This window comes from Syzygium oleosum, unplaced genomic scaffold, assembly GCF_021117445.2.
Source record: "Syzygium oleosum isolate NSW1041296 unplaced genomic scaffold, Sole_v2.1 Sole_v2.04, whole genome shotgun sequence".
NCBI lineage: Eukaryota > Viridiplantae > Streptophyta > Magnoliopsida > Myrtales > Myrtaceae > Syzygium > Syzygium oleosum.
In genome coordinates, this window is record NW_026607488.1 from 11,020,872 (window position 1) to 11,165,050 (window position 144,179).

At 41.3% G+C, this 144,179-nt stretch overlaps 6 protein-coding genes and 4 pseudogenes across 8 annotated transcripts in view; 7 read left to right on the forward strand and 3 right to left on the reverse strand.

The window, feature by feature from the left end:
* The window catches only part of LOC115662833 (protein DETOXIFICATION 16-like), a 3,241-nt gene extending 3,126 nt beyond the window's left edge, over positions 1–115 (forward strand). Inside the window, exon 8 of the mRNA XM_030584924.2 lies at positions 1–115. This exon is cut by the window's left edge and continues 69 nt beyond it. The gene's annotated coding sequence lies outside the window, so the exon portion shown is untranslated.
* A 24,715-nt stretch (positions 116–24,830) lies between these two features.
* On the reverse strand, positions 24,831–32,036 carry LOC130137885 (F-box/LRR-repeat protein 17-like). Its single transcript, XM_056310395.1, has 4 exons — positions 32,000–32,036; positions 27,799–28,444; positions 27,260–27,361; positions 24,831–25,520 (listed from the first exon to the last, which is right to left on the reverse strand). The coding sequence occupies exons 1-4, from the start codon at positions 32,034–32,036 to the stop codon at positions 25,514–25,516; spliced, it is 792 nt and encodes a 263-aa protein (XP_056166370.1). The 3' UTR covers positions 24,831–25,513.
* A 5,654-nt stretch (positions 32,037–37,690) lies between these two features.
* Positions 37,691–80,560, forward strand: LOC115661441 (protein DETOXIFICATION 16-like). 2 transcript variants are annotated; one of them, XM_030583716.2, is made up of 8 exons: positions 37,691–37,984; positions 38,677–39,221; positions 39,540–39,626; positions 39,737–39,793; positions 39,891–40,129; positions 40,309–40,427; positions 40,532–40,618; positions 40,711–41,158. In XM_030583716.2, the coding sequence occupies exons 1-8, from the start codon at positions 37,706–37,708 to the stop codon at positions 40,771–40,773; spliced, it is 1,476 nt and encodes a 491-aa protein (XP_030439576.1). In that variant the 5' UTR covers positions 37,691–37,705; the 3' UTR covers positions 40,774–41,158. The 2 variants fall into 2 exon arrangements, with proteins under 2 accessions (XP_030439576.1, XP_056166314.1); XM_056310339.1 differs by lacking the exons at positions 40,532–40,618; positions 40,711–41,158 and adding an exon at positions 80,408–80,560.
* On the forward strand, positions 65,413–71,470 carry LOC115664153 (protein DETOXIFICATION 16-like; annotated as a pseudogene).
* Positions 77,262–80,401, forward strand: LOC130137855 (protein DETOXIFICATION 16-like). 2 transcript variants are annotated; one of them, XR_008816305.1, is made up of 4 exons: positions 77,262–77,895; positions 78,545–79,089; positions 79,421–80,004; positions 80,182–80,401. XR_008816305.1 is itself a non-coding variant. In XM_056310340.1 (3 exons), the coding sequence occupies exons 1-3, from the start codon at positions 77,617–77,619 to the stop codon at positions 79,509–79,511; spliced, it is 915 nt and encodes a 304-aa protein (XP_056166315.1). In that variant the 5' UTR covers positions 77,262–77,616; the 3' UTR covers positions 79,512–80,401. The 2 variants fall into 2 exon arrangements, 1 of the variants encoding a protein (XP_056166315.1); XM_056310340.1 differs by having other exon boundaries at positions 79,421–80,401.
* A 5,674-nt stretch (positions 80,561–86,234) lies between the features above and the next one.
* Positions 86,235–105,874, forward strand: LOC115679333 (protein DETOXIFICATION 16-like; annotated as a pseudogene).
* Positions 105,875–106,519: 645 nt separating this feature from the next.
* LOC115679345 (omega-amidase, chloroplastic-like) lies at positions 106,520–112,504 on the reverse strand (annotated as a pseudogene).
* A 4,436-nt stretch (positions 112,505–116,940) lies between these two features.
* LOC115679346 (uncharacterized) lies at positions 116,941–117,837 on the reverse strand. Its single transcript, XM_030602937.1, has 2 exons — positions 117,783–117,837; positions 116,941–117,713 (listed from the first exon to the last, which is right to left on the reverse strand). Exons 1-2 carry the CDS (start codon positions 117,835–117,837, stop codon positions 116,941–116,943), a joined length of 828 nt encoding a protein of 275 aa, XP_030458797.1.
* A 3,450-nt stretch (positions 117,838–121,287) lies between these two features.
* LOC115679347 (protein DETOXIFICATION 16-like) lies at positions 121,288–125,256 on the forward strand (annotated as a pseudogene).
* Positions 125,257–142,574: 17,318 nt separating this feature from the next.
* Positions 142,575–142,955, forward strand: LOC130137886 (uncharacterized). The gene has a single exon (XM_056310396.1). The coding sequence runs from the start codon at positions 142,575–142,577 to the stop codon at positions 142,953–142,955; it is 381 nt and encodes a 126-aa protein (XP_056166371.1).
* The last annotated feature ends 1,224 nt before the right edge of the window (positions 142,956–144,179 follow it).

Sequence of the window (144,179 nt, forward strand, 5' to 3'; positions counted from 1 at the left end):
AGTGAAGAAATATTGCCGTTGGAATCGGATGGTAGACTACAGAAACTCCAGTTCCTGGCGTTGAAACCTAGTGCGAATTGATGAAATAAGACGTCCTGATCCCTCTGGATCTCATGCTGCACCCATGAGGAAGAGCCACATGTGGAACTTCTACCAAAAGTCTGAAATAAATGTTGTGACGTCCTCAAATTTCGATCTTATTCTGGATATAATAAATAGTTATTTCGTCAATGCGCAATGAGTAGAATTAGGCTCTGAATTGATTCAAGAATCATTGAAGAGTATTCCAAGCTTTGGAAAAGGCAATTTAGGATTTCGATGCGAGCAACCAAAGAACTCAATCATGGATTGACAATTCGGCCATAAGGATCGATGAGGGATAATCATAAGCCATTTCAAGTCGATCCAGGAACGGTTATAGCTCGATTCGGCAATAGTATAAAATCGGTTTGCGGGTGGTTCCACGCGATAACTGTTTTAGTTCCGAACGACACTAGACCAAACCCTAATGATCATATACTTCGAAATGGGCTATTGACTCATCTCAATTACATGACAAACGAAGGTCATTTATGAATTGAAAAGGGCTTAAACGTGGATTGATTTAGAGTCAATTACAGGTTAACACACGAAACCCCTAAAAGTCACCCATTGTTCTAATTATGCGAAAGACGTATTTGAGAGATTTTAACCACGAATTCTAATCCAATTGAGGGTATCATACTTTAGAGGATTAAGAGACGACTATTGGATAATTTCAAGGGATCACCTATTAATCGATAAACCACAAATCATTGGAAAAGTGAAAATTCGGGCTGGAAATTGAGGACCACAAGGGGGCCCACGAATTTTTAAAGGCCCAATGGGCCTCATGGACTTAATAGTCGGCCACAAGGGCCCAAGTTGCGGGAAATTACAGTTTTGCCCTTTTGGGCCCATATTGAATAATTTTGAGAAATTTATGCAAGAAAAAACCCAAGACAATAAGCCCACAAGGAACTAAGCCCAATGACGGAGCCCAAGGAGGAGTTCAGCCAATGAAAAGAGGAGAAATGGGCTTGGCCTAAGTTTAGGCCCATTCTAAAGCCTTTTAGGACTTGAATAGTGTATTTGAGTAAAAAGACCTTTTTATCCCGTGCCCTTTTGGATTCCTTTAATTTGTTGAAGGGAAAAATAGTCTTTCTACCGCTCAAGAGTTAGCCGGCCACATGGAGGGTCAAATGACCAAAACACTCCTCTCATCTTGTCTTTATTCCATTTTTACCTTTAGATATTTGTGAAACTTGAATTGCAAGAACAAATCCTAACCATTGATTCAAGTTTGTTGAGCAAGGGATGATCTTGGCTATCCATCCTTGAGGTAGCTTACAAGACAACTTTCTCTCTCCTCCTCATTTCTCACTTTTGGTTTTCCTCTCTCTCCCTCTCACTCATCATCACCAGCCACCCTCCTTCTCTGTCCCCTTATTGTTTCGGTCACTCATCCTCACCAGCCACCATAGCACGCCCTCATCGCCGCCCTCTTGCGCTGCCATGAGCCAAGCCGTCCATCACCGTCATCATGCGTCTACCCAAGCCGAGCCACCTCTTCCCTTGTTTCCCTTTGGTTTAAGGGTAAGTTTACTCTCTAAACCTTGATTAGGGCATTAGGTTTGCTAATGGTTTAGTTTAGAGCTAATTAGGAGGTTTAGTGGATAAGTTATCTTAAGATTAGTTGATAGCTTATCTTATTCCATTGATAGCTTATCTTTGTAATTGATAACTCATCTCATACTTTAGGTGATAGACTATCTAGTATAGTTGATAACTTATCTAGACTTATGTGATAGCTTATCAAGTAAATAGTAATACCTTATCTTCAAATAAATAGATAACTTATCACATTGAGTAGACTACTTATCATGAGTTAAATGATAACTTGTCTTGATTAATGATCATTGATATGTATTATAAGGTTTAAATTGCCATGAGAAAAAAGGATGAGTTTTTGTTGAAAAATGCCTTGATTAAATGGCAATCTTTGATATGCTTAAGTTTAATTGGAAATTGAATAGACAATGTTATTGGTATTGATATATGAGTGCGTTTTCATGGTAGCTTTATGCGTAAAAGAATTTCACGTCATAAACACTTGACATTGGCTAAATTTCAAAGATAAGAAATGGGACTTGAGTGATTGCTGTGTTGGCATGATCATCTAAAAATTTCATTTGTGCTCGGTTATACCGGAAGATCGCGCCAACCTAGAGTTTGGCCGTGGTTGTGAGAGGTCGTGCCCAATTTGGTAATTGGATGCCGTCGCGAGGGGAGGGTGAGACGAAGTCGTTCGTGAATGAAATTCGGAACGAACCCATTTATGGGATGCCATCATTGAGGTTGGTGAGACGATGCCGTGCCCAACAGAGCGGGACGATACTCGGTCATGCCGGAAGACCGCCTTCCTTTGAGATGTGCCGTGGCCCGAAGGGTCGTTTAATAATCTGGATTATCACGAGTGCGACGTGCATTGATGAGTGCGACGTGCCTGAGAATAATGATTGATTATGTCTGGTTTATTAAATTGTTGTTGTGCATGGTTATGCGATGGAATATGCTGGAATATGCCTCTTGAATATGCATGTTATTGTGACCCTATTATGTGCTCGTTGGAGCGATTGCCATGTTAGGATGGTAGTAAAAGGGTGAGATAACCACCTCATGTATATAGTTTAGGCAAAGCAGGGGCTTTACTATTGATCTGTCATCGATAGTGACTTGCACATTTAAGGCGATCCAGAGGTAACGTACTCTCCTAAACAAGGTTTAGGGAGCTCAGTTGCTAAGTTTATCTCATTGTTGTTTGTTTAACTGTTTTCAGACCCCCAATTATGAGTCAGCGTCCTATACGGTTCGGGTTGCCCATGGATATGGGCACAGTAGTGACTGAGCATCCGATCGGACCGGATAGAGCCTTTTAGAGTCATTTGACGATCTTCTGGGTCAACGAAGGGTTGGCTATGTGGATACCGCATAAGGTCATATTAGGGAGGGAGATGAGCTTTTTGGTCCTATTAGGGGATTTGACGGACCACCTGGTGGAGGTACTGGTGAGGAGGTCGGGACACGATGGACCTTGACCCTCCTGATGGAGATGTCTCTGATCCAGAGACTGATTCAGATGCCGAGGAGTCCGATCCATAGTGTCCTCCTAAGTACTATCAGCTTTGGGGATGGGCTTAGGATGCCCTGCCTTTTTTACCATCCCTTTTTAGATAGAGAAGCCTGTAGTCGGCCAAGTTCGTATACCAGAAATTAAAATCAAACGTCAAGAAAATTAACCTCAAAGCAGTACAAATAAATAAACAGAATATTGATCCAAGCCCAACGAAGTAACGTCGTGTCCTTAAGACAAATTTGGCCCCTCAATCAGTACCCGAGGATATTGGACAATCGTCTCCCAGGATAGAACGGATCTCGTTCCTCTGAAGTGGTACGTATTCAGAGGACTCCTTCGAACGCAATTTTGCATAGACAATCGCACAAAATGACAATGATGAAGTGAATATGTCTTGTGTCACGCCCCGAAACCCCCGTCGAGCCCGCGATATCCCGCTTCAGGTCGAACAGTTGCGACGTCCCAGGTTATCGCCGACCTCAACTAAACATCAGATTTTAATCGCGCAAACGGAAACCATAAAACACCCGGACAAACTTAAACTGGGGAGAATTGGGAGAATATACATTTTCATTTCTTGTTCAACTTGTTCCACCATATATACAATAAAACAAACCTCTGACTACCAGTGCACATTTTACTGAAACTACCAAAATCAAAAAGGAGTCGATGACCTAACGTTCAACCTCAAAAATGGTTCTCATCCAAGGCAAGCTTTCCCACTTCTACAAACACGGTCGTCGTGTGTCTTATCCAGGTCATCCCGTCACCCATCGGAAACTCAGCTACCTCATACTCCGTATGCACTGGTACTCCAAAACGTACTGGTGGCGGTGGTGGAGGGTTCATCGTTCAGGTCGGGGTTTTGAAAATTGTTGGTTTACACAACCATGAGATTACATCTCAGCAAGTTCACCCCTAAACCCAACCTAGGCTATCACGTACCTCCAGACAATCACACAGACACACGTGCATTCGTACACATCAAGTCTTCACATCGTAGGCATCTCAAATAATATAGTCAAACTCAAACATGCATACACCCGTACTCAATCACAATCACGTCGTATGCAACACGCGCATGTACCAATTCTCATCCCACTATTCCTTCCATTCTCATTTCCTCTTTCTCATTCCTCGCCAGTGACCCGCGTTGAAGTACACGCCTCAGGCACACTGCGATCATTCACCACATCCGGCCCGCGTACCCGTTCACGCCTCAGGCCCCAATCGCGACCTGAGCATCACACGCCCTAGGCCCGATCCCAACTCAGCCCACGCCAAATGCGACAGGCCTACATGATTGAAACCCGAGCTTAAGATGCCTCGGTCCAATCCCGGTCTCACCCGAGCTGATCGTGCCTCGGATCGATTCTCATACTTGCTTTTTTCAGCCTCAGCCTGTGCCAAATGTATCAGACTTACGTGATCGCTGCTCGAGTTTACGATACCCGGCCCGATCCCATTCTCACACTACCACACCTTCGCATACTTTCCCACAATCACTTGTCACACCACAACTTCTCCTTACTCATGCACATACTCGATATGCATTTACCACACGCAACTGGCCCATCACATGCGATCCGTGCACGCATCGAGTCACACGCAAACAGAGCTCACTCAACAATTCACATGGCCAATATCAACAATTAATTCGATCTGGCCCATGCGTGCACCAAGCAGACATATGTCCACTATATAAACACGCAAATAAACACTCAATTAAATCAACCCCATCCAGAATAATTCAAACATGCCTAAAACACGTAAATTGCCAATTTTCTCCAACCAAATGGCGTCGGATTAATTCCGATCCTTCACGACACTTTCTCGCCATTAAATAACGGTTCTAAAAATTCAACCTGCGTCCTGAACAAATCATCACAGCCTCGTGAACAGTAATTCGCAGCTTGTGAACAGTAAATCACAGCTTGTAATTCACCTCAAATTGTCCTCCAAAAATTCCAAAAATAATCCTCAAGGCCCGCCACAATATTCCAATCTTAAACCCCAATATTTCGCACCCGCATATTGTCAATTTCACCCCAAATCAAATTATCCGTCGATACCCAATATCCTAAATCGGGATTAGAGTGTGACTTACCAAGTTCTAGGCTAAATCGGCTAGAACGAGAAGCGGCGGCACTTAAACGGACACGGCGGGGATGGCGGCGAAGCTCGGCAACGGCGATCGGCTTGCGGCGGCGGTCCGGCTCTTGATTTGGGCTCACGGCCACTTGGGGGAAAGAGAGAAAAGAGAGAGAAACGGTGGCTGGTGGTAGTGGTTTGGGGCTGGTACGGCGGCTAGAGGGGAGTCCGGCGTGCGGCGGCGCCGGCGTGGCTTCACGGTGAAAGAGGAAGAAGTTCACGGCAAAGAAAAAAAAAAGGGGGGAGGGGCTGATCGTGAAGATGAAGGAGAGAAGGGGGAGGAAGACCACATTCTTGACTCAAATAATATATTTTGACCAATTGCGGAAATGACCAAAACGCCCTTTACTCATATTTTTAATCCGACGGTCCCGATTCGATCTTATCTTGATCCGACGGCCGAGATCGATTCTTGCACAAAAATATCCAAGGGTATACTTGTAATTTCTCAAAAATCCAAGGGCAAAAGTGTCCAATCAAAATTTTGGGGCAAAATTACCAAAATGCCCTTTACCCTTAAAGCTTGTCCTTTAATAAATCCTAGGGGTATTTTGGTCACTTTCTCCGTTTCTTGTCCAAATCGAATTTTTCCGAAGGAATTGAGCGCACCAAAAAATTCATACGTGTCACGTGCAACGTCGTCCTAACATTCCGGCGTGACTTCCTAATTTTCCGGTGTCCAATTTGGGCAAAAATTCCATAATTAAATTCTATTAAACGCAACTCGAGCGTTTCTCGAGCTAACGTGCGGCTTGCTGCGGAAATTCGCGAAATCAACTCATGACCGATAATAAATCGAGTCACGTGCAAGTCCGTTCGGTGCGTGATGACCTCGATTGTCATTAAAATCGCGAAGATCAATCACTTGATCCAAGGGGTACGATCGTTCGGTATAATTTTCAGAATCATTCGTCAAGTCGTTTCGTGGTCCAACAAAATCACCCGCGATCCACTACTAGGACAGTGGCGAACTGACGCCTAACTATCCTTGGATCGGCCAACAATGGCTCAAAATATCACTTCCGCGATTTAATGGTCGAAATCCATTCACGATCAAATTTTCTTTAGTCGCGCGAATTTAATTCCCCTATTAGCCTTTCCCTAATGGTTAGCATTCCCAGGAATGATCAGATCCGGGCGAGAATTTACTGCGAGCACATCTCATAAAACTCAATTATTCAATAAATTCCAATTGGTGGAATTTCGGAATGTCACATCTTGAGTGCGTCGGGAAAGAAAATGCCATGAAAGAAATGTCACACTTCCGAACTAAACTGTTCGGTCATATTAAAATGGCGAAAATGAAGAGTTGCGAGCAATGAAGACTCGCTTTTCATGAACAGTAGCGAAGGTTCACTTGAATCGGTTTGGTTCGTGAACAGTCGCGAAGGCTCACTCGAACCAAAGCGATTTTCATTCGGGCGAACCGAACCTCACGAACAGACATGTTTGTTTGTCCAAAAAAAAATTAATTAATTTCTAACAAAACGTGTCTGTTCGGAAAAAATAAAAAATCGATAGAGAATGGACTCGGAGCCGAGCCGGCCGGACGGACGGCGGCGGCGGCGCGTGCGCGAGGGGCAGACCGACCTAGCTTGGCGTAGGTCTTCTCCCTTCCACAAAAGTGGGGAACCCCTTGAGGCCCAAACCCATTTGAGAGGCTTCTCAAAATAAACCATCTCCCATCACCTCTTCTATCCTATGTGGGACACTTTCATCCACACACTTTTCATTCAATTCTATGGGATTTCGATGCGAAAATCCCAACTATCCCCCACATGAATGAGAAGTTCTGATATCATGACTCTTCGTGTATGCATGAGATGCAATGTGTGATTATTCCATGAGAAAACGTTGCATCAGGATAAGTAGTCTGAGACTTTGAACTTTCCTTAGTGAAATCTATCGGACTTACTCGGTCAATTAATAGACTTGATGTCTTTGAACTGTCAACCTTTGGTGTAAGCCTAGACAATAGAAATCACACGACTGTTTCTCAAACAAAATTGGTTCTCAATGTTGTGTTCGTTTTGGCCATGAACACCGCCTGGTCTCATGAGTGTTTTAGAGAATTCGGCCTTTTCAATTCTCACAGAAGCGGCCCTCACTTCACACTCACATAGGTGATTTCTGAACATATAGTATATCACATACTCAATTCAGAATCATTAAAAGCTTTTGCTTAACCATTACATATTAGTACTGTCTTCATCCGGGAATGAGTAAAAAATTTGACAGTACTCTACACTGTCTTCATAACTTAGTTGTCCCTTTGAACCTAGATCTTGAGATCTCCAGTCAACTAGATAGGATTTCCGCTATGATGACTTGTTTATAGGCCTTAAACTCATTCCCCTTGATGTTTTCGCAATCATCTCTCTAGTTAGGCCTTTTGTCAATGGATCCACACTATTATCTTTTGACTTCACATAGTCAATGGTGATAATTCCACTAAAAAGAAGTTGTCTTACTGTGTCATGTCTTCGACGTATGTGTCGAGACTTACCGTTATACATGACATTCCTTACCCTTCCTATTGCCACTTGACTGTCACAACGTATACATACAGTGGGCACTGGTTTAGGCCAATTAGGAATATCTTCCAAGAAATTTCGAAGCCACTCTGCTTCTTCATCGGCTTTATCCAAAGCAATAAATTCTGATTCCATAGTGGATCTAGCAATACAAGTTTGTTTGGATGATTTCCAAGACACTGCCGCTCCCCCAAGTGTGAATACATATCCACTTATCGATTTTGTGTCTTTAGTGCCGGTTATCCAATTTGCATAACAGTATCCTTCAAGTACCATTAGATATTCTGTATAATGCAAAGCATAATCTTGAGTATGCTTTAAGTAGCCCAATAAACGTTTCATAGCTTTCCAATGATTTTCATTTAGACTAACTGTAAATCGACTTAGCTTGCTCACAGCACAAGCTATGTCCGGCCTAGTACAGTTCATGACATACATTAAACTGCCTAGTATACTAGCATACTCATTTTGAGCTTTGCTTTCACCAGTATTCTTTGAAAGATGTAAATTAACATCTATCGGAGTCTTTACTGGTACAATATCTAGATTCTTGCACTTTCCAAGAATCGTCTCAATATAATGGGACTGTGATAGAGATAATCCTCCAGATGTCTTATGGATTTTAACTCCTAAAATAACATCTGCAACCCCCATATCTTTCATATCAAATTTACTTGTGAGCATGCGTTTGGTCGTATTGACAACATCACTATTGCTACCCATATAAGCATGTCGTCTACATATAAGCACAAAATGGCAAAACTATTATGAGTGATCTTAACATATACACATTTATCACACTCATTAATCTTAAAACCATTCGACAACATGACTTGGTTGAATTTAGCATGCCATTGTTTTGATGCTTGTTTCAATCCATAGAGTGACTTGATAAGCTGACATACTTTATTCTCTTGTCCCGGAACAATGAACCCTTCAGGTTGTTCCAAATATATTTCTTCTTCCAAATCCTCGTTTAAGAAAGCCGTTTTCACATCCATTTGATGGATTTCAATCTTATACACCGCTGCTATGGCAATTAGCATCCTTATAGATGTAATTCTAGTAACAAGTGAATAAGTATCAAAATAATCAAGACCTTCTCGTTGCTTGTATCCTTTTACTAAAAGCCTAGCCTTATATTTATCAATAGCACCATCCGCTTTCATTTTCCTCTTGAAAATCCACTTACATTATAGTGGTTTATTACCAGGAGAAAGGTCAACCAATTCCCATGTATGGTTTGACAAGATGGATTCAACTTCACTATTGATAGCTTCTTTCCAGAACGGGGCTTCTGGCGATGTCACAGCTTCTTTGAATGTCTGAGGCTCATTCTCTAACATATATGTTAAGAAATCAGGTCCAAAAGACGTGAAAGTCCTTTGTCTTTTACTACGTCTAGGTTCATCCTCCATTGGATCACTTCTAGTTATAGTATCTCGAGGCCTCTTATTATTATCAATTGGCTCATATACTATGTTATACGGAAATATATTTTCAAAGAACGAAGCGTCCCTTGATTCAATAATCGTATTAACATGTATATCTGGGATCTCTGACTTGTGAACAAGAAAACGATATGCATTACTATTCTGAGCATATCCGATAAAAACACAGTCAACCGTCTTTGGTCCTATCTTAACCTTTTTAGGCTTAGGAACCGCAACTTTAGCCAAATCCCCCCACACTTTGAGATAATTCAAGTTAGGCATTCTGCCTTTCCATTTCTCATAGGGAATTTGTTGTGTCTTTTTGTGAGGTACTTTATTTAAAATAAAATTTGTTGTTAAGATAGCTTCCCTCCACAAATTCTGCGGTAAACCAGAACTGTTCAACAATGCATTCATTGTTTCCTTTAGGGATCGATTTTTTCTTTCCGCCACACCATTTGATTGTGGTGTATAAGGCACAGTCATTTGGTGAACGATACCAAACTCGGTACAAATTTCCTCAAAAGGAAATTCATATTCACCTCCTCTGTCACTCCTTATTATTTTAATTTTCTTATTCAACTGAGTTTCAACTTCGGACTTATAAGTTCTAAAAGCATTCACAGCCTCATCTTTGCTACTAAGCAAATAAACATAACAATAACTCGAGCAGTCATCTATAAATGTGATAAAATACTTATTACCACCTCTTGATAGTATTGATTTAATATCGCATATATCTATATGTATTAAATCTAAAGGTTCTGTGACTCTATTATCTACAGAATGGAAAGGAGGCTTAGAAAATTTAGATACAACACACACTTGGCATTTCTCACTTGGACAGTCAAATTTCAGCAACAGTCCCATATTCATTAATTTCTTTATCGACTTATAGTTAACGTGTCCTAGTCTAGCATGCCAAATATTAGAAGACTCAAGCACATAAGTAGAAGCAACTTTATTCAAATCATTCTTGATTACAACAGTCATTACATTCAGCTTGAACAAACCATCACTCAGATAACCCTTTCCTACATACATCTCATTTTTGGAGAGTACAAACTTATCAGACACAAAAATCAACTTGAAGCCATTCTTGCTAAGGAGAGATCCAGACACTAAATTCTTGCGAACATCTGGCACATGCAGAACGTTATTTAGTGTCACAATCTTTTCAGATGTCATATTCAGAGCAATCTTTCCAACACCTTCAACCTTAGAGGTTGATGAATTACCCATATAAAGTTTTTCATCACCCCCCACAGTTGTGTAGGACGAGAGCATCGATCTGTTTGCACAGATATGACGAGTTGCTCCAGTATCAATCCACCACTCCTTGGGGTTTCCCACCATAATAGACTCGGATATCATAACAGTCAGAATGATATCATCAACACCATTGGAAATCTCTTCCATCACATTAGCCTGAGTTTTCTGTCTTTTCTTGGCTCTGCAGTCTTTGGCTCAATGTCCAGACTTGCCACAGTTGAAGCACTTGCCAATGAACTTCTTCAGGCCTTGGGTGAATCCCTCTCCAGACTTGCTAGGCATTTTTCTCTTCTTGTTGGATTTCGATCCTTCTTCAACAACATTGGCCTTTGAAACCTCTAGGTTCTTCCCAACTTTCTTCTGAGAGAGCCTATTGTCTTCCTCAATCCTCAACCGAACAATCAATTCTTCAAGTGACAACTCCTTTCTCTTGTGTTTGAGATAATTTTTGAAATCTCTCCAGGATGGTGGCAGTTTTTCAATGAAGGCAGCCACTTGAAATGACTCACTTAGAGTCATTCCTTCAGCATGAATATCATGCATAATCACTTGAACCTGACTTAAGACGGTCTTTGAATCAACCATCTTGAAGTCCAGAAATTTACCAACAATGAATTTCTTCAATCCGGCATCTTCGGTTTTGTATTTCTTGTCCAGACTATCCCATAACTCCTTAGCCATTTTCAGCGGACTATAGACGTTATAGAGAGTATTGTTCATACCGTTGAGGACATAGTTGCGACACAGGAAGTCAGAATGCTTCCATGCATCCACAGCAGCAACCTTTTTTTTATTTGTCTCTCCAACGTCCAATTTAGGACCATCCTCATTGAGGAATCTAGCCAAGTTCAAGGTCGTGAGATAGAACAACATCTTTTGTTGCCATCTCTTGAAATCCTTACCATTGAACTTTTCTGGCTTTTCTCCGTAATTCGGAATAGGGTTGACCGGAGTCGAAGTCGAAGCCATTTCTGAAATACAAAAACAGAACATATTCACGAACAGAATTGGAAATATATGACTACGAATAGAATCGTTTGTTCATGAACAGAATTGAAAATTTTTAATATGAACATAAACGAAAAACTTGTTCATGAACAGAATTGAAAATTTTAATATGAACAGAAATGAAAAATTTGTTCACGAACAGAATTGAAAAATTGTAACAGGAGCAGAATGTATGAACAGAATCGTATTCCTATACGACTATGACAAGAAACATACGAACTATACAGAATACTTGTATTAACTCATAAGCATACGAACAACAAAGGTTCGACTTAAAGGAATGCCAATGTAGATATTTGACAGAAAAACTCAATGAACAACGCATAAGAATACGCAGACCATGCAAATCTTATACGAACAGAACCGAAGATAATTGAAAACAGAAATAACACTTCAACGCAAAATTCGTCTTAAGATTGTAGTCGGCCAAGTTCGTATACCAGAAATTGAAATCAAACGTCAAGAAAACTAACCTGAAAGCAGTACAAATAAATAAACATAATGTTGATCCGAGCCCAACGAAGTAACGTCGTGTCTTTAAAATGAATTTGGCCCCTCGATCAGTACCCGAGCATATTGAACAATCGTCTCCCAGGATAGAACAGATCCCGTTCCTCTGAAGTGGTACGTATTCAGAGGACTCCTTCGAACGCAATTTTGCATAGACAATCGCACAAAATGACAATGATGAAGTGAATATGTCTTGAGTGCGTCGGGAAAGAATATGCCACAAAAGAAATGTCACACTTCCGAACTAAACTGTTCGGTCATATTAAAATGGCGAAAATGAAGAGTTGCGAGTAATGAAGACTCGCTTTTCGTGAACAGTAGCGAAGGTTCACTTGAATAGTAGCGAAGGCTCACTCGAACCGAAGCAATTTTCGTTCGGGCGAACCGAACCTCACGAATAGACATGTTTGTTTGTCCAAAAAAAAATTAATTAATTTCTAACAAAACGTGTCTGTTCGGAAAAAAATAAAAAAAATCGATAGAGAATGGACTCGGAGCCGGCCAGCCGGACGGACGGCGGCGGTGCGCGGGGGGGAGACCGACCTAGCTTGGCGTAGGTCCTCTCCCTTCCACAAAAGTGGGTTACCCCTTGGGGCCCAAACCCATTTGAGAGGCTTCTCAAAATAAACCATCTCCCATCATCTCTTCTATCCTATGTGGGACACTTTCATCCACACACTTTTCATTCAATTCTATGGGATTTGGATGCGAAAATCCCAACAAAGCCTAGGTTGACCTGACTGGTTGCCTCTTTTTATATGACCGGTCGTTGAGAAAGCCGCCCTGGATGAGCTTGTAAAGTGTAGCTTCTCAAGGTTAACTGATATTTATAAAATGGCTCGCTGGTTTTTATGTTAATGAGTTTTCCTAACTATTTCCCTTACTGTTATGTGATTAGGAGTTTGTACGTTTCCGCTTGCGTCTAATAAAAGATAGAAGAATGGCTCGGCGACGCATCCTGGGACGTTGAAACATAATGACCGAGAAGGGATGTTAGCATACTCGAGAGAACGGGGCTTGACAAATGTGAAATCGGTATCCAGCAAGGTTGATCTCAGAAATCTCTTTATAAGGATCTAGGAAGAGTTTGGTGCACCGTCCACTGCTTGTCATGTCACGTCCCGAACCCCATCGAGCACGCGACATCCCTCTTCGGTCGAATTAGTGCGACATCCCAAGAAACGTCGCCGACCCAAACGAACCCATCAGAGTTTAATTGCGGCAGAAACATCAAACACCCAAACCATAATTTACCTGGGGTACTAGGGAGAATAAATTGCCAAACCACTAAATCATATACTATACCTCAATTTAAGCACAAAATCAATTTACAACACAAACTTATGCCACAACCGCCAATTCTGAAACCACAAAGCAAAATATACATATTGAACTACTAAACTGCAAACCACCGATATCATAAAAGATTAGTAGCCTGAGTAACGCTACACCAAAATGGGACACTTCCAGACTCTTCCTCAGCTCCAACTAATCCCTACGCCCTCTAGATGGCGTCCGCTCTGACTCACTCCCTTCGGAATCCTCGTCCGAATCCTCATCAGGCACAGCTTCATCCGACGACTCCAAATCGGCCTCAACTTGATCGGGAATTCTACCACATCATGATAAGTATGCATAATAATCCCAAATACACGGTAGCGGCGGCTGCAGAAGGTTCATGGCTCGGGCGGTTGATCTGAAACGGTTTGGTTGATACAACCATGAGACACTTCTTAATAAGTACACAACCTAACCCTTATCTAGGCTACCACGTATTCCAGACAAGTCCAGACACCGAATCAAGCAACACACAAACAACATCCACACAATCGTACTAACAATCACATGCGATCCTACCTGGGATCCATCATGCACATCCCTGCATGTCAAACAATAATACAGCCAATTCATTTATATCCATACTCATCCAGCACCATATCACGCGAGGCAAACCACACTCACACACTAACTCACGCCATGCGTCGACTTTCACAAACCTCACGCGTCAAACCAAATCCGGCTCACTCTTAACTTTTCCACCACTACCGCGCCCGCGTAAAACTCATCAGGCCAACGGCCTTCTGACCTCGTCAAGCATCGTCACCCCGTCGGGCCGGGCATCGTCACCTCGTTAGGGACGGCATCGTCCCGCATAAACGAACACGCCTCAGGACGGAATCCTACATTCTCAACTTTCCTTCTCTACCGCGCCCGCGTAAAACACATCAGGCCAACGGTCTTCTGACCTCGTCAGGCATCGTCATCCCGTCGAGCCGGGCATCGTCACCTCGTCAGGGACGGCATCGTCCCGCGTAAACGAACACGCCTCAGGACGGAACTTACCCCGCGTAAACGAACACACCTCAGGGTATCACTTTTCCAACCAATCCTACATTCCCATACCTTCGTTCCACTCATTTCACACGTATCACACAGCCACACGCAATCTCACGCCTCACACACACTTCGCAAATGCACATCCTTGCCACACAAACACCACACAATCACACATGCTTGCCACGTGAGCTCATTTCACAATCACACCACACACCTCACAGCCATACACACACGGCACACGGCCACTCAATATTCAGAAATCAACCAACAACTACAACCACTTTACAAACACACCATCCACATACAAACACACATTCAGGATCAATTCCCGTCACAAGGGCAGCAACTATTCAACCTCGACACCCCCACCATTCCGCTCATAAAAACGAACATCCAAAGAATCGGGGTAAAATTGGGCAGTTTACACAGTAACAGAAATCCCATTCAAATAAATAGTAAAAAAACTCCAAAAATTCTGAAATTTGGATATGTTGCGTAAAACATCTTGATAAACATTTTCTATGAAGAACTCGAAACCCAGTTCCAACTTTAAACACCTCTTTTGGTCACTTGAAGTCAGATGAAAATCAACCCGTCCGGTCAGGCCGCCTGACCATAAAAATGTATCTCATCCAGTACCCAAATCACCTTGGAAAAATTTGAAATTTTTATATGTCATAGTCACAAATGTCCCCAACAATTTTTATGAAGGAAGTATTTTGAAAATGAGTCTGGAAAAATTTATAAAAATTCGAACAGACCCGGAGGTCGGAGGAACAGTATTTTCGACACACTAATTTCGGTCCAAAGATGGACTTCCGAATGGCCTCCAATGATTTCCAAAAATTCTCAAATTAAATTATGTCATATTTCAAGATGTTAGGAGCAACTTTCATGTAGAAAACTTCCTCAAATTCAGCCCACAAAATTCTCCACGAAAATAGCAAACCGGACGGGTACAGTAGTCACGAATCCGAAAATCACCCCAAACAACCAAGATTCAAGTTCTAGCTCACACCCATGGATCTCCAACCCACAAAACTCATTCCCAAATGTCTAATCCAACACGCAACAGCCACTAACAGCCATGATCAGCCACCAACAATCACGATCAACACCCTAATCAACCCCTAAACTACCCTAAACCGCGTCTAAACGAGTCCGATAATACCCGATGTCCTAGGCAAGGGTTAGATTGCGACTTACCGGACTCTAGACTAACTCGGCTAGAGTGGAACGGGGCAGCGATCGGCGTGGCGGCATGGCTCGGCGGTGGCGACGGCAAGCGGCGGTGGCGAGTGGTGGCGATCCGGTCGGGCGGTGACCGGCGTTCGGCGGCGCGGCGAGGGGAGGGAGAGTGTGATCGGAGGGGGGGGCTCTCGGTGGGTGAGGGGGGGCCGAATGGGGAGAGAGAAGAGAGAGAGAGAGAGAGAGAGATAAGGCTTGGTCAATCTTGGTGACCAAGTTTTGACCCAAATGCAAAAATGACCAAAATGCCCCTCGCTAACCTTTTTAATCCAACGGTCGAGATTCGATCTAATCTTGAAATCAACGGCCCGGATCGAATCTTACTTTAAAATATCCAAGGGTATTGTGTCTTTTCCAACTTTGGGGCAAAATGACCAAAACGCCATTGCCTCATAAAACTAACCCTTTAAAAAGCCTTAGGGGCAAAACGGTCACTTCCCCATTTCACACCGAAATCGAATTTTTCTGAAGGAATCGAGACAATCCAAGACTGAACATGCTAATAACAATGTCGTCCAAATGTCCTGTCGTGACTTCCTAAATTTTCCATGCCCAAATTGGTCTCTAATTTAATAACTGAATTTTAAATAACGTAACTTGAGCGTGTCTCGAACTAACGGGTGGCTTTTGGAGAAATTCGTATATTCGACCCGTGACTGATACTAAATCAAGTCACGTGCAAGTTCGTTCGGATCGTGATGACCTCGATTGTCAATGTAATCGCGAGGATCGATAGATAGTTCCAACGGGCGCGATCGTTCGGTATAGATTCTGGATCGTTCGTCAACTCACCTCGTGGTCAAACGGAATCACCCGTGATCCACTCGTATGACAATGACGAACTGGCCCATAACTATCCTAAAATCGGCCTACATTGGCTCAAAATGTTACCTCGACGATTCTATGGTCGAAAGTTAGTTCACGACCGAATTTCTTTAGTCGCACGAATTTTAAATCCCTAATTAGCCCTTCCCTAACGGTTAGTATCCCAGGAATGGCCAATTCTGAGTCCGGTCAAAGGTATGCTATACATGCCGAGATTAGGAGATCACACATAATTGCTTTCTCTCACAAGTCACAATCGAATCTCGAGAAGTTACAACAAGCATCGAAACCTTGCGCTTAAGGCAGAATTCTCGATGATCCATCCATCATATCAATTGTTACTGATTCCATCAAGAGATGTTATGTTTTTCACATCGTTCCATGAGGATCGCTTGGCCATTGGTTCACATAACAAGAATTGCTGTTGATGTCAGCGTACTTGTTATATGATTCAGAAATAATGTACAATAATAGCATAGTAACTTATCAATCAGAGATTCCAACGTCCTGAAAAGTACTTTAAAATGCAAGAAAACTAAAGCTCCAAATTCTTCACATGAGTGATATTGCAAAAGTTCAAACTTTTATCTAATTTGTTTATCATCGGGTTCATTTTCATTACAGAAGAATTTCACTAGTTTTGGAGTGAAGTTGATGGTCATAATTCATAAAGAACTTTCAACTCTGAGAGAGTTGAATCTCCAATTGTTCAGTTGAAATAATATAGTTTGTTTATGATTGTGATCATCTTGATTATGGAAGAACTTCATATGTTTAGAGGTGAAGCTGCAGGCCAAAATTCATTTTAGAAGAAAAAACTTTCAAAATTTTTAAATGTTACCAACACTTTCATGAATTTACGAGCACGGAAAATGATTTCGATTTTACACTTGCAGAGCAACAGAATCATCAACTAAATTGCATGCAAGTGAGGATGTACCGAAATTATATTTGATGACAAAATAATTTGGCTTAATTTTCAAACGATAAGTCACTAAACTTTAAGTCAACATTAATTTAATCTGGTGAATTTTTAAGCTACACATCAGTATCCCATTGCCATTGACCATGGAATAAATTATATTTTATTACTTTCCACTCGACAAAGAATGGTTTTTCATAATTCAAGCAAAACCAGATACGGTGTGTATTTTCCAATCATACTAGTCGAAAAGAGACAAGATTTACCTCATGTGGTGGGATCTTCTGGTTGTCTTGTTTCGCTTTATTAGCTGTTACTACAGCAAAAGTTCTGACTAGTAGAATAAAAAACCATTAAAATACTTGGTGCTCAAGAAATCTGACTCACAACTCTTTGTACTCTTATGTTCTTTTGGAAAAATCTGCCGAGTTCCACTTGACCAAACATGTGGAAATTCGATGGATTGGCCGCCACGGACAAATGCGATCGTTGATCTTTTAAAAAAGAAGAGATTTTCTTGGAAACGAGGCGGCAACTGCTTTTTTTTTTTTGGTCGGCGGCGGCAACTGCTATTGGCGGGGCCTTTTGTTGTTTTTTTTTTGTTTCTAAAGGAAGCCTTCCAATTCCAACGAAGTAATGAAAATATTACGAAGAAGAATCTGTACCCACATGCAGATAATAAAGCAAAGAAGACTCTACTAGCAATATATTTTTTGCTCTAGATGGGAGAATATTAAAAAGAAAAGAAGAAATAGTTCCTAATTGATGAAGTATCTATTTTGCAAGCTCGAGAGTAGCGCTATTTTGAGGTCTATGATGGGTCCATGACAAACTCAATCTTGGGTTGCTGCGAAGTAGGGAGCAAGTGTCTTAGAAGAAAGGATGAATTTTTTTTTTTTATCTATCCTACTGTAACTCTCAACTCACTCTCAAATTTTTATCCTGCCTCTTGCAGGATATAGAAGTCGAAACCCTTATCTGAAACTACACGTCACCATCCCTAACTCCCTGAGAAGGTGGGGAATCGAACTCCCCACCTCCTCCTTCTCAAATAGGAAGGATGGCCACTAGGGCAAGCCCTAGTAGTTAGATGAATACTCTAATGGCAAATATTCTTTTGTTAAATGGCATCAATTAAAACCTTGCAATTACTTTCACAAACAGCGCTGTGGTTATCGAGGGACTGAGCAGATTTGCAAGCAAGGAGAAAGGTTGCAACTTCCACCTGGGATAATTGTCCAAAAAGTCCTAAACCTATTATACGGTGACTAATTCAATCTTAAACCTTTCAATTATACTAATTTAATTACAAACATTTTAATGATTTGCCAATTTAGTACTTTCGGCCAATTTTGGCTGAAAATCACTGATGCAGACACTGGCCGGCCTATGTGGCATGATTGGCGCTAACGTGAATGAATTTTGAAATATTTTTAAATTTTTTTCTGAATTTTCTTTTATTTCCTTTTTCCCCTTTCTATTTTTTCTTTCTTTTTCTTTTTTATTTTCTTTTCACCAATGGCCGCTCTCAAGCGATAATCAACGACCCTTGCCCAGTCAAGGCAAGCCCTCATTGGCCATTGCCCAAGACCGGCCATTGGCGAAAGGAAAAAGGAAAAAAAGGAAAGGAAAAAAAAAGAAAAATTCAAAAAATCTTTTTAAAAATTCCAAAAATCATCCATGTCAACCCCGGCAGTGCCGTGTAAGCCAACTGGCATCTACATCAACTATTTTCCTATCAAAATTGGCTGAAAGAATTAAATTAGCAAATTGTCAAAAGATTTAGGACTAAATTGGTCTAATTGAAAGGTTTATGACTGAATTAGCTGCCGTATAATAGGTTTGGGACTTCTTAGACAATTTTCTCCTTCCACTTCGACCAGCGATTTCCATCTTTCGCATCTGTCCATGCCTGTACAACTAAGCCTCTAGTTGATTGTGCAATAATACCAATCATCCCTTTAGTATTCTTTCAAGCACCATCTTCATTAAACTTAAGCTCACTACAAAAAAAAGTTGATTTTAGCGACGAATTTTGCCACGAAAAATTTGGTAAAATTCGTCGCTAAATGAATTTGCAACGAAATTAGCGAAGGAAAAAAATTCGTCGCTAATAGGCCGTCGCAAAATTTTGCGACGGAAAATTTCAATTTTCGTCACTAAATTGCGACGAAAAAAAAATTCGTCGCTAATCTTTCGTCGTAAAATTATTCGTCGCTAATTATTCGTAGCAAAATTTGTCGCTAATTTGCCCCGAAAAAACAAAAAAAAATATTCGTGGCAAAATTTGTAACATCCTGAATTTCGACCCAATTCCGGGATCAATGATATTGATATTATTCCTCAATTAATTTTAGTGAGTCTCGCCCGGAACGGATCCTTCACGAGATACTGACCAGTAAGGAATGGCTAACTAGGAAAATGGTACGTGGACTAGGGACCCGATCGCGAATCGAGCACCGATTCCGAGAAATGACGAGGAAATATTTTGGGCCAATGTGGGCCGATCCTAGGAAGGTGACGGACTTAGTTTGGCCAACGACGTACGATCGGATCGCGGGTGATTCCGCATGACCGAGAGTACGCGTGGCGAACAAATCCCGAACTAAATCCGAACGATCACGACCTCCGGAACTAGCAATAATTCCTCGCGTTCTCTCGGTAGTCGAGACCATCACGACTCGGGCAACCCTAGGTCGATACGCGTAACCCCCTAAACAGCCGCCCGTTAGTGACAGACCCTATAATTGTAATTGAGCGATTTTGATCGCGAAATTGGATCTGGACTTGGACGTCGGATTTCGGGGGCGTAAACAACTATTTTTATGAGGACGACATCATTTTGAGTGGTCAATTATATTTGGGGTCGGTACGGTCGAAAATTGGAAATTCGGCCCGGAACCGGAAAATTACGATTTTGCCCCTAGGTTTAATTTTGGGATTTAATTTGGGGATTAAATATTGGTTTGTTTCAGCCCAATAATTCAAGGATTGAAAAACAAAAACGCCCTCGGATATTTTGGTTTGGATTAATATGGACCAAGTGAGAGAGGGGCAAAATGGGAATTTGGAAAAAGTTGGTCAAACCCCATTTAAGACCAATATTTCTCTCTCCTCATTTCTTCCCCTCCAAGCCAACACTCCCCCTCCTCTCCTCTCTCCCTCTCTCTCGGCCGATCGCCACCGCCGCCGACCGCCGGAGCGCCGCGCGCCCGTCACCGCCGGCCACCGTCCGTCCAAGCCACCGCCGCGCCGCCACCTCACCCAACCGTCTCGTCTCTCTCTCCCTTCTCCCTAGGCCGTCGGTCGGTCCTTACGCCATGAGGAACCACCGTCACCGTGCGCCGCCGCGAGGATCGCCGGAGCGCCGCCATGAGCCGCCGCTTGGGCCGCCCGTTCTCCTCGCCGGTTCAGCCCCTTTGGAGCTTAGGATTAGGTGAGTAAACTATCCCTAAACCCTAATTAGGCTTCCAAGCATTTGATTAGTGGTTGTTTAGTGGAAATTAGGCTTGATTAGCGGTTGTTTAGTGGAGGCTGTTTATGGGATGATTATGGGAGCCTAGGGTGATGTTTTGGAAGTGGAAAAATGGCCGAGGATGTGCTGAATCGTGGCTGTCCATATCGGGGTTAATTGGGATTAAGATTGGTCAATTTCGAGTTTAATTGTAACTTCCCAAGTAGGTTATGGATTGTCCATTTTGGTGATCAGTTTGGTGACGAATGGGAAAGCTAAATGTGATATTTTGAGGTTGATTCACGGCTGAGATTGACCAGAGGTGGTAGCTATCCATATTGGGATTAAACGGGATCAAGAACGATCAATTTAGGGGTAATTAATGAGCCGATCATAGTGGCTAATGTCGTGTCGATTTTGGCGGACTAATATGCTGATTTGGAAGCGGATTAGAAGCTGAGGAAGTGCTGATTAGTGGCTGTCCACATCGAAGATTAATTAGATCAAGTTTGGACAAATCGGAAGCCTAATTGTGAAATTACCGTGAATACCGTATTGTTCGATTAGTGGCTGATGTGGAGATGAATTGGGAGGTTTGATGAAATATTTTGAGGTCGATTTATGGCCAAAAATGACTGGAATTAGTGGCTGCCCGTGTGATGGTTAATTGGCCTAAGTTCGGGCAATTTGGGATTTAGTATGGAAATTCCCGAACATGATTCGAATGGTCCATTGAGTGGTTGATTTGTGCTCGATTGGGCGTTAATTTGGAGTTGCCATGTCGATTGCCTTATATGGCTGAGAATTTATGAGCATGTTGGGCCTATAGAATGCGAAGTTATATTGTTCTAATTGCACGAATTGTGTGCGTTGATTTTGTGCCATGCAATATTGAAATGAATTGTTTTATGGACATGCTAGTATGTTAATTGAGTGTATTGTGACTAATATGAGCATGTCAAATGATTAATTGAGCACATCGTGGCATTTATTGAGTATGTCCTGGCATTGATTGACTACGTGCCTGAGTTGAAATTGGATGTTCATTGTGCATCGTGTGATTGCCCGAGTGCTGGATTGCATGGCCACGCATTTCGCTTGCTGAGCATTGGCTCAAATGAGATTGTGCGTGTATGCGTGCCTGACATGAACATGTGATCACCCTAATTACCCTGATGCGTTTTACGCGGGGTCCAGATAAAACTAGTTGTGTGTATGTGTAATCACTAAGAGCCCTGATGCGTTTTACGCGAGGTTGAACCCGTCCTGATGCGTGTTATGCGGGACGATGCCCGGTTCGTCCGGAAGACGGCCAGCCTGAAGCGTTTTACGCGGGCTTGGGTCCATAAGGAAATCGGTGTTGCGCCTGATGCGTTTTGACGCGGGCTAGAGACACTGGGCCTGATGCGTTTTACGCAGGCCATGAAGTGTTGGTATTGAGATATAGACTTGATGCGTTTTACGTGGGTCGAGCTCTAATTGAAAAAATGAGCAGTGTGCCAGTGTGCAGTATTGAGCTAGATCACGAGCATGGTCATAGTGAAGGCATCTGTATGCGAGAGTGCATTGGCAAGTGTGCGAGTATGTGAGATTCGGTGACTCGTGTGCGATGCATGCACTGATGAGAATGAGCATGCGTATGGCGTACGTGTGACTGAGTGTGCCGCGTATGTGCCGTAGATATTATATTAAATTGCCTAACTTGCAGGGTCAGTGAGGTGTGCGATCTGGGCCTGAGGGCCTAGGTCAATTGACTGATAGTTGTTACTAGTTGTTGTGATTTATTGCATGTCAGGAGGTGCATGTTAGCCTAATTTAGGTTTAGGGGGTTTTACTCGCTGAGATTCGTCTTATTGTTGTTAAAACCCAATATTTCAGACCCCCAGCCATGAATCCAGAAAGTCCACCTCCTCGTTTTGGGATCCCCAGTCACGTGGATAATCATCAGGTGGAATACCCTATAGGAGACGGTCGAGCTTATGTGAAGCACTCGAGCGTGGTTTGGGTTGACGAGGGTGGATTATACCTGAAGCCCTATTCGTACGTGGCGTGGACGTATCGAGATGGTTTAGAGGAGACCGGCCCACTGAGGAGTTTTGACATCCCCTACGATGGCGTTGGTGAGTGGGACCCTTCGGCAATCAAGCCTTCCGATGGCGAGATCGTGGATCCCGAGAGGCCGGATAAGGAGCCGCCCGTGGTGCCTCCAGTGGAGCCGCAGGTTGTACAGCCATTGCAAGCGATTCCTCCGGTGTACGAGTCAGAGGACTCGGGAGATGGTCGGGTGGAGGATGACCCTAGGTGCCACCGAGCTAGTTTTAGGGGTTGTATAGAATAGGTCTGACCAGTCGATTTTTGGAAGATAAGTCGGCATGTAGTGGGGTCAAGTTAGCCAAACCACCTATCCTTTTTTGTTGTGTAGGTGGTTTTCGGGTACTCATTTTGTTAAGTCTAAATGTATGGTTGGTTGAATGCTCGGTATGTTGGCAGTGTATATGTTTCCTTGGTTGACGCAAGTATATATTTTCGTAATGCTGGTTGATGTTCTACCCTTGGTCATTTACTGATTATTTCACGGGTGATTTATGTATATTGCTTCCGCATGTGCAATGCTCTAAGTGTTGGGCGTTGGGTCGGCGACGCGTCCTGGGACGTCGTACTTCATTTCGACCAAGGTAGAGATGTTGCGCGCCGTAATTTGCCACGAAGAGTATTCGTCGCTAATTTGCCCCGAAAAAACAAAAAAAAATTCGTGGCAAAATTCGTGGCTAATTTGCCACAAAGTGTATTCGTCGCTAATTTGCCCCGAAAAAAAAATATATTCTATTTTTTTATAAAAAAATTCGTGGCAAAATTCGTGGCTGATTTGCCACGAAGTGTATTCGTCGCTAATTTGCCCCAAAAAAAAAAAAATTTGTGGCAAAATTCGTGGCTAATTTGCCATGTAGTGTATTCGTCGCAAAATTCGTTGCTAATTTACACTGAAAAAACAAAAAAAAAATATTCTATTTTTTTATTAAAAAAAATTCGTGGCTAATTTGCCACGAAGTGTATTCGTTGCAAAATTCGTCGCTAATTTGCCCCGAAAAAATAAAAAAAAATTCTATCTTTTATAAAAAAAATTCGTGACAAAATTCGTGGCTAATTTGCCACGAAGTGTATTCGTTGCAAAATTTGTCCCAAAAAAAATTCTATTTTTTATAAAAAAAAATCGTGGCAAAATTCGTGGCTAATTTGCCACGTGATGTATTCATCGCAAAATTCGTCGCTAATTTGCCCTGAAAAAACAAAAAAATGTATTCTATTTTTAAAAAAAAATTTCATGGCAAAATTCGTGGTTAATTTGCCACGAAATATATTCGTCGCAAATTTGCCTCGAAAAAACAAGAAAAATATTCTATTTTTTCATTAAAAAAATTCGTGACAAAATTCGTGGCTAATTTGCCCAAAAAAACAAAAAAATTTATTCTATTTTTTTTATAAAAAAAATTCGTGGCAAAATTCATGGCTAATTTGCTACGAAGTATATTCGTCGCAAAATTCGTCGCTAATTTACCTTGAAAAAACAAAAAAAATATATTCTATTTTTTTATTTAAAAAAATTCGTGGCTAATTTGCCCAAAAAAACAAAAAAAAATATTCTATTTTTTTATAAAAAAAATTTCGTGGTTAATTTGCCCCGAAAAAGCAAAAAAAATATTCTATTTTTTTCTAAAAAAAATTCGTGGCTAATTTGCCACGAAATGTATTTGTCGCAAAATTCGTCGCTAATTTGCCCCGAAAAAAAAAGAAAATATTCTATTTTTTTATTTAAAAAAAATTCGTGGCAAAATTCGTAGCTAATTTGCCCAAAAAAACAAAAAAAAATATTCTATTTTTTTATTAAAAAAAATTCGTGGCAAAATTCGTGGCTAATTTACCACGAAATGTATTCGTCGCTAATTTGGCCCGAAAAAACAAAAAAAAATATTCTATTGTCCGATTCGCTTGTCCCATATTTTCACAACAATAGATAATTCTACTAGTGAAATGATTGACCAGAGAGCCAAGGGGACATGCTTGATACAAGGCCTGACATCATTTCTAAGCTTCAAAAACTTCCTCCAAATGAACGAGGAATTTAGCTTAGATCGGAAGAGTCCAAAAGGACCTACCTATAGCCTATAAGCAACCAACCAAGCAACCCAACTGGATCCTGCCTGTGAAAATACAACCTTATACATCTCATAACACAAGCCTTATTCGACCACTCAATCCTTTTGAATCCAATTTCACCCTCTTTTTTAGGCAAGCTAATAGTATCCAAACTTACTTTGGCCCCTTTAGCACGAGAGCCATTACCAAAAAAGAAGAGGATAAAACTAAGATTTTCTGGCCAATCAAGTTAATGAACTTTTTGGTGAGTAGGAATACATTTCACCAGCAGTGGACAATGCTCTGTATAACGGAACTAATCAACTGGAGTCTTGCAGCATAAGAGAGCTTTCAAGTGGTCCATATAATGCAAATTAATAGTGACTTTATCAATCAAAGATTTGCAGTCATGAGGGACTCCCAGATATCTCACAGGAAGCTCACCAACTGGGGAACGAGAAATTCCACCATCCCCTGCATTAAGTCTTCTGAATACCAGAAGTATAGAGCTCTGTCTTAGCTGGATTAAGCTCAAGACCTGAAAGAGCTTTAAATATATCAAACACAACCAAAAGAGAGAGCAATCAGTCCTTATCATTATTCATGAAAATGAGATCATCTGCAAATCCCAAGTGAGTAGCTTACTCACTTGGGATTTGCTACATGAAGCATAATATTTCAGAGGTTCCCATTTGTAGCTGCAACATCAAGTAATCTGGAAAGCACCCCAATGGCCACGACAAAAAGATAGGGAGATAAGTGATCTCCTTGTCTGAATCCCTTCTTTCCTCTAAAATAGCCTGCTAACTACCCAATAACATTGATCGAAAATTTAAGAGTAGTAATCATGCTGCAATCCACTAAGCAAAATGATGAGGAGCCTCAGCAGCATGAAATATGTTAAGAATAAATCTCAAATCCACTGAGTCAAAGGCTTTCATAATGTCAGCCTTAACAACACATCTTGGAGATACAGCCCTTCCTGTGATAATTATTCACCAGCTCATGGGCAAAAAGAACATTCTCAACAATCCTTGTCCCCCATATAAAGGCAGTCTGATTCAAGCTAATAAAAGCATACGTCTCAATTTCTTGACCAGGATAGAGGTAATACACTTATAGATGTATTGCAAATGGGGGACTTGAGGAACCAAAGTAATGGCTATGGAGTTCACAGCACCAAGAAGTTTAGAGGATCTAAAAAGTCAGCAACAGCAGCAACCAGCAGTAACATCACTTCCAACAATATTTCCAAGGTTTCTTGAAGAAATGAGCTGTTAACCATCCGGACAAGGGTTTTTCTCCCCATAATTTTATGTTAATCAACTTAATTTAGATTAATATAACAAAACTTAATCCATGAGTACTTATTTCAAGTACTAGACTAATACAAGAATATGAGCAACCATTTCTTGACAAATTGGCCATAAGAGGCTTTTAAGCATTCTTAATACGAGGAATCAGGAGATTTTAGGTATCGGGGAATGCCAATTTAAAGACCCGCAACACATTAATTACTTGTATTTAACAGCAAATTGTGCATTTTCCTTAGCTAATTATTCATCAACTTTTCTTGGTGATCAGATTGGCTGAAAGAAATTAAAATCATAAAATGAAATCAAATGCACGTGAGACGTATCTCTAGTAGAACAGCATGATTTCGTCCTTAATTGTTCAATCCGTGCACTCGGCTCTGTTCTTTCATGGAAAAACCTTGATAAGGTAATTGTAATTAGTCTGGAGCCATTTTGCATAGTGCAGCACTCTCCCCATATTGTTCTTCATTTTGAAAAAGGATTAAGTCCAATTATAATCATTTCAATTTGTTGATTTTTTTTGTACAATCAACTTCTTGCCTGTTCCAATCAAGTTCTTCCACAACAAATCAGCATAGACGAAGTTCGATAAATTCACGCGCATTGTGTAGAACTTGTAGGTATTACACGCACCACACTACAGTGTATTTTGCATTAGGATTTAATAAGATTTGTCAATGTCAATACAAATGATACAGTGGGTAAATGAAATCTCGTATATTAGTATTTGGAAGAGATTCGACAATCCAGAAAAATTCTGACGACATTACTAGACGGGCTTCTTGTTTGCTACTTCCAAGGTTGAAAGACAGATGAATGCTGATGGCATAGAATTAATTGAGCAGTAATGCAGGGATCTTAGGGTTCTCCACCCCAGAAATGCCTCAATACATATATAACCAAGATCCAAACAAATCTCATATGAAAGACCTAATCCGCAAAAGGGGAACAGAAAGTTTACCCTGTAATCCGGTTGACAGCATTAGAGGATGTTGAGATCTCCACAGACTCCAGATTAGGGTATGAGAACGCAATGCAAGCCAGCATCGTCGCATCTACATCACTGTGAAAGCCAACAAACAGAACAAGAACCGAATCAGTGTCATAAATCCAGAAAAATTTGACGAAGCTCAAGCACATGATCTCGAACTGGAATTAATTGTGAGATCCAATCAGGATACTCACAACTGATTCACAAGTTCTCGGCCTTCCTTAAAGGGTTAATGTGCGAATCCTGAAACTCCCTGATTCATGAAAGTTTGTCCATAAATGCTGATCAAGCAGCATTTCCACTACTCGTAGCATACATTTCTTTTTGTTAATTTTAAGCTTCAATTCAATTGATCAAACAGTTCACTTGCGGTTATTAGCTCGTGCATCAACTTCGGTCCTAATTGATAACCCCAGATGAACCTTGTCTCATCAGTGCATCAACATCAACCAATCCGATCCACCTCGCGAAGAAACATCCTAGATCCGAATCCACGACTGATTACTAACCTTTCCATCCACAGAGATAGCCTAACGAGCTCAGGGCACTTGTTCAACACCGATCCGACGAAACAGAGCCGAGCTCTCGAGGGAACCCTGAGCTTCAAATCCTCGGCGGCCCACCACACCCTCCTCGAGGTCTCCCGCCACCCCTTGTACACCCGTGCCACCGCGAGCAGCTCTGCCGGCGGCAACCTCCTCAGGACCTCCCACAAGCACCTGGCGGGCAACCCGCCGGCGTCCGCATCCCCGTCCACGAAATCCCGATCCCGCTCGTCGAGATCCGGCTCCACCTCGTCGAAGTCCTCCTCCTCCTTGTCGGCACGGACGTCGAGGTCGTCGAAGGAGAGCGCTCGGCGGAGGTGCAAGATCAGGTGGCGCGGCAGGAGGGGCGGCGGCGGCGGAGGAGGCGGCAGCGGCGGCGTTGACGGGCATGGAGGAGGCCGCGGCGGCGGCGACGGCAGCGGAGGAGGAGGAGGAGTCGGAGGCGGGGGAAGGGGAGGAGCCGGCGTGGCAGGAGTGGCCCTTCTTGGGGCGGCCGCAGTTGTAGCTGCCGCGCTTGGCGGCGGCGTCGTCAGAGGAGGCGGGGGAGTCGGAGGGGGGGAGGGGGGGCTGGTGGAGGCGGCGGTGCATGGCGGAGGAGCGGCGGAGGAGGCTAGAGAGAGAGAAAGAGGGAGAGAAGTTAGAGAGAGAGAGAGAGAGGGGAACGCGGTGGGGGGGGGGGAATAAAAAGAGCGAGCGAAGGGGAGACGACGGTGTGAGGGGGGAGGCGAGTTCGCGCGCGGGTTCCTGAAAATTTTCGAAAAAAGAGGAAAAAAACGTGCGTTTGCTGTTGCTGTTGCCACGAAGTGTAGTCTGAAAAGGCAGGCGACGAAAAGGGGGAGTAAGATCTAGTCCATGGACACAAGTTGGATCGCGTTTTAGATATTATTAACTTTCTAAATTCAATTGGGTTTGACCAAAAAAAAAATTATTAATTGGTTCGGACCTTCGGAACAGGTTCCTTATTTTTTGAAACTTCGAACCTACTCTACATTAGGAGTGAGCATAATTCTAGATAAAACCTAGAATCGGAGAACCGGACCGGTGGGAACCTGTTCGGTTCTAGGTTCCAAGGCATGCATGGTAAGTTTCAAAATTCAAAAATTCAGAAACCTATTTCGACGAGTAGGTTTCAAATTCTAAGTACATGGGATCTGGAACACATATTTTTTTGTCAATTCTAAATGCACCATAATTTTCATTGAATCATTAATAAAAAGAAAATTATCCACTGCAATAATAACAAGTTGCATATGCAGCTTAATAAAAGATATTATTCAGTCAGTTTCTTGGCTCCCCTGAAAAAGGTTACTCTCTTGAAAAATATATTTTACCTGAATCAGACAATAAAAGTTTTCAATTGCATCAATAAGAAAGTCATTATTCACTTAAAACATGTATATATCAAGGAATAAGTTTCAATGTTTAGTGTGAGAAACACCAAATGAACTTGTTGACATGATTGATTATTGTTCTCCATTCGCAGTTTCATTATCAATAGATACATTTAAGCAATTTGGGTCCTTTTCAATATTATCTTCCAATAAAATATGAGTAAATTGAGTATAATGCATTCATCAACCACAATATTCAATCTTTGAGTAAATTTTCGTAAATTTGTACCAAAAATCAAAGTTGAAAAATTCACGATCATGAGGATTATTCAGGGAAATAAAGTTAATAATTGTTGGAATAAGTTTAGAAGAAGACAGACATGAAGGAAACCTTGCAATGAATGGGTGTGGAAGATGAGGCTAGAGTGAAAAAAATTATTTGAAAGGAATGTGAGTAGTTTTGTCTTTTAATATAATATAAAGCACAAGAAAAAGAAGAAAAAATCCAAGAAATAATCTTAAATTAAAAGTGAGATCCGCAAAGAATAATGTAGTCAGCTCAATGTGATGGAGAATGCCAGACACCAATTACGGAGAGAGAGTTTGCGCGGGTCACCGAACAATTTTTCCCTCACATGGCAAGGAAAATTAGGATGTTATTATGCGATAGCAGGTTTTCATGTGAGAATGGTATTTGCCTCAATTTGAAACCCAAAATCCATTGATCTACTATTTCTTAAGAAAAAATTACTAAGTAGTTTGTTGAATTTCTACAAAGAAAACTTGTGCACTTTAACTTATCGAAAAGCTATTCTATTACGTCGCAACACGAGAAAAACTCGTATATCATACAATGAAGTACAAATTCACTATATTGATAGCAAAACCCAATGATATTGCACAACTAAAATACAAAATAATTCTACGAGTTTATATTGAAACTTGTACATGAAAACTATAAAACAGCAAGTAATTACTATATTCTCGTACATTTTTTGTACAAATAATTATCTAAAAGGATCATCTGCCTTGCAGTATGCACGAGTAAAATTCGTGGCTAATTTGCCACGAAGTGTATTCATCGCTAATTTGCCCCTAAAAAAAAATATTTTATTTTTTTTTTATAAAAAAACAAATTCGTGGCTAATTTGCCACGAAGTGTATTCATCGCTAATTTACCCCGAAAAAACAAAAAAAATATTCTATTTTTTATAAAAAAAATTTCGTGGCTAATTTGCCACGAAGTGTATTCATCGCAAAATTCGTCGCTACTTTGCCCCGAAAAAATAAAAATATATATTCTATTTTTTTATTAAAAAAATTCGCGGCTAATTTGCCACGAAGTGTATTCGTCGCAAAATTCGTCGCTAATTTGCCCTGAAAAAACAAAAAAATATATTCTATTTTTTTATAAAAAAAAATTCATGGCTAATTTGCCACGAAGTGTATTCATTGCAAAATTCGTTGCTAATTTGCCCCGAAAAAACAAAAAAAAATATTCTATTTTTTATTAAAAAAATTCGTGGCTAATTTGCCACGAAGTGTATTCGTCACAAAATTCGTCGCTAATTTGCCCCGAAAAAACAAAAAATATATTCTATTTTTTTTTTATAAAAAAAATTCGTGGCTAATGTGCCACGAAGTGTATTTGTCGTAAAATTCGTCGCTAATTTACCCCGAAAAAACAAAAAAAAATATTCTATTTTTTTATAAAAAAATTCGTGGTAAAATTCGTGGCTAATTTGCCACGAAGTGTATTCGTCGCTAATTCCGTAGCAAATTTGCAACGAATTTTTTTTCGTGGCAAATTCCGTCGCAAATTAGCGATGGATTTTTTTTCCGTCGCAAAATTCGTCGCAAATTTGCGACGAATTTTTTTTTCGTCAGAAATTAGCAACGAAAAATTATTCGTCGCTAATTTGCGACGAAAAAAATATTCGTCGCTAATTCCGTCGCAAATTAGCGACGAAAAATTATTCGTCAAACAACTTGTTTTTTTGTAGTGTTTTATAAGTAAATTGATCATCAAACAAGCTGTCCTCCACAAATGCTTTATTAAGTGTCGATTATTTAAGTTTTCGATGCTCAATCTTTCTCCTTCTATTTGCTTTCTTCCTTTTTCCAATCCACCTCTATTTTGATTCTTCGTTTTTGCGTGGAAAAAAAGAATATTTTAAAGGTCCGTTTGCATTTTAAAAATGATCATGTATCACTTAGAAAAATTAATCAATTTAAAATGTTTTCACTATTAACAACCATTCATGCCTATATATTTGTATTGATGATGAAAATACTTTTAGTTCATTTATTTGTATAAACAATACAAGCAATCATTTTAGGAAGACATTTCCCAAGTCAATGATTTTTTGTAAAACAAATGCACCATCCACTTTAATTTTGAAGCTTTCGTAGCTTGTACTCTTTTTTTATAACTTTTGTAGCTAGAATTTGATTTCTTTGCGACTCCACCATCAAATGATTCTTCAATTCATTTCTATATGCAGGTCCTGAACGTCTCGTTGCCACTTTCTGCTACCTCAAGCTCGATGTTTCAGATTGCTTGTGTACTTTGATTCCTTTCCACACCATCTATTGCACATAAAATAGATTACCTGGTATGTGCGGCTCGGGACCAATGGGACCGTCGGGAGCTTCCCGGTTTCACGCAGCCTGTACTTTTGGCATCTGAGCAAAAAGAACAAGTTCCATTGGACCATCAGTAGACTGATCGCTCTTTCCTTAATCATCATCATGTCATGGTCTTCTGAGTTCAATGTCACCAATTAGCCATTTCAGACAAGAGTGGATCATCCCTGTTCTGAAAACCCTACTACCATTCCACGTGGTTTCATTAGGAACTGTATTCACCATGGACTAGGTTAGAGATTCTGCATTGTTTTGGAGGAACTTATCTTTTATTGATTGAGCTGATAATTTCTGTATATGGGGCTAAATAAATAAAACAATATTTAATAGTCCTAGTGAAATATTCTTTATGAAATACTTTATTCATTAGATAAAACATCTTTCTTATAATCGAAAAGCATAAAACATCTTTCTTGTAAACTAAACTTAGCTAATGTTTGTACAAAACTTGTATAGAATGAAAATATAAACAGAAGGATAGGATGACTGAAACAATTAAGATATCAAGAACATGCATTAACTAAAGCTAAAGGCAACCCAATTTGTGTAAAACTTAAACCCAAAAACTGTAAAAAAAGATAGGAAAAGTACATTAAATTGTTAAGCCATCGATCATTAATATCCATTATTAATTATTTTTTTCAAAATAGAATAGATATGAACCGAAAGCCCATGCATAGCATGGGCATGCTACTACTAATTAATATTTCACCATCCAAAGTAGACTTTGACGAGGTCTATATCGGGACAAAACATCAAACGACATGGCACGGAAAAACAACTTGTACAGAGTAGGAGATTGAGAATTTGAGTTTATGTTAATCTTGTTTGGTAATAAAGAAAATAAATCTTCGTGCACCGAATCTTGTCTGAACCAGGACAAAACATCAAACGACACGGCACGGAAAAACAACTTGTACAAAATAGGACATTGAGAATTTGAGTTTATGTAATCTTGTTTGGTAATAAAGAAAATAAATCCTTGTGCACTGAATCTTGTCTGAACCAGGACAAAACATCAACAACACAGCACGGAAAAACTTCTTGTACAAAAGAGGAGTTTGAGCGTTTTAGTTTATGTTAATCTTGTTTGGTAATAAAGAAAATAAATCTTTGTGCAGTAAAACTTGACTTTTTGTGAGTCTGATGGGTGTAAATTCGTGCTGTTGAAATAAGATCATATAATATGAGAACATGGCTTGCTCCCACACAAAAAAAGGTAAAAAAATTTCAATCAGGGTAGGAAAATAAGAGCATATACAGCAGTGTAAAAAAAAAAAAACTTTCCCCAAGCAGTCTTATCCACTATTGATTTGAGGGTCAGTGAGAGAATGGCAAGTTATAATCTCCAAATCAATGGTGGATAAAAAAGCTTGAGAAAAGTTTCTTTCACGAGCGCTAAGTTATAATCTGTTAAATTATATTTCGAGTTTGAGCTTGTGTGAATAATCTCAAGAAATCCACTTTCCTATTTGGATTAAAATTCATCTGATGAAGTAATCTCCTCAACTGGTTTTGGATGAAGGGGCTCAGGATTATTGGCTCATAAAGATCGTTGAAAGGACTTGGATGTGTAGTTGTTTGATACCTCTATATATCCACACAAGAGAGAAAAATAAATAAAAGGCCCTTGCTGCTACAAGACAAAAGAAGGGGCTCACATATATTCTATATATATATATATATATATATATATAGAATATATGTGTAGGGCCAAGTGAAGTTAGAGAAACAGAAAGTAAAAGAAAGGTTTCTTACATTTTCGCTTTTTCTTTTCAGTATGATAGCCGCATAGTGAAGGACTTTCAGGGTTCCTTCAGTAGAGAGCAGGAGCCGCACAAGAGAAATCAAGCTCCCTAAAGAAAGCCATGACGAAATTGATACAAAGATAGAAGTACCTTAGCAATACTATCAAATTGATTTCTGTTTAGCCGTAGAAGGTGATTTGTGTTTTGAGTATTATATCAAATCAAGTTGTTTATTTACAATCATAATGAGTTTAAGCTTAATCTAGATGCGAGAAACGCTCAAAAGAGTAATTGTAATTATGATTTTCCGATTATTAGTCGATTATATGCTGCTGGCTCTTCCCGTGGAGTAGGTACCAATATTCAAACCAAACCACGTAAGTCTCTAGTATCTTTATTGTTCCTCATTTACTTTTATAATGATTTTGCGTTGATTTAAATTATAAGATCATATCAGTTTCTGCATTAATTTTACAACATAATATTTAAATCTATAGTTGTTCTAATTAGTATTAAATACAAAGATAGAAGAAGTACCCTAGCAATACTAGCTTAAGCTTGTTCAACAATTTCAATTAACTTAGTCAAATATTAACCATTGTGTTTATCCCGTCTTAGCGAAGTTTAAGCGCAATAATCTTTTACATTCGACTCTAGAAGATTTGGCGGACGAATTATTAAGCTCACAATCCCAGAAACTCACACTATTTCTTTGAATCTGGTCACTTAAGTTTTCCTTCCACTTTCAATCACGTCGCTTCATTCATTTTCTAATCAACTGCCCTATTAAGTCCAAATAAACAATCAACAGGGGATGAATTGGTTTTGTAAGTGAGCTAACAATATTAACAAAAAGTTTAGGAAAGAGAAATTACAAGCAAGATTTATATGGTTCGGCTTGGATATGCCTCCTCATTTATTCTGGCTCTGGTAGTCCATGAATTCTTCATAAATATAACCTCTGCTTCTTTTTCATATCCACATTAATAAAATATAGTTGCACATTTTATCAAAGATATTAAGTACTCAGTTAAGTTTTGTTATCATCAAAATCAGCTAAGGGATGTTTCAAACAAGCTCAATCAACACAAGTCCAAAACTTTTGTTAATTTTTAATTTACTATATTGTAATTACGCCCATAAGAGGTCACCAGCCCTTAATTCATCTTTCAACAATATTAGATTTTCAGTGTCACACCCCAGCTTCTACAAGTATAAGGGAAAATGATACAGCCGTCCTTCGAATACAAGGACGTAGCCATAAATACAAACCAATGTCCAACCTATTATCAAAAGACATACCTCCATACATATATATACATATATATATATATATATATATGTGTGTGTGTGTGTGTGTGTGTGTGTGTGTGTGTGTTAGATAAACTTGTTCATAGTTTCAACAATGCACAAAAAAAAAACGTATATATATCATAACTTAGCTAACCCAACAAGTATCAACTCAGATATATACAACTAGCTCAGCTCATACCAAAAAATCCCACTACTAAAAGTTCCCCACTTATAGTGCCCTCATCCTACTTGTCCCTAGCGGAAGAACCTAAAAAACATTCAACCATAGCCTAGTGAGTAGAGCAAATCTCTTTTAAACATATCGAGCATTCACTGTGCATATATAAAATTAATACCATAACTCAATATCCCAAATCAAGTATATAATATACACATAATGTCAAAAGCAAGTTTTACCATCTCAATAATGGTTTATATGTATCATATCAATCAACAAAATCAAAATAATATTAATGGCCAATTCCATTTATCAAAATTTACTAAATCACACATCAGTAGTATATTCCATTAATCACTCTAGTGTTCAATATCTAACCATGATCAAACTTAACACCTTGGACAAAGGGGACCAAGATTCCTCCTTAGCTAAATCTTTACCTATATTGTTGGTGGTTTAGCCCACAATGATATCATGAGAATGATATTCATACCCACTAACCTTCAATGTATTTTGAGCACAATGACAATGAGCATCAAACACAAACCTATCCTACAATAACTCACAAATCAAATCGAGAATACATCTCATAAACTAGAATACATTTCAAAATTTAGGTTCATAAAATCAGTTTGTATAACCTTTCAAAATTCATTTTATAAACCATTCCTCAAACCATTCACAAGTATTCAAATCAATCTATTTCAAATGATCAAAATCAACTCAAACTATTTGAAATACCATAAAGGGTTGCTAACACCCGATCGGTATTTATGCAACAAATGTGCTCCTTAATCCTCACCACTTTTAAAATATGAGTTTACAAATTTAAAGAAGGGATAAGCACCGTTCACCTGGAAATGTTTAAATTAAACATTGAAAGTTATCTCAAGCGAATTCGAAATCTTATCAATTAAACGAGAAGCGATATTCAAACTCAAATAAATAACCATCTTAACTAAGATTTGGCTAGAAAACATATTTTGGAGTCAAAACGTTCCTTACGGGTCGACAACAGACCTCAAGAAGTGCCAATCACGACAAATAACCACTAACCTGAAAAAAAACCACTCACGTGATGAAAGGCCACTTGGGTGACAAATTTTCTCGTGCCTTATCTCTCTCTACCGAACTCTGATTCAAGTGGGCTTATTGTCATTTTAAAGTACTAAACGTTCCTAAACTCTTCCGACTCAAAAGACAGCAAAAACCATCGCCAAAAACAGAAATTTGGAACTAGGCAAATACGAGCGCAAAACTTTAAAAAATAATTACGACCAAACTGTAATTCAGCATGGACTTCTGTAAAATTGCACAAATCCACAACAACCTAAGCTATCATTTCCACATAATTTCACAACTTAACAACCCCTTGAGTGAACCCAGAAACTCAAAATTCACATGGATCCGAATGTAGAGCTCAACTCTGAAAACTCTTCCAATTAAATGAACAAAAAGTACAAATTATTACCAAGCACTACGAAACGGAGTTAATCCCGCTTGTCGAAATCTCCAAAACGCGTGGCCACGAACTCCCTTCTTCTTTTTTCTCCTTCTTCTTTTTTTTTCCCTTTTCCTTCTTTCTTCTTTCTTCTTTGTAATCGTCCCCTCCTTATATATCTTTTTTTTTAAGCCCACCCTTATCGACAAGTCAACTTGTCTTTTTCTTCTTTTTTCTGTATACCAATGTTCACAGTCAGTGCGTATCATTGATTGGAAAATCAAGAGAGACTTGATTGAAGATCGAAAATAAAAGCTCAATATTTGTTCTCAGCGAAGTAACTGGAAACTGGAAAGTTCGAATTATGCATCGACGACTTTCAAGCAAAGGCAAAGTTCAGTGGGCAACCAAATACAGGGAACATACTCCGGCAACACATCAACATCGACAATTATCGTGTGATTGATATTCGATCTATGAGGATGTTGATTTTCTAGTTCAGGCAAAACAAAAAGAATGCTAATTTTCGGCAAAAAGACACTATAAATGCCATAAATTATGTACGGAGATCACTTTGGTGCCATAACTTTTTTTTTCGGATCATTTTGGTGTCAACTTTTATGAAAAACGATCATCTTAGTGCCAATGCTGGCATGGCCGCCGGAAATCTGACGTGGGTTTTTTTATTTATTAATTTCTAATACTGAAATGGCTCGCCGGAAAGCTGACATAGCTTGTTGGAAATCTGACATGGCTCTTTTTTTTGCCGGAATTTTGACTGGAGTCACTAAAGTGATCTCTTTTCCTCCGACTTGACACCAAAGTGATTCGAAAAAAAGTTATGACATCAAAATGATCTCCGCACACAACTTATGGTACTTATAGTATCCTTTTGCCGCTAATTTTCCAATTGTATTTGTGAGAAGGACACCGGATTTGTCTCCTTCGGTGGAATCTTCTGGTTGTCTCGGTACACTTTATTTGCATTAAAGAGACAATTGAGATATTTAATACTCAGAAGAAATCCAACCCGACAAAAATCTGCCAAATTCTACTTCACCAAGCATGCGAGAAGATAAACGTAGCTGTCAGAGAAGAAACGTGTGTTGTTGTCTTTGAAGGCGTCAACTAGGTCATTTTCTGCGGAGAGAATCTCTAGGATCTCTAAAGCTATTGCCCTGTTTTTACCCTCTGCTTCGCTCACTCTGCCCAAAAGCACAGAAGAACCAATCAAATGGACGTGGAAGAACAGAAACAGCATTTGGAGTCAACCCTGTTAGCAGTTTCCCAGGAGAAGAAGGCATCCACATCAGGGAATGGATTCAAGAAAGACGAGATTTTCTTGGAAATGAAGCGGCAACTGTCGTTGGCCGGGCCATTGGTATCGGTGAACCTCATGATATATTGTTTGCAGGTGATCTCGGTGATGTTTGTGGGTCATCTTGGAGAGCTGGCACTTTCCGGTGCTTCCATGGCCACGTCCTTCGCTTCTGTGACTGGCTTTAGCTTGTTGGTAAGACACAACAATTCTTCCCGTTTTAATCTTGAGATAAACCAACTAAGAGATAAAAGATTTTAAGAATCGGAAAGTAGCATCATACCATGTCACTTCTACGAAAGTTTTCTTCCACGATGTTATTTATCTTGAAAGATGTATAGTGCCACTTCTATTGCTGACATGATTATAGGAATTCTCTTTCCTGTTGAATAAACAGAGTCTAGCGATTGTCGGATCAATTAAGACTGCGTGGCGCTCCTGCTCTCCAAGTACCATGAATAGATTGCTTGTCTATTAACCTTAGCTCCTTTTCAGATTATTGCAGTTTGACAAAGATTGATCTACTGGATATGTTATCTCTCAATAACCTCAGTGCGCTAAATGTGTGATTCTCTCTCTAGCTAGATCTAACAATGGCGAGATTGGAAACGTAATGTTGGTGTTTGTCACAAATTAGGACATTTGTTAACTGCACTTAAAAAAGATTGTTGGGGACCCTAGTCCGAAAATCAAATAGATGAAAGAATTTTCCTGTTCAGATTCTTCCAATGGATATAGGTTGAGTGAACTATGGCAATGCCCTCCTGATGCTCCAAGCAAGGCCTCATTTGGGCTCCTAGGATATACTGACAAACTTCTTTAATTTCATTTTGGGACATCTATCAATTGCTCCAAACACCATCTTATAGATGCTTGGTCCATAACAGATAGGAATGGCAAGTGCATTGGACACATTTTGCGGTCAGTCTTATGGAGCTAAGCAATACCACATGCTTGGTATCTACAAGCAGAGGGCCATGATCGTTCTCCTATTAGCTAGCATTCCACTCGCTATCATTTGGGCCAACACGGGCCAAATCCTTCTCTTCTTCAAGCAAGATCCTCAGATATCGGAGGAGGCAGGATCCTACGCTCGGTTCATGATCCCTAGCATTTTCGCATATGCACTCCTGCAGTGCCACATCAGGTTTCTGCAGACACAGAACAATGTCGTTCCAATGATGGTCAGTTCAGGAATCACCACATTGCTGCATATTTTTATATGTTGGTTTCTGGTGTTCAAGTCTGGACTTGGAAACAAAGGCGCTGCTTTGGCAAATGCTATCTCGTACTGGATAAATGTGCTGTTACTGGCAATATATGTCAGAATTTCACCGTCTTGTAAAAGAACTTGGACCGGTTTCTCCAAGGAGGCCTTTCATGGGATTCCCGGATTTCTGAAATTAGCAATTCCTTCTGCTGTCATGATCTGGTAATTCTCAAGCTTTTATGCTCCTAGTTCACTTTTGGCAACAAAAAGAGAAAGAAAAAGAGATCCATAAAGGATCAAAAACTTGTGGGACAGTGTACGAGACAAGTGATGGTCATTATCCTTCTTCAGAATCATTAAAGGGCTATCAACCTTTTTATTCTAGTTTATGTTCATGATGTGATTTTTACGACTTTGAAGTGATTGCATTTTCTTATTAATTGGCCTTGATGCTATTCATTGTGCAATGTTGACATGGGTCTTCATGATTCTGTAGCTAGAAGCAATTATGATGTTTCTGTTTGGTTCATTGCTCAACAGCTTCGAGATTTGGTCATTTGAAATGATGGTCTTATTATCAGGACTTCTTCCCAATCCAAAACTTGAAACGTCGGTCCTCTCAATCAGGTGCATCAGTACTTTGTATCAACAAGAAGCGAACAAAATTGCTAACCTCTTGGCACTAGTTGCTATCATTTTTAAATAATGTAAACTTAGTTATCTTGTGCTTGTTTCAGCCTGAACACCTGCTCCTTGATTTACATGATACCTCTAGGACTCAGTGGTTCAATAAGGTAATTCTAACTGGTTAAGCTTTATTTACTTCAGTAGATCTTGCAAAAGAAGCTGCTATTCCACAGCCTCACACTTTCTTGGCCTTATGTTTGGCAGCACGAGAGTTTCAAATGAATTGGGCGCTGGAAGACCACAAGCAGCTCGTTTGGCAATTTATGTTTCCTTAATGATGGTCGCCACGGAAGGTTTGCTTGCAGGTACTCTCATGATCTTTGGTCGAAGGGTGTGGGGCTACCTCTATAGCACAGAAGAAGAAATCGTGAACTATGTGGGAGATATGTTGGTACTAATCGCAACTTCCCATATTATCGATGGCATTCAGTCCGTGCTTTCAGGTATGCACGAACTTTACTTATTATTGCAATTTAATGGCGCACCTGACCTAGTTTAACTTTGACTGCTTATCCTGTTAATAGGGAGGGAAGATGGAGATTGTGTCAAATCTCAAATATTTTCAAGTTAAAACCTATTTGTACTTCGACTGTTTTGATGCTATAAGTTACATTTTTTTCAGGCACTGCAAGAGGATGTGGATGGCAAAAGATTGGAGCTTTCATCAATTTGGGTGCCTACTATTTGTTGGGTATTCCGATGGCCATATTCCTAGCTTTTGTCTGTCACATTGGCGGAAAGGTAAATCGCAGTTACCCTACCATTCTACTGCAATTCGTCCTTTGCTTTCATTGTAAGTCAGTCCGATATTTATATGATTGCCTGTTCATCCTATCGAGCTGCAGGGCCTCTGGATCGGGATTATAGTTGCACTCTTTGCGCAAGCATTGTTACTTGCGGTCCTAACAGGATGTACCAACTGGGAGAAAGAGGTAATTTACGATGCATCGATAAATGGAACGTTTTTACCGTGTAAAGTATTATTTGATCTATGGTTGGTACTTGACATCTGGTATTATTGCAGGCAAAGAAAGCCACTGACAGAGTACATAGCGCTGTGAGTCCTGCCACTGGATTGTTATCATAAAGCTACAGTGAAGAAATATCGCCGTTGGAATCGGATGGTAGACTACAGAAACTCCAGTTCCTGGCGTTGAAACCTAGTGCAAATTGATGAAATAAGACGTACTTATCCCTCTGGATCTCATGCTGCCACACATGAGGAAGAGCCACATGTGGAACTCCTGCCAAAAGTTTGAAACAAATGGGAAATCGGTATCCAGCAAGGTTGATCTGAGAAATCTCTTTATGAGGATCTAGGAAGAGTTTGGTGCACTGTCCACCGCTTGTGTCATCCTTGTTCAATTAGTAGGACATGAATAAGTCCCCTGCAACAGCTAATAGAGACCATCTTGTTGACACATATTTTTAATTACCAAATTAAATTAATTATGTAAAAATTAGGAATTAAATTTTTAGTTCCTGAAACAAAAAATATTTTCATCCAATTGCATTGCATCTAGACATTGGGCATGATAATGGTAATTGCACTAATTAGAGTTTTTAAACAAATTTTTTTAAAAAATAATAATAATAATACAAAAAAAAACAACGGATTGGGCTGGGTCGGGGCCGGGTCGACCCGGCCCTTGCTTCTTTTCCCCCGCATGGGCCTAGCCTGCCCTTCTCTTTCTTCTTTTCCTCTGTGCGAGCTGGGCCCAACCCGGCTCAGTTCCCTCTTCTTCCTTCTCTCCTCTGCTTTCCCCTGTTTTACACCGTCCAAACAACCGACGATGGAGCGGCTGCTCCCTGTCCATTCTAGCAGAATATGGATAGGGAAGCACGCCAACAGGACTGGCATTGATGGCTAGTCCCGTCCTCCCCGATTTCCTGGCCTCCTCTCCCTCTTCTTCTTCTCTTCTTCTCTGGCACCAGAACAACCCCCTGCACCGGCCTAAATGGCCACAAAAGTCTTAAGCAGGCCTAGGCCGGTGCAGGCCATTAATGGAGAAGATGAGAGCAGGGAGAGTGGCACAGCATCGGCTTTATAAGCCGGCGAGAGAGAGAGAGAGAGACGGATCGGTCCCCTTTGAACAAAAAAATAGAGAAAGAGAGAGAGAAGAAGAGAGAGGATTTGAGAGAAAATATATATATATATATATATATATAGAGAGAGAGAGAGAGAGAGAGAGAGAGAGAGAGAGAGAGAGAGAGAGAGAGAGAGAGAGGGGGGGAGTATACCGAGGGCTCACAGGTCGCGAGAAAGGAGCCAGTAGCCTCACCGTCGCCCCCAGATCAGCCGGAGACCCCCTAGATGCGCCGCTGACCGGTGAGCCTCCCCGGCCCCCAACTACCCTTGTTCTGCCCTATTTTTGTGTGTGGTTTGGTCGGGACTCACGCCGGTCGTTTCGCGCGAATCTCGGCCCATACCATTGTTCCCTACAGCATGTACGTCGTCACCAAAGGTAAGGCGGGGCCCCGAAACAGGTCGAAAGTTCCCCTTTTTGGTTGTGCACGCCAGGTGTTCGACGAAATGCCTCATTGAGGCCGAATTTATTTTGGTCGCTTGCCGGCGAGTGAGTGGTCGGACGGTGATCTAGGTGGATAAGAAGGCCTGGTGGTGGTCCCCAGAGGCCGGATTTAGGTTGGAGCAGGCCTGCGTCAGCCGGCGAGAGGTCAATTTTGTCTCCACCGGCATCCCCGCATGCCTATGCACGCGGGAATCAATCCGACCTGAATCAACCGACTCGACCCGGGTCAGCGCCTTGGGTAGGATCCGTTGACCTGGGTCGGTTCTGACCGACCCGAATCAACCGACCCGACGCAGGTCAACGCCTTGGGTAGGATCCGTTGACCCGGGTCGGTTCTGATCGATTCGGATCCGCTGACCCGACCCGGTTTTAATATTATTTTTATTAAAAAATATTTTTTATAAAAATTAAAATAAAAAAATATTTAAAAAAAAATTTCGAATTTTTTTCATTTTCTTTTTAAAATTAGGATATAATTTAGATATAGTATTATCTAATATTTTTCTAAATTATATGATATATCTGAATGTTTTAAATTGTTGTTGTATTGTTATTATGCATGTTGTTTTTAATTAGAATATAATTGCCTAAATTGTTATGTTTTGAATGTTGTCACCTTAGTTAGGTTTAGAACTCTAAGCTGCATATCTATCTTGACTACTAATCATTTATGATTATGCACTCGCTTGATCACCTCACATTTTATGAGAAAGGTCCTAAAATCAATCCAAATTGTTTGACAAATATTTTTAGAAATGAATAGGGTAAAAAGGTACCGAAAAGGCACTAGTTATTCAACTAGTGTAATCAAGTTTCCGAACTCACTTAATCTCTGGTTCGTAGGAGTAGGGTGATTCTCCCATCACCTTACTTGGGTTTCTAATCGACCCACCCCAAACTGATTAGTGGCGACTCCTTGATAAAAACCACTTGCAAGTTAAAAACCTAAATCCTAAGTCGCGATATGGTATAGGCTTAGGAGAGCCCGAGTTAAGTCCCAGACCTAGGCTTAGCGCGTACCAGGCGACCCTTCTTTTATCTTAAAAAAGCCGGAGGTCGATCGCGACAGCTTGGCGACTCCGCTGGAGACTAATTTTTCTTGAGTGGACTTAAGCCAAAAAAATTTATCCTGTTCAAAAACACTTTTTGTTTTGCAGCGAGGATTCCAGGTATGACCCTGATAGTAAGGTGTTAAATGTTCTTGCAGTTTTGAATTGATTATTTATGAATTGTTGTGCATGCTTTAATGATTCAGCACTACACTGTTGCACACATAACCATGCCGCTGGACCTGGGCCGTGATAAGGTACTTTAGGATAGTGTTAACAAAGATACGACCTCGAACGCGAGCCCGCGATGTAGAGGTTGCCTTTCTTTTCCCGAAATTTATATCTAAATGTCGTAAAGATCTATCTTTAGCCATTATTCACGTGACTATAAGATATTCTTTTTGACTTGGCCGAGGTTAAAAGGACTTGACACCAACGCGAGACTGCAACGGTCAGGCACCCTTTTAGCTTCACTTTGTTGAACCAGTCTAAATAGAAATCGAACCTCACTCTTCATGTGCATATTGTTGTGATTGCCATGGTTCAAGGAAAGGTATATATTCTATCCCTTCTTATTTTATTATGCAACGCACTTATTCCTTTAATTTGTGACTGTTAGGTTACCCGTTGATTTCATTCTATATACGATGTGAAGAGCTGATGTCCAATTCGTCCCCACTCCTAAGATAAAGCTTCTGGCGTGGTGGGGCCGGCTAGATTAAAACGGCCAACAATATGTCAAAGCAAGAATTGGTCGCCTACTTTCACTGCTCAAGATCAATGTCCATTCTAGCATGATGCAGGCATTGGCACATTTTTAGTGCCCTCAGACATCCACTTTCGTATTTGGTAAATTTGAAATGACCTCGACTTTGGAAGAATATAGTGTTTGCCATTGGAATACCTTTGGGATATGAACTCATCAAACTACTTTTGGGCATATCTCCTATACCCGAATTGTCCCAATTTTTACGAGTTGAGATCAATGTCGTAAAAAGGGTCGTTAAAGCTCATTGTAATTCATGCCCCTTATTTTTCTTAAACGAATGCTTTGAAAATCAACTCATGATTAAAAAAAATACAATCTTTCTCCTAGCTTTTATCGGGTTTGTCATTTTTCCTCATCGCAAAAATTCTATAAACCCCTCAATTGCGTATGTTGCTAAACAAATTTGCACTGCCATGGGTTATATTAATTTGGTATTGGCAGAAACATTCTTGTCCCTTAACCGTTTTAAACAAAATGAGGAGAAGGTCATGCGGGCCGCCTCGGAAATTTTGCAAATTTGGTTTTTGTCTCACTTGAGAGGATTCGGGCACTTTATGTAGCTTTTTGAAATTGATGACTTTATGCATCCGATACAAAGATTTGAGATCTTAAAAAATAATTCCCCTAATAAGGATTACTCTTGTTGGATAAACTTTTTAAAAAACCCCGATCCCAAAGCATTCTTATGGCATGCTAAATGGTTCCATGAGGGTCGGGCTCCTTATGCTCACAGATTTCACAACCCTGTTCCATTGCTCGGTTTATCTGGTGCCACTTCTTACTACCCCTACCGGGTAGCCCGCCAGTACAGGGCCCTTCAGGAGATCTCACCGCCTCTCAAGACGGACCTGTTTCGAGTCCGATTCACTCGCTCGAACTATAACTACATCAGCGAGATTCATGCCATCCAGAGTGCATGGGTCGAGTGTCAGCTTGAGAATGTACTTGTACCCAGGAGACTGAAAGGGTAAGAAAAAGTCCACCATGCCTCTCTATTCTACATTCTCCATCATCAAATCCCAGCAGCTTTACAGTCAAAGATCCCAGATATGGTTGACAAGCCCAATCCCCAAGCACGGATCAATCATCTTGAAAAGACTATGGGGACAAGTGATACGCTTATCGCGTAGCTTGTCCGTGAAAATAAGTGACTCCGAGAGATTGTGGCTTCCCCATCATATATAGAATGAGTGTCTGAGAAAGGCCCCCTTATTGTTAAAAGCCCATGCCTTTTATAATTTCCTAGTATTTATGTTTAGGAGTTTATGTTTTCTAGTTTTAAATGTTTAGGGATTGTACTGATGTTAATATAAGTTGGACCACTTTTTGATATGTAAATAAAAGAAATTACGCTCTAAAGATACTATCATGGCCTTAGCCTAGTGGTATCCGGGGAATGAAAGGTCCGAGGCGACCGGGGTTTGAACCCCAGGGTTGCCGTTGTAATGAATATGTAAATAACAACTTTTTTTGCTTCTCTTATTTTTTGCAAATAAAGAAAATACGTACAAAACTAGACTAAGTCATGAACTGATTCTTTATGAGATCTTATACTCATTTATTTTAACGTCTTCACAGGTAGTTACAAATTAAATGGCCGAGGAAAACATGCCGATCCGTCTCAATAACAAGGAAAACGAAATGAAAATGGTTTTCAATGTACTTGAAAATCTCACCAAACAGGTAGAATCTATCAATGGCAAGCTCATGCCCAACCCTGCATCAATTGAGGTGATGTTACCACCACCGCCTACTGGAAAATAGAAAGCCTCCGCCAGCGACAGCAAAATGCCCCTGCTAAAGGACGATACGCTTCCACTTGCCATCAAGAAGACTGAACTTGTAAGCGCGCCTATGACAGAGCATGACAAGCGCCTTGCAAAGGTCGAGGAGATGTTGAAACAATTGCAAGGCCAGCAACATGCTATCCCACTTGACTTATCCGTGTACAAAAGGGTCAAGGTGCTAGAAAAATTTAAAATGCCAAAATTCGAAAAATATAATGGCACTTCATGCCTCAAGCACCACTTGCACATCTATCATGTGCGGATGACCCAATATGTCGATAATGAGCTCCTCATGATCCAGACCTTTCAAGCAAGCTTGACAGGGCCAGCTTTGACATGTTATATGTCGAAAGATGTGGATGCCTTCAAATCCTGGGATGATATCGCGAACGCATTCCTCAAATAATATCAATTCAACCTCGACGTCACATTTTTTCGTGACGACCTCGAACGCACTAAGAAGAAGAAAAGTGAATCATTCAAAGAATATGCCACCAGATGGAGGAACTTAGCCGCCCAGGTCACCCCAGAACTTACTGACCATGAACAAATGAAGTTGCTCATTAAATCTCTCCCATATGAATATAGACACCGCCTAGTTGGTGCCACTGCTGAGTCTCTTAATTGGCTTGTTTCAGTAGGCAAACGAATTGAGATGGGATTGCACGACGGGTAATTCATGGATCCCACCTCCACAAGCAATAGACTTAGCACGAGGAAAGAGAAAGAACCCCTGATAGACGGGAACATTGCATACACCCAACCATTCGTCCTCCCCCGACAGTTCAGCTGAGATGTGAATAGCAACCGGCCATAACCCGCCAGCCCCTAAAGCGATATAAGAAAAGGCAGTTCACTCCACCACCAGGATCCTTTTCTCAGGTCATGGCCATACTTCGTAAAAAAAATTTGCTCTCCACTGAGCCTAAACGGCCCAACTCAGAGAGCTTCTCGAGCTACGATCCATCTAAAAAATGCGACTATCACATGGGCGAGATAGGACATTCGACGGATGACTGTTATACCCTCAAGCACTGAGTACAAACTTGCTGGACACCAAGGCCTTCTCGTTTCAAACGTCCAAGCCAAATGTCCAGAATAACCCGCTACCAGAGCATGAGAACAAAATTAATGCCATATTCAGTTTCGACGCTGGTCGAATCGAGAATGTAAGGGTATACACCACTAACGTTTATAGCGGTATGGTGAAAATAGAATACTATCCCGCATATGAGGTACTATCCCTGGCCTTGATGAAGGAAAGAGTTGCTAAGATGGCGCAAGCAGGTTTGATTGTGTATGCCGACCATACCAGCATAGTGGCCACCATCTCCTAGGTTATCATTGACTGGGATGAAGAACTCTCAGCATTGAATGCCGTAACAAGTGAATCCATCCCCACACTTGTGAACGAGCCTTTGACTAACAACCCAGACGAGGAGGAGGAACTGACGATTGAAGTACCCCTAACCGAGGAGCACATAGTGATCGAGATACCTCAGCCTTATCAGTACGAAAATGACAAGGCAGTCCCATAGTCCTACAAAATGGACGTTGACCTAGTTATGAGGTCAGGACGAACGTATGCCCAAGCTGATGCGCAGCCTTCAAAGCCTATCACCGACGAAGAAGCCAAAGAATTCCTGGCCATTATCAAAGCCAGTGAATATAACGTGGTGGATCAACTACGCAAGTTGCCTGCCCAGATTTCATTGCTAGAATTACTTCAAACATCCGCGAAGGATTAGAAATCTCTTATGAAAATGCTCAGTGAAGTAAACGTCCCTGAAAAGATTGAGCATGACAAGTTAGACGAATTTGTAAGTTCCATCCTATTGAAGGACCAAATAGCGTTCTCGGACGATGAATTTCCTATTGAGGGTAAAGGGCATACCAAGGGTCTCTACATCTCTGTTAAATGTAGGAACTCCCATGTGGCTTAAGTCCTGATCGACAATGGGTCTACTTTGATTATTTGCCTGTTGACAACCTTGCGCCGTATCAATATAGACCCGTCTAAGCTCCGTGCCTCCAAAACATCCATCTGAGCATTTGACGAGATGTAGAAAGACACCGTCGGTGAGATCGACCTTGATGTCCATATTAGCCCAATCGTATTCAGCATCCTGTTCCAGGTAATGGACATCCCTACTGTATTTAGCTTTCTGTTGGGTCGTCCTTGGATTCACTCCGCTGGAGCTGTGCCTTCAAGCCTTCACCAAAGCGTGAAGTTTATAGTCAAAGGGAAACTAGTCACAGTCCTCAGTGAAGAAGACCACCGAATCTATTAGGAAACTACCATCCCGTATGTCGAGCCAAATAGCAAGGTGAAATCAAGTTATTAGTCTATCGAGCTCGTGTCAACCATGCACGGATATCGAGGAACTTCTTCTCCTGTCACCGATATGTCAAAAGCCACAATCATGGTAGGAAATGGCTTTACCCTAGGTGAGGACTCGGCAGAGGAGGCCAGGGCATCCAAGAGCCTATCCAGGCCGCCAGGAATCACTGTACCTTTGGTCGAGGATATTACGGAAGAAACCCACAAGTCAAGAAGGGGCACAGAATGGGCCAAGCTAACTTGCGGGGTTCCCCATATTCGAGAAACTTTCTCACCGCCTGCCAGATTATTGCAAGATGAAGAAATTTGTCTCAACTTCTCAGGACAATCAAACGATAGGTTCAAACATCTTGCTGAATGCTCAAGTCGCCCGAGCTCCTCGACGCTTCCTGTAAATGTTGCCATCGATCGACGTGAAAACCTAGAGGAGCTAGTAATTATGAAAGAAGGTGGGCAGGAGGACGCCCTAGATGGCGTGATTACCCTATTTGACGATATCTTTGTAGGTGCCATTCACAAAGACTCGACCCTAGAGACGAGTAGATACCCAATTGATTAGTTTGCAGGTCTGCACCATCAGATAGACGAACTGCGAAATTTGCTCATATCCTTGATGGATATCACTGCCTAAATCCCTAACATATCGCTGCCGCTTCCCAATCAAGAAGAGGTGACCTAGGTGAATGATCCCGAAGAGAGCCCACCATCGAGAGTCTTTCTCGACATGACATGGCAGGATATCTGACTCTTACAAGGGCAGGGCGACGTACGATAATACTCACCGCTCCTCAAATCCATGAACGTGATATTCCCTGTCCTTTTGCAAAATAGGCCAATCACAAGGAAGCCAAGACATGGTACTCCCGAGTATTTCATCAATTATGATCCCACCCTGTCTTGTGACTATCACTCAAGAGAAATTGGGCACTCGCTGGACGATTGTGATGCCCTGAAAAATAGAATGCAAGACCTACTAGACGCTGGGACATTCACTTTTCGTGCCCCATGGCTGTGTCATGGCAGGAATGACCTCCTAATGATACCTAGCATTCGTACCGCTATCCCTGAACTCTCTGATAGGGTACAAAAGGGGAAGACGATCATGGATACCTTGGGCGAGCCCAGTGGTAGGTTTGATTATTACGTCGACTACCAGATGCCCTCAAACTTTTATGAGGAACAGCAAAATAGCATTGCAGATGGATGAGCTGGTGTGGATTGGCTGACAGCAGTGAAGAGAGAAGACGATGAGCTGGACTCCTAGAACGATACTTTCGAAAAAAAATTTGTCGGCGCGATAAACGAAAGACTGGTAGAGGGAATGGGCGTAAGCCCGCTTGAGTAGAATTCCTCTCACCTTTTTGCATGAATCCCTGGAAAATGGGCTATCCTTGTATTTTATTTTTGTCGTCATTTCTGCTGGAAAAAATGTCTTTTTGAACTCTCCATCTCCTGAGGTTGTAAATCCATGTGTTGTAAATAAATAATGTTTTGAAGGCATGAGGTAGTATCCCAAACCAGCTCGTTGATGATATCCAGCCACGCAAAGGAAAGTATTTTGAGGCCCAGGCTACCTCATGCTTCCTTGTTTCTAAGCTTTTCACCAAAAAAATCAAAGGCATTTCACCATTTCTTCCAAAAATGTTTTAAGAGAAAGAACAATGAAAAAATCTATATGCTCATAACCACATTTGTTTTTCTAATCAATCTACCCTGTGTTCCAGGCATAATCTCGTGACTTGCGAGGGAGTTAGTACGGTCTAGCCATATGCCGTAGATGCCGACAGCCGCGATTCTGACGATTCAAGTGATGACCCCACTAAAATCCAAAGAAATTGGGAGCAATATGAACAAATCAAGCCCCTTACAACCAAAGACACTGTTGCCATCAATTTGGGTGGTACTGAAGATCCAAAAGAAGTAAAGATCGGGGCCAACCTTCCCGAAGAGAAAGCTACATGTCTGATCGCTCTCCTCAAAGATTATTAAGACGTCTTCACATGGTCTTATTCTGATATGCCAGGTCTAGACCCTTGGATTGTCGAGCACAGTTTGCCTACCAATCCCGATATGCCTCCTAAGAAGCAAAGGTTATGAAAGACCAAACCCGAGCTGTCGAAAAAAAATCGAAGAAGAAGTGATGAAGCTCTTGAAAGTAGGGTTCATCGAGGTTTCGCAATACCCTGATTGGGTAGCAAACATCATGCCGGTGAAGAAGAAAGATGGTTAAATTCGAGTTTGTGTTGATTATCGCGACTTGAATAAGGCCAGTCCAAAGGACGACTTTTCGCTCCCCCACATAGATATCCTTGTGGATAGCACTGCTGGATTCGAATTATTTTCCTTCATAGATGGGTTCTCCAGATACAATCAAATAAGGATGAACGATGAAGACAAGAAGAAGATGGCGTTCATCACTCCATGGGAGACCTTTCATTACAAGGTTATGCCTTTTGGTTTGAAGAATGCCGGGGCAACGTATCAATGTGCTATGGTCACTCTTTTCCATGACATGATGCACAAAGAAATTGAAGTCTATGTCGATGACAGGATTGCCAAGACCAAACGCGGAGAAGACCATGTTGAAGCCCTGAAGAAGCTATTTAGCAGGCTACGTGAGTTCAAATTATGCCTGAACCCTGCAAAGTGCGTGTTCGGGGCAACCTCTGGTAAGTTACTCGGATTCATCGTGAGTAGCAAAGGGATTGAGGTCGACTCCTCAAAAGTCAAAGCAATATGTGAACTGCAGCCCCCATCCACAGTGAGGGAGGTCAGAAGCCTGTTGGGAGGTTAAACTACATCGCACGGTTCATCTCTCAACTCTCTGAAACTGCACAACCTTTCTTCAAACTTATCAGGAAAGACGCTCAGATCAGTTGGGATGAGGACTGTCGGGAAGCGTTTGAAAAACTAAAACAGTATTTGATGAATCCCCCGGTACTAGTTCCGTCAGTCCTAGGATATCCTCTAACTCTCTATCTCACGACCCACAGTGAATCGTTAGGAGCACTGTTGGCCCAGAGCAACCCCTGCGAAGGAAAAGAACATGACATCTATTATTTGAGTAAGAAATTCACCATTTTGGAACAGAATTATTTCAAATAAAAAAAGACGTGTGTTGCATTGGTGTGGGTGTTGCATAGGCTCCGGCAATACCACCAGACGTTTTTCGTAACTGAAAACGATCACATCCGGTATTTGCTTAACCGGCCAACATTGATGGGAAAATTAGCCAAATGGAAGATTCTAATTTCGGAATTCGACATCCAAACATCACCGCAGAAATCAGTGAAAGGTTGAGTTATCGATGATATGCTAGTTGAATGCCTAGGGAGACACATGAAGATGATCTCCTAGATGATCGCATTTTATCAGCTGAAGAGCATACGTGGACCATGTTCTTTGATGGAGTAGTAAACATGTCTGGCTCTGGCACCGAGGCAGTCTTGATATCCCCATATGGGCAGCATTATCCTCTAGCCGCGAAATTGGTGTTTCCTTGCACCAACAATATAGCCGAGTATAAAGCGTGTATTCTCGATCTACAAGCGGTAATTAATATGAAAATAACCAAATTACAAATGTTTGGTGATTTTACCTTAATCATCGTCCAGACTGTGGGTGAATGGAAGACTAGGGATGCTAAGCTAGTACCCTATCATGACTATTTAGAAGAATTGATGACAAAATTCAATGAGATCTCGTTTAACTACCTATCTAGATCTCATAACCAATTCGCCGATGCACTGGCTACGCTATCATCCATGTTGCAGGTCACTAATGGTTTGGAAATAGAACCTCTAAAGATTGAAGTCCTGACCAGACCGGCCCATTGCATGGTCGTGACCGAGGAACCCGATGGTAAACCATGGTATTACGATATCATGAACTACATCAAAGAGCAGTAGTTCCCTGAAGGAATTACCCCTACAGACAGAAGGTATATAATGACGATGGTGACGAAGTTCTTTGTCAGTGGTGAGAACTTGTACAATAGGTCCTATGATTCTATTTTGCTGAGATGCGTGGACGCGACTGAAGCAACGCAAATTATGCAAGAATTGCATGAAGGAGTATGCGGTCCACACATGAATGAATACATGTTGGCTAGGAAAATAACAAGATTAGGTTTTTGTTGGCTTCCCCTAAAAATCGATTGCATTCGACATGTTCAAAATTGTCACCGTTGTCAAATTCACGGAGACAAGATAATTGCCCCTCCAATTGAATTACATCAGTTGTCTGAGTCATGGTCGTTTTCAATGTGGGGCATCGATGTTATCGGCCCAATCAATATGAAGACATCAAATGGACATCGCTTCATCATGATCGCGATTGATTATTTTTTCAAGTGGATCGAAGCCACATCATATACTAGCGTCACTGCTAGAAACGTAGCAAAATTCACCAAATGAGATATAATCGCCCGTTACGGTGTCCCTGAAGCCATTATTACAAATAATGGGATGAATCTAAATAACAAGTTTATTGATGATTTATTCAGTAAATTCAAAATCCGTCATCTGAATTCATCTCCTTACCGTCCCAAAATGAACGGAGCCGTTGAGGCAGCCAACAAAAACATCAAGAAGATCTTAGCTAAAACTGCCGAGAACTACCGAAATTGGCATGAAAGATTGCCTTTTGCATTAATGGCATATCGAACATCAATTTGGACATCTACCGGGGCAACCCCTTTTTCCTTGGTGTATGGTATGAAAGCGGTCCTGCCTGTTGAGGTAGAAATCCCCTCACTGCGGGTATTGTCCCAAGTAAAACTGGCTGATGCAGAGTAGAAGCAGTAAAGACTAGAGCAGTTGAATATGATCGACGAAAAGCGGCTGAAGGCTCTTTGTCATAGTCAATGCTATCAACAGAGGGTAGCCAGGTCATTCAATCGAAAGGTACGCCCAAGACACTTTGAAGGAGGCGATCTTGTCCTAGGGAAGGTACTACCATTACCCCTCGAGCTTGGAGGTAAGTTCGTTCCAAACTACAAAGGTCCCTATGTCGTGAAAAAAGCACTCCCGGGAGAGGCTTTGATTCTGACTGAGATGGATAGACGTCAATTCTCTAACCCGGTCAACTCTGATGCTGTGAAGAAGTACTACCTTTGAAATAACTTCTATATTCCTATTGATAACAAGGGAATTGACAGAAAAGTTATTGATGAGGATACCCCTAATGATAAGTTTAACTAGAAAGGACTTTGCATATGACAAAATGGCATCGATGTTGATCGTGACAACTATGCGAGCCTCGACAGTAGTCACGCCCATATCTGTCAAAGACATTTAAAGAAGAAATTAGCTTTGCTGTGAAGATTCCCATGCAAGCAATTACACATGCCCTGTGTAGTCAGGAATCAGAGGATTTCTGAGAAGCTCCTCAACGTGTTGGGACCGCATTTACATAGCATGCGTCGAGGATAGGACCACTTATTTGGGAGCACTCTTAATTATAGAGGATTTCATTCGAGCTCCTAGACCAACCATGAGATGAGAAAAGACTCTACTAGCTTTGAAGACAAAAGGGAGACACGAGGGGTAGTTTGGTATCGTTCTCAATTTACCCTCGATCATTTTATTCCTAACATAAGCTCATGTTATTGACAACAGGAATTATCGACATCCGAGAAAAGCTCAAGAAGTCATTAGCTTAATCTCAAATGAAAGGAGTCACAAAGGGTAATATTGTATCATTCTCAATTCCTATCTCTTAAAGAACCGTTCATTAACACGATCTTTCTTATTACCTTGTAGGTTTGCCTCGCCACTGCAGCACATCTAAGTATCTCTTTTTCTAAACTCTTTTCATGAGAGTAGAAAAAAACAAAGAAAGAGAAAACATTTAAAGCAAATGTACGCTTAATCCTCCCCCAAGTGCATCGCATGTCTTTTGAAAAGGAATTTTGCATAGTAATTTTACCTGTTTAATTCACCAATTTCATGTGAAAATTTTGACAATTCGACAAATGGTGTCGAACTGCTCGGGTATGCTGAACGAGATATATCGGGATGACGAAAGGCGATCCTTAGTCCATTCACATCCCCATGTACTGATCCCTGGCGAGACGAGTGAAAAGATTCTATGTTTGCAAGGTAAAAGAGACTTCTCGCATAAGGTACGGTAGCCAAAATGATGAAAGGCAGTTCATTTCTCTGCCCCTTACATTACCACTGATCCTTTACTTAGCCATTTTGAGCCCATACACTTGGAGATTCCTTTCAAATTACCCCTGTCAAGAATCACCCCACGCTGAGGCAACTGGAAGTAAGTTGGCATCGTAAGGTCAAAAAAAATAGAAATTTTCTTGCTCTCACTTACATCAATCTTTGAGTGTTATTATTGCAGAGGAACTCTCACAATGATTTAAGTGCCTTAGGGTGATGAAGAGCAATTCTTCTTTTATCCCACATACTTATATCCCTTGCTAGCCTAATTGAGTTGGCGATTTCATTTTGTACAAACCCAGTTGGTGATTATCCCCATGCTGGGGCAAGGCGAAGATCATCACAGTTCAAACATCATAGTCCAAAGTGCCAACTGAAGTTGAAGACCCCAAGAGCCTAATAACATTGTTTTGTTCAAACATATCTAGGTTAGTTCCTGACAACGTCAAAACAACAGCAAAAAAATGAATTAATGAAAATTAAGGGCATAAAAAAGCAATGCACCTAGTAAAAGCAAGGCCAACGCCCATAATTGAAATAAAAAAAAAATGCTGAGAACTAAGGGCATAAAAAAGCAGCGTGTCTGGTAAAAGCAAGGCCAATGCCATAGACGAAAAGCGATCAACAAGTGAATTTCGACTGTAAAGGAATTTGTATCCCCAAGTGAATTTGCAACTGTCGAACATAAGTCCAAGAAGCCAAAGCGTGACACTACCCCAGAGAGTTTTCCAAGACGATCCTAACGGTGGAGAAGAAGATTGGTGACAATACCAAGATGATCACCAACTCTTACCCTTACACATATTTTTTAGCCTAATGATCCTTTCGTTTCTCAACCTATGAACCAAGCCTATGTTACGTCCCTCATGAAGTCTCTTCTTACTAGGGCACTTGAATTAACATGGGATTTCAAATGTTTATAAACATCACTCGAGGAAGTGCGAGCAAGACTACTCCTATCTCATTTTGCAGGGTTCTTGACTTGTAAACTCGGATATGATTACGGAGTATTTTCTTTCATGGCCTTGACTCGGACAGTCTCCTTTGTTAAGCCATTGATCAGGCTTGCATTATGATCTTGGCAAAGACCTCTTAGATTGGTAAGATCGTACCGCTTGCGAGAAAACTCAAACCCTTGTTGATGTGGCGATGGTCAAATGAGTGTTTTCAATATTCCTACATTAATGGTTGGGACAAAACAACCCCTTTCAATGAGAGTGAGTGAAAAGTCCTTTCTAACTGAAGGTCCCTTATTCAACATCTTGAGAAATCCACCCCACGAGCGAAAGTTGTCTTAATTGATAACTACCCCTAGTGGATATTTGGTGATGCAAACATGGAAAAACCATCATGCATGAGCTTTAACTGAGTTATCTATAGCTCCAGTGAGCTTTGAAATGCGCATTTTGGAATAGCCTAACTTGTCTATATCCTTGATGAATGCATGCATATTTGCTCTAATCATCTCTAACAGATAAAATATCCTTAAAGACTCAAAGAGCACCAGACGTCTGGATTGTCTCCAAAAATGTCCCAAAAACTCTCGAATATTCTCCTAAGTGGAGCTGACACGGTACGCTTTTGCATACTGGAGTCCTTTTCAAGACCTACTGACAAGGAACCAACATGTACTCATTGCCCTGTGGTGCTCTCGAAGAATAGTTTCGGGGACTAAGCAGGCACTTCAATCGCCCTGCGGTGAATCCGAACAAAAAGATTCAGGTACTTAGTAGGCACTTCAATCGCCCTGCGGTGCACCCGAACAAAAAGATTCAGGTACTAAGCAGGCATTTCAATCACCCTGTGGTGCGTCCGAAGAAAAGTTCGGATACTAAACAGGCATTTCAATCGCCCTGTGGTGCGTTAGAATAAAAGTTCGGATACTAAACAAGCACTTTCAATCGCCCTGCGGTGCACCTGAACAAAAAGATTTAGGTACTAAGTAGGCACTTCAATCGCCATGTGGTGCGTCCGAAGAAAAGTTCGGATACTAAATAGGCATTTCAATCGCCCTGTGGTGCATCCGTATAAAGTTCAAATATTAAACAAGCACTTTCAATCGCCCTGCGGTGCACCCGAACAAAAAGATTTAGGTACTAAGCAGGTACTTCAATCACCCTGTGGTACGTCCAAAGAAAAGTTCGAATATTAAATAGGCATTTCAATCACCCTGTGGCGTGTCCAAATAAAAGTTCGGATACTAAACAGGCACCTTCAATCACCTTGCGGTGCACCTGAATAAAAAGATTCAGGTACTAAGCAGGCACTTTTATCGCTCTGTGATGCGTCCGAAGAAAAGTTCAGATACTAAATAGGCACTTTAATCGCCCTATTGTGCGCCCGAAGAAAGGTTCGAGTATTGAGCAGGCAAAATCAAACATTTGGGTCAATTCCCTTTGTTCACCAAGCCATTAGACGCTTTGGACCAGACCATACGTTTATCGGTCAAGTCTTTTCAAGTACCTCAAGCAGGAGGCAGGTGCTCTGTTAAGCAATCACCGAACATAGGATTGCCCCCTTCTGTTCACATCAATCCTTTTCAGGTACCTCTAACAAGGTAAAGGTACTTTGATAAAACAAAACCCCGTCAAGGCGACCGAAGATAGGTTCAGGTCCTAGACAAATGAAATCCTATCAAGGCGACCGAAAATAGGTTCGGGTCCTAGACAAATAAAATCCAGTCGAGGCGACCGAAGATAGGTTTGGATCCTCGACACACAATATCAACTATCTGAAATTACTCTACCCTTTAGCAAGGTAAGTAGCCCCAGGTATGTTTTTATTTGCTTTAGCATGCATCATATTATCGCATCATAAAAAATGAGACCCATGGTCCCGCAAAAAATAGCATTCATTGAACATGCACGAGCCAAATTTATGTGTCATTTTATCTTTGAACGCAATCTCTGCGAGCTCAACCTCTGCGAGCTCACCTTTAAAGAGGGGTAGCTATTGACACCTATTTTTAATTGCCAAATTAAATTAATTATGCAAAAATTAGGAATTAAATTTTAGTTCCTGAAACAAAAAATATTTTCATCCAATTGCATTGTGTCTAGACATTGTGCATGATAATGGTAATTGCACTAATTAGAGTTTTTAAACAAATTTTTTTAAAAAAATAATAATACAAAAAATGGATTGGGCCGGGTCATGGCCGGGTCAACCCGGCCCTTTCTTTTTTTCCCCCGCACGGGTCCAGCCCGCCCTACTCTTTCTTCTTTTCCTCCGCACGAGCTGGCCCGACCCAGTTCCCTCTTCTTCCTCTCTCCCCCCTGCACGGCCCTTCTCCTTCTCTCCTCTGCTTTCCCCTGTTTTCCACCGTCCAAACAACAGACAATGGAGCGGCTGCTTCCTGTCCATTCTAATAGAATATGGATAGGGAAGCACGCCAACGGGACTGGCATTGATGGCCAGTCCCGGCCTCCTCTCCCTCTTCTTCCTCTCTTCTTCTTTGGCACCAGGACAGCCCCCTACACCGGCCTAAATGGCCACAAAAGTCTTGAGCAGGCCTAGGCCGGTGCAGGACATTAATGGAGAATATGAGAGCAGCGAGAGTGGCACGGCATTGGCTTTATAAGCCGGAGAGAGAGACGGGACGGTCCCCTTCGAACAAAAAAACAGAGAAAGAGAGAAAGAGAAGAAGAGAGAGGGTTTGAGAGAGAGAGAGAGAGAGAGAGAGAGAGAGAGAGAGAGAGAGAGAGAGAGAGAGAGAGGGAGTATACCGAGGGCTCACAGGTCGCAAGAAGGGAGCCAGTAGCCTCATCGTCGCCCCAAGATAAGCCGAAGACCCCCCAGACGCGCCGCCGACCGGTGAGCCTCCCCGGCTCCTTACTACCCTTGTTCTGCCTTGTTTTTGTGTGTGGTTTGGCTGGGACTCGCGATGGCCATTTCGTGCGAATCCTGGCCCATACTGTCATTCCCTGCAGCCCGTATGTCATCATCAAAGGTAAAGATAGGTCGCCGGAGGACGGCGGGCCCCCGAAACAGGTCGAAAGTTCCCCTTTTTGGTTGTGCACGCCAGGTGTTCGACGAAATGCCTCACTGAGGCTGAATTTATTTTGGTCGCCGGTCGGTGAGTGAGTGGTCGGACGGCGATCTAAGTGGATGACGAGGCCCGGTGGCGGTCCCCAGAAGCCGGATTTAGGCCTGCACCGGTCGGCGAGAGGCCAATTTTGTCTCCGCCGACATCCCCGCATGCCTGTCCACACAGGAATCAACCCGACCTGGATCAACCGACCTGACCTGAGTCAGTACCTTGGGTCAAATCCGTTGACCCGGGTCGGTTCTGACCGACCCGAATCAACCGACTCGACCCAGGTCAAGGCCTTGGGTCAGATCTGTTGACCCAGGTCGGTTCTGACCGACCCAGATCTGCCGACCCGACCCGGTTTGAATATTATATTTATTATTTTATTAAAAAATATTTTTTTATAAAAAAATTTCGATTTTTTCATTTTTTTAAAATTATGATATAATTTAGATATAGTATTGTCTAATATTTTTTTCTAAATTTTGTGATATATGTGAATGTTTTAAATTGTTGTTGTATTATTATTATGCATGTTGTTTTTAATTAGAATATAATTACATAAATTGTTATGTTTTGAATGTTGTCACCTTAGTTAGGTTTAGAACCCTAAGCTGCATATCTATCTTAACTACTAAACGTTTATGATTATGCACTCGCTTGATTACCTCACATGTTAGGAGAAAGGTCTTAAAATCAATCTAAATTGCCTGATAAATATTTTCAAAAATGAATAGGGTGAAAAGGTACCGAAAGGGCACTAGTTATTTAACTAGTGTAACCAAGTCCTCGAACTCATTTAATCTCTGGTTCGTAGGAGTAGGGTGATTCTCCCATCACCTTACTTAGGTTTCTAATCGAATTACGACAAACCGATTAGTGGCGACTCCTTGATAAAAATCACTTGCAGGTTAAAAACTTAAACCCTAAGTCGCGATATGGTATGAGCTTGGGAGAGTCCGAGTTAAGTTTTAGACCTAGACTTAGCGCGTACCAGGCGACCCCTCTTTTATGTTCAAAAAGTCAGAGGTCGGTCGCGACACATCTTAAAGTGGAGCTGTTCTTCTCTGACCTATTTAACTGAAGTCTGACATAAATAAGTCTCCAAGAAGTATCAAGACAACGATACGGTTTGCATTCTCTCTCTCTCTCTCTCTCTCTCTCTCTCTCTCTCTCTCTCTCTCTCTCTCTCTCTCTCTCTCTCTCTCTCTCTCTCTCTCTCTCTCTCTCTCTCTCTCTCTCTCTCTCTCTGGCATTAGACTACTTCCCTTGTCCAAGACCACCTCCAGAGTCCAGTCAAAGGTCCGCTATACATGCCGAGATTAGGAGATCACGCTTAATTGCTTTCTCTCACAAGTCACAATTGAATCTCGAGAAGTTACAACAAGCATCGAAACCCTACGCTTAAGACAGAATTCTCGATGATCCATCCATCATATAAACTGATACTGATTCCATCAAGAGATGTTACGTTTTTCAAATCGTTCCATGAGGATCGCTTGGCCATTGGTTCACATAACAAGAATTGCTGTTGATGTCAGCGTACTTGTTATATGAATCAGAAATAATGTACAATAATAACATAGTAACTTACCAATCAGAGATTCCAATGTTCTGAAAAGAACTTTAAAATGCAAGAAAACTAAAGCTCCAAATTCTTCACATGAGTGATATTGCAAAATTTAAACTTTTAGCTAATTTGTTTATCATCGGGTTCATTTTCATTATAGAAGAATTTCACTAGTTTTGGAAGTGAAGATGAGGGTCATAATTCATAAAGAACTTTCAACTCTAAGAGAGTTGAATCTCTAATTGTTCAGTTGATTTCAACTTAGAGTCTTGAAATAATCTAGTTTGTTTATGATTGTGATCATCTTGATTATGGAAGAACTTCATATGTTTAGAGGTGAAGCTGCAGGCCAAAATTCATTTTAGAAGAAAGAAATTTCAAAATTTTTAAATGTTACCAACACTTTCATGAATTTACGAGCACGGAAAATGATTTCGATTTTACACATGCAAAGCAACAGAATCATCAACTAAATTGCATGCAAGTGAGGATGTGCCGAAATTATATTTGATGATTAAATAACTTGGCTTAATTTTCAAACGATAAGTCACTAAACTTTAATTCAACATTAATTTAATCCGGTGAATTTTTAAGCTACACATCAGTATCCCATTGCCATTAACCATGGAATATATTATATTTTCTTACTTTTCACTTGACAAAGAATGATTTTTCATAATTCAAGCAAAACCAGATGCAGTGTGTACCTTCCAATCAAACTAGTCGAAAAGAGACAAGATTTTCCTCATGTGGGGGGATCTTCTGGTTGTCTTGTTTCACTTTATTAGCAGTTACTGCAGCAAAAGTTCTGACTAGTAGAATAAAAAACCATTAAAATACTTGGTGCTCAAGAAATCTGACTCACAACTCTTTGTACTCTCATGTTCTTATGGAAAAATCTGCGGAGTTCCACTTGACCAAACATGTGGAAATTCGATGGCTTGGCCGCCACGGACAAATGCGGTCGTTGATCTTATAAAAAAGAAGATATTTTCTTGGAAACGAGGCGGCAACTGCTATTGGCGGGGCCTTTTATTGGTTTTTTCTTGTTTCTAAAGGAACCCTTCCAATTCCAACGAAGTAATGAAAATATTAGGCAAAAGTACACCACAAGTGCCATAACTTGTGTACGGCGATCACTTTGGTGCCATAACTTTTTTTCGGATCACTTTGGTGTCAACTTTTTTGAAAAACGATCATTTTAGTGCCAATGCTGACGTGGCTCGCCGGAAATCCGATGTGGCGCTGACACGGCTCGCCGGAGAGGTCCACGGCTCGCCGGAGAGGTCCAGTCAGCATTAAAAACCAAAAACGACGCCGTTTAGCCCGCTGACGTGTACTTTTTTAAAAAAAAAATTATATTATATTATATTTAAAAAAAAAAAAAACCGCTGCAGCAGCGGCGAGGGAGCCCTCGCCGCTGCTGCCGCCAAGCCACCACCGCCTGGAAGGGCCGGCGGTGGTGGGCGCAGTGGGTCGGCGAGGGTCGCCGCCCTCGGCCGAGGCCCGGCGAGGGCCGGATCGGAGAGGCGAGACCTCGCCGTCGCTCGGGTCGCGACGGCGAGGTCTCGCTCGCCTAGCGAAGGCGAGGCCGTGCCTCGCCGTCGCGACCAGGCGACGGCGAGGTCTCGCCTCGCTGCTGGGCGAGGCGAGACCTCGCCGTCGCTCGGGTTGCGACGGCAAGGTCTCGCCTCGCTGGATCCGGCCCTCGCCAACCACTGCGCCCACCGACGCTGGCCTTTCCCGGCGGTGGTGGCTTGGCGGCAGCAGCGGCGAGGGCACCCTCGTCGCTGCTACAACTTTTTTTTTAAAATTATTTTAATTATTATTTTTTTTCTAAAAATTAAAAAATTCGAAAAAAAGCCACATAATTTCCACGTGTACAAGTCAGACCATTTTTTTTAAATATAAATGCCAGGTCAGCTTTTTGGATGGAATTTTGGCCGGAGTCACTAAAGTGATCTATTTTCCTCCGACTTGGCACCAAAGTGATCGCCGTACACAAGTTATGACACTTGTGGTGTACTTTTACCGAAAATATTATGAAGAAGACTCCGTACCCACATGAAGATAGTAAAGCAAAGAAGACTCTACTAGCACTATAGATGAGAAATTATTAAAATGAAAAGAAGAAATAGTTCCTAACTGATGAAGTATATATTTTGCAAGCTCGTGAGTAGCGCTATTTTGAGGTCTGTGATGGGTCCATGACAAACTCAATCTTAGGTTGCTGCAAAGTAGGGAGCAAGTGTCTGAGAAGAAAGGATGAATACTTTTTTTTTTGTTATCCTACTCTGACTCTCAACTCACTCTCAGACTTTTACCATATCTCTTGCAGGATGTAAGAGTCAAAACCCATATTTGAAACTACACGTCCACATCCCTAATCCCTCCTGAGAAGATGGGGAACTTCCCACCTTCCCCTTCCCAAGTAAGAAGGGTGACCACCGGGGCAAACCCCAGTGGTTGGATGAATACTCTAATGGCAAATATTCTTTTGTTGAATGGCATCAATTAAAACCTTGCAATTATTTTCACAAACCGCGTTGTGGTTATCGAGGGACTGAGCAAATTTGCAGGAAAGGAGAAGGGCTGCAGCTTCCACTTGGGATAATTGTCCAAAAAGTCCTAAATCTATTATACGATGGCTATTCAATCTTAAACCTTTCAATTGTACTAATTTAATTACAAATATTTTGATGATTTGTCAATTTAGTCCTTTCGGCCAATTTTGGCCGAAAATCACTGATGTGGACACTAACTAGCCCATGTGGCATGATTGGCGCTAACATAAATGAATTTTGAAATATTTTTTAAAAATTTTTCGGAATTTTCTTTTATTTCCTTTTTCCCCTTTCTATTTTTTCTTTCTTTTCTCTTTTCTTTTCACCAATGGCCGTTCTCAAGCAATAATCAATGACCCTCGCTTAGTCAAGGCCAGCCCTCGTTGGCCATTGCCCAAGACCGGCCACTGGCGAAAAGAAAAAGAAAAAAAAAAGGAAAGGAAACAAAAAGAAAAACTCAGAAAATCTTTTTAAAAATTCGAAAAATCATCCATGTCAGCCCCGGCTGTGACATTTCGAAATTTCGCTCATTTGGGATTTATGAAATGAATTATTTTATTAATGTACTCGTAGTTAGTTCTCGCCCAGAATTGATCATTTCTGGGATACTAACCATTAGAGAAAGGCTAATTAGGGATTTAAATTCGTACGACTAAAGAAAAAAAAATTCGATCGTGAATTGATTTTCGACCATGAAATCGTCGAGGTGATATTTTGAGCCACTGTTGGCCGATCTAAGGATAGCTAGGGATCAGTTCACCACTGTCATAGTAATGGATCGCGGGTGATTCCGCCGGATCACGAAATGACTTGACGAATTATCCTAAACCTATACCGAACGATCGTACCCCTCGGATCTAGTAATTGATCCTCACGATTTTAATGACAACCGAAGTCGTTACGGTTTGAATAAATTGCACGTGACTCGATTTAGTATCAGTCATGGGTCGTACAGGCGAACTTCCTAAAAGCCACCCGTTAGTCTGAGAAACGCTCGAGTTACGTTATATATATAATTTGAATATGGATTAGAGACCAAACCGAGCATCAGAAAATTTGGAAAGTCACGGCAGGGCCTTTGGACGACATTGTAATTGGAACGTACAACTCTGGATTTCTTCGGATTTTTCAGAAAAGTTCGATTTCGGCGAGAAACGGAGAAAGTGACCATTTTACCCTTGGGAGTTAATAAAGGGTTAGTTTTATGGGCAAAGGGCATTTTAGTCATTTTACCCTCAAATTTGGAAAAGACAATTTTTCCCTTGGACTTTTTGAGAAATTACAAGATTGCCCTTGGATATTTTTGGTAAGATTCGATCTGGGCCGTCGGTTTCAAGATAAGATCGAATCTGGACCGTCGGATGAAAAGATTAGAGAGGGGTATTTTGGTAATTAGACAATTTGGGTAAAAAATCCACTATTTAAGTTTAAACCCCTTTCTCTCTCTTCTCTCTCTCTCCCCACCGAAAATCCCCTCCCACCGTGAGCTCCCCTTTGGCCGACCCTCCCTTCGCCGATCGCCGCTGTCCGTACGCCCGCCGGACCGCCGCCGTGCCGTGCCGTCCTCGCCGCCGTACCACCGCCAGCCCCACGCCGTCCGTCTCTCTTTCCCTCTCTTAGCCGTGAGCCCCTCCGGCCGCCGCCCAAACCGTCGTCGCCCGCCGTTCCTCCCGATCGCCGCTGCAAGCCGCCGTTAGATCTTGGTTTTGCTGCCGCTTTCACTCTAGCCGCGTGAGTCTAGAGTCGGGTAAGTCTCGCTCTAAACCCAATTTAGGATTTCGGGTATCGACGGGTGATTTTTGGGTGAAATCGGGTTTAAATTATGTGCAAATTTTCATGATTTAGGAGTGGAATTATGTGGCGGGCCGTAGGATTGAATTCGGAAATTTTTGGTGGAATATTTGAGGACAACAATGGGCTGTGAGTGATGGTTTAGTGGGCTGTGATGTGCCGATCGGGACGCAAATTGGATTTTTAGAATCGGCAATTAATTGTGAGAAAGTGTCGTGAATGGCCAGAATTGATTTGACGCCAATTGGTTGGAGAAAAATGGCAAATTGTGCGTTTATGTGTGTTTGAACTGTGATTTAATTGTGGTGATGAATTTGAGTGCGTGGTTGTGTAATTGAATGGTTGATATATGCCTGTCGGGTGCACGCTTGGGCCAGATTGATTAATTATTAAAAGTGGCCATGTCAAATGCTGAGTGAGCATGTACTGTGTGTGGATCGATGCGTGCACGGGCCACGTGTGATTGGCCAGTTGAGTGTGGTAAATGCTTGTTAAGCATGTGCATAAATAAAAAAAATGGATGTGGTATGACATGAGTTCGTGGAAGTTGTGCCGTCCTGAGGCGTGTACATTTATGCGGGACGATGCCCGGTACTACCGGAAGACTGCCAGCCTGAGGCGTGTACTTCAACGCGGGTTGCGCAGTAGGTGGTAGATGTTGAGCCTGAGGCGTGTACTTCAACGCGGGCAAGAAACATGGCCTGAAGTGTACGTTAATGCGGGCCCTGGAGTGTTGTGACAAGTTGGTCGTAGTGGACCCGAGGCGTGTATTATAACGCGGGTCACTGCGCGAGAGTTGTGGAAAAGATGTGATTAGACCTGAATGAATGTGCGAAATGTGATTTGAACCTGCTGGTGATTGCATGTTATGTGCCTGTGTGGTGCTGATTATATGCGTGAATGCGTGATTATCTGGAGGTACGTGATAGCCTAGGTGGGGTTTAGGGGTGTACTTACTGAGATGTAGTCTCACGGTTATTTAACCAATAATTTTCAGAACCCCGATATGAGGCATGAACCCACCGCCACCGCCACCAGAACGTTTTGGGGTACCAGTGCACACCGAGAATGAAGTTGCAGAATTTCCTATGGGTGATGGTATGACCTGGATTAAGCATACCATGGCCGTTTTTGTAGAGGTAGGACTACCATTATGGGAATCCCATGTTTATACTGCTTGGTTCTTCCGGGATCAGGCAGGGGATGAGTTCGGGCCTGTTAGAGGTTTTGATGTTCTGTTTGATCTAGTTGGGGATTGGGACCCGACTACCATACTCCCGATTGATGGAGAGTTGACCAGTACAGAGGTTAGCTTAGCGCAATCTGGGATGCATCCAGCACCCGCCGCACAAGGATCTTCGGAGGCTGAGCATGAACCCGAGCCCGAAGCATCGCAAGCTAAAGCGGAACCGATGGACATAGATTTAGAACCGATCCCCGAGGAAGAACCAGAGGAAGCGGAGCCCGAAGTAGAACCCGAGGTCGAACCTGACGAGTCTGAGGAGTCGGAAGAGCCTATAGGAGACCCGGAATATATACTCCCGTTTGAACAGTATATGGATCCCAATTTCGTGCCTGAGTACAATTTCTTTGATTTTCTAGCTGAGGAGTATCAGAACGGAGTTCCAGCTGAATCAGGTGACATCAATCACCCGATTGAAATTGAGGCAGAGTTAGAGTCCTCAGAGGAACAAACCATTCAAGGGAGTTTGGATTCGAATGACGAGGAGTCAGACTCAGAATGGATGCCGAGCAAGGGGCGCAGGGATTAGTATATGGGTTCGGAGTAGGTTTTTGCAGGGTACCATTTTTGAGGTCAGAATGCCAGGTCATCGATCTTGTTGTATATCTAATGGTTTTAAGTGCGGTGTGTAAGTGTTTGCGGTGGTTGTAAATTGTAAATAGTTTATAAGTTTGATAATGAAAATATGTGTATTCTCCCTGACTTTTCCCAGTACATTTTATTGTCCGGGTTGAATTATGGTTTCCGCTGTGAATTTAAATCTCTGATGATTATAATTGAGGTCGGCGATAACCCTGGGATGTCGCATAAATCGACCAGTGGCGGATGTCACGAGCTCGTTAGGGTTCAGGGCGTGACACCGGCAATACCATGTAGGCCAACCAGCATCTACATCAACCATTTTCCTGTCAAAATTGGCCAATAGGATTAAATTAGCAAATTGTCAAAAGATTTAGGACTAAATCGGCCTAATTGAAAGGTTTAGGACTGAATAATAGTTCTGGGACTTCTTAGACAATTTTCCCCTTCCACTTCGACCAGCGAATACCATCTTTCGCATTTGTCCATGCCTGTCCAACTAAGCCTCTAATTGATTGTGCAATAATACCAATGGTCCCTTTATTATTCTTTCAAGCACCATCTACATTAAACTTAAGCTCTTGATCTGACGAGGGAAGCTAGGACTCTATCCTTTCCTTACAATGACTAGCTTCGTCGCTTATCATGACTCAATTCCCTTTTCTGTGCATGTTCGAAAATTCCATAAAATCTTGTATGATTAGCTTAACCGCCTGGGAAGAATTTGGAAGAATCTGATCTTGTAAGGTCGAATTCCTATGACGCCACGTTCTAGTACAAAAAATTGCTGCATAAAGTGTGAATAGTTTGCAGTCCAATCCCATTCTCTATGGTATTTGTCCTGGATGAAGAAAATAGTGCACCATCTCCTTCGGTGCCCTGAAATTCCAAGCAGACAATATGATACCCCATTAACTCCATCTTTACAAAATCTGGGCTAAGGGGAATGTTGTAAACAAATGGACTGAATTTTCCTCCGAGTACCCACACAATGGGCAAGAAAGGTCTGAAATATGAAACGATCGAACCAGTTTAGCTCGACAAGGTAAGACATTAGCTGATGTCCTACACACATTTAAGCTGCTCATGGACTCTATCTTTCCGGAGTTCGTTCCAATTCTCCGAGTTGTTGCCATGTACGTGACTTGATAAGCTTAAAGACAGATTTAACTGTGAATTTTCCATCATTAATTGGCTGCCAAATCAGTTTGTCAACCCAAGTGGAGTTCGGAACAATGAATTTAAAGAATAGCTTGGATTGAGATTGGGAAAAATATCTGAGCTAGACTATTTATATCCCAAGTTTTTGTCCTAGGATGAAAAAGCTCTCTGTCTTTCTTTTCTTTAGAAGAGGATCAATATCAATAAAAGAAGGCATATGATTTGACACGTTATGGAGCCAAGGGTGATTTCTCAATTAACTTTCCATCCCCTATCGATACAAAGTGCTCAGCTTAAGTATTTCTCTGATATGCATAATTGCCTTCCACAATGAACATGCCGATGCCTTAACCTCATGGTTCCAAAATTTGGCCTTAAGTATTTCCCTTCAAAGACACGAACCCATAATTTGTCTCTATGGTGGATCATCCCCAACTGAGCTTAAGAAGCAAAGCATTGTTAGAATCCTTGAATTGTCGAAATCCCATTCCACCACTTCTCTTGCTTATATATAGAGATTCCCAGCATTTAGGTGTCTGGTATCTGTTTTACTCTAGCGGAATACCCCTCTAGAATTTTCTGGTAGATGAGTCGAGTTTGTCACACGTGCTTTTTGGTAGCCGATTAGATTGCATAGCATATATCGGTATTGTGACGACCCAAGCCAAGCGGCGGAGCGCGGGGAGGAGAGATGGCGGTGCGTCCGCACCACTACCCCGGATGTGCGCAGGGAAGTGGGGTACCTCTCTTGTCCCACATTGCATAGGGAGGGAGCCTTGGGCTTGCTTATAAGGCCTGGGTGGCCTATCCTGTGTAACGCGTTTTAAAGTCGTGAGGGTCAGTGGACCAAAGCGGATAATATTACACAATGTAGACCCAGGTCGTTAAAGGTGGTATCAGAGCCGACTCCCGACCGTGTGTGGGGCCACAGCGAGGACCCTATGCTCAAAGGGGGGGGAGTCCTGGCATGCTTCTAGGATGGCGAAGGGGGCACGTCTCTCCTTTCCCACATCACTTGAGAGGGAGAGTCCTGAACAACTTATAAAGGCGTGGGAAGCCTTAACTTGCAAGAGTCTTTTTTCTGAGGGTAATATGGGCTGCCCTCAGAGGAACAAAACCGTGAGGACATAGTATCCAAAGCGAATAATATCTTGTGAGTAGGACCCAGGTCATTATAGGTGGTATCAGAGCTGACTCCTGACCGCGTGTGGGCCCACAGCGAGGGCGCTGTGCCCGTAAGGGGTGGAGAGTGTGACGGCCCAAGCCAAGCAGCGGAGCGCGGGGAGAAGGGATGGCGGTGCATCCGCACCACTACCCCGGACGTGCGCAGAGAAGTGGGGTACGTCTCTTGTCCCACATCGCCTATGGAGGGAGCCTTGGGCGTGCTTATAAGGCCTGGGTGGCCTATCCTGTGTAACACATTTTAAAGCCATAAGAGTCAATGGACCCAAAGCGGATAATATTATACAGTGTAGACCCGGGGTGTTACAGGTATGCATTGAACAACAGATCGAATGTTCGTTGCTCTACCAGCCAAGAACAGTGCCCTCCTTTTCCAAGGGTTAAGTTTGTTATCAACCTTCTATTCAAGGAATTGGTAGTTTGTCTTTCCCTTTCCTTGCTTGAACAAGGGATTACCAAGGTGCAGTGCATTTGGATCTTTCTTTTTCACGTGGAGTTCATCCATCCAGAACTTTTTTATGCCCATAGAAGTGTTTTTAGAGAAGAAACCGACGACTTCTGATGATTCAAGCTTTAACCTGTCCACGAGCAACAAGTGTCAATGCTTAGTGGTTTTGACAAATAACAGCAAGTCATCTTTGGTATTAATGAACCTAATGATACATTGTTTGCAAGTGATCTCAATGATATTTGGAGGTCATCTGGCACTCTCGGGTGCTTCCATGGCCACTTCCCTTGCTTCTGTGACTAGCTTTGGCTCGTTTGTCAGATACAATACTTCATCTTGTATTTAATTAAACCGGGTGGATAAGCCATTCCTTTCACTGACTGCATTTCTGGGAGCAGTAAGACACGGCAAGAAATCAAAGAATTTTAGCGTTGAAAGTAGGATCATACCAAGTCTTGCCATATCCAAGGTCTCGATATAATTTGGCTATAGTTTCCAAGTGAAAGAATATCATTTTTTTTATTCCCCAAAAGCTGTTAGGAAACAGTATAACAATGCATTGCTAGTAGCCTTAGCTGCTTCAAGATTCTCACAGTTTGACAAAGATTAATCTGCTAAACATGTCATCTCTTGATAAGCTTAGTTGCTGTGTGATTCTTTTCCCTCTAGCTAGATGTAAATGTTGGTGTTCATCATGAAATAGGAAATTTATTATGTGCATTTCAATGTGATTGTTTGAGACAAGAGACACAGATAGTTCCCCTCCCCCAAGTCTGATATTGCAATTGATTCCATTTTCTTTTTCTGAGCTTGCACAGTTGGATACATGTTTAGTTAACTATGGCAATTCAGGCCATCTGACTGCTTCGAGCATGCCATGAAGTGGCTTTCTAGGATATATCTACCAACTTCTGGAATTTCATTTTTCAACATGTATGAATTGATCCAAACATGATTTCATAGATGATTGTGAATAAGTGCTTATGTAGTACTTCATCATTCTAACAGATAGGAATGGCGAGTGTCTTGGATATATTTTGCGGTCAGTCCTATGGAGTTAAGCAGTACTGCAAGCTCGGTATCCACATGCAGACGGCTATAATTGTTCTCCTATTAGCTAGCATTCCGTTAGTGATCATATCGGCCAATGCGGGCCAAATCCTTCTCTTCAAGCAAGATCCGGAAATATCGGCGGAGGCAGGGAAATATGCTCGCTTCATGATCCCTAGCATTTTTGCATGTGCACTCCTTCAATGCCATGTCAGGTTCCTGCAGACGCAGAACAATGTCATCCCGATGATCATCAGTTCAGCAAGTACTACATTGCTGCACATTTTCGTATGTTGGTTTCTGGTGTTCAAGTCTGGACACGGAAACAAAGGTGCTGCTTTGGTGAATGCTATCTCATTCTGGATAAATGTGCTGTTAGTGGCAATATATGTCAGAATTTCACCGTCTTGTAAAAGAACTTGGACCTGTTTCTTTAAGAAGGCCTTTCATGGGATTCCCGGATTTCTGAGGTTAGCAATTCCTTCTGCTGTCATGCTCTGGTACTTCTCAAGCTTTATGCTTCTCCTAGTTTACTTTTGCTTAACAAAGGACGCCAAGGGAGTTCAACAGAATTGATTATAGTGATATCATTCTTCCGATTCATTAGCGGAATATACATACAATGGTTAAATAAAAATAATAGCTTTCACACCAAAACTGACATATTATAATTGTTAATCCAGTTTATGCTCATGACATTCTTTTAGAATAGAAGGCAATTGATTCTCTTATTAATTGGCTCTAAACAGTAACCACTACTCTTGCTGCATCTTGGATAATCTTCTTTTGTTCTCACGATTTCTCTATAAGACGAACCAATTAAAAATGACGTTTCTGGTTGTATCATTGCCTGCAACAGCTTCAAGAGTTGGTCTTTTGAGATGATGGTCCTATTGTCAGGACTTCTTCCTAATCCGAAACTTGAAACTTCGGTCCTCTCAATCTGGTACATCTGCACTTCACAATTTCATATGTTGACAGGAAGCAGACAAGTTAGAGACTCGACACTTAGCACCAATTATCAATTTTCCCAATTGAATTCATCCTAATATTTTTTTGTGTTTGTCTCAGCCTATACACCGGTTGCTTGGTTTACATGATGCCTTTGGGTCTCAGTGCCTCAACAAGGTAAGGCTAAGGCACTAATCTTCATTATTTCAGTAGATATCATGCAATGACATTATTTGTCTCACGCTCTTTATATCAGTTTTTGTCCTAGCACAAGAGTTCCAAATGAACTGGGTGCCGGGAGACCACGAGCTGTCCATTTGGCTAATTGTGTCGCGTTAATCATGATCACTACCGAAGGCTTGACCGCAGGTCCTCTCATGATCTCTGGTCGAAGAGCATGGGGCTACCTCTATAGCAAAGAAGTCGTGAAATATGTCAGATATATGCTGGTGCTAATTGGTGTTGCCACTGCTGCAACGGTGTTCAGTCCGTTCACTGCGGTATGCAGAAACTCTTCTCACTCTCGCAGTTGAATAGCGCACCTGGGTCTGATCGTTACTACTGATCCGGATAATTAGCAATGGACTATGGGAACTAATCAAATCTCCCAAATCTTACAATAACAAGCTTCTTTATTTCCTTTGTCTGAAACAAAATCCTTGTACATGGACCCCGACTGGGTTATGAATCTGTACATTACATTCATTTCAGGCACTGCTCGAGGAGCTTTCATTAAATTGGCTCATAGTTCTTCCATATCTCATCCACTTGTTTTACATGTTTTTTCATGACATTCTTTGATTTTCTTTTTCCTAAGATTACATGACATTCTAACCAGGCCTGAGGAGAAGAATCTGTCATATATTTTTTTTGACATTCTTCATCAATACATGGAGTAAAATCCGGTCAATTCTAAGTTTTAGGAAGGTGTCTTGCATTGATGTCAGATCGAACGATACACAAAGTTGGCATCCCAATTCGCAAAGAGCTGTTGCTGTCGGAGCTATTTTTGAAAGGAATCTCTATGACACCGTTAACGGATGAAATGATTGAGTATGATGTAATAGGCTCGATCCAATAGTTGAGCGAAGTAATTGAGTGCTTCAATCACGGAAGGGTAGGATCTCCCTAAATTTGAAGGGGTTGTTATATGTATATTGGCAAGTTTATTTATCAGTAATGGTATCGCCAACGGAAGAAAGTATCCTATGAATACTCAATTAGTCATAAACATGTTGTACGAATGTCAATTTAGTTCTAAATCTTTGCGTAAAATTTCAATATAGTCATTCCGATTAATTTTTACTGGAAATCGCTGATGTGGCAGTCTAGTTATTGTCGGCCGACCTACGTAGCATACCGCCATATCAACGATTTTCGGCGAAAATTGACCGGAAGAGCTATATTGCAATTTCGTGCAAAAGGGGGGAGACTGAATATGTGCTAAATGAATTGGAAAAACATTTGTAGGATATCTAAAACTTAGTATCTACATGAGAGAAATTGGCATTTAATTATAACCACTATAGTTAGGTTATCTCCTGGTTTAGCAAGTAAATCGATCGGTTTCAGCCATTAAAAAAGATGACATATACTGCGAAGAGATTAGATGTACGCGCATATGCAACTGACGGCATCATCATCTAGGAAAAGAGGTAACTAAAGGCTATAAAAAGAGCTCATGTTCGCCAAGTTCACCATTAACCAAAGAAGAAATGGCTCTTTTGAAGCGAAGTGAATACTCTGTTCGGCCAGTGCTCTACCAGAAAATTTATTCATTTGTAACCAAAATTTTGCTCCGGTTATCTCCTCGTAAGCCGCTGATCCGATAACAGTTCATTCTTTTCGACCACATTCGTCCAACTATCCAAATGAGAGAATGGTACGCCCCTAATCAAATCATCCATGTGAAGAAAATCGTTTACCTTTTTCGTATATCGTGATAGGATATAAAGGAAGATTGCGTAATACATTATCTTTGTTTTTTGCTCATGATTCTTCCATATCTGCACTTTCCTTATATTGCAGATTGTCCATGATATCCGTTGATAGTTTTTATCTTAATTTGCTTGATCTTCTAACCTTGTTGATGGAAGGAGTGGCTCAAATCCTAGAGGGCTATAAATAGAGCTCATGTTCACCAAGTTCATCATTCTCAAAAGAAGAGTTGGCTCTTTTCAAGTAAACTGGATTAAGGATGCAACTCTGCTCGATCAGTGCTCTACTAGAAAATTATTTTCGCAACAAACCTTGCTTCAATTATTCTCTGGTAGAACACTGATTCGATTGGAGTTCAATCCTTTTGACAACATTGGTGCAAGTATACAAAGGAGAGAACGGTATGCCCTAATCGAATCAATTATGTTAAGAAATCATTAATTTTTTTTTTCTTTTATAGATTGGGATAGGATAAAAAGGAAGAGGGAAACAAAGGATTATATTGGTTAGAAAAATTGGTCAATGAAAAAAATTTGTATTATTGACAACAAGTTAGACCTAACTAATTTTGTGGGTGCTAAAAATATTTTTCATTTATTTAAGTTTGGTTTGTAAGCAATACTAATAATTATATTTTAGAAAAAGTTTTCCAAATCCTAAATTTTCCGTGAGATAAATGCACCGGTAATTGGTATTGCTTTTTGTTCATAATTCTTCCATATCCCATCCACTCTCCTCATATTTCATATTGTTTATGACATTTTTCAATAGCTTTTTTTCCCTAGATTACTTGATCTTCTAACCTTATTTTTGTAAGGGGTGGCTAGAGGGGAAGAAGAAGGTGCCATGGATATATCTACAAAGGGACAAGTGTGTAACCATCTAAAATTCTTCACCGAGCTATAATTCAAATGAAATCTTACAGCATGGTGTTAATTCTCTTTTCTTTCTATCATCCTGACACAGATGGGAGGTGTAATTGCATCGACGTGGAGGTTGAAAAATTCACAAAATAAATTTAAAAAAAATTCACACAATTGCTTGTGGATCCTTTCTAAGCTTGGGTTTATTTTTAAATGAGAAAATACCACCAAAAATCCTAAATTATGCTATTTGTGACAAATTTACCCTGAACTTTTTTTATGACACGAAAAATCTAAAATTATGCCACTTGTGATAAATTTACACTGAGCTTTTTTTTGTGACACGAAAAATCCCAAATTATGCCACTTGTGATACATTTACCCTACAACACTTTGGCCCAAGGGCATTTTCGTCTTTTTCCTTTTTTATGTTTTTTTTTTCTTTCTTCTCCGGTGGAGGGAAACCGGCGAGGGCGACCCTCGCCGGCGTCAGTTGAGGGCTGCCCTCGCCTAGGCATGCAAGGGCGACTCTCGCCCTTGCCTGAGTCGAGCGAGGGCAGCCCTCACCGAATCTAGCGAAGGCGACCCTCGCCGGCGTCGGGCGAGTGTCGCCCTCGCCCGACTCAGGCGAGTGTCGCCCTCGCCCGACTCAGGCGAGGGCAATGCTAGCCCGATGCCGACGAGGGCAGCCCTCGCCCAACTCCAACGCCAGCGAGGGCCACCCTCGCCGGCTTCCCTCCGCCATGGCCGGCGGAGGGAAGAGAGAAGAAAGAAAAAAAAAGGGATAAAAAAAACATGAAAAGGAAAAAGAAGAAATTGCCCTTTGGCCAAAGTGTTGTGGCGTAAATGTGTTACAATGGGTATAGTTTGGGGTTTTTAATGTCACAAAAAAAAAGTTCAGGGTAATTTATCACAAGTAGCATAGTTTGGGATTTTTCGTGTCACAAAAAAAAATTCAGGGTAATTTTATCACAAGTGGTATAGTTTGGGATTTTTGGTGGTATTTTCCCTTTTTAAATTTGTTTATATCATTTCTTATATTCTAATCTAATTTATGTAAGATTTGAGAAAGAAAATAATAAAAAAATCTCATGCAGTAGAGATGAAATAATATAAAAAAATGCCACGTAAGCATTTTCAGTTACCCAAATCAACAGAGTTAACAAAAGGACTTATTGCACCAATTTGACATGTTTTAGGACTTGATTGCATTGTTTAAAAGTTTTAACACTCAATCGTACTTTTGCGAGAAGTTTTATGACCCAATATATAAATATTGTAATAATCTGCGTGATATTTATTACTAAGCAAGCATTACATGGGTAAAATAGGCATCAATTATAACCTAGGTTATACGCGTGGTTTAGCAAGTTACCCATTCATTCTCAACCTTGACTAGGATGACATATATTGCGAAGACACTAGAAGTCAACGCATATATAACTGACTTCATCGTCATTTAAAATAAGAGATATCTTGAGGCTATAAATAGAGCTTATATTCCTCAACTTGATCGTTTTTTTTATCGAAAGAAAGTTGTATTTATTGCTCAAAAGGATACATGAGAAGCACATAAACTTTCATGGCAAAGAAAATTCGAAGCAGAGCAAAGCCCAGAATATTACAAATCAAAGTCAAATCCAAAAAACAAAGAGGATCAACGGAGTACCGGCAAGGTAAAGCATACATTCGTTCTATAAGAACAGATATGTCGAGCAAAATAATCAGCGGCCAATCACTAGATATTGTATCATGGTCAGTGATGAGCATATGCCCGAAATTCATTCTCCAATAACTATTACAAGTTGGCGGTACACACCTAAGTTCAGCTTCTTTTACACCATAGCTGTATGGAGACAATCAAAATAGGTTGAATAAACACAAATCTAACTTTTGAAATAGCAAATCTTCATAGTTCAGCAAACAGGTTGAATAAACACATATCTAACTTTTGAAAAAGCAGATCTTCGTAGCTCAGTAAGACGCCAGGGCTCATGTGATTACCATTCAAAATGAAGGACCTATACACGGATAGAGCACGGAGGTATGACTATTTCCTGGTAAATCATTGATTCGATTAGAGTGTGTTGCTTCGCAAAAAATGAATTATTCGAAAAATATTTTCGTAAAAATAATTGCTTGCATCACTTACAAGAATGAACGGATTAAAAAGAAATTATTGTCCACGAAAATATTTAGATATAAATTATTGTTGATAATAAAGTCGCTTGTGGAAAGTTTCTCTATTACACCAACAATGAATGCTATAATTATTCTAATTAGGGATACAGAAATATAAGAAGTAACTTACCAATATCACCTGAAGGTTGTTTAACAGTTTCGATTAACTTAGTCAATATTAATCATGGTGTTTGTCCCGTCTTAGCGAAGTTTAAGTGCAATAATCTTGTACCTTTGACACTATGACGATTTAGTGGAGGGATTATTAAGGTCACAATCACAAAAACTTACGCTGTTACTTCAAACAGGTCACGAAGCTCTTGATTTTGCTAATCTGGTCACGAAAACTTTCATTCCACTTTCAATCACATCGATCCGGCCATTTCTAATCAACTCCGTGTTAGGTCCAAATAAGCAACCAAGAGAGATTGAATTGGATTTTCAAGAATAAAAGCTGCAAATTTAGAACCAATCCCTTTTGGCTTCTACGTGCAATATCGTCAGGAGTTTAGGAAAGAGAAATTGCAAGCGAGATTTATAAGGTTCGGTTTTGATAAGTCTACCCCTCTCTTTTGAATCTAGTAGCCCATGACTTCACAAATACAACATCTTATTCTTTTTTTATATCAACAGTAACAAACTATAGTTGCACAGTAGGATCCATTTGTTTAGTGAAAAGTGAATGATTTGAAAAATATTTTTTTTAAAAATGATCGCTTGTATTACTTGTAATAATTGATCAATGCAAAATATTATCTTTATCAACAATAATTTATATCTAATTTTTTTTGTGGACGATAAAAATATTTATCATTCATTCATTTATATAAGTGATACAAATCACCGTTTTTAGGAAAATATTTTTCAAAATATTTTTCAAAACATTTATTTTCCGCAAAACAAACAAAGCCATAATCGAAGAGATATTAAATACTCAATTAAGTTTTGTTTTCGTGAAAATCAATTAAGGGATGTTTTCCAACAAGCTCAATTCCAAAACTTTTGTCAATGATTAAAACGAACTACATAGTAATATATTCATTATACGACACTAACCCTTAATTCATCTTTCAATAATATTAGATCTTCAGTGTATCATTGATCGGAAAATCAATGGAGTGACTTGATTAAAGATCGAAATTAAAAGCTCAGCGTTTGCTCTAGTAACAACTGGAACATTAAAGTTATGCATCGACCTGTTTAAAGCAAAGGAAAAGTTCAGTGAGCGACGAAATATGACTGAATTTCTCTGGCAACACATCAACATCGATAATACCTACGCGGATCATATTCTGTCTACGAGGATTTTTATTTCCTAATTAAAGTAAAGCAACAAGGAATGCCAAATCTCCAACCATATTTGTCAGAACGACATGAGGTTTGTCTCATTTGGTAGGATCTTCTGGTTCCCTCGGTTCACTTCATTTGCATTTAGCACCTCAAAAGCTCTCGCACGTAGGCTATGGAGACCATTGAGGTATGTGATACTCCAAAGAAATCAGACTCGACAAAAAGTCTGCCAAAGTCTACTTCACCAAGCATGTGAGAAGACAAGCGTAGCCGTCAGAGGAAGACCGTGTGTTGATGTTCTTCAAAGCCATCAACTGGTTCTTTTTCTGCTGAAAGATCTCTTGTATCTCTAAAGCTATTGCCCTTCTTTTTTTTTTTTTTGGTGGGGGGGGGGGTTTGCTTCGCCCACTCAGCCCAAAGGGCACAGAGGAAGCAATCAATGGATGTGGAAGAACAGAATCAGCATTTGGAGTCACCCCTGTTAGCAGTTTCCCAGGAGAAGAAGGCGTCCGAACCGAGGAATGGATTCGAGAAAGAAGAGATTTTCTCGGAAATGAAGCAGCAACTGTCGTTGGCAGGGCCACTGGTATCGTTGAACCTGATGATATATTGTTTGCAGGTGATCTCGGTGATGTTTGTGGGTCATCTTGGAGAGCTGGCGCTTTCCGGTGCTTCCATGGCCACCTCCTTCGCTTCCGTAACTGGCTTTAGCTTGTTGGTAAGACAGAACAGTTCTTCCAGTTTTAATCTTGAGATTAACCATTCTTCTTACTGACTGCATCGCTAAGACACGAAAGATTTTAAGCATTGGAAGTAGCATCATACTTTGTCACTTCTATGAAAGATTTATTCCAGAATGTTATTCATCTTGGAAAAAACGATCCCACTTCTATTCTTGACGTGATTATTGGGTAAGGTTTTCCAAGTACCTTGCATAGATTGCTTATCTATTAATCTTAGCTCTTTTTCAGATTCTTGCAGTTTGACAAAGATTGATCTACTGAACATATATCTCTCAATAAGCTCAGTGTGCTAAATGTGTGATTTCTCCCTTCTAGCTAGGTGTAGCAATGCTGAGATTGGAAATTTAATGTTGGTGTTTGTCACGAATTAGAACATTTGTTAACTGCACTTGAAAAAGATTGTTGGGGGCCCTAGGCCGATAATGAATTAGATAAACACTTTTTTTTGTTGAGATTCTTCCATCACATGTCGGTTGAGTGAACTATGGCAATACACTCTTGATGATGCTCCAAGCAAGGCCTGATTTGGGTTTCTAGGATATCTTGACGAGATTTTTTGATATTATTGGTGGACATCTATGAATTGCTCCAAACATCATCTTATAGATGCTTGGTCAATAACAGATAGGAATGGCAAGTGCATTGGATACATTTTGTGGTCAGTCTTATGGATCTAAACAATACCACATGCTCGGTATCCACAAGCAGAGGGCCATGATCGTTCTCCTAATAGCTAGCATTCCGCTCGCTATCATATGGGCTAACACGGGCCAAATCCTTCTCTTTTTCAAGCAAGATCCTCAAATATCGGCGGAGGCAGGATCCTATGCTCTGTTCATGATCCCTAGCATTTTTGCGTATGCGCTTCTGCAGTGCCACGTCAGGTTTCTGCAGACACAGAACAATGTCATTCCGCTGATGGTCATTTCAGGAGTCACTGCATTGCTGCACATTTTCATATGTTGGTTCCTGGTGTTCAACTCTGGACTTGGAAACAAAGGTGCTGCTTTGGCGAATTCCATTTCCTATTGGATAAATGTTTTGTTGATGGCGATTTATGTTAGAATTTCACCGTCCTGTAAGAGAACCTGGACTGGTTTCTCCAAGGAGGCCGTGCATGGGATCTTTGCATTTCTGAAATTAGCAATTCCTTCGGCTGTCATGCTCTGGTACTTCTCAAGCTTCTAGGCTTCTCCTAGTTCACTATTGACAAACCAAATGATTTATAAAAATCCAACAACTCGCAGGATGGTTGTACAAGACATATGATGGTCGTAATCCTTCTTCAGAATCATTAATGAGCTGTTGACCTTTTTATTCTAGTTTACGTTCATGATTAGATTTTTACACCTTTGAAGGGATTTCATTTTCTTATAAATTTGCTTTCACGCTATTCTTTGCGGGCAAATATATAATCTTACATTATCGACATTGGTTTTCCTGATTCTCTGTAACTTGGAGCAATGACGATATTTCTATTTGGTTCATCGCCTGCAACAGCTTCGAGATGTGGTCATTCGAAATGATGGTCTTATTATCAGGACTTCTTCCCAACCCAAAACTTGAGATGTCGGTCCTCTCAATCAGGTAGATCAGTCCTTTGTATGCAAACAAGAAGCGAACAAAAAGGCTAACCTCTTAGCACCAGTTGCTAACATTTCCAAACAATATAAACTATCTTGTTCTTTTTCAGCCTGAACACCTGTAGCTTGGTTTACATGATACCTCTAGGGCTCAGTGGTTCAATAAGGTAAGGCTAACTGGTTAAGCTCTATTTACTTAAGTGGATCTTGCAAAAGAAGCAGCTATTCCAGTCTCACACTTTCTTCGCGTTACTTTTGGCAGCACAAGAGTTTCAAATGAATTGGGTGCTGGAAGACCCCGAGCAGCTCGTTTGGCAATTTATGTTTCCTTAATGATGGTCGCCACAGAAGGCTTGTTTGCAGGTACTCTCATGATCTTTGGCCGAAGGGCGTGGGGCTACCTCTATAGCACAGAAGAAGAAGTCGTGAGATACGTGGGAGATATGTTGGTACTACTCGCAACTTCCCACTTTTTCGAGGGCATTCAGTCCGTGCTTTCAGGTACGCGACTTTGCCTATTATGGCAGTTCAATGGTGCTCCTGACATAGTTCTAACTTTGACTCCTTATCCTGATAAGTAGCAAGGGAAGATGGAGAATATATCAAATCACAAATATTTCAAAGTCAAAACCAATTTGTATATCGACCATTTTGATGCTGTAAGTTACAATTTTTCAGGCATTGCAAGAGGATGTGGATGGCAAAAGATTGGAGCTTTCATCAATTTGGGTGCCTACTATTTGTTGGGTATTCCGGTTGCCACATTCCTAGGTTTTTTCTGTCACTTTGGCGGAAAGGTGATTCCTGGTTACCCTACCATTCTACCGTCATCCTTTACTTTCACTGTAAATAGTAGTCTTCTCCGATATTCATATAATCGCTTAGTCTTCTAATCGAGCTGCAGGGTCTCTGGACCGGGATTATAGTTGCACTCGTTTCACAGGCACTGTTACTTGCAGTCCTAACAGGATGTACCAACTGGGAGAAAGAGGTAAGACACAGCGAATCAATGAATCAAACCTTTCTACCTTGTAAAATATAATTTGGCATATGGTTAGTATTTGACATTTGGATTGTCGTAGGCAAAGAAAGCCACCGACAGAGTACATGGCACTGTGAGTCCAGCCGATGGATTGTTATCATAAAGCTACAGTGAAGAAATTTCACCATTGGAATCGGATGGTAGACTAGAGAGACTCTGGTTCCTAGCATTGAAACCTAGTGGAAATTGATGAAACAAGATGTATTCATCCCTCTGAATCTCATGCTGTCCTCATAAGGTAGGGTCACATCTGGAACTTCTACCAAAAGTCTAAAACAAACGTTCAATCAGTATTCAACAAGGTTGATCTCAGAGATCTCTTTAGTAATATCTAATGTCCTAGTCTCAACCTTACTTTGTGTTTAGCATTTAGGAAGAGTTTGGTGCACGATCCTTTGCTGCTGTTTTCCTTACTACAATTCACTCGACTTCCTAGATCGTGGGAAATACTCGCGTAGGCGGATCATACTTTCTCTATTTTACTCTTGATCAGACCGTCTCAAAGTTGAGCAGTTCTACTCTGACCCTTCTAACTGAAGTCTGACATAAATAAGTCTCCAGGAAATATCAAGACACTTTACCAGTTTGAACTTCTCTTTGGCGTTTGCGATAATAATCCTTGTTTGCTCTCTCTCGGGCCGAATCTTTAGGCATTAGACTACTTCCCTGGTCCAGGACCACCTCCTGAGTCAGGTCAAAGGAAGGCTATGCATGCCAAGATTAGGAGATCACAGTAAATTGCTTTCTCACAAGTCACAGTCCAATCTTAAGAAGTTACAGCAAGCATCGAAACCTTGCGGTTAAGGTAGAATTCTCCATGATCCATCGATCATATCAATGGTTACTGATTCCGTCAAGAGATTTACCTTTTTGGCATCTTTCCACAAGGATCACTTGGCCATTGGGTCACATAACAAGAATTGCTGTTGGTGTCAGCGCACATGTTATGTGAATCAGAAATAATGAACCATTATAGCATTGTAAGTTATCAATCAGAGATTCCAACGTTCTGAAAAGAACCTTAAAATGCAAGAAAATTAAAGCTCCGAGTTCGTCACATGAATAATAATGCAAAAGTTAAAAACTTTATATCAGCTAATATGTTTATTATTGTGTTCATTTTCATTATGGGAGAATTTCACCAGTTTTGAGTCAAGTTGAGGGTCATAATTCATAAAGATCTTACAACTCTTAGAGAGTTGAATTTCTTTTTGTTCAAATGACTGATCTTGCGAAACTGTTGTGAAATATTTGCTTATAATTGTAATCATCTTGATTATGGAAGAACTTCTTATGTTAAGAGGTGAACCTGTAGGCCAAATTCGTTATAAAAGAAAAATTTTCAATTCATAGAAAGTTACCAACACTTTCATGAATTTACTGGCATGGAAAATAATTCCGATTTTTACACACACAGAACAGCAAAATCGTCCACTAAATTGTATGTATGTGAGGATATGCCAAAATTATATCTGATGATCAAATAACTAGGCTAAATTTTCAAGCGAGTAGTCACTGAACTTTATTTCAACTTTTATCAGGTCATTTAACATCAATGTAAGCAGCCCAGTTAGATTTTCGATTTATTCACTGATCCAGCATTAGATAGATGAACCTGATTGAAAGCAAAACTAAATTATGTCACCTAATCGATCAAACTGGAAAGTCCACAAAAAATATTTTCTATGGTGAATTTTTTTGAAGCAACGCATCAGCATCCCATTGCGATTGACTATGGACTATATAATATTTTCCACTCGCAATAGAATGTATATTGTAATTCAAGCAAAACAAGAAGCAGTGTGTGCTTTCCGATCAAACTTGTGACATCCTGAAAAATTAGTCCATTTGGGATTTATGAAATACTGGATTTTATGAATGTACTCGTAGTCAGTTCTCGCCCGGAACTGATCATTCCTGGGAATGCTAACCATTAGGGAAAGGCTAATAGGGGAATTAAATTCGCGCGACTAAAGAAAATTCGATCGTGAATGGATTTCGACCATTAAATCGCGTTAGTGATATTTTGAGCCACTGTTGGCCGATCCAAGGATAGTTAGGGGTCAGTTCGCCACTGTCCTAGTAGTGGATCGCGGGTGATTCCGTTGGACCACGAAACGACTTGACGAATGATTCTGAAATTATACCGAACGATCGTACCCCTCGGATCAAGTGATTGATCTTCGCGATTTTAATGACAACCGAGGTCGTCACGCACCGAACGGACTTGCACGTGACTCGATTTAGTATCAGTCATGAGTCGATTCAGCGAATTTCCCCAGCAAGCCGCCCGTTAGCTTGAGAAACGCTTGAGTTGCGTTTAATAGAATTTAATTATGGAATTTTACCCAAATTGGACACCGGAAAATCAGGAAGTCACGCCGGAAGGTTAGGATGACGTTGCACGTGACACGTGTGAATTTTTGGTGCGCTCAATTCCTTCGGAAAAATTCGATTTGGACAAGAAACGGAGAAAGTGACCAAAATACCCCTAGGATTTATTAAAGGGTTAGTTGTGTAAGAGAAGGGCATTTTGGTAAATTGCCAAAAGTTGGTCAAAATTGATTTTTTAAGCCCTTGACCCCCTTTCTCTCTCTACTCTCTCTTCTTCCTCCTTCCTCATCGTGAAATTCCCCCTTTTTGGTCGTAAGCCCCCCCCCCACCGTGGACCCATTTTCTCTCTCTCTCTCTCTTCCTTTGCCGTCGTCGCCGCGCCATCACCGCCGCCGGCCACGCCCGCCGAATCGCCGTTGCTCCACCGCCGAGCCTCAAGCCCCCCCAAGCCGCCGTTCTCTCTCTCCCTCTCGGTCTTTCTCTCTTGGCCGTGAGCCCCCAACCACCGCCCAAGCCGTACGCCGTCGCCGCCGTCCCCGATTTAGTGCCGCCGCTTTCCGTTCTAGCCGTTTTAGCCTAGAACGTGGTAAGTCGTCCTCTAATCCCGATTTAGGAAATTGGGTATCGCCGGATAATTGAATTTTTGGGGTTGAAATCGGAGTTGTTTGGGCGAGGAACGTTGGGGTTTTAGGTTGGGAATGTGTGGCGGGCCTTGAGGATTAGTTTGGGAATTTTTGGAGAACAATTTGAGGTGAAATTGAAACTGCGAATCACTGTTCACGAGGCTGTGATGCTCGGTTCGGGACGCAAGTTGGATTTTTAGAACCGGTATTTAATGGCGAGGAAGTCCCATGAAGGACCGGAATCAATTTGGTGTCGTTTGGTGGGAGAAAAATAGAAATTTATGTGTTTTACGTGTGTTTTAATTATAATTGAGTTGTGGTGGTAGAATTGCGTGTGCATCTGTGTAATGGGCTGGTGTAAATATGTTTGATTCGTGCACGTTGGGTTCAATTGAAATGACTGTTCAATTGACCATGTGATATGCTGAGTTAGCCAACGCGGGTAAGTCGCGCCTAAACCTAATTTAGGACTTTGGGTATCGACGGGTAATTCCGGACAAAATCAGTATGAAATTAGGTGCGGAATTACATGGATAGGGAGTGGAAATTTTATGGCGGGCCTTAGGAATTAATTCGGGTAATATTTATTGGAAATTCAGAAAATTAGGGGCTGCGAATTACTGTTCATTTGCCTAGAATCACTGTTCACTGCTGTGGATTACTGTTCACCGAGCTGTGATGGTCCGATTGGGACGCAAGTTGAATTTTTGGAACCTAGAAATTATGGCGAGAAAGTCCCGTGAAGGATCGGAATTAATCCGACGCCATTTGGTTGGAGAAAATTGGTAATTTACGTGCTCTTGGCATGTTTGAATTATTCTGGATGGGGTTGATTTAATTGAGTATTTGTTTGTGTGTTATATGAGGTAACTTGAGGATGAAATGAGGATGTTTCGAGGCTGGAGTGAGACTGAATAGAGTGTCAGATGTTGTGGGATGGAATTGGCAAACTTAGGGCTCGATTTAAGGCCAGGTAGTGTCGGTTTGGTGTGTGGTAGTATGGTTAGATTGTGATGTTTAATAGGCATGGAAATGTCGAAATTATGCCTATGAACGTGGCTGTGATTGTGGGCCCATGAGCAGCCTTGTGTGTTTATTGAACCGTGGTTTGATGGATTGAAATGTGCTTGATTATGTGCACGCGTGGGCCAGATTGAATTAATTGTTGAAATTGGCCATATCGAATGCTGAGTGAGCATGTTTTACGTGTTAATTGATGCATGCACGGGCCGCGTGTGATGGGCCAGTTGATTGTGGTAAATGCTTGATGAGCATGTGCATGGGTAAGAAAGAAAAGTGGTGTGGCTTGTGATTGTGGAAGTTATGTGAAGGTGTGTAAGTGCGAGAATGGGATCGGGCCGAGTATCATAAGCTCGGGCAGCGATCACGTAGGTCTGTTGCATTTGGCACAGGCTGAGGCTTGAAAAAGCAAGAATGAGAATCGGTCCGAGGCACGATCAGCTCGGGTGAGACCGGGATTGGACCGAGGCATCCTAAGCTCGGGTTCCAATCACGTAGGCCTGTCGCATTTGGCGCGGGCTGAGTTGGGATCGGGCCTGGGGCGTGTGATGCTCAGGTCGCGATTGGGGCCTGAGGCGTGAACGGGTACGCGGGCCGGATGTGGTGAATGATCGCAGTGTACCTGAGGCGTGTACGTTTACGCGGGTCACTGGCGAGCGATGTGGGAAGTGATGAGTGGTCGCAGTGTACCTGAGGCGTGTACTTCAACGCGGGTCACTGGCGAGTGTTGTGGAAAATGAATTGTCGCAGTGTGCCTGAGGCGTGTACTTCAACGCGGGTCACTGGCGAGTATTGTGGAAAATGAATTGTCGCAGTGTGCTTGAGGCGTGTACTTCGACGCGGGTCACTGGCGAGGAATATGAAAGAGGAATGAGGATGGAAGGAATAGTGGGACGAGAATGATACATGTGCGTGTGTACATCTGACATGATTGAGTTTGAATGCTGATGTGTGCATTATTGAGCCTGACCGTCTTAATTGATGTGCCTGTGATGTGATTACTTGATGTTCGTGAATGTGTGTGATTGCGTAATTGTCTGGAGGTACGTGATAGCCTAGGTTGGGTTTAGGGGTGAACTTACTGAGAAGTGTTCTCACGGTTGTTTCAACCAAATATTTCAGAACCCAAACCTGAGCCGTGAATAATCCGCCACCACCTCCAGTACGTTTTGGAGTTCCAGTGCATACAGAGTATGAGACAGCTGAGTTTCAAATGGGAGACGGGATGATGTGGAGTTAGATTCTGAGTGGACGCCAAGCAAGGGGTGTTAAAGGTTGTTACGGGTTGGATGGCAGGTCATCGGTTTTTGTTCTTACTCTTGAAGGGTTCAAATGTGTGCACCGGTAAACTAAGGCTTGTATTTTGTAAATATGGTGGTACAAGTTTGACCGAGTAATGGATATGTATATATTCTCCCAATGTTTCCCCAGTTAAATTTTTGTTCGGGTGTTTTATGGATTCCGTGTGCGCAATTAAATCTCTGATGTTTAGATGAGGTCGGCGACAACCTGGGACGTCGCAACTGAATCGACCAGAGGCGGTGTCGCGTGCCGTAGGGGTTCGGGGCGTGACAAAACTAGTCGAAAAGAGACAAATTTTGCCTCGTGGTGGGATCTTCTGGTTGTCTTGTTTCACTTTATTAGCTGATAATACAGCAAAAGTTCTGACAAGTAAAATAAAAAAATCATTGAAATACATGATGCTCAAGAAATCTGACTCACAACTCTTTGTACCAAACATGTGGAGTTTAGATAACTTCGCTTTCTGCCGCCATGGACAAATGCGGTCGTTGATCTTATAAAATCATCAACTTACTCTTCGTTCTCTGCTAAGAAGTTCATATAAGCAATCATCTCTTGACTCTGCTGATTCTGGCAGAAGTATAGAGAAAGCTATGGATGAAGAAGAACAGAAACAGCATCTAGAGTCGCCCCTTTTAGCATTTTCTCAGGAAAAGGTGTCTGAATCATGGAACGGGTTAAAGAAAGAAGAGATTTTCTTGGAAATGAGGCGGCAACTGCTTGGTGGGGCCTTTGGTATTAGTGAACCTAATGATACATTGTTTGCAGTTGATCTCAGTGATGTTTGTGGGTCATCTGGGAGAGCTGGCTCTCTCCGGTGCTTTAATGGCCACTTCCTTTGCTTCTATGACCAGCTTTAGCTAGTTGGTAAGATACAACACTTCATCCCGTTTTAATTAAACTGGGTCGATAAGCCATTCCTTTCACTGACTGCATTTCGGGAGCAGCAAGTCGCGCCAAGAAATCAAAGAATTTTATCATTGAAAATAGAATCAAACCAAGTCTTACGGTATCCAAGGTCTTGACATAATCTGGCTATGGTTTCCTAGTGATAGAAAACCATTTTCTTTATTCCCCAAAAGCTGTTAGGAAACAAGATTACAACGTATTGCTAGTAAACTTAGTTCCTTCAAGATTCTTACAGTTTGACAAAGATTAATCTGCTAAACATGTTATCTCTTAATAAGCTTAGTTGCTGTATGATTCTTTTCCCTCTAGCTAGATGTAAATGTTTGTGTTCATCATGAATTAGGAATTCTATCATGCACATTTCAATATGATTGTTTGGGACGAGACAGGCACAATTCCCCTCCTCCCCTCCCCCAAGTCCAATATTGCAATTGATTCCACTTTTTTTTTTTCTGAGCTTGCATAGTTGGATACATTTTTAGTGAACTATGGCAATTCAGTCCATCTGACTGCTTCAAGCATGCCATGAGGTGGGTTTCTAGGATATATCTACAAACTTCTGGAATTTCATTTGTCGACATGTATGAACTGTTCCTACCATGATTAGATGAGTGTGAATAAGTCCTAATGTATTATTTCATCATTCTAACAGATACTAATGGCGAGTGCATTGGATACATTTTGCAGTCAGTCCTATGGAGCTAAGCAGTACTGCATGCTTGGTATCCACGTGCAAAGGGCTATGATTGTTCTCCTATTAGCTAGCATTCCGTTAGCAATCATATCGGCCAATGCAGGCCAAATCCTTCTCTTCTTCAAGCAAGATCCTGAAATATCAGCAAAGGCAGGGGCATACGATTGCTTCATGATACCTAGCATTTTTGCATGTGCATGTTAGAAATTAAACCAAATTTGTTAGTACCTGTTTCCTTTTTGAGTCTGTTCGTATTTCCATATTTTGACAGATATTGTGAGATATTGTTTTTAGTTATATTTTAGGAAAGTTTCCTAAATCAATTAGATTTCCTAATTAGAATAGGTTTCCTAGAAAGAGGTTTCCTATTTCGAATCAAACTATGGTCTATATATAGTCTATTTCTCTTGTAATTGAGACATGCAATAGAAAGACGCGAATTGTGATTGTTTCACCTTCAAAAATTCCTTTCATCAAATCAATATTGTTGCCGCGCCTCTGACGCTCAACAAATTGGTATCAGAGCTTACGGTTCGTGATCATGGCCTCAACGAACAATCAGCTTCCTCTTCAATACCCTCGTCTTACCAAAGAAAATTATGGTAACTGGGCTGTTAGAATGAAAGCTCTACTCGGCGCCTACAGTGTGTGGGAATTTGTTAACACTGGCTATGATGAGCCAGAGGATGAAGCCACGTTGAACCAGAATCAGAGGAATGCCTTGGAGAAGGCTCGAACGAAAGATCAATATGCCCTGTCGATCATCTATCAAGCGTTAGATGATTCCATGTTCGAAAAAGTTTCGAACGCCACTACCGCTAAAGAGGCATGGGAGATTCTTCAAAACACACATCAAGGAGTTCAGAAAGTTCAGAAGATTCGCCTTCAAACCTTGAGAGGCGAATTCGAGGTAATTCGTATGAAAGAATCTGAATCGATTGCTGATTATTTCACGAGAATTTTGGCAATTGTTAATCAGATGAAAAGAAACGGAGAAGACGTTTCCGATGTTCGCGTTGTCGAGAAAATACTTCGGTCCTTAGACAAGAAGTATGATTATATTGCGGTTGCAATCGAAGAATCCAAAGACTTGGATGCCATGACGGTCGATGAACTTATGGGTTCATTACAAGCCCATGAAGAAAGGTTTAGAAAGAAAAAGATTGAACCGGTGGAGGAAGTTCTCCAAACGCAGTTGATCATACGAGATGAAAAGGAGCAAAGAAGAGATCCCGTACAAAATCGCGGGACAAATCAAGATCGTTATCGAGGTCGTGGCCGAGGTCACTTTCGAGGAAGAGGTCGCGGACGAAGCAGAGGAGATCCTGCTCGAAGTGATGGAGGATACCAGTACCAAAGAGGTGTTCGTGGAAGAGGAAAGAACTCGACAAGCTAATGGTATGATAAATCTAAAATTCGATGTTATCATTGCAATAAACTTGGCCATTATGCTTCTAACTGCTGGAATAAAGAAAGTAGCAGACCAGACGAAAAGGCGAACTTGGTAAATAATGATGATCAAGTTCTCTTATTGGCATTCAAAGAAGATGAAGAAGGTCAAAGCGATACGTGGTATTTGGATACCGGCGCAAGTAATCACATGTGTGGGAGAAAGGAGATGTTTGCCGAGTTAGATGAGACAATTAAAGGGAATGTCTCATTCGGTGATAACTCTAAAATTCTTGTTGAAGGGAAAGGTACAATTTTGATTCGCTTAAAGAATGGTGCACGTCAGTTTATTACTAATGTTTATTATGTTCCAAAAATGTCAAGCAATATCTTGAGTTTGGGACAACTTCTGGAGAAAGGTTATACTGTTCATATGAGAGATCTTAATCTTATGTTGAGAGATCGGAATAATAAATTGATTGCAAATGTGAAGATGTTTAAGAACATGATGTTTATTCTTAATATAAAGAGTGAGATGTCTCGATGTCTAAAGACGTGTGTAGATGATCCTTCATGGCTGTGGCATTTGAGGTTTGGCCATCTCAATTTTGGCGGACTCAATTTGCTTTCTCGCAAGAAGATGGTTTATGGCTTACCACATATTGATCATCCCGATCAATTATGTGAAGGGTGTGTTATCGGCAAGCATTCCAAAACTAGCTTTCCGAAGGAGGCAACTTATCGAGCGAAGAAGCCGCTTGAGTTGATTCATTCTGATTTGTGTGGCCCGATCAATCCTCACTCATATGGTAATCATCGATATTTTATTACTTTTATTGATGATTTTACTCGGAAAACTTGGGTGTATTTTTTAAAAGAAAAGACAGAAGTGTTTGATATTTTCAAACAATTCAAGAACCTGGCTGAAAAGGAAAGCGGCTATTTTATCAAGGCTTTGAGGACTGATCGTGGTGGAGAATTCACCTTAGCCATATTCAACAAATTCTGTGAAAATCATGGTATTCGGCGTTTCTTGACGGCCCCGTATTCTCCTCAACAAAACGGCGTTGCTGAACGGAAAAATAGAACCATTCTTGATATGGTTCGAAGCATGTTGAAGAGCAAAAATTTGTCCAAGGAACTTTGGGCAGAAGCTGTTTCGTGTGCCGTCTATCTTCAAAATAGATGTCCAACATATGGACTTGAAGGCGTAACTCCACAAGAGGCATGGACCAGGAGAACACCAAGTGTTTCGCACTTGAGAATTTTTGGGAGCATTGCATATGCTCATGTCCCGGATCAAAAAAGATTGAAATTTGAAAACAAGAGCAAAAAGCTCATCTTTATCAGGTATGACTCATCATCCAAAGCCTATCGATTATTTGACCCTAACACTTTGAAAGTGTATGTAAGTAGAGATGTCAAGTTCGATGAAGATGGAATGTGGGAAGAAAATCTAAAAGAAGAAGCGAATGTTCATGATGATTCTGATCAAACGGAGTTGAAAGATCAACCTTCACCTTCTTCTCCAACATCTTATTCAAGTTCATCAACACCATCCTCTTCAAATAGTGTCGATGAACCGCTAGTGCCAAGATCAAGAAGATTGTCTGAAATTTACGAAGCTACCGAAGAGCTTCATCTTATATGTCTTCTTGTAGATTATGAACCACTTGCTTATGATGATGCGGCCAAAGAAGAAAAGTGGAGAAAAGCCATGAACGAAGAAATTGAAGCCATCGAGAAAAATCAAACATGGGAGCTTGCTAATCTTCCGAAGGACAAGAAATCAATTGGTGTTAAATGGGTGTACAAGGCCAAGAAGAATGAGAAAGGTGAAGTAACAAGGTACAAAGCTAGATTAGTCGCGAAGGGGTACAAGCAAAAAGCCGGAATCGACTATGATGAAGTTTTTGCCCCTGTCATCCGCATGGAAACGATTAGATTGATTATTTCCATTGCTGCTCAAAATAATTGGCGGATTTATCAAATGGATGTCAAATCAGCATTCTTGAATGGCATCCTTGAAGAAGAAATTTATGTCGAACAACTTAAGGGGTTTGTTGTGAAAGGTTATGAAGGCAAAGTGCTAAGGTTGAAGAAAGCTCTATATGGGCTTAAACAAGCACCGAGAGCATGGAATTCCAGAATTGATGCATATTTCAAAGCAAATGGATTCTCTCAATGTCCATACGAGCATGCACTCTATTTGAAGCAAGAAAAAGGTGATATTCTACTCGCCTGTTTATATGTTGATGATCTTGTTTTTACAGGAAATAATTCGGCGATGATTGATGCTTTTAAGGCATCGATGGTGAAAGAATTTGAGTTGACTGATAATGGTCTCATGAATTATTTCCTTGGTATCGAAGTGAAGCAAAGTGCCGATGGGATTTTTATTTCCCAAAAAGGATATGCAGAAAATATCCTTGAAAAATTCGACATGAAGAACTGTATGCCGGTCAATACACCAATGGAGTGTGAAACCAAGCTTTCGAAGTTTGATGATGGTGCCGATGTTGATTCGACATATTATAGAAGCTTGATTGGAAGTTTGAGATACTTGACATGCACGAGATCGGATATTATGTATAGTGTTGGAATTGTTAGTCGATACATGGAGAAGCCGAAATCATCTCATCTTAAAGCTGCAAAGAGAATACTTCGGTACATCAAAGGTACTATTTCTCATGGTTTACACTATTATTGCTCTGAATCTTTCAAACTTAGAGCTTATTCGGATAGTGATTATGGTGGAGATATCGACAATCGAAAAAGCACCACGGGATTTGTATTTTTCTTGTGCGACACTGCTTTCACGTGGTCATCAAAGAAGCAATCAAGTGTTACTCTGTCGACATGTGAAGCTGAATATGTAGCTGCATCTTTATGCGTTTGTCATGCAATATGGTTGAGAAGACTACTCAAAGATATTCTTATGGAGCAGAAGAAAGCAATGGAGATTTTTGTTGATAATGTTTCTGTTATTGCTTTGGCGAAAAATCCAGTTTTTCATGAACGAAGTAAACATATCGATGTTCGATATCACTTCATCCGAGAACATGTTAAAGAGAATGAAGTTGAAGTATTGCATGTGAAGACCGGAGATCAAGTAGCAGATATTTTTACTAAACCTCTTAAGATCGATGCTTTTCGAAAGTTCAAGAGCCTGCTTGGAATGATCGATGGAAGAGAATTTGGTTTAGGGGGGAGTGTTAGAAATTAAACCAAATTTGTTAGTACTTGTTTCCTTTTTGAGTCTGTTCGTATTTCCATATTTTGATAGATATTGTGAGATATTGTTTTTAGTTATATTTTACGAAAGTTTCCTAAGTCAATTAGATTTCCTAATTAGAATAGGTTTCCTAGAAAGATGTTTCCTATTTCGAATCAAACTATGGTCTATATATAGTCTATTTCTCTTGTAATTGAGACACGCAATAGAAAGACGCGAATTGCGATTGTTTCACCTTCAAAAATTCCTTTCATCAAATCAATAATGTTGCCGCGCCTCTGACGCTCAACAGTGCACTCCTTCAATGCCACGTCAGGTTCCTCCAGACGCGGAACAATGTCGTTCCGATGATGATCAGTTCAGCAATTACTACGTTGCTGCACATTTTCATATGTTGGCTTCTGGTGTTCAAGTCTGGACCTGGAAACAAAGGCGCCGCTTTGGCAAATGCTATCTCGTACTGGATGTTACTGGAAATATATATCAGAATTTCGCCGACTTGTAAAAGAACTTGGACCGGTTTCTCCAAGGAGGCCTTTCATGGGATTCCTGGATTTCTGAAGTTAGTAATTCCTTCTGCTGTCATGCTCTGGTACTTCTCAAGCTTTATGCTTCTCCATGTCAAAAAGGGACGCTAACAGAGTTTAAGAAAATAGATTTTAGTGATATCATTCTTCAGATTCGTTAGTGGGCTATAATAACAATACTTAAACAAAAATCATAGCTTGACACACAAAAAATGACAAATTATCAGTGTTAATCTAGTTTATGTTCATGACATACATTTTGAATGGGAGGAAATGCACCGTCTTATTAATTGGCTCTAAACAGTAACCACCACACTTGCTGAATCTTGGATTATCTTCTTTTGTTTCCCCAATTTCTACAAGATGAACCAATTAAAAATGACGTTTCTGGTTATTTCATTGCTGCAACAGCTTTGAGAGTTGGTCCTTCGAGATGGTGTCAGGACTTCTTCCTAATCCTAAACTTGAAACTTCAGTCCTCTCAATCAGGTAAATCTGCACTCCACAATTTCATATGTTGACAGGAAGCATATAAGTTAGAGGCTCGACATTAAGCACCAATTATCGATTTACTTAAATGAATTCATCCGAAAATTCTTGTTTGTCTCAGCCAAAACACCAGTGGCTTGGTTTACATGATATGATGCCTTTTGGTCTTAGTGGCTTAATAAGGTAAGGCTAAGGCATTTATCTATATTATTTCAGTGGATACCATGTAATAACAATATCTGCCTCACACTCTTTATGTCATTATTTATTCTAGTACAAGAGTTTCAAATGAATTGGGTGCCGGGAGACCACGAGCTGTCCGTTTGGCTGTTTGTGTCTCTTTAATCATGGTCGCCACCGAAGGCTTGACTGCAGGTGCTCTCATGATCTTGGATCGAAGAGCATGGGGCTACCTCCATAGCACAGAAGAAGAAGTCGTGAAATATGTCGGAGATATGCTGGTACTAATTGCGTGTTCCCACTGCTTCAATGGTGTTCAGTCCGTTTTCTGCGGTACACGGAAACTCTGCTTACTCTCGCAGTTGAATAGTGCAACTGGGTTTGACCGTTACTACTGATCCTGACAATTAGCAATGGAAGATGGGAAATAATCAAATCTCCCAAATCTTACAACTACAAGCTTCTTTATTTCCTTTGGTCTAAAACAAATTCTTTGGACATGGACTCCTACTATTTGGTGGGCATTCCGTTTGCCATATTCCTAGCTTTCGCTTGTCACCTCGGTGGGAAGGTAAAAACCAGATTTACGTCCTCTCACTCATCCCCCCCATTATATTGTGAATCTGCGATCTGTTCCTCTACATTAACTTGTCATGGATGATGTTATTATGATATTTTCTTTGCTTGGTTTCGAAAATTGGAACTGCAGGGTCTCTGGACCGGGATTATAGTTGCACTCATTGTGCAAGCATTGGTACTCAGGGTTGTGACATTATGCACCAATTGGGAGAAAGAAGTGAGATACAGTATAGTTATTGTATTGGACCTTTCTAATGTCACACTCGGCTTATCTGATGAGGTTCGGTATTTTGCGTGATCACAGGCAAAGAAAGCCTCTGATAGTGTCACGCCCCGAACCCCATCGAGTACGCGACATCTCTCTTCGGTCAAATTAGTGCGACGTCCCAGGAAACGTCGCCGACCCAAAACGAACCCATCAGAGTTTAATCGCGGCGGAAATAACAAACACCCAGACAATGATTTACCAGGGGTACTAGGGAGAATAAATTGCCAAACCACCATGTAACGACCCGGTCCGACGAGGGCGGGGAGTGGTCGCCGGTGCCAGAGGGCCTGGACAAGGAGCGGCTCCTGGCAGGCTTCTAGGATGGCAAGGGGGGCATCTCTCTGTCCCACATCGCTTAGGGGGGAGTCCTGGGGTTGCTTATAAGGCCTGGGTGGCCTATCCTGTGTAACGCGTTTTAAAACCGTGAGGACTTAATGTCCAAAGCAGACAATATTACACAAGGAGTGGCGCAGCGGAAGCGTGGTGGGGTCGAGGTCCTTACACACCAAATCTTATACTATACCTCGATTTAAGTACGATATCCATTTAGAATATAAACTTATGCCACAACCGCCATTTACAAATCACAAAAAAAATATGCATACTGAATTACCAAACTGCAAACCACCGATATCGTAAAAAGATCAGTAGCCTGGGTAAGCACTACACCAAAAATGGGACACTTCCAAACTCTTCCTCAGCTCCAAAACTAATCCCTACGCCTTCTCGATGGCGTCCACTCTGACTCACTCTCTTCGGAATCCTCATCCGAATCTTCATCAGGCACATGCTCATCCGATGACTCCGAATCGGCCTCAATCTCGATCGAATATTCTACAACATCATGATCAGTGTGCATAACAATCCCAAAACGCTGCGACGGCTGCGGCGGAAGGTTCATGGCTCGGGCGGGTGCTCTGAAATGGTTTGGTTGATACAACTATGAGACACTTCTCAATAAGTACACAACCTAAACCTTACCTAGGCTACCACATATTCCAGACAAGTCCGGACACCGAATCAAGCAACACACAAACAACGTCCACACAATCGTACTTACCTGGTTCTCAATATACGCAACCTGCACGTTAGTCTTACATTCACATTTACAAATCGCATGCACTTTCCAACCCAATCTCATGCTTGAAGGCACATGTCAAACACACCACATTCCCGAACTCCACAATTCACACTCGTTCACGCACCACCACATCATTTTCATTAAACTTGCCACATCGCACCATCTCGTGCTCAATCACTTTCCTCAGCCCGCGTAAACACGCATCAGGCCTACATGATGGCGACCCGCATAAACATGCCTCAGGCCCGATCCCATTCTCACTTTCTTTCCTCAACTGGCGCAAACACGCATCAGGCCTACATGATCGCGACCCGAGCATAACACGCCTCGGTCCGATCCCATTCTCACTTTCTTTCCTCAGCCCGCGTAAACACGCATCAGGCCTACATGATCGCGACCCGAGCATAACACGCCTCGGTCCGATCCCATTCTCACTTTCTTTCCTCAGCCTGCGTAAACACGCATCAGGCCTACATGATCGCGACCCGAGCATAACACACCTCGGTCCGATCCCATTCTCACTTTCTTTCCTCAGCTCGCACCAAATGCGACAGGCCTACATGATCGCGACCCGAGCTTAACATGCCTCGGCTCGATCCCATTCTCACTTTCTTTCCTCAGCCCGCACTAAATGCGACAGGCCTACATGATCACGATCTGAGCTTAACATGCCTCGGCCTGATCCCACATTCGTATCACGACCCGCGTAAACACGCCTCAGGGCCTTTTAGTGATCACACGCACATCGCACGCCTCCAATCTTACACGTGCACACACTCGGGCATCAATTAAATGCACATCAATGCATCAATTCCAACCATTTCAATTCAGCCTACATACACACCCATTCAAGCATCAAATTCCAGTCATGAGGGCAGCAACTATTCAACCTCGACACCCCCACCATTCCGCTCATAAAAATGAACATCCATAGAATCAGGGTAAATCTGGGCAGTTTACACAGTGACCGAAATCCCATCAAAATAAATAGTAAACGAACTCCAAAAATTCTAAATTTTGGATATATCATAAAAAACATCTTGATAAACATTTCTTATGAAGAATATGAAATCCGGTTCAATATACAACCATGCCTTTTTGTCCCTCGAAATCAGACCAAAATCAGTTCGCTCTAACAGACTGTTTTGTCCTCAAAATACATTTCTTTCAACACCAAAATCACCTTGAAAAGCTTTGAAATTTTTATATGTCATAGAAAATAAAGTTGCCAACAACTTTTGTGAAGGAAGTTTATTGAAAATAGATCTGAAAAATTTTATAAAAATTCGGCAAGACAAGAAGGTCGGGATGAACAGTGTTCCGGGCAGTTTTAAGACGGTCTGAAAATGGGTTTTCGTGCGACCCAAATGGCCTCCAAAAATTTCGAATTTAAAATATGTTATACGTCAAGATGTTGGGAGCAACTTTCATGAAGAAAACTTCCTCAAATTCGGCCCACAAAATTCTCCACAAAAATAGAAAATCGGATGGGTTCAGTAGTCACGAATCCGAGTTTTGAACCAAACAATCAAAATTCAAGTTCTAGCTCACACCCATGGATCTCCAACCCACAAAACTCATTCCCAGATGTCTAATCCAACACTCAACAGCCACTAACAGCCACGATCAACCACCAACAACCACGATCAACACCCTAATCAACCCCTAAACTACCCTAAACCACGTCTAAACGAGTCCGATAATATCCGATGTCCTAGGCAGGGGTTAGATTGCGACTTACTTGGAAATTTCCAAGCAAAATCAACCTATCCAAGGTTGACCAGGCGGTTGGAACGCGGCGGCTACGGCGGTGACCTTGGAGCGGCGACGATCGGCAACGGCGGCGGTGGCTCGGCTTGGGCCGGCTTGTCCACGGCCACGGGAGAGAGAGAGAGAAACGGCGGTGGCGTGGCGGATGGCGGCCGAACGGTGGCGGCGCGGCCAAGGGGAGAGGGGCGATCGGCGGTGAAGGAGAGGAGAGGGAGTTGCCGAGAGAAAGGGAGAGAAATGAGAGGGGGAGAGAGAGAGAGAGAGAGAGAGAGAAATTGGTTTAAAAACCAATAATTGAACCCCTTTATGCAAAATGACCATCTTGCCCCTCTCTCTACTTTTCAATCAACGGCCGAGATTCGTTCTTATCCTGAGATCGACGGCCGAGATCGAATCTTTTCCAAAAATATCCAAGGGTAATTTGGGAATTTCATAAAATTCCAATGGCAAAATTGTCCAAAAATTGTCATTTCTAAAGTTAGGGAGAAATGACTAAAATGCCCTTCCCCAATAACACTTGGCCTTAACAAAGCTCCAGGGGTAAAACGGTCATTTTCCATTCTTTGCCGAAATTCAATTTTTCTGAAGGATTCGGACAATTCCAAGACTAAACATTCCAATAACAACGTCGTCCAAATGTCTTGTAGTGACTTCCTAAAATTTTTATGCCCAATTTGGCCTCCAATTAATAACTGAATTTTATATAACGTAACTTGAGCGTGTCTTAGACTAACGGGTGGCTTTTGGGGAAATTCGCATATTCGACCCGTGACTGATACTAAATCAAGTCACGTGCAAGCTCATTTGGATCGTGACGACCTCGGTTGTCAATGTAATCGCGAGGATTGATCACTAGTTCCGACGGGCGCGATCGTTCGGTATAGGTTCTGGATCGCTCGTCAACTCACCTCGTGGTCAAACGGAATCACACGTGATCCACTCGTATGACAATGACGAACCGGCTCATAACTATCCTAAGATTGGCCTACATTGGCTCAAAATGTCACATCGACGATTCTATGGTCGAAAGTCAGTTCACGACCGAATTTCTTTAGTCGCACGAATTTAAATCCCTAATTAGCCCTTCCCTAACGGTTAGTATCCCAGGAATAATCAGTTCCGAGCGAGACCTAACTACAAGTACGTTCATAAAACCACTCATTTCATAAATCCCAAATGGACAAATTTCAGGATGTCACGGATAGAGCACATAGCGCCACGATCTCGACCGATGCATTGTTATCATGAAGCTAAGGTGGACAACTATTGCATCCCAGTTTTGAAACTTAGCAGAATGATGAAATGATCCATCTGAATCTCATGCTGTCGCTCATAAGGAGCTTCTGCCAAAAGCCCGAAACAAATATAAAATTGGTTGTATAACGCAAATCTTGGGAAGCTCTTGTTTTTTATACAGATCTATAACTGTTGTAGTCTCACACTTTCTCAACGAAAATGAGTTGATTATAAGTAGCAAAAACATGGAACAGATTGCTGCATGAACATGAAGTGCTCGTGTTTTCACTTACTGTTTTATGTCGACTGGAGACCATCTCTAAATGGTCTTATGTCACATTGCTGCTAGCGCATGAAGGGCTCTCGAAATACCATTCCATATCGTAGCTTGTCACCATTTTTCTCATAGTTCTTATGTGAAATGTGCTGAAAGATTGTACAAGCATTACAATATATCAACTTGGATACAACGCATAGATCGATTTGCGAGGATCCATCGTTCTTAGTTAAATAGATTTGGTTCATTATGATGAAGTATCATATCACTGACGAATATATGTTTAAAACAAACCGTATCATTTGAGAGCATATTTGAGATCTTTTCTCTTTATTCATTTCTACACTCAATGAAAGATAGACGTGTTAGGATAATAGAATAGATAAGATAATGATCATTGGTCGAATGTGGTCACGTGCTAAGACTATTAACATGTGTCCTAACACGTGACGATCACAGAGATAAAGAAAAAGGCCACATAACAAGTATGGAACGAACACTCTTTCAGCTCTCGCTTTAATTATATGAAATAGATTTGTTGAGGGTTTAAATTAGAGAGGGCAATGTCTTATATTAATTGAAATGTATTACATGATGTTAGAGTAAAATAAGAATATTTAAATTTCTGGAAACAAGCAGATTCTTCTCACTTTTATAGGTGGTAGATGCCGCGTTGCTCTAAAATGTGAACGTTTTGTCATACTTAAGGCCAATTGTCGTACGCCTCTTTTTTAAAATTATACTGTATTTTACCGAGGCGTACCACATTCAATAATACTTAAGGTTTAAACCTTCGTACATTATTTTTTTAGTATTAGACGATGTCTTACCAAAAGTATAATTTTCTATTGTACTTAGGCCCATCGTCATACACCGTTTCTAATACCACGTTCTACTAAGGCATGCAAAGTTGGATCATACTTAAGGCCAAAGTAAAAGTACATGACTTTTAATACTATACGATGTTTTGTAAATGCGCACCACTCTATCTCGTATCATCATAAATTAAGAATTTTTTTCTGTACGACTGCATGACGTTACATTCTATTCCAAGTAAATACCGTCATTTGTCATTTTTATTATATAATAGACATTACGATGGAAATATACACTGTTATCAAAACGAAAATTTTATGGTACCTATATAACAATTTGTTGTACTGAAGGTCAAAAGCCACGCATGATAATCTTTTATTTTATATGAGTCCCTTTAAAAGTGTAAAATGTTTTGTCGTATAATTGGCCAAATGTATCATACTTATCTTGGTCGTCTAAATTATCAAAAAAAATAAAAGGAAAATACGTGTGCCGTTTGGTTGTATGGTGCAGCAACATAACATAGATTAGTCCCGCTACTTCCGTTACGTACGTCCGGTGCTCTGCATCTGCATGTTCTTGACAATTCTTGGAATCAGAAATGAGACATCGATCTCCCCCGAAAGCTGCTCTCTGCATTCACTGAATCCTTCAAAACCCTTCGGATCTCTCTCTCTCTCCAGCACTCGTCAAACTCATTTGATCAAGACACTGATCTCTCCCTGCAAACCCTTCATTTCTTGATCTTATCCTCTTCACCTCCTCATCCTATAAATTCACACCTCAGGCTCGAATCGAGACCATTCGTTCTGTGTGTGTCTCTACTCCCGAAACAGCCATGGGTGATAATCCGAAGCTCCACTGCTGTGGCATCGTGGAGCTCGTCCCTCCTCCACAGCCCCCGGCCAAGCCCAAGCCCTCCAACAAGAGACATCTGGTTACTGACTGTGCCGAGGTGGAGACGACGACTCGGAGCTCGTACTGTGACGGGTTCGGCGGGGCCACGACCCGGTTCGACAAGAAGCACAAGGCCGAGGAGTTCGTGGACAGGACCACGGGACGCTCGGGATTCAAGGAGCAGGTCAAGTACAAGTCGACTTTTAAGGTGGAGAACAAGTGGAGTGGGTGCACCGACGAGTACTCTGCCCAGGTGAAGTTTGAGAGGGTCACGTACCAACCCACCGCCAAGGCCGTTCCCAAGTCCAAGAAGAAGAGCGTCGGTAACTATTGAGTGGCCGTCGCTTTTATGTCTGAAGCTCTCTCTCTCTCTCTCTCTCCTGCCTTTTCTTTTGGCTTTTCTTTCTTTTGGTTAGGTTTCCCTCTTGCAGTTATGCTTCGGTTGGGGAAGTAACTAATGGAATGGAATGGTGATATTAACTCCTCTTTTTGTGGCTCTTTATCTCTCCGCCTTTTCTTTTTCTTGCAATTCTTTTTGTGAGCTATATCACTGCCATGTATATTGAAAAGAAGATAAATCTTTTATGATACATGTTAAGATTAGTATACCAAATCTGTTTGGGCGTTTAGTATTGGGGTACAGAGTTTAAGTTGCCATTAGATTTAGGAAATGGAGCCTTTTGACTGAAAGGCAGACCGATAAGAAGTTCAAGCATATGCGGATTGGCAGTAATATCGAGTTTTTGCACTGAGTTGTTTAATGAATTCTGCAAGGAGTTTTTCTTGAAGTTGGTGCTAGTGAACTAGATTACGAAGTTGATAATCAAAGCTTTTAAAATACTCTCTAGTGGTTGTTTTCTCGAGAGATTCTTGATGAATGTACATTGTACAGCTTACTACTTCGTGGATAAACCTTCACCAACGACAGTAAGACGTCGAACAACATTGCTAACAAATACATTTTAACACGATAAGCTTACTACTTGGTGGATAAAAGCCACGCATGATAAGCTTTTATTTTATGTGAGTCCCCTTAAAAGGGTAAGATGTTTTGTCGTATAATTGGCCAAATGTGTCATTCGTATCATACAATATATACCTTAGTCGTCTAAATTATCAAAAATACACGTTTGCCATTTGGCTGTATGGTACAGTAACATAACATAGATAGTCCTGCTTCTTACCTTACCTACGTCCATTGCTCTGCATCTGAATGTTTTTGACACCAAGAATTGATAAATCGCTCATACCCAACCAATCGGAACGAGTTCCGATGCTTCTCCATCAATCTCCCCCGAAAGTTGCGCTCTGCATCTCTAAATCCCCCAAGTCCCGTCGTCTGTCTCTCTCTTTCTTCCACATTTGTCAAACTCATTTGATTGACACGTTGATCTTCTCCCCGCAAACTCTTTGTTGAAATAAGAGAAAAATGTAATATTCTATTCATTCACAATTGAAGAATACATGAGCCTAAACTTTACAAGAAGACAATCTAACTTAGCAAAATATCAATCACAATCAACCAGAATCAATTAAGAGAAATATACAAAATCTCCTAAATATATCTATATATCTATAACATTCTCTCAAACTCAATATGATTTGAAAAAGGTCAACTTGAGTTTGGAGAAAAGATCTGGAAAACGCCCGGATGGATGTATGTTGGTGAAGATATGATGTAAAATTTTATTGGACTATTGCCAACTATTCTAAAAAAGCTCTTAAATGAAAGAATGATTTAATATTTAAATATTTTATCGCTCCCCACATGCTTAGTATGGTCTTTTTTGTCTAGAACTAAGCGTAGACATATTCAATTAGGAAAGTAAAAAGGGAATGGAAAGATTTGATACCAAGTTGGAATAATAGAAAAATGTAATATTCTATTCATTCACAAATGAAGAGTACATGAGACGGGCTTTACAGAAAACTATCTAACTTAGCAAAATATCAATCACAATCAATTAAGAGAAACACACATATCTCTTAAATATATCAATTATCTCTAACACTCTTCATTTCTTGATCTTATACTCTTCACCATTTCATCCTATAAATCCACACCTCAGGGTCGAGTCGAGGCCATTCTCTCTCTGTCTATCTCCCGACCAAACAGCCATGGCCCACAATCAGGCGCTCCACAACTGCGTCATCGTGAAGTTCGTCCCTCCTCCACAGCCCCCGGCCAAGCCCTCGAACAAGAGACATCAGATAACCCATTTGACCGAGGTGGAGACGATGACTAGGAGCTCGTACTATGACGGGTTCAGTGTGTTCACGACCCAGTCCGACATGAAGTTCAAGGCCGAGGGGTCCGTGGACAGGACTACGGGACGTTCTGGCTGCAAGGAGGTGGTGAAGTACAAGTCCACCGTGAAGGTGGACGACAGGAGGAGTGGATGCACCGACAAGTACTCGACTCTGGTGGAGTTCAAGAGGGTCACGTCCAAACTCACCGCCAAAGCCGTTCCCAAGTCCAAGAAGAAGTGCGTATGTCACTATTGAGTAGCCGTCGCTTTTGGGTCTGAAGCTTTCTCTCTCTACAACATTTTTTTTGGCTTTTCTTTTTTTTCTCTACTGCTTTTTCTTTTGGCTTTACTTTCTTTTGGTTAGGTTTCCCTCTTGCAGTTATGCTTCGGTGGGGATGGAAGTAATGGAATGGAATGGTGATACTAACGCCATTTTTGGTAGTTCCCGGATTAATAACGTTCTCTTTATCTCTCTGCCTTTCCTTTTTCTTGCAAATCTTTTTGGGGGCTAGATCACCGCCATGTATATTGAAAAGAAGACAAATTTTTTATGATAAATGTTAAGATTAGTATACCAAATTTGTTTAGGCGTTTTGTATCGGGGTATAGAGTTTATGTTGTCATTAGATTTAGGAAATGGAGCCTTTTGACTGAAAGGCAGGTCAATAAGAAGATCGAGCATATGCGGATTGGCAGTAATATTGAGTTTTTGCATGGAGTTGTTCGATGAATTCCGCAAGGAGTTTTTCTTAAGTTGGTGCCAGTGAAGTAGATTACAGAGTTGATGATTAAAGTCTACAAAATACTCTCTAGTGGTTGTTTTTTCGAGAGATTTTTTATGGATGTACTACTTGGTGGATAAGCCAATACCAACAAAAGACGTCAGATAACATTGCTAACAAATATATTTTAATAATAATTGACAATTCATGTTATATTCGAGTGAATGATAGTTAAATTGATATAAGAGAGAGATGTTTAGTGGAAGCACTTAATATGGATCGCTACTTGGTGGATAAACCTCCATCAACAACAATAAGATGTCTTGCTGACAATTCTATGTTAAACACTATTTGGTTGTCCATGTTATATTTGAGTTAGTGATGGTTAACTTGATATAAAGGAAAGATTCTTGGTCGATGCATTTAATACAGCTTCCTATAAACCTCCATTGATGATAATTAGTAGTTGAATAACATTTGTAAAAAATATTTTATTATAGTTAACTTAATATGAGGGGGAGATTCTAGGTGGATGCCGCGTGAAATTTCGTTTCTTTGGATGAAATAAAGTATTTTTTTTAATTATGTTGAGTACATTAGGATTTTGGAATTTGAAAAAGTGGATGATTTTTTTAATTTTAATTAAAGGAACTCGAGCTTTAGTCCAAATCGGCCTCAAGTGAATAACTTCGATACAGTGGCTACAATATGGATGTATCGTGGTGGCTACAATATGGCTATTAGTGTGATAGGAGTCTAACTATTGGAGCCGGGATAAAATGCTATCAAGCTACCAACGTATCAATATATAGTTCCAAAATTTCAAACATTGAAGAGCACTAATGTTTACTATCCAATGGTTCAAAAAGTTTCCAAATTAACCGCACTTGCAATGTCCTAGCTTCTCATATAAAAGTAGCATCCAAATGAACCGTGCTTACAATGTCCTGGCTTCTTATATAAAATGAGCAGCTGAACTTTACTACTTCATTTGTCACCTTAGGTTGACATTCTAGATATAGAAAAAAGAAAAAAATCATTATCGTTCCAGAGTATATTATTTCAAATAATCACCCTGTCTCCTATGAAGGAACTTAACCCCATGCCAGTGCATCTAGGCTCCCTTGTAGCTTATACACAAGATATCTCATGAAAAAGATCGAAGTAAACCGTTTTGAGGTCCCGAACCAAACAAAAAGCACATTTGAACAAAATGTGTTGAGACAATTCCACTTTACGAGTAGCTTTCCAAAACAAAGGACTTTCAACCATTGCACTGGTTTTCCACAATCTAAGTCAAAGCAAAGAACTGTTAGATTATCTCTTGCCAATATATTAAAAACTTGTAAAATAATAAAGCAAAAGATTTTTGTGGATGCTGCGCGAAATTTTATTTTTTTGGATGAAATTAAGTAATTTTTTTAAATTATATTTAGTATGTTGGGGTTTTGGAATTTGAAACAGTGGAAAATATCTTTTGAATTTTTTTTTAAAGGAACTCGGGCTTTAGCCCAAATTGGCCCCGAGTGAATAATTTCAATCTGATTCTTTTTTATTTATCAAGTTGGGCCTACGGATGAGTCCCAGAAAAGTAAACTATCTTGTTCTTTGTATGTAAACAAGAAGCGAACAAAAAGGCTAACCTCTTAGCACCAGTTGCTAACATTTCCAAACAATGTAAACTATCTTGTTCTTTTTCAGCCTGAACACCTGTAGCTTGGTTTACATGATACCTCTAGGGCTCAGTGGTTCAATAAGGTAAGGCTAACTGGTCAAGCTCTATCTACTTAAGTGGATCTTGCAAAAGAAGCAGCTATTCCAGTCTCACACTTTCTTCGTGTTACTTTTGGCAGCACAAGAGTTTCAAATGAATTGGGCGCTGGAAGACCACGAGCAGCTCGTTTGGCAATTTATGGTTCCTTAATGATGGTCGCCACAGAAGGCTTGTTTGAATGTACTCTCATGATATTCAGCCGAAGGGCGTGGAGCTACCTCTATTGCACAGAAGAAGTCGTGAGATACGTGGGAGATATGTTGGTACTACTCGCAACTTCCCACTTTTTCGAGGGCATTCAGTCCGTGCTTTCAGGTACGCGACTTTGCCTATTATTGCAGTTCAATGGTGCACCTGATATAGTTCTAACTTTGACTCCTTATCCTGATAAGTAGCAAGTGAAGATGGAGAATATGTCAAATCACAAATATTTCAAAGTCAACACCAATTTGTATATCGACCATTTTGATGCATAAGTTACATTTTTTCGGGCATTACAAGAGGATGTGGATGGCAAAAGATTGGAGCATTCATCAATTTGGGTGCCTACTATTTGTTGGCTATTCCAGTTGCCATATTCCTAGGATTTTTCTGTCACTTTGGCGGAGAGGTGATTCCTGGTTACCCTACCATTCTACCATCATCCTTTACTTTCCCAGCAAATAGTAGTCTTCTCCGATATTCATATGATCGCTTGGTCTTCTAATCGAGCTGCAGGGTCTCTGGATCAGGATTATAGTTGCACTCGTTTCACAAGCACTGTTACTTGCGGTCCTGACTGGATGTACCAACTGGGAGAAAGAGGTAAGATACAGTGAATCAATGAATCGAACCTTTCTACCTTGTAAAATATAATTTGACGTATGGTTAGTATTTGACATTTGGATTGTCGTAGGCAAAGAAAGCCACCGACAGAGTACATCGCGCCGTGAGTCCTGCCAATGGATTGTTGTCATAAAGCTACAGTGAAGAAATATCACCATTGGAATCGGATGGTAGACTAGACAGACTCTGGTTCCTAGCATTGAAACCCTTTGGAAATTAATGAAATAAGACCTATTCATCCCTTTGAATCTAGGGGTGAGCGGTTCCCGGTTCCGGTTCGGTTCCGCTTGGAACCTGGAACCTACTCTTGGGTACAGGTTCCTCATTTTTTAGAACCTGGAACCTACCCGTCAGAACGTGGAACCTGGAACCTACCCTGTCACGGGTTCCAGGGTCGGTTCTAGGTTCCAATAGGTTCTTTTTTTTAATTTCGTTTTTAATTAAACAAAATGAAAATAAACGCAACAATGACTAGTTATTAAAAAATAATATTTCGCTTAGTAGAAAAGGGGATATTATCTAACAACCTAGATCCATTTATGCAGAATAGAAAATACCAAAAGTTCAGCATCATATAACTTTATTATCAATGGATCAGTGCAAATATATTTAGTAGAATGATATTGTCAATAAAAGGCCAATTAGCAACACCAATAGCAAACCTCATTAATCTAGGAAAGAAACTTAAAACAATATAATAGTGGAGGAGGCAAAAACTAGCTAATTAGGACTCCATATTGAAAAGAGATATCTTCTATACAAAAAGCAATAGAGGACATATCGCAATGTCGTAAAAGCATTTATACAGCTAAGCCCCCTTTGTGCAAGGCTTACTTTGCTGATGTTCAACTTAAAAATCATTGGAAGGGATAAAACGAAAATAAATCAAAGGAAAACAATCCAAAGGTCCACCACTTAAGACATACATGTTTACTATCAGAAATCTTCTTACTTTCGAACTGCATAGACTGGGCCAGTGGCAGCCCCAGTGTAACAGTCTGAATTTTCGATCCTTTTCCCGGGATTTAAGAAATGAATTTGACCAATGCACTATAGTGAGGTCTCACCCGGAAATGCGCATTCACGGGATGCTAACCTTAAGGGTAGGGCCGTTACGGGATTGAGTTCGCACGACCAAAGAACTTGACCTGGGTTCGATCTTCGACCATATGAATTGATGAGGGAATGTTTTGAGCTAACCGAGACCGGTCTATCTGATTGATCGTGTCCGAAGGGAACTAGTGACAGACCCTCGCAATTATATGACAACCGAGGTCGTCCTGGGTAGAGTAAACTTAAACGTGATTTGACTTAGTGTCGGTCACGGGTCGAGAGCGCGTAATTCCAGAGAGCCACCCGTTAGCCAGAGATAAGCTAAAGTCGCGATTGTTCAATTTTAGTCATTTCTTGGAATTCAGGCCCGGGAATCGAGAATTTTGAAAGTGACAATTTTGAGCGGCCGATGACGTTTTTGGCTTGGCCAACTTTGGGGCCACCCATTTCTGCAAAAAAATGGATTTCGGTTCGGGGCCGGAAAAATTACGGTTTTGCCCCTGTAGACACAGATGTTGGTTTTTTAGGTTGTTTGAGGTTATTTTTCGAGGCTAGTGTCATTTTGGGGTGGCCACGTGCATTTAGAGTTGTTTCGGTCAAAAACTGGAATTTTGGCTCGGAAGTGAAAAATAATATTATTTTATTCTCAGGACTTTGCAGTCGATTTTCGAGGGCTTAAGAAGCTATTTTCGCGATTCCGACGCCATATTATGTTGGCCACGCATATTTGGGGTTGATTGGGATAAAAATTGGAATTTCGCCCCGGGACCGGAAAAATGACAATTTTGCCCCTGGGCCCGTTTCAGTTCCGAATTTTGGGTAATTATTTGGGATTATTATTAATGGTTTTTCAGCTGCATTATTGGGCCTTGGACACTTTTACCCCTCAATTATTGGATTTGGACAAATAAGGGCCGTCGGATCAAGGGTAAAATGGTCAAAGTGCGTAGGATCGCGACACGTGGCACTTGGGGCTGTCATATTTGACCAGCTGACCCTCTCTCTCTCTCTCCTCCCAGCCCCATTCGGCCAGACCACCCACAGCAGCCCCTCCCCCACGATTCTTCCTCCTCCTCCGTTTTCCTTCTTCCTTGGCCGTCCTCGCCGGAGCTCGCCGGAGCCACGCCGACCGCCGTCGTTGCTGCTGCTGCCTTGTCCAGTCACCACCCACCAGCAGCACCGCCCCATCTTGTCTTTCTCTCCCTCTTTTTCCCCGTTCGACGAAAGGAAAGCCGAGAACCGTCGCTTGGAGGCCGATCGCCGCTGCACCGGAGCTCGAACGACCGAGCCGCTGCCGCCACGACGTCCAGCCTCGCCGTACGTCGCCCCGCACGTCGCGTCCGTACGGATCCGTACAGCGTCCGTACGGACGCCGTACGTCGACGTCCGTACGCCGGCGACGCCGCTGCTGCTGCTGCTGCTGCTGTTCTGTTCCGCACCGTTCCAACTCCGTTCTGTCTCGCTTTTTAGGTAAGTGTTTTCCCCAAATGTCATTTAGGACCTCGGGTATTTCTAGGCCCGTTTAAGACTCGATTTAGGCATTTTAGGGGCTGTTTTTGTGGCTATTTCGGGACTGAATCGAGGGTTGGAAATTGGTTTGTCGTGGACTGATTTGGCGATGAAATTTCGAGGTTTAGGAGGCTGAGTTAAGGCTGTGATGTTGCGGATTGATCGGGATGAAATTGGGTGCAGAAAATATTGTTTGCTGGCTGTGATATGCCGTGTGATGTGCTGTGAGTGGCTGTTCGATACGCGGTTAGTACCATTAGGACCGGCTCATAAATTTATGAAAGTGCCGTGAAGAGCCGGGAGTGAGATATGGTGATTTTGAGGGCGAAAAGGACTGATTGATGGCTGTGATGTGTGGTTTTAGGTGCTGTGGGGTGCTGTTTGTCGTGTGGTTGGTACTGTTAGGTCCGGCCCGAGATTTTGTGAAATTGCCGTGAAGGGCCTGAACTGATTTGATAACGTTTGGGTGTGGAGAAATGCCAGTTTGTGTGTTGATCGTATGTGTTGTGATATGACTGTGTGGTTGTTGGCTGGATCGGGATTATGTGTTGGGCTGAATATGGCGTGGCTGTGTGCCGTGTGTATGTGGCCATGAGGTGTGGTAGTGTGAATGCGCATTGAATTCGTGTGTTAAATGTGTATGGTCGTGTGGTGTATTCGTATGACGAGAACGTGTGTTTATGAAGTGTATGTGAGATGTGAATTGGTGCGTGGCTATGTATGTGTGTGAAGTGTGTATGTGTGGCCGTGTGTAAGGGAGGCCGTGTGTGACCGTGTGTAAGTGTGGTTTGAGTGGAACGAGGATATGGAAATGTGGTTTGGTTGGAAAGGTCCGTCCTGAGGCGTGTACGTTACGCGGGACGATGCCGTACCTGACGAGGTGACGATGCCCGGCCTGACGAAGTGTCGATGCCTGACGTGGTCAGAAGACCGTTGGCCTGATGCGTTTTACGCGGGCGCGGTAGAAGGAAAGTGTGTGTACGATTCCGTCCTGAGGCGTGTATGTTTACGCGGGGCGAAGCCATCCCTGACCAGGTGACGATGCCCGGCCCGACGGGGTGACGATGCCTGACGAGGTTAGAAGACCGTTGGCCTGATGCGTTTTTCGCGGGCGCGGTAGTGGTGGAAGAGTTGAGAATGAGCGGGAATTGGCTTGAGGAGCGAGGTTTGAGAAAGTGACGCATGGTGTGAGTGGTGTGCGAGTGTGTTTGTATCGCGTGATGTGATGCTTAATTATGGGGTAAAAACTGCTAGGCACAGTATGAGACGTGCCCAAGTGGGTTTTATCTTATAATTGAGACACGCGCGCGTCTGTGATTTATTGCTGTGGTATATTGATTGTGTTATTGTCTAACGTGCAGGAACGTGTATGATGGATTCCAGGTAGGTTCGTGTGTGGTTGGTAGTTTGATTGATCGTTGCATGTTATGCGTGTTTTCGTCTGGCGGTACGTGAGTGCCTACGTGGGGTTTGGGGTTGTACACTTATTGAGATTCGTCTCACGGTTATATAACTGCCAATTTCAGACCCTCAACCCTAAACCCGAGAAGTGCGCCTTTTCTTTTTTTGAAAGTCCGGGGAGCTGCTGTTGGTGCCCAGTGGAGCTGCAGGTGAGTTCCAGAGATTCAAGCCAGAAATTCAGAAGCAGAATGGAAGAGGGCGACCCTTAGGTTTTTCCCTAGGGTGTTTTAGCGGTTTTATAACTTGGGTTATCCGATAGTGAAGTTAAGATAACCAAACCCCTCAACTTTTGTTTAAACAGTGGCTGAGAATGTTAGTCTGTATTTATGTGTGTAATATAATGTTTGTATATTTGGTGTTGTATGAATATGTGGTTGCTGGATTGTTCTGTTGTTCTACCCCATTGTCGTCATTATTTGTCCAGGGTTTTGTTATTCGCTTCCGCATGTGGCTCTGATGTCTGGGTTGGGTCGGCGACGTTCCTGGGACGTCGCATCATTTCGACCGGAGCAGGGGATGTCGCGAGCTCGTAGGGGTTCGGGGCGTGACACCCAGCACCAGTATGCAGTCAACATTGTAGGAAATGCAAAATAGACGAAGAGGAAATGAAACCTACCTCTTGCAGCATAAATCATTGCCAATTCCTGAAACCGAATATCATAAAAGATGCCTATACCAATACGTCCAACGTCTGCATAGAGCCAAAAAGAAAAGAAAAGAAAAGAAAATAACTCAAACAACATATAGACTAGAAGACTCAGGCAACTAAATGTTCCATACATAGTTACTTAAGGAAAGAAAAGTTACCTTGCGGTTCTTGGCTTTCAGCACTCCAATGGAACCAAAAACACAGCAAGCGTTGTACAATCGATCACCACATCTTTCTGGGATTGAACTTCCCACTATGGTAACCTTCAAGGCCTTAGCAGCTTCAGATAACATTGCAGTTGAAGGAGATGAACCTCCATCAATGTCCTCAGCATAAACAGGGAAGCTATCATTTGAATAGGGACTGTTCCATATTTCCTGGCACAGAGTCAACAAAACCATGAGGCAAGTTGCGTGATTTTTCCCTCCTTTTCTAGAACGGCGCAGGCTGCAAATATGGCTGATTTTACTGGAAGCCAAAGCTTGCAGTATAAAAACATAGCAATTACATAAGCATCGATAAGAACTTAGCCACAGAAAGTCACCCAAAACTGATGAAACAGACACGTGCCCGCTCAAGACGCTTTTATCCATTCTTTCTTCTAGTGCACGCCTTCACAAAAGGGCATTTGATAAGGTATACATACAAAGTTCTTGTAAGCCATAAATTTCCCATTTTGCAATTAGGAGGCACATCCAAACTTTCCGCAGCTACACGAAATGCTCAATGACCGTTTTCATTCAACACGGGCTACATTTGCCTAAACATCTGCTAAGTCTACCTAATGCAGAGAGACTCACGGGCAAGAGAACAAGCTGAGCGCCCTTGTCCACGGCCTCCCGAATCGCGTCATGAGCATGGGCAATGTTCCTCTCTTTATCCGCCGTCACCGAAAGTTGGCATAGCCCGATCTGAAACTGAAACCACACCACCCAAAGAAAAGACGTCAAATTTCGAGGCCGCATCGATGATCGAAGTTGAGGGGTTCGAGCCCATGCCTTGGCGAGGGGAGGAGTGGGCAGAGGGAGCGCGGGCGTCAACTGACGCTTACTCTTGTCCTTGCTCGCTCCCTTCTTGCGCCTCCAGCCACAGGCCGCTCGATTGGTCACCAAAAAAACCCAGAATTGGAAATCCGTTGTGGATGAGCCGGACCGCAGTTGATGAAGACAGAGGAAGAGCCGAGGCGGACGCCGAACGGAGCGAGGAGAGGCGAGAGGGTCTTGTCGAGTCGTGGGTGTGGGGAGCGGGAGAGAGGGCGCAACGGAGGAGCAACAGAGAGAGAGAAATTTGTGAAGAAAAGTTAGGGTTTTTATTTTTTATTAGGAAGAGCATCGGTTCCGGTTCCCGGTTCCGGAACTGGGAACCTGAACCGGAACCGAGAACCGAAACTGCCCACCCTAGAACCGGGAATCGAACCTTACCCGCCGGTTCGATTTTTCGGTTCCCGGTTCTACCCTGGAACCGTGCTCACCCCTATCTGAATCTCATGCTGTACCTCATAAGGAAGGGTCACGTCTGGAACTTCTGCCACAAGTCTGAAACAAAAGTTCAATCAGTATGCAACAAGGTTGATATCAGAAATCTCTTTAGTAAAATCTAATGTCCTAGTCTCAACCTTACTTTGTGTTTAGCATTTAGGAAGAGTTTGGTGCACAGTCCTTTGCTGGTGTTTTACTTACTACAAATCATTATTGACTTCCTAGATCATGGGAAATACTTGCATCGGCAGATCATACTTTCTCGATTTTACTCTTGATCGTCATCTCAAAGTTGAGCAGTTTTTCTCTGACCCTTTTAACTGAAGTTTGACATAAATAAGTCTCCAGGAAGTATCAAGACTCTTTACCAGTTTGAACTTCTCTTTGGTGTTTGCAATAATAATCCTTGTTTGCTCTCTCTCTCGGGGCGAACTTTTAGGCATCGGACTACTTCCCAGGTCCAGGACCACCTCCTGAGTCAGGTCAAAGGTAGGCTGTGCATGCCGATATTAGGAGATCACAGTAAATTGCTTTCTTACAAGTCAGTCCAATCTCGAGAAGTTACAGCAGGCATCGAAACCTTGTGATTGAGGTAGAATTCTCCATGATCCATCCATCGTATCAATGGTTACTGATTCCGTGAAGAGATGTTACCTTTTTTGCATCATTCCACGGGGATCATTTAGCCATTGGGTCACATAACAAGAATTGCTGTTGATGTTAGCGTACATGTTATGTGAATCAGAAATAATGAACCATTATAGCATAGTAAGTTATCAATCAGAGATTCCAACGTTCTGAAAAGAACCTTAAAATGCAAGAAAATTAAAGTTCTGAGTTCGTCACATGAGTAATAATGCAAAAGTTAAAAACTTTTATATGGCTAATATGTTTATTATTGTGTTCGTTTTCATTATGGAAGAATTTCACTAGTTTTCAGTGAAGTTGAGGTTCATAATTCATAAAGAACTTACAACTCTTAGAGAGTTAAATCTCTTATTGTTCAAATGACTGATCTTACGAAACTTAGAGTTTTGAAATAATTCAATTTGCTTATAATTGTAATCATCTTGATTATGGAAGAACTTCATATGTTTAGAGGTGAAGCTGTAGGCCAAAATTCATTATAAAAGAATAATTTTCAATTCATAAAAAGTTACCAACATTTTCCTGAATTTACCCGCAAGGAAAATAATTCCGATTTTACACATGCGAAATAATAGAATCGTCCACTAAATTGTATGCAAGTGAGGATATGCCAAAATTAAATTTTATGATTAAATAACTAGGATTAATTTTCAAACGACAAGTCACTAAACTTTATTTCAACTTTTATCAAGTCATTTAACATCAATTTAAGCACTCCAGTTAGATTTCGATGGATAACTGATCCAGCATTAGATAGATGAACCTGATTGAAAGCAAAACCAAATTATGTTACCTAATTGATGAAACTGGAAAGTCCACAAAAGATATTTTCTCAGGTGAATTTTTTTATGCAACGCATAAGTACCCCAGTGCCATTGACTATGGACTATATAATATTCTCTTTCTTTCCACACGACATAGAATATGTATATTGTAATTCTAGCAAAACAAGAAGCAGTGTGTACTTTCCAATCGAACTAGTCGAAAAGAGACAAGATTTGCCTGGTGGTGGGATCTTCTAGTTGTCTTGTAACATCCGGAATTTCGATCAATTTCCAGGATCAATGAGATTGATATTACTCTCAATTAATTTTAGCGAGTCTCGCCAGGAACGGATCCTTCACGGGATACTGACCAGTAGGGAATGACTAACTAGGAAAATGGTACGTGGACCAGGGACCCGATCGTGAATCGAGCACCGATTCCGAGAAATGACGAGGAAATATTTTGGGCCAATGTGGGCCGATCTTAGGGAGGTGACGGATTTAGTTTGGGCAATGACGTACGATCGGATCGCGGGTGATTCCGCACGACCGAGAGTACGCGATGCGAACAAATCCCGAACTTAAACCGAACGATCGCGACCCTCGGAACTAGTGGTAATTCCTCACGTTCTCTCTCGGTAATCGAGACCATCACTACTCGAGTAACCCTAGGTCGATACGCGTAACCCCTAAACAGCCGCCCGTTAGTGAGAGACCCTAAAATTGAAATTGAGCGATTTTGATCGCAAAAGTTGATCCAGACTTAGATGTCGATTTTCGGGGTCGTGTGCGACTATTTTGCGAGGACGACATCATTTTTGAGTGGCCAATTATATTTGGGGTAAGTACGGTCAAAAATTGGAAATTCGGCCTGAATCCGGAAAATTACGAAATTGCCCCTAGGCCTATTTTTGAGTATTCCGAATTTTTGAGGGAAATTATTGGAGGATATTTGGATAAGATCAACCCCAATAATTCAGCCAATTGAAAGACCAAAATGCCCTTGGATATGTTGGCTTAAGTGGATGTGGATCAAGTATTGAGGGGCAATTTGGGAATTTGGAAAAAGTTGGTCAAAACTTGATTTTTAAGCCAAGACCTCTCTCTCTCTCCTCATTTCCTCTCTCTCTCTCATCTCACGGCATCTCTCTCCCTCTCCCTCACCCACCGAGCCAGCTCCCTTCCCTCGCCGAGCAGCCGCACGCCGGTCACCGCCCAACCGGATCGCCACCGCCGTTTGCCGTCGCCACCGCCGAGCCGCGCCGCCGCGCCGATCGCACCCGTTTCACTCTAGCCGCGTGAGTCTACGCACAGTCGTCCGCGAAACCTTAAAGTTCCATCCTCAGTCACCTGAAAATCAGGTTTTCTTTTATCTGCATCCCCTTGCAGAATCTTCTGAATTTCAGGATCCGTTAACTGCAACGCTTTAATATTAGCCTGAACCTCTGGCTCGATTCTTAAGGTAGCCAACAGACTTGAAAGGTGACCCACTTCAAACTTGAACTCTGAATCTCGTACTCTCTCAAGTAGAGTCCATTCCTTAATCATCAGGTGCGCGATGGCAGACTTTCGACTAAGCGCATCCGCTACTTTGTTAGCCTTTCCTGGATGATACAGGATGTCGCAGTCATAATCCTTGAGAAGTTCCATCCATCGGCGCTGTCTCATATTCAATTCCTTCTGAGAAAATAAGTACTTCAAACTTTGATGATCCGTGTAAATCTGAAACTTTTCGCCGTACAAATAATGTCTCCAAATCTTTAGGGCAAAAATGATCGCCGCTAGCTCCAAGTCATGAGTCGGGTAGTTTAACTCATGTGACCTTAACTGTCGGGACGCGTATGCAACTACTTTTCCATGTTGCATTAAAACGCATCCTAATCCTTTAAGTGACGCATTACTGTAAATCTCATACCCTCCAGGACCGAATGGTATCGTCAGCACTGGAGCGGTAGTTAACTTGTGCTTGAGTTCTTGAAAACTCCTCCCACACTTATCCGTCCATTCGAACTTTGCTTCCTTCTTCAATAGATGTGTCATAGGAGTAGCGATCGCAGAGAACCTTTCTACGAATCGCCTGTAGTAGCCAGCCAGACCTAGAAAACTCCTAATCTCCGTTATCGTTGTCGGTATCTGCCGGTTCATAACTGCCTCAATCTTTGTTGGATCCACAGAGATTCCTTCACCAGAGATCACATGACCGAGAAAAGCTACTCGACTGAGCCAGAACTCACACTTACTAAACTTGGCGTAAAGTGCGTGCTCTCTTAAGGTTAGTAAAACCATCCTCAAGTGTTGCTCGTGCTCCTCAGGGCTCTTTGAATACACCAGTATGTCGTCAATGAATACTATGACAAATTGATCCAAATATGCTTTGAACACCCTGTTCATTAAGTCCATAAAAGCAACTGGGGCATTAGTCAATCCAAACGGCATCACCGTAAACTCGTAATGACCGTATCGAGTCCGAAATGCTGTCTTCAGTATATCCTCCTTCTTAATTCTCAATTGATGATAGCCTGTCCTCAAGTCTATCTTGGAAAATACCGACGCCCCTTGCAGTTGATCGAATAGGTCATCTATCCTTGGCAACAGATATTTGTTCTTGATGGTCACCTGATTCAACTGTCGATAGTCGATACACAAACGTAACGAACCATCTTTCTTCCTCACGAATAATACAGGTGCTCCCCAAGGTGATGCACTAGGGCGAATGAATCCTTTATCCAGCAACTCTTGCATCTGTACCTTCAATTCCTTCAGTTCTGATAATGTCATTCTGTAAGGCGCTCTAGAAATTGGCTCTGTCCCAGGGGCCAACTCAATCACGAATTCAATTTCTCGCTCTGGGGGTAATCCTGGCAATTCCTCTGGAAAAAACATCTGCAAACTCTCGCACTACGACGATGTCTTCCAACTTTGGTCCCTCAACCAATATATTCACTGCGGTTGCCAAATAACCTCGGCAACCCTCATTTAACAGTCGGGTCACTTCAAGTGACGAAATCAAAGGGATCGAGGTTCCTCCTCTGCTTCCCACAAATTCGTAACTGGTACGATTCAACGGATTTAACTGAATTACCTTACGGTAACAATCCATTATAGCTCATTGCTTAGTGAGCCAATCCATTCCGATTATGACATCAAAGTCATACATCGCTATGACCGGTAAATCTATCAATTCCTCTCTACCACAAATAACTATTTTACAGTCTGGACATCCTACTGTAATTAACATTTCCTCTTTTAGTGGAGTGGTAACACGAAGAACTACATCCAAAGGTTTCGGTTTAAGCCCCACTAATCTGACAAATTGTTCAGAGATGAATGAATGCGAAGCTCCCGAGTCAAATAGTGCATATGCAGCATAATCTTGAAGAGAGACCGTACCTGTGACCACACCAGGCGAATCTTCCGCCTCCTTTCTGGCCATAGCATATACTCTTCCCTGCGCCTGTGGCCGATTCAGGTGATTTTGCGGAGCATTGCTAGCTTGTTGCCCCACTCGGGTTTGTTGAGATGGCATCCTCTGACGGGGATAGTTCCTCGAATAATGGCCTTGTTGGCCGCAGTTAAAGCACGTCACTGTCACGGTCTTGTTTGGGCAAGGGCCGTTCCCATGCCTTTTCCCACAAAATCAACACGCGGCATTGGAGTTGTATGCCGGTTTCCCAACGCCGCTCTTCTTGTTGGGTGGAATAGGATACCTTCCTCCAGTCATCGGTCCCTTCCCGAACCGACGATTATCCCGATTAGGTACAAACCGCGATCCAGATGCAGCTGTACGTTCTGCCATATTCCTCTCAATCAGCTGAGCCCGTTCATACAGTTCATCATAATTCTTCAGGTTCAAGGGCACTAGTTGATCCTTGATTTCCGGTTTCAGACCATCCCGGAATCTCCTTGCTTTATCGATCGGCTCTTCGACTAATCTCGGGGCATACTTTGACAGCTCGGCGAACCTCGCCTCGTACTGATCAACTGACAGATGATTCTGACGAAGTTGTTGGAACTCAGCCATCTTCCGCTCTCTTGCGCAGTCTGAGAAGTATTTCCCGTTAAACGCTTCCACGAAGGCATTCCACCCTGGAACCGTACCTTCAGGAAAGACTCTTCTCTGAGTGGCTTCCCACCAAGTGCTAGCGTTACCCTGCAGCTGGTAAACCGCTAACGTCACCTTTTCTTCTTCAGAACACCTGAGTAAGGCGAAACCTTTTTCCAATTCTCTAACCCAGAGAATTGCTGCTTCCGGATCACCTACGCCAGAGAACTTCCTCGGCTTTAGCTTTAGAAATTGTTCGACCAGCTTGTGCATTGGTCGATCCCCAATCCCGATCCCAGCTAACGGGACATCAACAGGTGCGGCGGCAGGAACAGCAGGAGCTGCTGCTTGGTCCTGAGCTCGCTGCCCTACCAAAGTCTCTAAGGCTTACATAATCCTATCTAACCTGGGATCCTCTTGAGCCCTTCCTCCAGTACCAATTTGATTTAGAGCTGTCCTTCTCCTAGGAATCCTTTGCTCAGGATTGCTCATCTCGCTGGATTCTCACAGAAACCTATTTTCCAATTCCAACAAGGAATTAGAAGTCATGAACAACCCGCTTCTAACAATAAAATCAAGTAATCAAGCACAGGCACAAGACATTTTCCTAGCTAACTATCCCAAAACTCATCACACCTTATCACTCCAGGTATCGACCAAACTTGGATCGAGCTAACCATGCTCTGATACCACTTAAACGGGGATGTCACGCCCCGACCCTCGAGCGTGCTAACATCCCACCACGGTCGTTATAAATGCGACGTCCTAGGATGCATCGCCGACCCAATCGAATTACTAACGATTAAACGCATGCGGAAGCGAATTAAAAACTCCCAATCACAACAACATGGATAGTCAGGAAAACACACCTCAATTTAAACAACATCATCAGCAATACATCGGGTTAATATATTACAAGACCACCACGCGGACCTTCCCGATTACAACCAGAACAGGTACGGGTTAACCTAGCTCCTCTATCTACGAGGATAACCTCAAAAAGTGTTCTCCCTCAAAAAGCCAGTTCCCAAGGAACGGTACGTGTACTCATATCGGATGACCTGAAAAGTGGTTAACAACAACGGATGAGATAAATCTCAGCGAGTTCACGACCTAAGCCTCGACTAGGAGGTCAACTCATCTCGGATGTACCTAACTCATGCAACGATACATTGATGGCAGACAACTCAATATAGAACATACAGGTACTTCACAACACAATCAGAGGCAACCTTACCTTGCCCCGGGCACATGCACACGCCCTGTACATTATGATTCACCGTATCTCATAATAATGCAATAAGCATATAATACAATCAGAATACGCATCAATTTTCTCAAGTACAATGCATTCACACGTGTCCTGATTATAAAGTAAAACCGCTTCGGCCCGTCCCATACCGTGCCTAGCAATTTCATCCCATAATCAAGCGCAATGCCACCACAATCTTTCACGCGTATTCCAATTACTACAGCCACACCAGGGGCTACGGCACAACCCGCGATATTCGCCTCAGGTTGGCAGTCTTCCGGTATATCCGGGCATCGTCCCGCCCCATCGGGCACGGCATCGTCTCACCCGACCATAATGACGGCATATCCCATAAATGGGTTCATTCCGAATCCGATTCGCGAATGACTACGTCTCCCCTGCTACCAGCGATGGCTTCCAATTACCAAATTGGGGACACCCGTTAGGGCCACGGCCAAACCCTAGGTTGGCGGTCATCCGGTATATGGTTTTCCGATATAACCGGGCACGAAAGGAACCTTTAGGTGATCTTGCACACATAGCAACACTCAGGTTCCATCATTATATTTATCAATAGCCGATGCAAACATGATCCGTGCTAACACGTTGAAATATCGCAGCTTCCACACGTAAAAATGTACTAAAATATTCACACGTGATTATGCACATATCAATAAATTCCCAAACTTGGCATGCTTCTATATTCAAGAATCCACAACATATTTCTCACATAAAACTTAGCAAATAAACCCGACACCTCAGGGTTTATTAATTAAATACCCGTAATTCTATATTTCACCATAACCAAACAATTCAATTTGGCATACAAACCAATATATAAGGCAAATTCTAGCTTAGGCATCACAATTTAAGCCTAAAATAAACACAATTTAATTTCGGAATTTCCACAAAAATATTAATAAAATAATAATATTTTTAATTCCGAAAATTAATAAAATATTATTATTTAATTCCCGAAAATTAATAAAATAATAATATAATTAATCCAATAGATTATCACTAATCCCTAATCAATTAGTACTAAGCACAATTAACTTAAACTAATCCGCTCTAATCAAGTTTAACCTACTAAGCAAGGGATTAGGGCGATAACTCACCCGATTAAAATTCCGGAGACACCGGTGCGTCGGTGGCGGCGAGGGCTACGCTTTGCACAGTCCGGGATCAACACGGAAAGACGTCGACGACTGGGTCTCGGCTGGACAGCAGCTTTGGGGCGGCTGTTTTGCCTCGGCGAGGCTCGGTCAACGGCGGAAATGGCTTGGATGAGCGGCGTTCGGCTCCGGGCGGTCACGGCGAGCTGCTGGCTACTCTGTGGTGGTGCATGGCAGCAAGAACAGCAGCCCAAAGGCTGTTCTGCTAGTTTGGGCGTGAGGGAGGAAGAAGGGGAGAATGTGGCCGGTTGGGGGGAGGAAGAGAGAGAAATGAGAGATATTTTCTCTCATTAAAGCATGTCTCAAAGTCTTCTTTCATTATCCAAAAATGCACAAAAGTCCTCTCTCTTAAATGCTTTTATTTCTTTGTCTTAAATGCAAGAAGGGTAATTTGGTAATTTCACAAGGTATAAAAATACTTATTCGCGTATACGAGCTAGAATTTTGTACGGGCTCGTATAATCAAATTTGGGCTCAAGCGGATTATGAATGGGCTTGAAAATGCTAATGGGCTCAAACTTGGGCTTGAATTGCAATTGGGCTTGAAATTGGGTTCAATGGGCTAAATTGGGCCACTTGGGTTGCCTTGGGCTCATGTGGCCGAATCACATTGGGCTTGAGGCCCAATGTGCCTTCATCCGGCCCACTTCCTCGTGGGCTCAAATTCTCGGCCCGTTAAATCCTTTTTCCGAGAATTTCTAGCAAACCGATAAACGATCAAATCAATGAGGCGGTGTCCAATAATTTAGTTTTGAAATCCTCGGAGATTCGACATCCAAATTTGGATTCTAATTCTTGGTAAAAATCAATCAATTGCGACTTTAGTATATCTCAAACTAACAGGCGGCTTTTAGGAGTTACGCTAATTCGACCCGTGGTTGATTCGGTATCAAACCACGTTTAAGTTTTCTCGAACCATGGATGATCTCGATTGTCATGTAATTGCGAGGGATCAATCGCTAGTTCCAAAGTACGCGATCATCAGTCAATGGGTTTAGGATCGTTCGCAATACATACAACGGTCAAGCAGAATCACCCGTAATCCGATTGTATGCTATTGGCGAATCGTTCTATAACCATCCCTTGATCGGTCTATAATGGCTCAAAATTGTCCCTCGTCAATCCTTATGGTCGAATTGTCAATCCCTGGTCGAGTTCTCAGGTCGTGCGTACTTAATTCCTTAACAGCCTTTCCCTATCGGTTAGTCTCTCATGAGTGATCAATTCAGAGTGAGAATTACGAATAGTGCATCGATTAAAATCATCATTTCATTACATCCCGAATAGGGTCGAAACTTGAGGATATCACAGAGTGAGTCAGAGTGGACATCATCTAGATGGCGTAGGGATTTGTTTTGGAACTGAGGAAGAGTTTGGAAGTGTCCCAATTTTGGTGTAGCGTTACCCAGGCTACTGATCTTTCTGTGATATCGGTGGTTTGCAGTTTAGTAGTTCATTGTGCATATTTTGCTTTGTGGTTGTATAATGGCGGTTGTGGCATAAGCTATGTACTAAATGGATATTGTGCTTAATTCGAGGTATAGTATAAGATTTGGTGGTTTGGCAATTTATTTTCCCTAGTACCCCAGGTAAATTATTGTTTGGGTGTTTGATGTTTCCGCCGCAATTAAACTCTGATGGGTTCGTTTGGGTCGGTGACATTTCCTGGGATGTCGCACTAATTTGACCGAAGAGGGATGTCGCGAGCTCGATGGGGTTCGGGGCGTGACATGTCTTGTTTCACTTTATTAGCTGATGATCCAACAAAAATTCTGACAAGTACATAAAAATTATTGAAATACTTGATGCTCAAGAAATCTGACTCACAACTCTTTGTAACCTTACGTTCTTTTAGAAAAATCTGCCGACTTGACCAAACATGTGGAATTTAGATAACTTGGCCGCCATGGACAATTGCGGTCGTTGATCTTCTAAAATCATCAACTACTCTTCGTTTTCTGTTAAGAAGAAGATCATATAAGCGATCATATCTTGACTCTGCTGATTCTGGCAGAAGTATAGAGAAAGCTCTGGATGAAGAAGAACAGAAACAGCATCTAGAGTAGCCCCTTTTAGCAGTTTTTCAGGAAAAGGTATCTGAATCATGGAACAGGTTAGAGAAAGAAGAGAGGAAATGAGGTGGCAACTGCTATTGGCGGGGCCTTTTGGTATTAGTGAACCTAATGATACATTGTTTGCAGTTGATCTCAGTGATGTTTGTGGGTCATCTGGGAGAGCTGGCTCTCTAAGGTGCTTCCATGGCCACTTCCTTCGCTTCTGTGACCAGCTTTAGCCTGTTCGTGTGATACAACACTTCATCCCATTTTAATTAAACCGGGTCGATAAGCTTTTCCTTTCACTGACTGCATTTCGGGAGCAGCAAGCCACGCCAAGAAATCAGAGAATTTATCATGGAAAGTAGGATCAATCCAAGTCTTACAGTATCCAAGGTCTTGACATAATCTGGCTATGGTTTCCTACTGAAAGAAAACCATTTTCTTTATTCCCCAAAAGCTGTTAGGAATCGGGATTACAACGTATTGCTAGTAACCTTAGCTCCTTCAAGATTCTTACAGTTTGACAAAGATTGATCTGCTAAAATTTTATCTCTTAATAAACTTAGTTGCTGTATAATTCTTTTCCCTCTAGCTAGATCTAAATGTTGGTGTTCGTCATCAATTAGGAATTCTATCATGCGCATTTCAATATGATTGTTTGGGACAAGAGAGAGGCATAATTCCCCTCCTCCCCTCCCCCAAGTCCGATAGTGCAATTGATTCCATTTTTTTTCTGAGCTTGCACAGTCATATACATTTTTAGTTAACTATGGCAATTCAGTCCGACTGCTTCAAGCATGCCGTGAAGTGGGTTTCTGGGATATATCTACAAACTTCCGGAATTTTATAGATGATGGCGAGTGCATTGGATACATTTTGCAGTCAGTCCTATGGAGCTAAGCAGTACTGCATGCTTGGTATCCACATGCAAAGGACTATGATTGTTTTCCTATTAGCTAGCATTCCGTTAGCAATCATATCGGCCAATGCAGGCCAAATCCTTCTCTTCTTCAAGCAAGATCCTGAAATATCGGCAGAGGCAGGGACATACGCTCACTTCATGATAACTTCTAACATATAGGAATGGCAAGTGCATTGGATACATTTTGGAGTCAGTCCTATGGAGCTAAGCAGTACTGCATGCTTGGTATCCACATGCAAAGGGCTATGATTGTTTTCCTTTTAGCTATGATTGTTTTCCGTTGGCAATCATATCGGCCAATGCGGGCCAAATCCTTCTCTTCTTCAAGCAAGATCCTGAAATATCAGCAGAGGCTGGGACATACGCTCACTTCATGATACCTAGCTTTTTTGCAGACGCAGAACAATGTCGTTCTAATGATGATCAGTTCAGCAAATACTACGTTGCTGCACATTTTCATATGTTGGTTTCTGGTGTTTAAGTCTGGACTCAGAAACAAAGGCGCTGCTTTGGCAAATGCTATCTTGGACTGGATAAACATGCTGTTACTGGCAATATATGTCAGAATTTCGCCCGTCTTGTAAAAGAACTTGGACCGGTTTCTCCAAGGAGGTCTCTCATGGGATTCCTGGATTTTTGAAGTCAGCAATTCCTTCTGCTGTCATGCTCTGGTACTTCTCAAGCTTTATGCTTCTCCATATTTACTTTTGCTCAAAAAAGGATGCTAACAGAGTTTAAGAAAATAGATTTTAGTGATATCATTCTTCAGATTCATTAGTGGGCTATAATAACAACACTTATATAAAAATCATAGCTTGACACACAAAAACTGACAAATTATCGGTGTTAATCTAGTTTAAGTTCATGACATTCTTTTAGAATATGAGGGAATGCACCGTCTTCTTAATTGGCTCTAAACAGGAACCGCTTGCTGAATCTTGGATTATCTTCTTTTGTTTCCCCGATTTCTATAAGATGAACCAATTGAAAATGACGTTTCTGGTTGTTTCATTGCTGCAACAGCTTCGAGAGTTGGTCCTTCGAGATGATGTCAGGACTTCTTCCTAATCCTGAAACTTCAGTCCTCTCGATCGGGTAAATCTGCACTTCACAATTTTATATGTTGACAGGAAGCATATAAGTTAGAGGCTCAACACGAAGCACCAATCATCAATTTACTTAAATGAATTCATCCTAAAATTCTTGTGTTTGTCTCAGCCAAAACACCAGTGGCTTGGTTTACAAGATGCCGTTTGGTCCTAGTGGCTTAATAAGGTAAGGCTAAGGCACTGATCTTCATTATTTCAGTCGATACCATGTAATAACAATATCTGTCTCACACTCTTTATATCATTATTTATCCTAGTACAAGAGTTTCAAATGAATAGGGTGCCGGGAGACCACGAGCCCTCCGTTTGGCTGTTTGTGTCTCTTTAATCATGGTCGCCAACGAAGGCTTGACCGCAGGTGCTCTCATGATCTTGGGTCGAAGAGCATTGGGCTACCTCTATAGCACAGAAGAAGAAGCCGTGAAATATGTCGGAGATATGCTGGTACTGATTGCGTGTTCCCACTGCTTCAATGGTGTTCAGTCCGTTTTCTGCGGTACACGGAAACTCTGCTAACTCGTGCAGTTGAATAGTTCACCTGGGTTTGACCGTTACTACTGATCCTGACAATTAGCAATGGAAGATGGGAAATAGTCAAATCTCCCAAATCTTACAACTACAAGCTTCTTCATTTCCTTTGGTCTGAAACAAATTATTTGGACATGAACTCCTACAATTTGTGGGCATTTCGTTTGCCATATTCCTAGCTTTCGCTTGTCACCTCGGTGGGATGGTAAAAACCAGATTTACGTCCTCTCATTCATCCGCGCCGTTATATTGTGAATCTGCGATATATTCCTCTACATTAACTGATGATGTTGTTATGATATTGGCTTTGGTTGGTTCGAAAATTAGAACTGCAGGGTCTCTGGACCGGGATTCTAGTTGCACCGTGCAAAGCATTGGTACTCGGGGTTGTGACATTATGCACCAATTGGGAGAAAGAAGTGAGCTACAGCAAACTAATTGTATTGGACCTTTCTAATGTCACACTCAGCTTATCAGACGAGGTTTGGTATTTTGCGTGATCGCCACGATTTCGACCGATGCATTGTCATCATGAAGCTAAGGTGTACAACTATAGCGCCCCAGTTTTGAAACTCGGCGGAATGATGAAATCATCCATCTGAAACTCATGCTGTCGCTCGTAAGGAGCTTCTGCCAAAAACCCGAAACAAATGTAAAATTGATTGTATAACACAAGGGTTGAACTTGATCTAGGGAAGCTCTTGTTTTTTATACAGAGCTATAACTGTCGTAGTCTCACACTTAGTGAACGACAAGGAGTTGAAAAAAGTAGCTAAAATATGGAACAGCTTGCTGCAGGAACATGAAGTGCCGTGTTTTCACTTACAGTTTTATGTCGACTATAGACCATCTCTAAATGGGGCTATCTCACATTGCTGCTAGTGCATGAAGGGCTCTCGAAATACCATTGTCATCATTTTTCTCATAGTTCTTATGCAAAATGCGGTGAATATTTATGCAAGCATTATGATAAAATCAACTTGGATAGGACGCGTAAATCGTTTTGGGAGGATCCATCTTTCTAAGTTAAATAGATTTGGTTCATACAAATAAAGTATCGTATCAGTGACGAATATATGTTTAAAACAAACTATATCATTTGAGAAAATATTTGAGATCCTTTCTCTTTATTCAGGCCTAATTCCAAAAAAAAACACCAAGTTTAGGTCTAGGGACAATTCTGGCCCGAACTTTTTTTTGTCTCGTAAAAAAGCACCAATTTTAGATTGAGTGACAATTATGGCCCCAACTTTTTTTTGTCTTGTAAAAAAACACAAACTTTCACTTAAATCCCAAATCTGGCCCCATTGACTTAGAACCATTGATTATCTAACTTGATTATTCCACCTCAGTAGTAAATCCACATGGCTTGCTGACTAGATTTAAAGTACTATTCATTATATTATTCTTTGAGCCACATCTTGAAGAATAACGGTGAAACTGTTCGTCTCCTACATTTTACCGGCAATTCAAAAATATCTCCAGATTGAATCTCTCTAGCCAGACGTAATCTGAAGCTATAGACCATCGCCTGTCGATAGACGCTATGAACGAAATTCGCCAAGCTCACCACCATAACATTTTTCTCAAACAATGGTAACTTGAGACAGAAAGTCAACGGGGGGCCAGATTTGGGATCAGGATGAAAATTTGTGATTTTTTATGAGACAAAAAAAAAGTTGGGACCAGAATTGCCACTCGACCTAAAGTTGATGCTTTTTTACAAGACAAAAAAAATTCGGGCCAAAATTATCCCTCGACCTAAAATTTGTGCTTTTTTTTGGAATTAACTCCTTTATTCATTTAAGTTCTAAACTCAATGAAAGATAGATGTGTAAGGATAGATACTGATCATTGGTCGATGTGGCCACATGCAAAGACTATTGGCATGTGTCCCAACACGAGAAAATATTGGGTAGGATTGATTTTCCACATCATCCATAAGTCACTCCATCCGTTGGGCAACGCATGGCACCACGGGTCCCACTCTGTCTTCTCTCCGTCACTCTCTCTTCCCCGTTACTGTCACCGTTACTGACAGACTCTCTCTCTTCTGCTCTACACTTTTCTCCTCTTCTTCTTCTTCTTCGTCTACCTCCCATAGACCTATCGGTGCGATTCAATGTGCTATGCCCAGAACTTCGATCACGGCAGGAGATCGTCGTCATTCGTTAAAGTTTATTGATTGATTTGTGTAATGCCATAGTGAGAGAGCTAGTAAAGGAAATCGAAAAAAAAAAAAAAGAGAACAAGGAAGAGGAGGAGAGATCCAGAATCAATGGAATAAAAGATCCCAAGATCTAGACATCAATGGACTAAGTTCCCTGTCTTTCTTCTTCTTTTTCTAGCTGTTACCGAGATTGTTTTAGGAGTTTATTCTTTTCTTGTTTTCTAGTTTTTTTTTTCTCTCTTCTTGTTGGTGAGGTCGATGAAAAAGATTGCTCTTTTTTTTTTCCTTGTGAGCCTATAATTAGAGAGCAAATGAGAAAGAGTTATATCAATCAAAGCTAGATTCTCAGTATTGCAGTATCGAGAATTATTGTTGTTGGGGTCTCTATGTGGATGTAGCAACATTTGTTCTTCCTGTGCACAAAAATCAGGTCACCAAATGCTTGGAGATCAAGCACATTACAGAGGTTATGGCCACAAAAAAAAAAATGAAGCTCCTCTTTTGCATTGTGCATTGATGATGGAGGTGTCGTGGGTATGGATGTGTGCCGAAGATGGAGATGGTGAAGGGTGGGTGAGAGAGAGGTGGGTGAAAGATGGTCGTGGGCAGAAAAGTTTGGGCGACAGGGTGACGGAAAGCAGAGAAAGCCGAGTAAAGGTGAATAATGGGCCCACATTGCCACGAGTCTGTCTCTCTCTCTTCAATTATACGACACTCTCTCTCCTCTCTCTTCTACGTCTCCTAAGAAAAAGAGCGAAGCCCATTCTCTTTTTTTCAAAGGGATAATGACACAAACAATTCCTAAATTTTGGCCCAATATATAATTTGATCCTTAAACTTTTAATTTGTTCAATGTAGTCCGTGAACTTTAAGCCAATGTTCAATATGGTCCCTGAACTTTTAATTTGTTCAATGTCATCCCTGAATTTTTGGTACATGTTCAATTCAGTCCCTGAACTATGTGAAAATGTTCAATATAGTTCCTCAACTAGAATTAATGGAAATGACTATATTAAACATTTTCATATAGTTGAGGGACTGAATTGAACATGTACCAAAAGTTCAAGGATGACATTGAACAAATTAAAAGTTTAGGGACCACATTGCACATTATATTAAAGTTTAGGGACTACATTGAACAAATTAAAAGTTCATGGACCAAAATATACATTAGGCCAAAGTTTAGGAACTGTTTGTGTCATTTTCCCTTTTTCAAAAAATACTCTCTTGCTGCCAAGACCCCGGCGGTCGCATCCCGAGCTCAGACCTGCTGCCGCCTCCGCTGTCAGCCCCCAAGAGCCACTCCCTCTCTCTCTCGCTCGCTCTCAAAGCGTCCCTGCCGGTTGCCTCCCGAGCTCAGATCTGCCGCTAATGCATCTGATAGGTCTTGTTTGAGGATCACGAGTTTGAACCGATTGAGGATAGTTCGGAGGCATGAAGGCATTTGTTATCCTTTTGATTGCTGATGTAGTTAAATAAAATTGGATTGATCACTCGTTGATATTTCATAGTATTTAACTAAGGATTCATTTAATTTTCTTGTTCAATCCCATGAAACAGAGCAATACTATACTTTTCTTGTTTAATTGGCGTTATGCATTCTGGGGGGGAAGCAATTCTGATGCTTCCACTCGCCATCCTCGGTTTTTTCATAAAACCTTTGCAATCGAAAGGCATGTGTTCCACACCAATTCTATTCTCGTATTGCCGGCTTCTTCAGCTGTATCTAATCTAAAACTTTGCAAATGCAGGCTTTGCTCCTATTCACTCGTTGATATTTCGTAGTTCTTAACAGAGGATTCATTTAATTTTCTTGTTGAATCACACGGAACAGAGCAATCTGAATCTTTATCGCCCATAATGCAATCTTGAGCCTTGAATATCAACTATAAGCTAGTCCCTAATTTCAAAGAATTTGCATGTTCTCCTTTGTTGAAACCGACCAATACCAGGTACTCTGCCAATATGGAAGCTGCACAGAGAGCAATATCCGCCATTTCGTCCGCCTTTTGACTTCTATCTTTCTGGTTTTCTTCCCTTCTTCTTTGTGGAGAAATGAAAGTTAAGAATCTATATATATGCCTGAGGAAGGCGGAACTCATGGAACCCAGAACCGAAAATGACTGAAGAAGAGGAAAGATTCAACATGATGAACACACACAACGGTTCCGACTAAAAGAACAGCCACAGAATATTAGGTGAAAGAGAGGGCTTCCAGCAGTAGGCGGATATCGAAATCTAGAGCAAGAAAGAAATCATTTAAGCGTTAAAACGTGGTGGCACACGGCTCTAATATCTCCTAGATCCTGTACTCCGCTGATTAAAAACAAATGGTCTCACTCCACCATTTCTTTTGTACTAAAATTGCCTTCGGATCCCATTGCTTGTAGAATGTGAGAGCTATCCAGCTGTCTCCCGCTATCATGGTCTATCAATCGTTATACATGCTCGGCTCCAGCAATCAACAGCTATAACTCTAGATTCCCATTCAGATAATGCACTCCACTCTCAGTCACTTTACATGCTCCATAAGTATCGGCTTTAATAAAGTTGCACGATAATTGAGTCCCGCTAAGTGCAATGATGTTTTCTCCTGTCGTACCACGTGGAGACCACCAATTTTAGCCAAAGTGCTTTCGGCGTCCTTTCTTCTTCCGTGAAAAAGTTTGTTACGTTTTCATGCAAAAGCATCTTACAGTGCTTGTGTGATTGTACTGCCGCATCATGTAAAAGGTCTGTAATGCCCCTGGTTATATAAGGCTAACTTCCGAAAAAATGCTATTTAAATTTTTGCACGACGCTCAATTAAATACGACAGTTTTTTTTTTTCGACCATTTGAATATTATAATTTTTTTTTCCGAGTACTCGAGTGTCGTGACTTTATTTTAAAGACATTCACCACCACAAGTGCTGGAAATTCAATGTATCATGGCACTTGTAACGGCATAAGTGTGGGAAAGTGTTTGAATAAAGATATACACTCTTCAATGGCCAACCAGACTCTTCAAGTTGCACGGGAGTTTGAAGCAAAATTATTTTTTAGAAGGTTGCAGAAAGAAGGAATTTATACTCTCGATATCCCAAAACAAATACTCAGAAGTCAGATCACAAACGTGAGGATAAACTCGAGCAATATAATGAAGAGAACAATTTACTGCTGCTCCAAAATTCCAAAAGGACAAAAACAAGACCCATCAGATGCATTAGCGGCGGATCTGAGCTCGGGATGCGACCGGCAAGGACTCTTTGAGAGCGAGAGAGAGAGAGAGAGGGAGTGGCTCCTGGAGGCAACGTGCCGGAGGCGTCGAATTTGAGCTCGGGAGGATTCAGTGATGCAGAGAGCAGCTTTCGGGGGGAGATTGACGAAGAAGCATCGGAACTCATTCGGTTTGGTTGGGTATGAGCGATGTTCCATTTCCTTGATTCCAAGAATCGTCGGGAACATTCAGATGCAGAGCACCGGACGTACGTAACGGAAGAAGCGGGATTACAACCAAACGGCAAACGTATTGTTCTTTTTTTTTTGTGATAGTTTAGACGACTAGGATATATCTTGTATGATACGTATAATACATTTGGCCAATTATACGACAAAACCGCTAACACTTTTAAGTGGACTCACATAAAAGAAAAGATTATCATGCGTTGCTTTTTACCTTGAGTATGACAAATTGTTACATGAGTATCATAACATTTTCAATTGTACGACAAATAAGGGCAATATGACTTGGAGCTAAAGATGTATTAGCTATTGTATGAAAACTTCATTCCTCCATTTTTTTTTAATTACTAGCTATATTTATAATGCTAGGGAATGCCCCTATGTTGTTGTACTTCATCTACTTTATAATACTTAAATTTTACACCAACTTTTTTTTTCAAATTATAACGGTGTGCATCTATACTATTATGGCATACTACGGTTTTCGGCTGGAATATGATGCAACGTTGTGCAGTCATATTGAAAATAGTTCTTAATCTACAACTATATATATGACATAAAGTGGTATGCTTTTACAAAACATCATAATATTAAAAGTCATGTACTAATACGTCGGCCTAAAGTATGATCAAACTTCATATGCCTTAGTAGAACGTGGTATTAGGAAAGTAATATGACGATCGGCCTCAAGTATAATAGATAATTATACATTGGGTAAGACGTCGTCCGATACTAAAAAAAGGTAATGTGGTATTAGAAAAGGAATATGACGATCGGCCTTAAGTATTATTGAATGTTGTATGCCTTGGTAAAATATAGTATAATTTAAAAAAGAGGCATACTTAAGCATGACAAAACGTTCAACTTTTTAGTGCGATGCCGTATCTACCACCTATAAAAGTAAGAAGAATCTGCTTTTTTCCGAAATTTAAAGTTTTCTTGTATCCGTGCTGATCACAGCACTTCTCTTTATCTTTGTGACTGTCGTGTGTAGGGACGAGGGAGAAACCCCTCGCCGGGGTTTCCGACAGGCGTGCCCAAATGTGACGCGTGTCGTCGCCCGTTGAACGGACTTGTGTAGAAATGAGGTGTCATCATGTGCACCTAACATTTTCTCGATTTCTCCCCGCAAGCTCCTCTCATTTCTTAATCCTACCGTCTTTCACCCTTCCATGCTATATAAATCCACACCTCAGGCTCGAGTCGAGGCCATTCTCTCTCTGTCTCTCTCCCGACGAAACAGCCATGGCCCCCAATCAGAAGCTCCACTACTTCTGCGGCATGATGGAGTTCGTCCCTCCTCCACAGCCCCCGGCCAAGCGCTCCAACAAGAGGCATCTGATAACCGATTGCGCAGAGGTGGAGTGGACGACTGGGAGCTCGTCCTATGACGGGTTCAGTGGGTGCACGACCCAGTTCGACGAGATGTTCATGGCCGAGGCGTTCGGGGACAGGACCGCGGGATGCTCGGGCTTCGAGGAGGAGGTGAAGTGCAAGTCCACCGCGAAGTACGTCCGTCGTCGACAGCCCCCGGCCAAGCCCTCCAACAAGAGACGTCTGATTACCGATTGCGCCAAGGTGGAGAGGACGACTCGGAGCTCGTACTGTGACGAGTTCGGTGGGTTGACGACCCAGTTCGACAAGAAGCGCAAGACCGAGAAGTTCGTGGACAGGACTACGGGACGTTCGGGCTGCAAGGAGGTGGTGAAGTACAAGTCCACGGTGAAGGTGGACGACAGGAGGAGTGGGTGCACCGACAAGTACTCGGTGGAGTTCAAGAGGGTCACGTCCAAACCCACCGCCAAAGCCGCTCCCAAGTCCAAGAAGAAGTGCGTATGTTACTATTGAGTAGCCGTCGCTTTTGGGTCTGAAGCTTTCTCTCTCTACTGCATTTTCTTTTTTTTTGGCTTTTCTTTTTTCGGGTCTGAAGTTTCTCTCTCTACTGCATTTTCTTTTGGCTTTACTTTCTTTTGGTTAGGTTTCCCAATTGCAGTTATGCTTCGATTGGGGATGTAAGTAATGGAATGGAATGGTCATACGAACGCCCCGTATTAATAACATTCTCTTTATCTCCCTGCCTTTCCTTTTTCTTGCAATTCTTTTTGGGAGCTGTATCACCGCCATGTGTATTGAAAAGAAGACAAATCTTAATGATAAATGTTATGATTAGTATACCAAATTTGTTTAGGCGATTTGTATCGGGGTATAGAGTTTATGTTGTCATTAGATTTAGGCAATGGAGCCTTTTGACTGAAAGGCAGACCCATAAGAAGATCGAGCAGAGCAATGAGAAGATCGAGCATATGCGGATTGGCAGTAATATGGAGATTTTGCATGGAGTTGTTTGAATTCCGCAAGGAGTTTTTCTTAAAGTCGGTGCTAGTGAACTAGATTACAAAGCTGATAATCAAGGCCTATAAAATACTCTCTAGGGGTTGTTTTCTCGTGAGATTCCTGATGGATGTACTTTGGCTTGTTACTTGGTGGATAAACGTTCACCAGCAACACTAAGACGTCGGTTAACATTGCCAACAAATCTATTTTAATAATATCTGACCATCAATATTATGTTCGAGTAAATAGTTTTTTTTTATGTAAATGTTTGTATTATTTATAAGATAGACGTACAGAAATTTAGGGGCATTCCTCAAAATTACAAATAGAACTAAGATCTCGACAAAATGGAGTGAGGGTGTCTCCATATAGTAGTCAGTATTACATTTGTCCGAGCAAGTTGAAAAGTTTTGTAGTGCGAATATTTGAGTGAGCTTGGGATAAAAGATGTGATTTAATCAAACGCCAGTTTAAAGAGCACAATGTGAGCAAAAACATGGCTTATAAAATGCGACCAAACTCTTGGGATTGCCGTTCGGACTTGGCAGAGAATAAGGAAAATGTAATTGAGCCCTCATCTATTTAACACGATCTTATGGATCCTCGACTTTGCCGTGCACGATCTACCGAATGTCTAAGAGTTGTGATTTGATTATTTCCCAAAATATGCTCCTTGAAGAATCCAAAGAGAATAGTCTGCCCGCATACATGTTCGAACAAGCAATGTATAATTATGAAAGGCAATTATGTAAGAACACAGAAGATGTGTATTAACTGCACTTGGTAGTATTCGCTAGTTTCAAGAGTTATAATCAGTAGCGTTAACTATATGGTAGGGCGCATAATTTGAAAGTCATCAATCTGAACCTGTCAAAACTTGTGCTCTTAAACTATACAGAGGGTAATATAATCTCAAGTCTTAGCCACACGTATAAGGGATAAAGCAAACAAATTGATAACCCAAAAACAAACAAAAATACGAGGCAAGCTTTCAAATTTGAAGACATGGCGCTAATGAATTAAGCTTGAGATGATTCCACGAATCTCTTCATATAAGATGGCTGCATCACCGCTTTGGAAAAAGGATACCTCTGATTCAAATTTGCTGGCTAATTGAATCCTACTACGAATAATGTGTTTGGATATGATCGACAAAACGATATGATCGACAAAACGATATGATCGTCTGGCCAACTTATTCACGTCACTTTTATATGTCAATCTTATGATAATATTCAAACGATATGTGTGTAAAAAATTAAAAACTTTTACCTTGATTGGTGATTGGCTAGACACAAGCTTACTCTAAACTATAAACCGAGAAGACATTACAATTTCCAAAATAGGGGTACTGGTAAAAGATGGGCTATTTCGACTCAAGCAATTGTAAAAATAAAAACTAGAAAGGATCAGCTTGACCTTGACCATTACCTTGGCTTAGGAAAATCCATCACGCATACACTGAAGGATGTTCGTAGTTGCCATCAGAGCCGAATTTTGAAGAAACAAAAAAGATTATTTATCGCACGAACCGGTCCGCATGAACCCAAATCATCTCACTCTTTGTATTACGTGATTTTAACTTGAGACCTAAATGATACGCGTTGAACCCAAATATGGCCCAAATACCACCCTATCTAATTATATTAAAAGTGTGGAGTTTTTAACATGTGGAAATAGAGTTTTACGAGGAAGGGAGGACATAAAATTAGACAACCAAAATTGACAAGCGCAAATTATCAATTTACTCGAGAAATTACGAAACGTTCGAGGTTAAAATTTTGTCATGATCAATATGGAGACATACACAAGACCTTCTATTTTCATCAAAGTCGAGGTACTGGTGTTTCAGCATTGTTGAGAAAATTGTACAACCAGCCTTAAATTTATTGTGCAGAATATAATCTAGTCCTAAACGTATTAACTGATCCAATTTAATCCTAACACTTTGAGGAAAACTATAATCTAAGTCCTCTCGGTCAAGTGTCGCTCAATTTATCTGATATGCCAGTCTAATCATAGCCGTTGTCCTGCGTATAAGGACAATGGAGTGACTTGGACGGACAATACATGAAACAACGCTGTTTTGCAGCATTGTTGCTTGGTCGAGCAGCTAAAAACCCAATCACCAATTCTTTAGCTCTAATGTTTTGACTTAAACAAAAGGGTCGACAGTACGCAGAGTCTCGAGTTGAAAACCAGGAATCCACGACTAAAATCTACCAATAGCAGCGAATAGAAGCCGCAACACCTCGACCACCAAGCAATGGGACGCGTCTGAAATAAGACTACCACACGCACACCAAAACAAACTCACCCCAAAAGAGGCTCACAACAAAAGAAGCAATTTCAACAGCCAAAAGGAAAATTGCCGACGGACCCCCATTTTGTCCAACAATATCCAACTTGGCTTATCGTTAATCTATTGATTTATTTCCACAAAATCTCTTGTGTGTGATGCTCCTTATGTAAGCCATAAAAACGACACCCAAAATCTCCATAACTAAAATTTAGAACAGTGTAATCAAGAAAAAGGATTTGCGCACCTGTTTTAGGATCCATCTCTATTTATGTGGAATAGCTACGGTCTCCAGCGCAAGTGCTTCTCCTTTATTACCATCTGTATCACTGGCTCAATGAGACTGTCCCTTATAATAGTGTTCAGTAACTGCTCCTTATGTGAGATTATTTATGCATTAGGGTTAGAGGAAAAAATTGAGTACTATTTATAGAATTTTCTGCCATGGGCCTTCTCATCACAGGCCGGGCTTTACTCGACCCACACTAACCATTTTCATATTAGACTAATTAAAAATCTTTATATCTTACCTATTAAACTAATCCGGTAAAACGGTAAATTACAATATCAATTAATATAGCCTACATCAGAAAAATTCTTCTTCTTTTTTGATGATCCGGACTCCCGCACCAGCCGTACTATATGAGTCCGACTGGCCAGACACCAATCGGATGAGAACTAGCCAAATTTATAGACTAGCCTCTATGCAAGTTAAGGATATACTAAGATGGAGGATAGATATTCGAATTTGGGATCAATCACCCATAAATCCAAAGCCCTTACCACTCTAGGGTACATCAGAAAAACTCTTAGCTAAGCCATTTACGAAAGAAACAACGCTCTCGTCTTTATAGCTTTTTTGTAAAGCATCTTTTTGAAAGGTGGACTGGAGAGGGAGATGGGACCCCCCATTATCAAATGTCTACTCAAATTATTGCATCTTAACGGCCTGGTTTTGGTCACTCTCTTATTATTGACCCTTTAATGAGTGGATAACCCAGGCAGCCATCAGATGAAAGAATACAATTGGACCCCTTTTTTGCATGAACGGTTCAAATGATGGGGTTGTGGTAATAATGCATGGCTACTTTTAAGGATGTTATAGAAAACAAAAGTGTAGATTAAGAGTTCCACAAAATCTCGTGTGTAATGCTCCTTATGCTAAGCCATTCACGAAAGAAAACAACGCTCTCGATCGTTTTTTTAGCTTTTTTGTAAAGCATCTTTTTTTAAGGTGGATTCGAGAGGGAGATGGGACACCCATTATCTAATGTCTGATCACATTATTGCATCTTCTATTATTGACGCTTTAATGAGCGGATAACCTCAGGCAACTATCAGAGGAAAGAATACACATGGACCCATTTTTTGCATGAACGGTTTGTTGGATGTTTGTTTGTAAAACAAACAAAATAATGCTCTTCCCTTTGTCCCACATAGGAAAGTTTTGAGAAAGTGGGCCACTTTATAACTGTGAATATCTTCTTGCTCCTTAGAGCGAAAACAGTGGAGTGTGTGCTAGTCCACACAATACCCGCGTGTGGGTGCGCGATTATTAGGCGCACTTAGCACGCTTGCGCGGCCGCGGTTTAATTAGCACTAATCCCTTTATATTTTTATTTTATTTCGTAAGGTTATCTTATTAATTTTATTAGTTGAAAGGTTGTTTTTGTTTATTAAGTAATTTTCGAAATTATGAAAATTCGGAATTATATATTTATTTATTTATTTATTTTATTCCGAATTTTACATGTGTCTTTCCAAGACAACTTTTGGATATTATACTTGTTCAGTTTTCAATCTTTTCCGAAGGGTTGCATCTATTCAGTTTGCAACTTCTTCCGAAGGAATATCTTTGTCAGCTTTGCAACCTTTCGTGAAGGGTAGCCAATGTTTTTTAAGATCGATTTCTATATATGTCAGTTTTTGGCAAGAAAGAAAAGAGAGATCAATTTCTTCAAGTCTTCTTTCGAAAACTACAGCCATCATTTCTTTTGTTTCCTAGAGAGACCCTGGAGAAATACTAGAATTGCTATCTAGTATTCTCATTTTGAGACTTTGTTGTATCCTGGAGGATTTTTGCCGGTGACCATTAGCAATAATTGTGGGGCAAATAAATCCTTAAGGAAAGTGATATCACGCCTCAAAGTCTGACTTGATTGCTCTTTTGATTCGAAGCCATTTTATTTTTACAACACGGTTCAATAATGGGATTGTGGTAATAATGCATGGCTGCTTTCTTGGAAATAATAACTTTTATAGGATTTTATTATTAGATCATCCCCTACATAAGGAACAAGAATTATCAAATCCATATCTTATTATTCACTTGTGTGTTTTTTGGCAGTATTGTTTGATATTCTTCTTCTAATCCCATGATCAATTGGAGATTTCTATCTTTATTGACTTTAAATTTAGAAAAAAACATAAAATTAAAAATAAAGAAAAAATCAATAAAACTTAATATGGCCGTGATATATATATATATATATATATATATATATATATATATATATATATATATATCTGTGTGTGTGTGTGTGCACGCGCGTGTATATATTGAATGGCAATTTTTGATAATGTTCTATCTATTGACATATTAGACTTGGGCTAACTTAGACCCTCATATCTAATTATTGTTGACCATTAATTGAAAGTAAGTCTGGACTTTTCATGTATTATTTTTCAAATTTTCACAGATTTGTTGAAAGAATACCCCTCAATAAATCCCTTTAAGTGAAAAAAAAATCAGTTTATAAGCAAAATTTGAAATTGTTTAATTTTTTTCCAACCATAATTGTAAGATTAGAATGTCAAATTACTCCTAAATCAGTATATTTATTGTGGCAATTTGAAAGGTTATAACTAATTTCTAACAATAAAAAGTGTTATGACTAAAAAAGAACATCCAAACTGTATAGTCTCGTGTTTTCTGTCTTTAACCAAATTCTTCCACATTTAGAGATTCGAGACATTTTTTAGATAAATACATAGAATTTTGTGAACCAGATCAATACGCAATCTGACTCAAAATTTTATGCAAGAATTTTAAGCCATCAGGGTACGTATTAATGTGGCTTTTGATAAGGCCCATCATGCGTGCGAAGCCTTGGCCCATATTTGTTTCGAAGATTAGGTCCGAAAGCCCTTTTGAACCGGCCTCTCTCTCTCTCTCAAATGGCATGGAATCATACCATACTTGGGCATGATCGTTGCCACCTTTGGACCACCTCAAGCAAAGTATAAATCAAGGCATTTGTGGAATGTGGGTTTGCCGCAATTGACGGAGGAATGGGGCCTTCATGTTTAGCGGACTGCACCGAGTCCTGATTTTCCATCAATAATCCATGATACGTGGGACGTTTTATTTTGGCAAAATTGTAAGAAGCATTCAGCTTCGTGTTCAAGGAATACACATGGACTCTTGCTTATTTTGAGGCAGAGATTCTGGTATGAAGAGACCAATCACCCTCTTCGCTCAGGGAAACACATGACCAGCCTAATGCACGCCCACCGAAATAGAGATGAAATCTGAGAAAAGCCGAGAGGGAAGAGAGACCTCGAGAGGGAAAAGGGACCTGCGCAATCGACTCAATGAGGATTCAGAGCCTTCTTGCGTCTATTCGAGAGCATCAATCAGCTTTCGAGACGATATCTTCAGACTAGTGGCTTGTTCTATGTAAAAGTACTGTTTCAATCGGTCAAATCATTAACTTGGAGTTCAACTCGTGTCCTTGTAATCTTTGTAGATCGAACACTTGTCTCTTAGTGATGAGTTTTTCCACGCAAAGATTGAGAACTTTCTTCAAATTGTTGGAAAAATATTAGTTAGTATGAAAAATAAGAAATTAATAGAAATCTATTGGAAAATATTAGAAAATAAGATCAATTATCTGAGGCATGCAAGTACTGCCTTTAAGAATAATTCCGCCCATCGGAGTACAAAACTTGAATAGGCTTTAGTGGCTATCCTCCAAAAATACAGCAAACCTTCTTCTTTATTCCACACAGAATAATAGAAGGAATAGAAATAACGTTATATGTATAACCTAGCAAAGAAATGAAAGATATGTAACGAGAAAAAAGAATATTCATGTTTTGATATATCAATATCATTTTTTCAATTATGTTCAAAGTAACAATTTGTAGGAAAAAGAAAGAGAACTGTTAGGAAACCGTTATAAATAAATTGGTAATTATTGAAAGAGAAGATGACTGTTATATAGCCATTATAAAATAATGAAGAGTTTATGAAAAAATAAATCAAATGTTACAAAGCCGTTATAAAACCGTTAAAAAGCTATTATACAACTATTGCAAAACCATTACAAAATGATGGCATTCATGGCGGTCATAACTTCTATTAAAGATGTTACTTTCAAATATTTCAAAACTGCTAAAATATCCAACAATCCCTCACATATTTCGCAAGGTTTTGAAAAGAAAATAGAATAATGCTAGGTTATTGGAGAATAATGCATTGGAACTTGTGCTCGATAGGCTATGAACCAGCCTTAGAAAGAATGAAATTTAATTAACGAAATCATTTGTGAAGTTTGAAACTTCCATCAACCAAGAATTTCTTTTTGTGAATTATAATTTTCACCAATCACATTACTTATTCAACAAGGTTTTGCACTAATAGGCTATGCACATGCTTGATTTATTCATAAATGCTCTAGAGATTATCGCCATTAGTTCTCATGGAAGAGATCCCACTCCACACTTATATAAGTGATTCCATCAAGGTATTCTGCGGCTTAATACACCACCAATAATAGCTATGAAATTCATTAAGAGCTTAGCTCAACCTCTTTTTCCTTGTAGTCTTGCACTATTCTCACCTTAGGAGAGACAATAATTTTTAATATCGACACCAACAACCGACTTCCTTTTTTTATATCTCCAAATCTCAACCAAATCTAAAACTCTAAATATATACTCACATAAAACACATGGAACAAGGATGGGAAACTGACCACGGCAGCCTCTAACCGCGGACATCGCTCCGGCGAGAGGAGTGAGTCTCCGGAAGGTGCTTGTCCACGGCCGACGACAGGAATCAACAAGTATGCCACGAAATCATACAAAAACATAGAGGCAGGCACCATTCGACAAACATGAGAATTAACTAAGCATGAAAACCGATTTCCAAGCATCAATTCAGCAAAACTCAATTCGGTTCTTCATTCAAACATTTCGTCAAACAGTTGATGTGCAAGTTGAGATATACGCTCTAAAGTTGACAAAGGGAAAAACAAGACCAGGTCGGGCTAATCCGGCCCACTCGAACCGGGTCGGACCGGCCCGGATTTTTTTATTTTTTTAAACAAGAAAAATATGTCTAATAGACCCCATTAATGCAAATGCACCTAATGTTTATCTGCCATGTAATTTAATAAAAATATTTTTGTTTAAAGGTTAAAAATTAACCCCTAATTTTATATGCAATTAAACCCTAAATGGATGGTCAAAATTTAGGTGTCAACAGCGGTACCTCCACATTTATAACAAATCCACATTAGCAAAATAATGGGGCGTAAAGTACATACCGACGTTACATTTTCACTTTGATAACAAATCCAACCCAATAAAAATTATTGAAATTCTCCAAAATAAGCCATTCTAGGATATGAAAGTTAGGGACGATAACAAATCCACCCAAAAAAAATTAATTAAAAAAAACTAATTTTTAGGTTAAGTCCAAATTTGCTCCGAACTTTTCTTTATCTAAAAAAAAGTCCCATTACTTTGTTGATGTAGATTTGTTATTGACGTGGAAGTGCTATGTCAAGTTGGGACTGGATTACGAGATATATTTTTGAAAACAAATTGAATTTTGGTGATTTTTTTTACATAAAACAAAATTCGGGCCAGATTTGGGACTGGACTTAAAGTTTTGGGTTTTTTCTGAGACAAAAAAAAAGTTCAAGGTAGATTTGGGACTAGACCTAAAGTTTGAGATTTTTTATAAGACAAAAAAAAGTTCGAAGACAAATTTGGGACTTGACCTAAAGTTGAGGGTTTTTTAGGGAAGTAGGCCTTTTTGTGTGTAGTATTATGCCATTGCTGGGGAGTGATATTGAAAGATGGGGTGCCCTAATTTTAGAACTACATGTTAATCTAGGCTAATCTCATTTAATAAATCGCCAACACCATGCAGATGTTCAATTGAATTCATGCACGTATCAAGCAACCTTCAGAATGTTTCACAATTTAACTAAATTGCATCTTAGTTTTAATTTATTTTTTTTGGTCGAAAAACTTGTAAAATAATAAAGCAAAATATTCTTGGTCAATACATTTTGTACGCCTTGCTACTTGGTGGACAAACCTCAATTAACAATAATCAATAGTTGAATATGTCACGCCTCGAACCCCCATCGAGCTCGCGACATCCCTTCATGGTCGAATAGTTGCGACGTCCCAGGAACTTCGCCGACCCAACCCAAATATTAGAGTCACATGCGGAAGCGAAATATAGAAACCCCCTGACTAAAAAGACGACGATGGGGTAGATCAACAAGACAGTCAAAGAACAACAACACTCATTCATATACAATGCCAAAGCATTATACATACAAACATCATATTATACACGAGCTTAGCAAACAAGCATTCACAACCACCGACATACCAAAAAGGATCAGGTGGCTTGGTTAACCTAGCTTCACTATAGATCGACCTATTCTGCGCAACCCCTAAAATACCCTAGGGAAACCTACTGGTTGCCATCTTCCACTCTGCTTCGGCGTCTTCTGGCTCAAGCCCCCGGAGGATCACCTGCAGCTCCACTAGGCACCATGGGCAACTCCTCAAACTCCAAAAAGAGGAGGCGAGCCTCCTGGGTTTACGGCTGGGGGTCTGAAATTGTAGATTATACAACCATGAGACGAATCTCAATAAGTGTACAACCCCAAACCCCACATAGGCTCTCACGTACCGCCAGACGAAACACGCACAACAATTAACCATACTCACAAATACATGCGATCCTACCTAGAATCCATCATGCACATCCCTACACGTTAGATAATAATATAACCAACATGTCACAGCAATACGTCACAGCCACGCGCATGCCACGATTATAAGGCAAAACCTACTTGGGCACATCCCATACCATGCCTAGCTGTTTTTACCCCATAATCGTGCGCTACATCACGCGATACAAACACACTCGTACACCAATTCACACCATGCGTTAACTTTCAAAATCCTCACACGTCTTGCCAAGTCCAGCTCATTCTCAACCTTTTCACCACTATCGCGCTTGCGTAAAATGCATCAGGCCAACGGTCTTCTGACCTCGTCAGGCATCGTCACCCCGTCGGGCCGGGCATCGTCACCTCGTCAGGGACGGCATTGTCCTGCGTAAACGAACACGCCTCAGGACGGACTTTTTTCCAACCAATCCTACATTCCCGTACCTTTGTTCCACACCTTCCACACGTATCACACACAATTTCACATCTCGCATACACTTCACAAATGCACATCCTCGTCACACGAACACACCACCCGATCACACATGCTTCGCACGCGAACTCAATGTGCAATCACACCACCACGCCTCACGGCCACACACTCACGGCACACAACCACGCCATATTCAGTCCAACACTCACGCAGAATTCAGCCAATAACCACAAGTCACACGACTCCACACACAAGTCCATTCAAGGCATAATTCTACCAATCAAACATACAATTCAATCCTACTCGTTCCACACCATCACAGCCCTAACCAAGCCCACTAAACCACGCATTTTCATTCCACAAATCAGTCCACAACAACCAAATATCCAGCCCTCATCTCGAACCCAAAACAGCCACCTAAACTACCCGATCCGAGCCCTAAACACGTCCTACAATACCCGAGGTCCTAGGGAGAGTTTGGGGAAGTCACTTACCCTAGAAAGGCGGGACAAGCTAGCTGGATGGGTGGCTGGAACGGGCGGAACAGCAGCAGCAGCGGCGGCGGCGCCGGCGACCAGGTGGGCGAGCGGCTGAGCTGCAGTGGGTGGGTGGCTAGCTGGCGAGCGGCGTTCAGCCTGCTGGGGGCGGCGATGGAGACGTACAGGGCAGGGGAGGACGGCCAGGGATGGCTCAGTGGCGGCGAAGCTGATCGGAACAGTGAAACAGAGAGAGACAGGCGGACGGACGGTGGGGCGCGGCTTGGAGAGAGAAGCGGCGGCGCGGACGGCGGGAAGGGCGGCGACCAGGCGACGGCGAGCTGGTGGCCGGCCAAGGGGGGTTTCACGCAAGGGGAGAGGGGAGAGAGAGAGCCGGTTCGGTGGAGGGGTGAGGAGAGAGAATAAGAGTGGAAAAATGAGAGAGGGAGTGAGAGAAAAAGATATTTAAAAAGGCAACCCCAATAATTGCACCCCGAAATTTACCAAAATACCCCTCTATCTACCCTCTAATCCAATGGCTAATATTTAATCTTATCCGAATCCGACGGCCCACGTTTGATCTTATCTAATAATTCAAAGGGCAAAGTGGTAATTACTCATAAAGGGAGAGGGGGATTCCTGTCCTCTTATTTTCGTCCATACTGGGTAATTCTCAGTCCCCCGACTTAATCCAGTCCTGAAAATTCGTCCGCGGTGCCAGGGGCAAAATGGTCATTTTTCCGGTCCCGGACCGAAATCCATTTTTTTTGCAGAAATGGGTGGCCCCAAGGTTGGCCAAGCCAAAAACGTCATCGGCCGCTCAAAATTGTCACTTTCAAAATTCTCGATTCCCGGGCCCAAATTCCAAGAAATGACTAGAATCAAACAATCGCGACTTTAGTTTATCTTTTGCTAACGGGTGGCTCTTTGGGATTACGCGCTCTCGACCCGTGACCGACACTAAGTCAAATCACCTTTAAGTTTGCTCGAACCAAGGCGACCTCGATTGTCATGTAATTGCGAGGGTCCGTCGCTAGTTCCATTCGGACACGATCAATCAAATATATCGCTCTCTGTTGGCCCAAAACATTCCCTCGTCAATCCTTATGGTCGAAGGTCGAACCAAAGTCGAGTTCTTTGGTCGTGCGAACTCAATCCCGTAATGGCCTTACCCCTAAGGTTAGCATCCCGAGAATGCGCGGTTCCGGGTGAGATCTCACTATAAGTACATTGACCGAAATATTCATTTCATAAATCCCGGGAAAAAGATCGAAAATTCATAATGTTACAGAATAACATTGGTAACAAATATTTTTAAACGATATATCGTTAGCTGTTATATTTGAATAAGTGTTGGTTAACTTGATATGAGGGGGAGATTCCTGGTGGATGCCGCGTGAAATTTCGTTTCTTTAGATGAAATTAAGTAATTTTGTTAATTATATGAGTATGTTATGGTTTTGGAATTTGATAAAATGGATAATATCTTTTGCATTTTTCTAAAGTAACTCGGGCTTTAGCCCGAATGGGCCCCAAGTGAATAATTTCGATCTAGTTCTTTTTCATTTATCAAGTTGGGCCTACGGATCGGGCGTAGAAAAGTTAGGCCCAATTTGTTCAAAATTTACTGTATTGTGGTGGCTACACCAT

Coding starts and splice junctions, on each gene's coding strand:
- LOC130137885 (XM_056310395.1), bottom strand. CDS start 32,036: ATGGTGAATACAGTTCCTAATGAAACCACGTGGAATG. Junction 28,445..31,999: donor TAATGAAACCACGTGGAATG/GTAGTAGGGTTT, acceptor CTCTCTCTCTAG/CCTCCTCCGCCGCTCCTCCG. Junction 27,362..27,798: donor CTATCTCTGTGGATGGAAAG/GTTAGTAATCAG, acceptor TGGCTTTCACAG/TGATGTAGATGCGACGATGC.
- LOC115661441 (XM_030583716.2), top strand. CDS start 37,706: ATGGACGTGGAAGAACAGAAACAGCATTTGGAGTCAACCCTGTTAGCA. Junction 37,985..38,676: donor TGACTGGCTTTAGCTTGTTG/GTAAGACACAAC, acceptor GGTCCATAACAG/ATAGGAATGGCAAGTGCATT. Junction 40,428..40,531: donor TCTGTCACATTGGCGGAAAG/GTAAATCGCAGT, acceptor ATCGAGCTGCAG/GGCCTCTGGATCGGGATTAT.
- LOC130137855 (XM_056310340.1), top strand. CDS start 77,617: ATGGATGTGGAAGAACAGAATCAGCATTTGGAGTCACCCCTGTTAGCA. Junction 77,896..78,544: donor TAACTGGCTTTAGCTTGTTG/GTAAGACAGAAC, acceptor GGTCAATAACAG/ATAGGAATGGCAAGTGCATT. Junction 79,090..79,420: donor CCTTCGGCTGTCATGCTCTG/GTACTTCTCAAG, acceptor CGCCTGCAACAG/CTTCGAGATGTGGTCATTCG.
- LOC115679346 (XM_030602937.1), bottom strand. CDS start 117,837: ATGAGCAATCCTGAGCAAAGGATTCCTAGGAGAAGGACAGCTCTAAAT. Junction 117,714..117,782: donor GACAGCTCTAAATCAAATTG/GTACTGGAGGAA, acceptor AGACTTTGGTAG/GGCAGCGAGCTCAGGACCAA.
- LOC130137886 (XM_056310396.1), top strand. CDS start 142,575: ATGGGTGGCTGGAACGGGCGGAACAGCAGCAGCAGCGGCGGCGGCGCC.